Consider the following 122,140-nt stretch of genomic DNA (forward strand, 5'->3'; position numbering starts at 1 on the left):
GTCGAGATTGGGCGGTGAGAATCCACCGTTTGGGGAAGTTTCCACTGTTCGTGGTTAGGGTTTCCCTTATAGTTATCTCGTATTTAGGATAAATAGAAGTTCCTAAGTTTAAGGATCCTTCGTAGATATCCTGCCGAAGTGATAGATCTTCTGGGAGATGTTTCCTCCTGAAGGACTCTTGAAGCTCAAACTTGCTTAAACACTTAAGATCTGTAATCGACTGAGATCTTTTAAGGAGATTTCGGGATTGAGTTGGTATGAGCTAGACGCGCTTCTGCCTCCCCAGTTTAGGGCGTGAGGCATCGAGCTAACCCACGCAGTCCCCCTCATTCCTTTTAGAGACCCCAGGACTGGTCTGTTCGTGCCAAGGATGAAACAGGGTTGTTACCTTAGACTGACCTCCTAGTTAGGGGCGTAGGTAGCGAAGTGTAACCATTCTGTTTATCTTAAGCCGGGTGGCCCTTTGGACCTTAGGCCCGTTCTTGACTTCTTGACATCATTCAACGTCTAGACAAATTATGCATCATCAAATGTTGTCCTTCTTTTAGTAACTACTAAAAAAAAAATCAAATTTTGATTATCATCCAATTAATCAAATCAATGAAAATCAAAACTTCTAAAAACACTTTTTAATACCAAAATCAATCAAAATCGAATCTTTTAAAACTCTTTTCAGTTATCAACTTTAAAAGCAATTTGAAAACTTTTAAGTCGCATTCAAATTGAAGCCTAAAACACTTTTAGACATAACTATATATCGAAACAATCATAGATTAGTCCAAAACTTAGTAAAAGTTAGCTATTTGCAAGAGGCTCTGACGCCACTGTTGGATTATGACACATACTAGTGTTCTAAGTGGAATCTCAGACATCTCATGTCTAACACTAGCAGTCTCAGGATCATCATGCATAAGCTAATAATTAACTAAGAGTTTAGGATTACCTTAATCGCTAGTTTTCCTTCGAACCTTTCCAATCGAATGCGAATACCAAAAGCTCCACGTATTGTTCCTCTACTCAAGACACCCGAATGATCTATTGATCTCCAACCTTGTAGCTAGCTAGAACTCCAATGGTGGTTTGATATGAAGAACACCTTCTTCTTTATTGACTAGTTAGGTAGCATGGGAATTAGCTCACTTTTTCTTCTCTACTTGATGTGGTAGAGTAAGAAAGCTTATTGAGAAATTTCACTCCTTATTCTAGTCCCTAGGAGACATTATATAGAGTTCTAAGTTAGAGTCCAACTCTAATTAGATTCCTAAAAAGTCCCTTTGAATAAGATAAAAGAAATAGTGAAAAATAGAAACTAGTTGATATTTTTCCAATTCCTTCTATTGTGGTCGTCCCATGTAAGCCATATTTTCCAGATCTGGCCGGCCCCTTATGGATGACCTAATTTGCATGGTCGGTCCACCTTTTGGGCCCAAAACACCCTTTTGGTGCCCTGACCCAAAATCCCTTCTTTTGGACATTTTGTGTTATCTTTACCTAAACTTCTTTTAGGCCTATGAGATATATTTACGGGGGCTCTCCCATGATTATATGTCTCATTCCCACTAGTCATATCATCCGATCAAATAGACATTCTTATGTGTAACCCGATGTAGGATCCGGTCGAAGTTAGCCGCGAATTACTTCGTAATTCGACGATCGTAGTTGGTTTCTTGCTAAACACTACGACTCCTAAATCGTCCGGACTTGATGATCTTCTTCATAAATTGTCCTATCCGACAAATTGCTCGCATTGCATCTTTGGTCGAAGAACATCTCCTTCAAGGACATCTCCTTTACAAAGGAATATCCTTCAGCTACTGTTAATCCAATTGTAGCAGATCCAACAACCAAAGCCCCTCCAGAGAAAAAACAAAAGAACATCTATTTCTTGGATTATGTGTGATTTTATTAAGATGTCTCAACCCGATGACCCTGAAAAAACAAAAGAATGTGTTAGATGTAAATTATGTTGGACTGTGAAGGATCCTAGATCATCAAATGGAACTAATAGCTTTATAAGGCACAATTAGAAATGCGCCTTAGATCATAAATTTGATTTGAACTAAACCAATTTATCTCAAATATAATTTTGGACTACTTCCTTTAGATTCAACCAGTCTCGTGCAAGAGATGGGCCGGTCCGTCATCTTACTATGAGGGAGTTACCTCTCTAGATGATTGAAGACAAAATGCTTGAGTATACGATCAATGAATGCTTTAATCCATCTTTTAAGTCATTTTCTCGGGGGTACAATAAGAAACAGCCTTTTGTTCTTCTATGAAGAAGAAAAAGAGATTTTGAAAACGATGATGCAAAGTAGTCCCAGTAGAATCTCATGGACTTCTGATTTATGGAAATCGAATTAGAGATTATATTATATGTCGGTTACTACCCATTTTAAATCTTGTAGTGCAACATCGTTTAGCAGTAGAGTCATTTTCTAACACGCTCATACGTTTAAAAAGTAATATTGAGTACATTCGTGTGAGTGATGTTAGAGTTGATCAGTTTATAGCTCTATGTGTTTCAAACGACATGAGGCGTAAAAAACTCCAATTAGAGGTCAAACATAGATGGAACTCGACATATCTGATGTTGAGTGGTATTTTTCCATACAAGAATGTTGTCAATGTTTTTTTAGCTGATTGCGTAGTCCTTTTCCTTTAGACGAGATGACTGGATAAATGGCGAACTCTTGTGCAAATTTTTGAAGGCTTTTTATGATACTACTAACTTATTTTCTAGTGTTAAGTATGTTACAAAAATCATGTTCTTGAGCATTCACTTTATATTTGTTTTATGTTCAAAGAAAATCGATCAAATCTATTGTTGTCAACTATTGTAAGCGAAATAGAGGGCGAGTTTGTTAAGTATTGGGGGAAAACTGCGGTGTTGTTTGGTATTGCGTGTGTACTCGGTCTAGAGGTGAATGTGAGAGTAATGATACTCATGCTCTAGATGATAGCTTTCATACTTCAACCCATCAATTGGGTTGTACCACTTCTCAGTTCAATCATATTATGAGTAAGCTTGACCAATTGTTTATCGAGTTTACTCAAGCAATGCAGTCCAATTTGAGTTAATCATTTACGATCCAGCTTCAGTATCTGCCTAGTACTTCTAATTCTTCTGAATTGAATACCTCGTCTGGTAGTAAGGGTGTATTTTGGAGTAGTATTGGTCGGGGTTGGCGAGATCCTATTGCTGGTGCCTCCCAAGAGTTACCGAGGTATAATCTGAACCTAAACCTTGTGTTACTGATAATGATAATTTTGATGCTCTTTATGGTGGAAAGACAATGAGAAAAGGTATCATGTACTATAATCTATTGCTCGAGATATTTTTTCTGTTCCCATTTTAACTGATGTTTCGGAATCTGTGTTTCAATGGGAAAATGAATTATTGGTGATTACCTTAGTTGTTTGACTCTGGAAATGGCGGAAGTTTGTGTTTTGATGAAGGATTGATGGCGTGCAAATCCTTGAGAGCTATAATGTTAATCTTCTTCTACGATTTGGGTTGTTTTTATTTTGCACTTGTTCTCTTATACTTGTTTTCGATTCATGAAAACCCTAATTGCTCTATTGTAATTTCACTCATCTCAGTTGTGTAAGGATCTGATTTCTAAAGGAAAGGAGTCGAATTTGAAGATAGGCTATTCACATTACATGTAAATCTTGTTCTAGCTTAAAAATTATAATCATTATTTTTTTTTGAAGAAAGCCATTAATATCAAATCAAGTTACAATATTCAGACCAATTACAAACTTAACAAAGTTAAATAAAAGATGAAATGTAACTAATTATCACCGAAGGAGCTAAAACAGAAAACTTTAATGAACGGTGGGTAAAACAGAAGCTGCCAACAAATGGGCGTCCTTGTTATTAATTCTGGGGGAATTTGGATTTAGTTTGTTCTCGGTATTGATCTGATGCTTTTGGTTTTTTGTGTTGTCTCGTGTAATTTTATTTTCTGCTTTTATAATATTATAAAACTTGAGAATGATATACATGTTCAAAGGTGATATAATTATAAAACTTCTCTTAAATTTTGTTGTAGTGATTTAGATTACTAGATCCTTTTCTATGCACATTTTTGCATGTGAAAAAGGAAATTAACCTCTAGTCGTTTAGGTCCATTAAAATCGAAGTTAAAGTTAGATGCAAAGATAAATAATGATATGGAGCATGGATAAACAATGATATGGAGCCAAGCTAGATTGTGAAAGAAACAATTAGCGTAAATATGGGAAAAAAGAAATACACTTCATGGTGAAAACATCGACCGATAAAAAGAACCTAAATATTAGTTTTGAAAATATAAAGGGTCCACGGGTTTTAGGCCCAAAATAAGTTCAAAAAGGGATTAAGGTCCAATCTTCCCAGAAAATAGGATTTTAGTCCTTTTCCTTTTTGGAAGAAACATTGTTGATACATAATGTATTATGTATGACACGTATAATAAAAAAATGAAATAAAGTATCAAACTTTAATAATAAATAACACGTTATTTATGAAACAAAACAAGAATCAATAAATAGAAAAACACTATAACTTTGACATCTAGACATACTTTAACTGTACTAAATGTGTTTTGTTGTAGAAATATACGTAATTGATACTAAATAACGTGTATATTGTGGAACAGATAGTAAGTTCGAAATCAATCGAAAAAAACTGAGAAAAAAAGAAAGAGAATTTTGGGGATTGGTTTTCAAAAGTGGATTTTTTCTTATATAAAAAGTTATAAAGGGTATTGTGATTAAATAGAAATGATAAAGATCTGTTTTTCTATAGAGATTGGTCAATTTGGACTAAATATCCATTATAATTATTATTTTGACTTAAAATCCTATGTTAATGTTAGGGTGGACTAAATGTGTTTATGTGTAGATTTTTGGACTAGAAACCCCAAAATTATGTTTCAACAAAAAAAAAACTCCGAAATTAGAATATAAAAGGCCAAAGAAGTAAATAAAGGTTCCGAAAGAATGAACCCAAAAGAACAACAATGATGCTGTGCCCAGCATCAGGGTCGGGTGAGTTAAGCTCGCCAACGGGGCATAGCATCATGACGTGGCTCGTTGTTTTCATTAGATTTTATATTAATCCCTCGTATTATGTTTATTATATAGAACGACTGCTACTTAAACCATGAGTTGGCTCAATTTTCTCTCATAACAAAATGTCGATCAGATTTCACTAGGGGTGGGATTTTCCTCCGAATGCCCGCCACCCGTCATGGGCGCCCGGGGTCCAAAATGGCCCATGGGGGCCCATGCCTGACGTGGGCACATCCCGCCCCGCCCGACGAAAAAGAGTGGGCGGGCTCGGGTGGAAAAGCTCACCCGCCATCCCGCCCATACCCGAGCCCGTCAAGTTCATCAATGGGCGCCCGCAACTTATATTTGTAAACATTAGCCATTAAATAGCCCATTATCTAGTCTTGAAAAGCTAAATTTCCGAGCCCATTAGAAATGGATCCGAGTAGGAAACACTTCTATTAAGTAGAAGCTTGGTTTGATGGCAATGGGAGTTATTTAGTTATAATGTCAACCTAATGGAAGTTCTACTCATTCTCTTCAATGTGACACTATATATTTACAAAAACTTAAAAATAACTTAAACTTCCCATAATCCCACATTGTTCATTTACAAGTGAGAATGGTGTTGCAAACTCTTATAAAGTGTTGAAAGGTTGTAAGTACTAAGTCACTTGTTCACTATTAAGTTACAATAGATATCATTTAATAATTAGTATTAAAATTAAAATTTTCGTTAATGTGTAATGGCACTACCCGACACCCGATTAGCCCGAAACCGGCTTGCCCGAGTCTGTTAATGGGCATGGGCGGGCTTTGATCATTGCGAAAGTGAAAATTACCCTCCCGATTAACCCCGCTGCCCTAATGAGCAAAGACCCAATCTACCCGACCCGCCCGAGCCCGAGCCTAAGCTACCCATGGGTGTCCATGGGCGCCCGATTCCCACCCCGACTCATTTCACCTTCCACGCGAAAACTAGGGTTTCATCTTTCTGAGCAAAAAGAGGGTCGTTCTCAACGTGACTTTGCCCGGAAATTGTTGCCTAGGGCGTCGTCTTCTCTCCTAGATAGGTAAGGTTTGATTTTCTTCTTGTTTCTATCTATTCCTCCCACTACCTCTTCATTACTGTCTAACTCTCTCTCTCTACAGATTTGAAGGTTTCACTCGAGTTTTTTCTATCTGTCTACAAACCGAGGCGAGTCTTCATCGTGTTTCTATCTCTCTAAACTTTATTTGATTGTCTTTGTTCTGTAAGTCTGTGAAATACTTCCGAGTTTGCCCTAAATTCTAATTTTGCCCTAAATTCTAATTTTGCCCTAAATCATGCCCAAAGTGTGCCCTGAATGTCTTATTTGATAAAATTGATCGAATTTGCCCTAATTATTGTGAAATAGGTTTGATATATGTTGTAAATCATGCCTAAATAGTTGTGATTTTGCCCTAAATCATGCCTAAATTGTGCCCTAAATGGCTTATGTGATAAAATTGATCGAATTTATCCTAATTGCTATGAAATATGTTTGATTTATGTTCTAAATCATGCCTAAATAGTTCTAATTTTGCTCTAAATCATGACTAAATTATGCCCTAAATGTCTTATTTGATTCAGGCCGGGCATATCATCATTGTTGAAAAAAAAAGTGGGGACTTAAGTTGTGTTTGGCTGTGGGTTTTCTTAACCAGTTTATCGAAATCTCGAAAAGTCATTTCTCCCCGTCTCCGCCGAACTCCACTAGATTGTTTACATAACAGTGAGGGGCTTAAGCAAAATTAGGGCTTTGGAAACAGAGCAAAAAGTCCTGTCGCACAAACTACATCACCAACCATGGCGATGGCGAGGTCGGCAAGGAACTCTGCCAGTCGTCTACTCTATGCCTTATGCACAGATAACTCATTTTCAATCTGCTCTTCTCTCTCTTCTTCATCTTCACCATTTGAGATTCTTGTATTAGAAAATGGCCAACGGAGGAGATTCTCAGCCAGTAATTTGGCTAGGGCAAAAGATGAAAAGGAAGCTTGGTGGAAAGAAACCATGGAAAAGCTTCGTAATATTGGAATCTCTGCTCATATTGATTCAGGGAAGACGACTTTAACTGAGAGAGTTTTGTTTTACACCGGAAGAATTCATGAGATTCATGAAGTTAGAGGTAGGGATGGAGTTGGAGCTAAAATGGATTCTATGGATTTAGAGAGAGAAAAAGGGATTACCATTCAATCTGCTGCTACATACTGTACTTGGAAAGACTATCAGGTAAAAGCTTTTAGCTTTTTGCAAAAATGTGATTTTTCTATTGTTGTTTACGATTTCAATTGTGATCCTGAATATTTGAATTTTGTGGTTGATTTGGTTCCAAATTTGAATGTTAGATTGGAGTTCTAGTTCCTTGAGTTGTCATTTCCAACTATATAAGCTTCTTTTGTTTCATGGTGTTTTATGTTAAAAACCTGATGTTGATGTAGTTCTCATATATAAGTATAGCAAGATAAGATTTTCGATCTGGATTTTGGTTTATGGTATCTCATATATTAATGATTGTTCCAATTCCAGGTTAACATAATTGATACTCCAGGTCACGTTGACTTCACGATTGAAGTCGAGAGAGCCTTGCGTGTTCTTGATGGTGCAATTCTCGTTCTTTGTAGTGTCGGTGGAGTGCAAAGTCAGTCAATTACTGTTGACAGGCAAATGAGAAGATATGAGGTTCCAAGACTTGCATTTATTAACAAACTTGATCGAATGGGTGCTGATCCATGGAAAGTTCTCAACCAGGTAAACTTTCTTTGCCTCCTGTAGAACTTGAAAGTTGAAACTTTTTAGCTGATATATTTGATGTGTCATATATACTCTGCTTCATTGTATATAGAGTAAAATGACTTCCTTAGCAAATTAGGAACATCGAGCAAATGCACAAGTTTAGGAGACTTCAGAGAACCTAAGCAGTAACATCTTCGAAGAGGAAAAACAAAATAAGTGAACTGAAATTGTAACTTTCATGAATAGGCGAGGGCAGAGTACACCTTAGTACCTGATCTCTTACCTCCCCATAGCTAAGACAAGAACCTGAACCACCATTATCAATACTTGTGGTCGATGACTATTACAAGTATAAAACTCTAACTCACATACAAAGATCTGCCAATTCGAGAAGATTTTAAAATGTTATGTAGATCCTCAAGAGTCCCCACAACATCTATAAAATGTAAAGGTTAGATGACCAGGAGAAGGAATACGACATATGCAATATTGTGCAAAAAACGAAGAAAAAACGAACCAATTCGTTGCTGCACTCGATGTTTTTCGTGGGCTGGCACTAAGATAATTTTCATCTTATTGAACAAGAGCAAGAGTATTTGAATTGTTAATCATGGACCCGAACCAGGATTGGCTAAGGGTTGAGTCAAGGCCGAGCAGAGCCAAGTTACTCAGCCAAGTCCCTATATGAAAAAAACACAATAACCATTTACTATTTGATAACACATCCAGTTCTTATGTTACTTTCATGCATATGCTTCAAATTGGAGATCTTTAACATAAGTTACATAAGTACTAATAATTAAGAGAATGGCAAGAAAAAGAAATACTTTGGTTATTGGTGTCCGAGATGCAACGGAAGTGGGGAAGACAATATTCACCTTTTGCTACACTGCGAGAAGGCATTAACGATATGGAATTTCTTCGTCGCGTTCTTTAATTGAAGATAAACCATGCTTGGTGGCTTAGCTGATCCAATGGGAAAATCAAAACCTTCCTAATTAAGGAAAGGACTTTTGGTGTATTAGCCCTCATGTGGTAGTCTTGGAATTATGGGAAGACCGAAAGAAGATAATCTTCGGAGAAAAGCATGAGGAACGAAAGGACATCATGCTTAACATCTAGGCTAACCTATTCCATTGGAGTGGACAATGCATTTGGGCTACAAACTTTTCTTTCTAACTTCTTAGATTTCACCTACAGGCTACAGCTGGGAGGCCTTGATGAGGTCTTTCTGTTTCTTTACAGACTTAGTCTATCATGTAGTGTCTGCTTTTTTAGGATACTGCATTCTGTAACCGTTTCCTTTTCCTTCTACTTTAACCAATTTTTTTTAAATAAAAATAAACAAAGTTAAATCTCTCAAAATTGTAACTGAAATTCATAAATGTAACTTTTAAGCTCTCTATTATATACTTTCTAAAAATCTTTTGGTGTTCTTTAATACTACGTATCTCTAAACACTACTACTAGAAGTTTCCAAAACTATATATGAGTATTTACTTATTTGTTACTTGTTAGTTGACTCTTCATATCTCTAAAAGACTGAAGCAGCAAGTAAATATATTAAACCGCAAGTAGAGTCCACTCTAGTCGAGTTATGGTGAGTATAGCTCACTCGGGACTTGACCGAGTCTAAGTGTGACTGAACGGAACGTAAGACTCGGGAACTTGGGATATATGTTCAGTCCCGTTACTCGTGTTCGTAATAGTCTCCGCGAATTTATATTTTCAACTTTAACTCGTACTAGTCTCTTTTAAGCAAGATGGACAATCTTCTTTAGTAATTTTCCCACGTCAGATACTGATGATTTGGGAATTTTTGTAGGATACTCATACTTACTAATTTACTTATAACTTTAGTGGGTGTAATGTGAGATTTTGTTTTCACGTCTTATGAGATGTTTACAGTTTGCACAAATAGTGTTGCACCAATACAATACCACTCCAGGAAAATACCTTTTTATGCATAATCTCTCAATTTTTTTTGAAAGATTAGAATGAATGTATTGAAGAAAAAGAATTTACAATTACGAAGACAGGGTGGAGAACTTAGGTTACTTGTTACATCACCAAGTATCCCAGTTAACCACCATGTCAAAGAAACAAACATCCTTAAAATCTTTTGAAGTCCTAGACCAAGCAAATATAGTCCCTTTAATATCTTCTATATCAACACTGCTAATTAAGTTGGCTTCCTTGAAAATTTTATTATTTCTATATTTCCATAGGTTCCACATGATGTATTTTAAGTTATAACATATCTTAGAATTCGATAGATGCGTACAGCCCGAGGCGATTCAGTCTGTTGTTGGCTGGAGGTAGAGGCATCACAAAAACAAAACGGACAAGCATTGATTAAGTTTATGCTATGTAAGAAGAAACAACACTTTTTTCCATGTTTGTTCAACACCTAATTCTAAATGTTATTATAGCAAGTTAAAAAGAGTCGACTATCTAGTGTTTATATACATGTGGAATAATTTTTTCTTCTAAGACTACGAGAATGAACTTAAGCCTTTCACTTGTCGAGGCGTAGGCCTCACGGCTGCGCTTTGCTTTTTTCACAGCAAACCGCCTTGAGCTGGAAAAAACTTTTTATAAACATTAGTTGTAACCCTTATTTGGCATTTCACTCCCCACCTTGGATAGCGGCCTTCGCTTTAGTACGAATGTCAACCTTGGGACCATGTTACATAGGTCTCTACAAGTTCAGTTTCTATAAGCTAAATATGCTTTCAGCGAATTGCATGAAAAACTGGAAACATTATAAGTTGATGAATATACTTCCTTCCCTTCTACAACCTGGATTGTTTTTTTTTGTCATTGTTGTCAGTGGCTAAATAAGATGCTTTTGAGTTTATTAATTATCTATTTCTCTTTTGAGTATTTGATTATATTGGACAATTTGGAGGTTGTAAAGCTTGCACACTTTGGACACTGATCAAGTTGAGATTTTGTTTTAGGCAAGAGCTAAGCTCAGACATCACAGTGCCGCAGTGCAAGTTCCAATTGGACTGGAAGATGACTTCCAGGGTCTTGTGGATCTTGTGCATTCTAAAGCTCATTTATTTCATGGTCCCAATGGGTTAGTTCTTTTGTTATCCTGCTCTGCTTAAGACAAATGATATTATATTTTGTACAATGATTTTTATTTATCATTTTTGTTGTTTTTGTAGAGAGAAAATTGAAATAACTGATGTGCCCGCTAACATGGAGGCTTTGGTTGCTGAAAAACGTCGTGAACTAATAGAAACAGTATCTGAAGTTGATGATATACTCGCTGAAGCTTTTCTGAACGATGAGCCTATATCTCCTAATGATCTTGAGGTGTGTTAGTTTTCATATGGTTTGGACAATTTCTTTCTCTTGGTTAGTTTGTTTGCTCTCTCTTCACCTGACTGCTATTAGACAGTATTCAGAAGGTTTCTTTGTTGCATTAACAATGGACGTAGTTGTTAACTAATTGAATCTTCAATTGACTATGTATTTTGTGTTTCATGTTTTGATCTTTTTACGAAATTGTACGAACTCCAAATTTTCAAAAGATAGGAGTCCGGGAAGCTTTCTATTTGTTGGTATTTTATAGCTAATAGGAAAGAAAACCTTGAATGGATCTCTTGGTTTCTTCTCTAATGGTTACTCAAATGGGTCAGTTAGAACAATAGCCTAAGGGCCCTAAAATACTTTTATTTGATTAAGCCATAAACATCACTTATTGAAAATTTGAACTGTATTGAAGTCCTCATCATATGATAAGTTTCTGTTTTATTAGCTAGAATACAATGATTGTGGCATATAGATTGTTCTTATTTGGTGCCACTATTCCTATCTGATTTATGAGCATGTCACATGATCTTTAGAGAAGCTGCACTAATTTATTCCTGAAGAACACTGAATAGAAAACTGCCAACAGGGATCACAAGAAATTGTCTTGTCTTAGTTATTAGTTTTTTTTACTGTGTTCCCTCTTTGGATTTCTTGTGTTATTTTTTTTTGTTATTTATTTATTTATTTATTCAATCGCAGTTTCAAAATCTCACAAACATTATTTATGTGAAGTTACCCATTGATGTTTCTGTGATGATTTGACATGGCTTGAAAAGGAAAAGGAGAAATAAAATTAAAACAAAGTGTACGTGTAATGTAATTTTACATAGGGTGTAGGACTTCTATTACGTTCTTCCGTGAACATATAATCTGCTTGAGTTCTGCTCGACTGTTATTTTACTTGACTTATTGGCTTCTTCTTGATTAGATGGCGATCCGGAGGGCTACAATATCAAGGAAGTTTGTACCTGTATTCATGGGTAGTGCTTTCAAGAACAAGGTACATGAAATTGGTTATGTTCCTCACTATTTTCTTGCATAAATGTATATTTTTTTTATTATTGTATCTTCCATTAGCATGTCCTCCAGATCTATGAAGAAATAGTCATCTTGCCAACTCGCCTAAGGGCCAAAACCCTAGTCCCGTGGAATTCCGAGTAGATCCCCGAGGTCCAACTAGGACCGAGTCGACTAGTCGGGCCAGTCGGGCCAGTCGGGGTTATTTAGCTTACCTTTTTTTTTCTTTTGCTCAAATCAACAAAGTTGGTTTAGGATTTGCTCATTCGGCTTCTTCACCCTTCCTCTCCCCTCCAAATACTTGTATTTATACCTATATGTAATTACATATATAAAGTAGACTATATATTTATAGTCTACGACTAGTAGCGGCTAAACCTAGTCTCGAGTCCGCCGACTAGTCCCCCTTGCCGACTTTTCCAACATAGCTCCAGATTCCAATTTACTTTTTATGTGTGAATTTTATGGTACTATTTGTTTTTATGATCTTCTAGGCTGATATTTTGAACATAGATTTTAGAATCAAATGTAGGCTATTAGCTCAAATGAGTAGATTTCTTCGATTCTTATCATGTCCTTGTTTGATCTTAGTTTTCTATGTGGCAATCAGATCCAGAAAATATTTAAAATCTTGTTTTTCTTTCAGAATATTAATTTACTCGAACAACCTTTTAGTCTAACCCTTATTTTCATTTTCCGCTGTTGATTTCAACTCATTACTAAGTTCTTTCTTTTGGAATATTGCTTCATTCTGTATAAATTTTTGGATATAGGGAGTACAAACGCTGTTAGATGGGGTTCTTAGCTACTTACCGTGTCCAATTGAAGTTAGTAACTATGCTCTTGACCAAACAAAGAATGAAGAAAAGGTACAGAGCAAATTTGATTAATTGAAATGGAGATATTACCCGAGACTGAAGCACCAGCTTGTGTGAAGTGACTAACATCTTCCTGGCATTGTTGTTGTTAGGTTTTGTTATCAGGTACTCCAGATGGACCTCTTGTTGCACTGGCTTTCAAATTGGAAGAAGGTCGATTTGGTCAACTGACCTATTTAAGGTATGAAAACTTAAGTGAATCCAATTAGGTTGCATATAATGTCTAATTTTCTTGATCCTCCACTTCTCTGCTACATATGAGGTTGCAATCCTCGTTACTTGGACATAAAATGATCCTTAAAGGATTTTATTGCAGAATATACGAAGGTACCATCCGGAAGGGTGATTTCATTATCAATGTAAACACAGGCAAGAAGATTAAGGTAAGTTTATTATAGACAAATGCGTCTTACTTTTCATAACTTGGAAGCAGTAGTTGCTCTTAAACCAAATACCGTAGTAAAAAATTCCAAGTAGTAATGTTCAACTGCTAATTACTACTTGTATAATGTATATACAGTGCACATACTAGCTATATCCCGTGCCGAAGACGCGGTGAAAAGTCGGGTTTAGATGTGTAATACGAATGATAACTGCATGTTGAGAGAAAGTCATTTAAGATAAATTGTTCTGTTCAAAAAAAATTTGAAAGAAAAGATTTGGAAGTTACTTTTTGGTTCTAGAGAGAAGGGAAAAAGAATTTTGTTTTTTTTTTTTTTTTTTTTTTTTTTGGTAATTCCATTACAATTGGTATTGATACATCATAGATGTGATAAGCTCAATTACTACCCATACAAACTCAAACAAACCGGGCCTATAGCCCATCTAAACCATGGCCTGAAGCCCATCTAAACTATGGCCTAAAGCCCATCTACATTATTATTAATACCCTAATAATCCCATTTCAAATAACCAAAGATTCCACCTTCTCTGGGATTTGAACCTGGGACCTCCAGGGGTTTCTGGAGTTTATGTCAACACCTTGGACCACTTGGGCTACCAACTGTTGACAAAAGAATTTTGTTTTAATAGCAATTAATATACTCAATATTTATTCTCAGACGATCTTTTATGAATTTTATTGTGGAGTTACGTTGTTTAAATGATTTTATATAATGTATTATAATAAGTTACTTTTCAACAAAATTATAGTTGGTATCCGAGAGATAAAATTATGATAAATGATCTCTTCTTTTTAATATTTGTTGAATATAAGCTGTAAGATAAATCGTTGTATAGATATTATGTAAAATTTCGTAAGCTATTTCAAAGCATGTTCAAACTAAGGAGTAAGGAGTCCCTTGCCCGCCTAAGTCTTCTAAGTAACCAAGGAGTTATTCTGCAATGACATCCAGCATTCCAGGCCTATTTACTTCATCACTATTTGCCGAGTGCTCTGACTTGGGATCTTTTGTATCCTTTTTGGTGGGATACTTGTTAAATTAGCCTTTACTATACAGTTACCACTGTCACAAGTCCTTCAGCACTAACAAGATGCTAGTGATGTATGTATTTGTTTAGCAAAGTAAAGAAAAGTGTAGATATCAATGAGGTTGTTAAAAGAAGAAAGTGAATGCCCTCGTACCTATAGAATTTGATATCAATATGCTATGTTCTCAGTAAAGGTCAAACATGTAGAGGAATATGCAATCATGATTTGTGTGCTAACTATTTGTCACCAGTGTGTTACCTGAACGATTTCAATATTCACCCAGAACAATAGTCATATTTTGCTGTCATGGGTTTAGTTTTATACTGTTACGGCAGTTTATATGGCATTGCAAGTTGAAATTATACGTTTATACGGCATTGCAAGTTGAAGTTATACGTTTATACTTAACTTTTCTGTTCACTCACACATTTTTAATCACCATTTTATATGCAGATTCCTCGCCTGGTTCGCATGCATTCTAATGAAATGGAGGTTAGTTTGCATCTTACAATCATGTCCCATTCAAAATTCCTTAGAGAGTATTACATTATTAAGTTTTGGATAGTTGGATACAAGAGAGAAGTCCTAATCAAGTAAAACTTGGACAAGAGAATGTGCTTCTTAATAGATAACTTGTGCACAATCTTCTCAAATTCATGTCGAAAACACTTTTAGTCTGACTCCCTGTTGAGGCCCCAATTTATGAATCTTCGTTATTCTTTTATGATAGGACATTCAAGAGGCACATGCTGGACAAATAGTAGCTGTTTTTGGTGTGGATTGTGCATCAGGTGTGTCCTGTTTTATTATCATTTAGGATTCTATAAGGTTCTGCTTTCTTCCTCATTTATACGTTATCTTGCTTTTTTTTTTGTTAGGGGATACATTTACTGATGGATCTGTGCGATACACAATGTCTTCAATGAACGTCCCTGAACCAGTGATGTCTTTAGCAGTTTCACCTGTCTCCAAAGATTATGGAGGACAAGTAAATATTGCTACTTCCGTTTTCCAGTTTCATACTCATAAATATTTAAACATATAACTCTTGCTTGTAAGTTCTACTAATAGTGCTATTTATATTAATCGCCTCTTTCTTGGTGCAGTTTTCAAAAGCTTTAAACCGTTTTCAGAGAGAAGATCCAACTTTCCGAGTTGGTTTGGATGTTGAGAGTGGTCAGGTTTGATTTCTTACCCAGTTTTCTAAATAAATCTCTTATACATGCCATTGCATAACATAAGCAATGCTTCACAAACAGACAATTATTTCTGGAATGGGAGAACTTCACTTGGATATTTATGTGGAGCGAATTCGTAGGGAGTACAAGGTACATGAATTGCTTCGACATTCTAAATTTTGTACTTTCTTATGGACATACAGCTTCAGTGGTTTACGTGCACTCCATTTAATTTTTCACTTGATCGATATGAAGGTTGATGCTACGGTCGGAAAACCTCGTGTTAACTTCAGGGAGACAGTTACTCAGCGTGCTGAGTTTGATTATCTGCATAAAAAGCAATCTGGTGGACAGGGTCAATACGGAAGGGTAACTGGGTAAGTGCCGGATGAAATGCCATTAGTCATAGTTTTCATAGTAAATTGCTTTCCAATATCATCTTTTCGACGAGCTAGCCTATAAAATGTTCAAGTCTTGGTACTCGTCCATATGACTTATTTATAGACCATGGGAAATTCTAGGGGGTGGGAATCGGTCCCTCCATGGGTATACAGTGTCTTGGACAGGCCAGGCTGGCCTATAAAATAAATATCCTTTTCTGCAAGCCTGACCCTGTTTAGTCTGCTGAATTGGCCGGGAACTGTGCTGATTGAGCCTCAGGTGCCTGTGGCCCACACCGAAACTGGCCATTTGGTTAAAAACTTGCGTCTTCCAACACCTTTGTCATTTCGGTTTCGTGGGCTCTTACTCTCTTTTCTTTCGTTGATCAATTTTATTCTTTTCAAATTTGAGCAGGTATGTCGAACCTCTTCCACCAGGGTCACCCACAAAGTTTGAGTTTGAGAACATGATTATAGGGCAAGCTGTACCGTCAAACTTCATCCCAGCAATTGAGAAGGGTTTTAGGGAAGCTGCAAACTCGTGAGTGTCTAATTTTCTAATTGGAGTCTTGGTATGTGGATTTATATGCTTTTTTTCTGATACCTAATACCATTGTATTTTGTTACTACCCAGAGGATCGTTGATAGGGCATCCAGTTGAAAATATTCGTATCGTTTTGACTGACGGTGCTTCTCATGCTGTGGATTCAAGTGAACTTGCATTTAAGCTGGCAGCTATCTATGCATTTAGACAGGTACATATAATCCTTCTCTAATCATGTTTCTTTTGGAGATGGGTTTGATTTTGTAGACACTACTTTTCCCTCCAATACTAGCATGTATTTTAATATTTATTTACTTTTTTTCCGAATTCTTAATTTGCTGCTTAATTCTTGAAACAGTGCTATACAGCAGCAAAGCCGGTGATCCTGGAACCTGTGATGTTGGTAGAGTTGAAAGCACCAACAGAGTTCCAGGGTACTGTTACTGGTGATATTAACAAGTAAGTGCTTTAAAATCTTTTGTTCTTTAGGTATAATTTCACTATGGTTTTCTGACAAAGATTTGGAACTCATGATCATCTTGTAGGAGGAAAGGTGTGATCATCGGAAATGACCAGGATGGAGATGATGCTGTAGTTACCGCAAATGTGAGTACAAAGTTCTCCCCTTTTTTAAGTTATCCTCTGGTAATAAGATTCCAATGTTAGGCAAGTCCTTGAAGTGTGATTAACTGTCTCTACCTTTAGGTCATACACTAGGAAGATAAATGTTCTCTATGTAAAGAGTTTTATTGATTTTATTTATTCACATCAGTGTCCTACAATTCAAATAGCAGACAGTTCTCATGATATCGAATTGAAAAAGATTATGAATATATTATTAGCATCAGTGTCCTAGAAGAGGGTGTATGCTTGTAAATATGTTGCTCGCTTGCCTTGTTTGTGTTTTTATATTCAGTAGGTGAATGACATGTTCCGTTTTTCTTTTGGTTCAGGTCCCTTTGAACAACATGTTTGGATACTCTACCTCTCTTCGCTCAATGACACAGGTGAGAAAGTATTCCTCTAATAAAATTTGATTTTTCTGGCATGCTTGCCCCAATTTCTGATATTCTTTAAAGGTTGCATTTGTATATTGTACGTCCATATCTTTGATTTGAAGTCTTTTCTTTTTAAACGGCGTTAGTAAACTCAGTCTTCTGTCATTCAAATAATTATTTTCCATAGTACATATCGAATAGCCATTTTTCTAGTATATTTATGGGGGAGCCTCATGTATATATGTAATGGTGGAGCCTCATTCTAAGAGGGGTTTTGTTATTCTGCAGGGCAAAGGGGAGTTCACCATGGAGTACAAGGAACATTCACCAGTGTCCCAGGACGTGCAGATGCAACTGGTCAACACTCATAAAGCCAACAAAGCCGAAGAGTAGGATTCGGATTTCACCTGAGGAAAGCGTATACTTCTTTGTTTCCATATTCTCTTTAGGCAGAAACGCCTTCAGAGTAACAACGTAACTTATTCAATTTGTTTATGGAGTGGGTGGTAGACCTAGTTTTTTAGTATCAATTTTGTGACATTTATTAGGTGAAGTAGAATCAAATTTTGTTCAAATAATAATCCCACAGGAAACAAGAAATTAATATATTGTTGTCAATAAATTTAAACAGTCGTAATTTGGGACATAATGATGATGCAGTTTGTGTTCTACTTGCGCAATCCTGTCTATTCCTAATGTGATCGTACTTCATGCATTTTTTACTAATAGGAAATCATATGTGCCTTGAAAAAAAAACTAAATTGTGTTTGAAGTCGACAAGTTTACGGTCAAAAGGTACCATCTTTTTTTTTTATTTGGAAAAAAAAGGTACCATCTTGTTGACAGTATCAAATAAGACAAGATGGTACCTTTTGATGGTACTTTTGTAATTTTTCTTTTTGTAAGGAGTAATTTTAAAGCAGTTAGAATTTGAGCGTTGCATTCGAGAAGCTCTTCCATGTTAAATCCATTATGAAGGTAACATCATACTATGTTATGTATTGTGAAATTACATAACATGGTATGATGGTTTATGACGTATTATGAATAAATGGTTCTGAATTTTTTTGCTCTTAGTGTATTATTAGTTTATTACTTTCATTTTACTCCATCTTTCTCATATTAAGAGTCTTACTTTTTTTTAGAGATGTCTCATATTAAGAGTTCTACTCTCTTTTCTATCATATAAAATCTATTTATTTCCCAAAAGTGTTCTTACATTGAGTCAAGTATAATTTGTTGGAGTGAGGTGGAAAAATGAGATTCTTAAATTTAAGAATTTTTTCTACACTAAATAAGGATACAAATGAAAAAAATATACACAAAATAATTGGAATTCCAAAGTGGAACTCTTAATATGAGACGGAGGAAGTTTTCTTTTTCAAGCATCCCACTATTTCTTGTTAATTTTAATATTGCATTGCTTTTGTTTATACTAATTTGTTTAGACTAATTTACTTTATGTCTCCTATAACAACTTCAAAGTATCCTAACAAAATTCATTCTGCTAGAAATGGATATAGTGCATTGGAAATTAACAAGATAAGGGATCTAGTATCACATAATACTCTATGAATGTTTTTTTTTTGTTGAGGGAATATCTATGAATGTAATAGACCATAAGTGAGTCTATAAACTCAAACTTAAGGATGATGAGTCTATTGAGAGATATACGACTATAATGGTGGAAAACGGTTTCCATAAAAAAGATGAAGCTGATTACCATGAACTACTCAGTCCGGTATTAAAAAACACAACCGTAAGAGTTGTTCTAACCTTAGCTATGTCAAAGAAATGAGATATTAAACAATTAGATGTTTCAAATGCATTTCTTCATGACATACTACAAGAAGATGTCTTCACGACTCAACGTTTGGTCATGGGGGATGGTTACTAGGCTTGATGAACTCTCACCCGTTAAGATCAAGAAGAAAGAGTGCTTTTAGAAATAGAAAATTATACAGAATGAAATTAAGAAAAACTCAAATACAAATACACCAAAACAATATGATTGAGCTGTTGTACAATGGAATAATCTTTGAACATCATAAGCTACAAAGGAAAAAAAATAACATAGAGTGTAAGGAAACAAGCAGAACCAGACAGAGAAAAAGGAAAGCACAAAGTTTATCTACACTTCTTATTCTCCAAATCAAACCCAAACCCAAACCCAAACCCAATCTGAATTCTGACCCATAAACATAAATGTGTGTTCTTAAGCATAGTCTTCAGAGGCTGGAAGCTCAGTGTAAGATCCAATGAAGATATCACCATAAACCAAACCGGCAAGTCCACCACCGATAAGTGGGCCAACCCAGTAGATCCAGTGTCCGGCAAAGTTACCGCTGGCAACAGCAGGTCCAAATGAACGGGCTGGGTTCATTGATCCACCACTGAATGGACCTGCAGCAAGGATGTTTGCACCAACAATGAATCCAATTGCGATTGGTGCAATTGTTCCAAGAGACCCTTTCTTGGGGTCTGCAGCTGTGGCGTAGACGGTGTAAACTAGAGCAAAAGTGATGACAATCTCCATCACGACTCCACCAAAATCACTCACTCCGGCACCAACTCCGTGAGTAGGAATAGCCTGCAAACAAACCATGCATATAAGAACATTTGAAATCCTAAGTCCCATCGCAAAATGGGCAAAAATTATAAAACACCCTTTTTACTTGTGAAAAAAATGTAACTAGTTTTACCAGGCCACCGGTGACGAACTTAAGGAGGAAGCTGGCAGCGGTTGCACCGAGCAATTGGGCAACCCAGTAGTAGAGGCCAGTTAGGATGGTGATGTGGCCTCCTATGGCCAATCCGAAGGTGACAGCTGGATTTACATGACCGCCTGAGATATTGGCGGCTATGGACACAGTCACAAACAATGCGAAGGCATGTGCCACGGCAATGGCGACTAAACCAGCAGGATCTAATGCTCCACCAGATGTGAGCTTACCTGCAAAAAAGTACTTGCAATTAATAATCTATTGAACTATATGTAGTTGTTTTGATGAATCAAATAACTAAATTAGTAGTAGTCCTTTAAGTAGTGCTAGACATTTCTCTTCTAATATGTCCCTATGACTTAGTTATAAATATTTGATTTCTTCGAGTATCATGTAGTAATTCCCTTAAATTTAAAATAGTGAAGTTAAATGATTTGACAAGTCCTGAGTCTCTGAATCAAATTTGAACTATAAAATTAAACATATAAGACTACGTTAAAAAGTTCATTTTTGGGGGAAGGAAAGAATGATCATCATATATAGTGTATAAAAGTTGTCGGCCAAACTTACCGAATGCGATAGCAGATCCCACACCGGCGAATACAAAAAGAAAAGTTGAAATAAATTCAGCTAAATAAGCTTTAAGTGATCCAACACTTAGAGAATCACCAAAGCTACCAAAGGCTATTTTCACCATTTTTGTAATTCTTAAGAAGAATAAGAAAGAGAAAAATGATAATGAGTAGAAGAAGAAGAAGAAGAAGAAGAAGAAGAAGAAGAAGAAGAATTTGTTGTTGTGAAGATTTGAGTTAGAAGAAGTTGGGTTATATTATATAGTGCAATTTTGAGCTCACAACTAATGATGAAAATTCAAAATAGGGTAAGAGAGTGTGGGCCATGCCAGCACCGACTTTGGGACCTACTACATATAGAAGAAAATTTTGATATAAACATGTATGAAGTAGTGGCCGTTTGATTGGTTGCCGCCCCACCGTCCATCTTTGATTTAATAGAAACTTTATGAAAATTTTATGAGCACTAAGACAAAATTTTTATTTGACATCCATTACTAACCCTTATTCATATTAAAAAGAAAAGCACTAATACATGTAAGCAGAGCATGTTTTATATTCTTAATGATGTATTAATACCAACTTCATCATTTGAGTTATTTTTAGATATTCAACTCTTTGATTGCGTTTCAACAAAAAAAAAAAAAAAAAACTCTTTGATTGCATTAATTTATATCTTTGACAGTGAAAAACTTTGCAATGTTTTCCTATCAATTGTTAAAGATCTTTTTGATTGAGATACTACGAGTGACTACTAATTTGGATTCTGTAATTTTTGTTCACTATGGTGTTTTTTTAACAATAAAATTTGAATTTGCCAACAACTCTGGATTGGAGTGGTATCAAGTTGGTTTCCACACTTGAGGTCCTGCGTTCGATACACGATTTCATACCCTTAATGTATCCTAGGAATTACATAAAAAAAAAGACAAAAAAAATTGAATTCCAAAACTACTTAATGAGACTTAGAAATTACCTAATATCCCCAATTACACTCTTAGTAAATTCTATGTCGAATTATATTTCATAATAAACTTTAGGCAAATGCCTACTTTCATCAAAACAATAAAATAAAAGAAGTGGTTCCACACTTCCACTTTACATTGATAACTAAATTTTTGCATTCTTCACTAGCTTGATTTATTATGTCGAGAGAGTGATTCTTATTTTAATCGAACTTATGGGGTGGTTGGATAATTATTCTCCATCATGAACTACTAATTTAATTAGAAGAGATAAGGTTTAATCTAATCATCTTTTTCAGTTTATGCTTAAGAAATACAAATTATTTAAATTAACAATTGAAAGCATAGTTGTAATGATAAGATTTATTCACTACAAAATTGATTTGGAAATTTTTTATATCGTTTTTTTTAGTAGTTTTGGTACAAAATGATGTAGAATTATTTTTAATCTTGGGTGGTTTTGCTGCATTATTATTTAGTTTACTTGACTCTTGACAGGGGGTTTTAATTAAATAATTATTGGAAATTTTTCTTAAGATTGAGATTAATATTTAGAATTTTGACATTATTTCAGATCAATTATAGAAAGATTTGATCTTGTTCCACTAGGTGAAGAATCTACACAACTCACCATATCAAAGTTAGGGTTTTTTGTATCACCATAACGTGGTTTCCTTCCTATTAATCCTCTAATTTAGTTTTTCTCTTCTAATTATAAGGTTGGACAATTTTGTTCTTTCTCTGTTGCGATATATGTTTTTTAAAAGGTTATTTTCCATCTTATAAACATTTTTTTTATGCATAAATCAATTCAATAATTATTTTAGGTCAGTGATTTGGGAAAACAAGAATAGTTTTCGGAGAAAAAGGTGGAAATTCAAAATAACATAAACCAAGCACACCTTTATAGTCGCCGGCCGGAGTTGTTCGGCAACGTTCGACGACTTCTTTTCTCTTCTCTCTCTCTTGTTTCTCTCTCTCTCTCTCTTGTTTTTCTCTCTCTCTCTGTTCGCTCTCTCTAACTCCAACGAAGGGGAAGAACCCCTTCACCGATTTCTGGTATCCAGACAAAATCGATTTGGTTTCGTTTGGAATCAGATGAGACCAGATCTCATATGGTCTAGTTTCCAGACAGAACCAAAGTAACCGCTTCGCGCGGATATATAAGGAGATGGAATAGAGAGAGAAGAAAGAGAGAGGAAGAAGTGTTGTCGAAGATGATGAAAGTGTCACTGGAATTCATGGTGGAGGTCGTTGAAGCTGAAAATATTAAGTGTCCGGATGAAAAAAAAAAAAAAAATTTCCACCCAAAACATTGTATCCCGAAAAATTTCTCTATTTCTCCAAATCACCCACCTTATTTTATTGCTAGTTTCAACAAAAAATAACTATTTTATTGTTAAATTAGGTTATTTCACTTGCATAGTTTTTGTGACATTACTGCAAAGGGTGTTTCTCAGAGGTGGTGGAATCCATGGTTATTGAATTTGGGTTATTAAAAGTATAAATGTTGTAGTAATAAATTTGTCGGGCTTTAAACCTCTTTCATGTTGTTGGGCTTCAAACCTCTTTCATTTCTTAACTTATACGATTATCGTGCTTATCGCATCTTCATAACGTACCAATGTCTTATAACGACTACCTAGATCGTAGTCGCTTTCTCAAAAACAAATTATTTATTGCATATACGTTGTAAGTTGATTTAGTTTGATCTTTGGTGCAGGAAGAGCATCATCTGGTAAAGGTCGAGCATCAAAGAGGGAGAATGATTTTTTGGCAGAGAGAAATGTTTATCGGTTGTTGGTTATTTCCCAAATAGCCCCCAACTTTGTGACCAGCTTCCTGCCTAGCCCCCTACTTTATCAAAAATACCCAGACGACCCCCTTTTCAGTTATCGTTATAACTCTATTAACTAGTCATCACCCTCTCTCCTCCATCTCATCACCTCTCTCTGCCACCTCATCTTCTCGCCACCGACCAATTTTCCGGCAGGCGACCTTCAAACATAAAAAGAAACAAAAAAGTCATTTTTTTTTTTTATGTTTGAAGGTCGTCGGTCGGAAAATTGGCGGACCGGCGACCTTCGCCGGTGAAGATGTTGAGGTGGCGAGAAGATGAGGTGGCAGAGAGAGGTGATGAGATAGAGGAGAGAGGGTGATGACTAGTTAACGACGGTAACTGAAAAAGGGGATCATCTGGGTATTTTTGATAAAGTAGAGGGCTAGGCAGGAAGCTGGTCACAAAGTTGGGGGCTATTGAGAAATAACCCAATATTTATATTTTGTTTATAAAAACAACCCGTAAAGTTATTGGGATATAAACAGTCTTTCTTAAGCCTTGAAATTGTATTCAATCGAAAAGAGGGTGGATAACCTTAACCCTAAATCGAGTCTAAAACATGAGCCACATTCATTCGTCGACTTAACTTCTTCGCTGATTCATCTTGCCATCATCTCCATTAACAATAATTTAAATACGAATAAGTTCTTTTGACTTCAGAGATTCATACTTGTCATCGTCTCCATCTGGCCATCATCTTCATCTTGCCATCATCTTCAAATTTCAAAGACTCACACTTAGTTTAAGCAATCTGTTCATACTTCATTCATGAGATCTTGAAGCATCGCAATTTTAATTAAGAGGGGTGTAGTCAATCAAGACTTTGATTGACATTCATAGATTTCATGTCCATGTACATTTTCATTGACACTGGAGAGTTCACGGACTTTCATGGATTCTCATTATCATTCCAATGAAATCTCTATTGACATTGTATAGTCCTTCATGGATTTTCATTGACAATTTTCATCGTCATTGTAGGGACATATATGATTCATATCTATGAAAGTTGAATATATTGCATCATGAATAAATACATTAATTAACTACCATCACTAAATACATTTTTGGATTTTAAAGATCATTTTGGACTTTAAAGGTCATATAAAGACCTTTAAGATCATCCTAGGAGCATGAAAGCTCTTTTCTACCATTCAATGGTGGTTTGATTAAGTCATCGGCTAGAGCCGAGCCGAACAAATCGTCAGCCGACTTCTCTCGGTTCGGTTTGAGCGGTTTTCGAAAATTGATGTCGCATCCAAACCAAATCAAGATCGGTAATTGCTTTTGCAGCCAAGCCGAGTTGAATATTGTTCGGTTCGACCAAGTTCAGTTTGGCCGACCATTGCACGCCCCTACATATTACTATAACATGAACAATATATTATTACATAACAATTTAATAATACATATTATTGTTACCGTGATAGTGAATTTTGGGTCAACTGGATTCCGTCAGCATAAACAAGATGTATTAGAACGCGCATCATATATCTTTAGATAGATTTTGGAGAAAATCAAAATGCTTTTAAAATATCAGTAAAAATATGTCATTTCAAGTGATAATAGTAATACTAATAATTATGAATATTTTTAATTGTCATTATTGATATTAATTATAAATTAAAACAGAAGCCACCAAAATGTCAATGAAAGTCTCTCATTTTCTGGTTGACAAATTTGGTTCTATTTTTTTTAACTAGAATCCACCAAAATGTCAATGAAAGTCCAACTCTACCAAAGTCCATGGATTTGCGAATGCCACTGACATTTGTGGACTCTGAAATGTCCGTGATTGAATGCCACTGACAATCTTAGACTGTAAAATGTCGGTGTTTAAATGCGACTGACAATTGCGGACTTTGAAATGTCCGTGATTGAATGCCGCTGACATCCGCAGACTTTGGAATGTCATCCAAAGTCATCATTGGCTACCCCCTCTTAGCCATTAATGGTAATAGACCTACGTGTTTTGTAGTGTTTGTTATGTTAATGGTATTGTTGATGGTTCAGATCAATTTTTCGATTTTAGTTGTTTATGTTGGAGAAAAGTAGATAATATGTAACTAATAATAATATTAATTATTTACAAGAAATATCTTAAATAGATAAAACTTAATCTTCTAAATCTTCAACTATCTTGGAATATTTTAAACTATCCTGAACTCCTTTTAATCGTCAGATCTCCTATTCTCGACCATCAAGTATAATTCGAGTACCTCATTACAAAAGGCACTCGGTAAAAACAATCAAACATAATACATCAAAAAGTGAGAAATCGAATGGGTCTTAATTCATAAAGTACTTAAAATATTCGAACCCCTTTTGACCGTCAGATCTCCTACTCTGGCCTTTGATATAATTCATGTATCTAACTGCAAAAGGCCCTCCACAAAAACAACCTAACATTAATGCATTAAAAATTGTGAAATCAAATGGGTCTTAATGCATATAGCTAGTACTAATTATACAAAAAATGGATTTTCTTATTTGCAACAAATAAACCAATTGTAGGAAATTGCACATGATATAGGATATTGCAGGTTAACCATATGGACATTTATGGACAATTTAGGTTTTGGTATGGTCTGTATGATATGATATAATTTCATAAAAAAAAAGTATGATATGATATGATGTTTAATTCCTTGTATGTGCCCATATATAAGTGGAGAGATAATGAGGCTTACGTGTCCTTGACTTAGAGGGATAATCAAATCCTTCCACCATGCTTGCAAAAACAAAAAAAAATCCTTTCGTGGTGAAACAGAGGCGACACACTGACACTATCTGGATGTGCCAAACAGGTGATCTATTGTCTCGTCTGCTGACCCACATAGGTCACACATTGGTCGATTAGTGTTTAAAAAATTTCAGGAGGGTTTCTAAATAAGAGTATTTCTCGTATGCTATTCTGGAATTTAGATTTTAAGTATGGTCTCTCGTGTTTATTGGTTACTAAACCAAAATATGTTTTAGACAACCTCAACCTCTATTCTCTAACAATCTAACATATTTGAACATGTCGTGATTGGATGATTTCTATTTTTCTGACAACCAAACGTCGTGATTGGATGCACTTTGCCCGGAATAACTTAACCCATATAACTTGGGCACAGGTAAGATATCGGCAACCAATTTAGCCACCAATGATTAGTTAACCCGACCAAATTTCAAGACTACACGTTTTTTTTTTTTTTTAAGAAATCGACTACGATCTACGTTAGTCATTACATAGCATTGATACATCGAGACGATGTGATAAACAAAATAACTGTCGAAATACTACTGAGTCTAAAGCCCGACGAATTAGATGGTCTATAGCCTCGCGAATGAAATGACCTAAAGCCTACATAAACTACTTTATTTATACCCAAGTTCAATCTTAGATTTGCACTTCCATGGAATCGAACCTGGGGCCTCTGCATTGCAGAGTATATGCATTCACCAACTGGACTACGCTTTTGTTGAGCGGTGGTAGCACACTTTGTCTGTGGCCTATGGAGAATTATTTTACAACAATTATCTATTTTTTTTACTTTCATTTCCTTAACTCTTACTTTGTTTTTTTGTTGAAACTAACTCTTACTTTATTGAACACCTTAACTCTGAGTTGGAGGTGACATCGTCCTTAATTAATATTTTTGTATCCCCAAAATTAGTAAGAGTTTCCCCTTTTAACAATCCCAATGTCTTCCACCAAAAAAATCCAAATGTCCTACATTCATGAGTGTGGACGTGTGGTGGCTGAAGTTCTGGAGGACCAGAGGGAAAGTTTAATTGAAGCCTTTTTCATGGAGAGGAAAATTATAAGGTCCGAAATTCGGGTCAAAATATCATATGAAGTCCAACCTGAAATAATAATGCAAAAAAAAGCTCAAAAGTTGAAATTACAAAACATTTTTTAAAATTTCTGAACAAAACACAGTTTGCTCTCAACAATTTTGTATTTGCTCTCAACAATTTTGTAAATGTATGAACAAATTTGTTTTTGTTCAGACATAATTAAGAACATAATTATATATGTTGCCAGCAGTTTCAAAACTGTTGCCAACAGTTTCAAAATTGGATTTTTTTACATTATTATTTCCGAGTGGATTTTTTTGGGTTTTTTGAGCTTACCCCCTCAAAATTAATTGGTAATTGAGTTTACCCCCTTCAGTAATTGGTAATTGAGCTTACCCCCTTGAATTTAGATTTTTTGTCAAAACTACTAAGGATATGTTTGGTATGTGATAATAAAATTAGAAAGTAAATAATATATAAACAAAATAAATCTTTACTAATCATATTCCTGACCAAATCAAACAATAAAATGAGGTAGAATTCCTAATATGAATCATATTGAAGAATAGTTGTTCTTGGTAGTGACAATTATTTCACGTACGTCAAACATAGCCTTTGTGTTTTTGTCACTAATAGTAAGTCCAAGGAGGTAAGCTCAATTACCCATTATTGAGGGGGGTAAACTCAATTACCAATTAGTGATGAGGAGTAAGCCCAAAAAACTGTTTTTTTGGTATTTGGGCCCAAATTTTGTGCTTCTCTTACATAGTTTCTATGTAGATAAAGGTTAAGAAGGAAAAAGTTAGGCGCAAAAAAGTAAACAATTACAAAACTGAAACATATTTATGCGATATTAAATGAAATTCACATAATCTTTTTATACAAGTGTGGGGATGCCTGCATTATTTCCATAACAAATTTAATAAAAAAGTCTTCAAATTCAATGAAGTCACAAAAATGATTGAAGAACATAATTTAATTGAATATTTTAGTTATATGATTACATAAATAAAAATTGATTAGAAGTATTTATATAATAAAGGTATTTGATTAGAAAACTTATATAAAAACATAAATAATTATTGTTTTACAATATTATAGAGAAATAGATCAAGAAACATTTTTTTTGAGAACCGATTACATTGTCGTTACAAGGCATTGGATACATCAAAGATGTGATAAGCTTGCTACCCGCCCACTCAAACTCTAACATGACCTGACCTATAGCCCACTCAAACTCTAACATAACCTGGCCTATAGCCCAACTAGATAATGACCTAAAGTGCAACTACACTATATTATTTATACCCTAATAATCTCAATTCACATAACTAAAGATTCTACATTTTCTGGGATTCGAACCTGGGACCTCCAGGAGTTTATGGAGTTTATGTCAACATCTTCGAATCACTTGGACTACCAACTGTTGACGATCAAGAAACATTTATATTTAGTGAAGGAGACGTTCGAGATGATTTGAAAGATACAATCCCAGATAAGTAGATGATTTTGATCTAAATATGGTACGAAGCTTTCTTTCATTGCCCAAGGTTGCCTCTAAGAATGGAAAGCTTATTGAGTGAAGTAGAGAGAAGAAGAGTAAGAAAAGTACTATATATACAATTACACATATTTATGTATATACAATTACACATATTTATAGAGATGGTGATAGAAGAGTAAGAGAAATAAAGATTAAAGTGGGCCTTGAGAACTTATGAGCCCCATTTAAGTAATAATCACACAAATTTTTGGTCTTGTTACATCCTGTTTCGTTTTGACTTCATGTTCAGAGTTTCACACTTAATAATAAAAGTTGTTCGGAATGGTTCATTCATAGTCATTCATGTTTACGAGAATTAATCCCTTAAGCCCATACTTTGGTTTTTTCTTTCGACGTGGACATAACCTCCTGACTTAAATTTTTGTTTTTCGTACCATCATGCTCTTTGAATTGTAAACCCATATCTCACTTTCTATATGTTCATCTCGGCACAACCCTTTTTCTTTGAAGACTCTTTTTAAAAGTTTCAAGATAAATTTAAGAAAGGATCTAATTTATTGGTCTGTTTGGAGACTAAATTTTTTATTGTACATACAGAGGAATCATATTTTCTTCTTTTGTATTGAAATCCATTTCTACTTTTAGGATTTGGTAAAAGTTTGTTTTGTTACACTCAAAATCTAAAAGTGAACCTTTATGAATCCACCACCAATACGGCCAAAATAACTTTGAATTTACTTTTGGACTTTGATTTACAGTTCCACATTGACTTTGACTGAAAATGTCATTTCAAAATTAACTTTAATTTTGACTTTGACTTTGACTTTAACTAAATTTATCTCTAGTTTTCCGGCGAAGGGAGACCCTTCGCCGGATCTTCCTCTTTTATGCTTTAATATTTCGTTTCTTTCTCCTTTTTCGTTTCTTCCCCTTTTTCGGCTAAATCAACCGACGATCTAAAACCTAATTCCAGTTTTTCTGTCATCTTCATCCTAATCTTGCAGGTTGATACAGATCTATGGAGTCAAACACTTTCCCAGTACTTAATCCATCCGATCTACTGGTATTCTTTAAATTTGTATTTAACAAGTTTGCGATCTCTGTTTCTAATTCTCTCCCCTCTCTAAAATCTTTAAATTAAACAAGTTTCTGAATTTGGGTTTCTCCGATCTACTTGTAATCTTTTTTATTCTGCATAACTGTGAAGAATTTTCAGTCGAAATCTAAGGTTGGGGGAGTTTGAGATCTTTCAATAATGTTTCTTGTTGATTGCATGGTTTTATGGGTTCTTGCTTCTCTTGGGTTATGGTAGAAAGAAGCAAAGATCTTGTTTTTAGGGCTTGATTGTGTTGGGATAACATCTTTGCTTCATATGTTGAAAGATGAGAGATTAGTTCAGCATCAACCAAAACAGTAAAAAGAAAGAAGAATCACAACAATGTGTTCGGTGGCAGTGGTGGTGCGGCGAGAGGGCTTTCTCTGGTGGTGTTTAGTGATAGTGTTGGGTGTTGGTGTTTAGTGGAGGTGGCGGCTTTTCGGAGACGACGGTGGCTTTTCCGGTTTTGACGGCAGTTTTCCGGCAATGGTGGCAGTTTTCCGGCGACAATAGCAGTTTTCCGGCGAATGTGACGGGGATGTTTGAATAGTTTTTTCTTTATTTGTAATTTCAGTTGTTTTGTTGATCTTTAGGGTCTTTTCATTTGTGATCTTTAGGATCCTTTCATCTTTTTTTTATCTTTATTCGTCAGAGTCTAGTCCAATTTCTTTCTTATTCACGAGGCACTTTGCATTTAAAGGTATGCAACTCTCATGAAGTTGGAAGAGAGAAATAACAATTCATCCATGTAAACAATGTGATTTTATCACTTATGAATGGAAATCGATTCCCGTGGCTTCAAAAAAAAACTTAGGTAATATCACTAAGAGCATGTCCAACCGTCCCATGACGCCATATAATGGTCTTATTGAGGGCAGTTGCCACGAAATAATGGTTTTATTGAGGGCAGTTGCCACGACTGAAATCAACAAAGATTTCCAGTCCCATGAACATTGTCATCCCACAATTTTGGTGGGATGGTGGGTTCTGTTCTCTTTTCTTTTAATTTTTAGTGTTTTTTTTCTTTTTTGTTTGTTTTTCATTTAATACTTTTAGTATTTTCTTTTTTGTGTGTTTGGTCTCTTAAAAATTTTAATTACTCAATTATATTATAATAAAATTGAAAACAAAACATTTGACTAAAATGCTCGAAAAAAAACTACTTCAAATATGTTCGTTTGTACCTTAATAACACATAATCGATGTAATATGATTATCATTTCCACCGAGTATCGATTTTGTGTACTCCGAATTTTCAAAGATATTGCAGTGTTGTTAGTCCCAAGTGAACAACTTATTGAAGAATCAATAATGTCCATCGTTGTTTTTTTTTACCATAGATGATCAATCAGAGCATCTCGTGGTGTAAAATGAGTTTTTTATCTTTAATTTGTTGGTTCTAGAAAAGAATCGTTCAAAAAGTTTTGTTTCATTTGCTGCAATTTCTACAGTTGGAGTTTCAGAAAAAATGATGAGTATTGTACGATCGCTATATTCATCCTCGACAACCATGTTATACATTATAATGCACACAAGCATTATATCATGGAGTACATTTTTATACCAAAAACACGTTGGATCCTTAATTATGTCGAATCGGATTGAAGAACTCCAAATGCACGTTCAACATTTTCTCGACATGCTTCCTGCATCATTGCAAAATGTTGTTTCATCAAACCTTGAAGCTGACAGATAGTTTGAACAAGAGTCAACCATTTCAAATATATACCATCAGCCAGATAATATCATGTATTATATTCTTTTCCCATGATATTATATTTTATTGGGGGAGTTTTACCTTCTGCAAAATTTGCAAATAAATTTGAAGACTGTAGCATGTTAATGTCATTGCTAGAAGTCGGTAGTCTAAAGTATGCATGCCATGTCCAGAGGTCGTAAGAGGATGCAATCAAGTCTCCCCAACATTCCATGAAAACCTTTTTCTTCTCCTTTTTGCAAGAGTCATGCAATATCATTAGCATTAGAAGTTCTCAGGTATCAGTACTAAAAATTTCGATTAATGCACAACAAAATCTTTTTAAAGACTCTATAGCAGTTGATTCAACAATTCTTACATAATACTCTGTTGCATCTGTTGTTATTCCATATGCTAACATCCGCATAACAACTGTCATTTTTTGCAAAGAAAATAATCCAAGTTTGTTTATTGCATCTCTGGATTGAACAAAACACTTATCATGCGCTTCGACTACAGCGGAAATCCGCAGGAAGAGATTTTTCCACATTCTAAAACGTCTATAGAACTGAAAATCATTGAATGACGGAATGGGTAAAGATGGATAAACCAGCTAAAGTACTTAATGTGGATAGATGTACAAAATTGAGCCTGAAATCCTATTTCCATTTTATTTTGGGCCTCAAACCCATCCTCTATTCCACCACTTCTATGTGTAGTGTCTGTGTGCACTTGTTAATTTCCCTTTGATCAGCCTAGCCTTGAATATACACACACACACACTAGTGGATGCATCTTCTACCTCTTAATACATTAAGATATTGGATTATTTCTCAAATGTCCCCCAATTTTGTGACCAGCTTCTTGCCCGGCCATAACAAAAATACTCATATGCCCCCCTTTTCAGTTATCTTTAATTTTCCGTTACTCTCTCTCCTCCATCTCTTTTTCTCTCTCTGCCACTTCATCATCTTCTCCGACGAAGGTCGCCGACCGACAACCTTCAAACATTAAAAAAAAAAAAAAAAAAATTTCTCTCTCTAAATTTTTTTTTTTAAAAATTTTGTCTTATCTCTCTCTAAAAACTCCGGCGAAGGGAAAGCCCTTCACCGGAGGTGGGTCTGTTCAACGAACATACCTTCTTCACGAACAGATCTGTTCGTTAACAGATTCTCCGGCGAATGGCTTTCCCTTCGCCGGAGTTTTTAGAGAGAGAGAGGACATATTTAAAAAAAAAAAAATTTTAAAGAGACTGAGAGAGGGTTTTAAAAAAAATTAGAGAGAGAGAGGAGAGAGAAAAAAAGTGTTTTTGTTTATGTTTGAAGGTCGCCGACCGGAAAATTGGTCGGCCGGCGACCTTCACCGGAGAAGATGATGAGGTGGCGTAACAGATGATGTGGCAGAGAGAGAAAAAGAGATGGAGGAGAGAGAGTAACGGAAAGTTAAAGATAACTGAAAAAGGGGGCCATATGGATATTTTTGGTAATCTAGAGGGTCAGGCAGGAGCTGGTCACAAAGTTGGGGGCCATTTGAGAAATAACCCTAAGATATTTTAACAACAAAATTGAGAATAAAAAGTATATGTATATTTGATTCTTTTTTTTAAATTCCAGAAAAATAACCAGTCACATAAAATAAAATAAATAAATGGGTCTATTTAAATACAAAAAATAACAAGGGAATTACAAGAGAAGTTAGGGCCCAATTTGACCATTTTTCTCTTAAACCAACAGCAGAACTCTTGGAATGTAAAGTATCAGACTGATCTAACAAAGAACTAAACTTAAAGTTAGGATTTGGCCCATAAAGAACTTGTACCCCCTCAACATCATCCAATCTTAGATCCACCTTCTTACTCCTAGGGCTCAAGCTAGGGTACATGACTGCTTCCTTGACAGATGAATGCCCTAAACCTAAGACGTGCCCGATTTCATGTGTAGCTACCGACTCCAAATCAATGGCTACACTCGATTTCTCTGATCCGAAATCAACAGCCCAAGTTTCAGATGCATCGAGATGGAACCTACCGCTCTTTGGCGAAAATGCATGTGCAAGTACACCAAGAACTCCATCAAATGGTTCCCCATCTCCATGGTCCCTATCATAGAACCCAATTTTAATATCAGCCTCTTTATAATCTCTAGTCTCTGTAAAGTTAACTGGAATAACTGAAGCCCATCTATCAAAAGCCCGTTTAAAGATAGCCCGCATATCCGATTTACTAATATAGTCAATCATATGATCGGGCGAAAATGCATAACTTAAAGTAATTGGGTTGGACCCGTCCCAACTTGGTCGACCCGGAAAATATGCATAATGTTTTGTTGCATGAATATTATGTACCATATCATCACTTATTCCACATCGAGGCGACATAACTTGTGAAAGTGTTGTAGAATCGAGCTTACCCGTCACGGGTAATCCGAGTTTCGATTGGTATTGAATAACAGCAGATTCAAATCGGTCATCAAATATATCGGTGAAGTTCTCCGTTATGGGAAGGTAACCGAATCGATGAAAGTACTGCTTCAACTCAGACATACCATGAACATGACTACCTTTAAAGGTATCTAAGAACTTATTGAAACTACTCCATGTATAGTTTATGGTAGAAGAGTTGTCGGGTAAAACGGTTACGAAATCCGGTATATTTCTAGCAAGAAAAGAAGGAAGAAAGATGATGAAGAGGAAAGAATAACTGAAAATTTGAAACATGATTAATTGATTGAGTTATCTTGTTTTATTTTAGGGATTGAGGAAAGAGTTGAAAAGGTTATGATTTTTATAAAGAAAAGTTTGGAATAGACTAAAGAAATAAACAAGAATTTTATTGAACCAATTCACACGAAATGACGTTTAAGTTTTGAAGATTCTTTCTTGTTTGTGTGTTTTTAGTGGGAGATTCTGACTTTCATGGGTTCAATCAATGGTGGGTCAACCACTAGAATTGTTTCCTCTTCTTCTTAAGAACTTCTCTTGCCTAAAGTAATAAGCATGCTTCTGTAACTAGTTAGCTTAACTAATAAACCTAGTTTGATTGTTTATGTGGGGCTTAAACCCTTTTTTAACTGTTCTATTTTTGTTGAACTAAATCCCAACTAAAAGCATAATCCAGTTGAGGTTGGTCTTAACTTTTGCCATACCTAACTTGAAGGGTGTAAAGGGTGGTTTATCAGTTGGGATATAGTTATATTTGTGTCTGAATTCGATACGCTATCCGATGATCCTATAAATGCTTGACTAATATCAACTCATCGCATCTCAATTCAATAAGCTTATAAAAACTCTAAAATTTTAATCTTTTTAGTTCATCTTTTAAATTTCTACAGTAAAAATGAACAAAATTAATATAATCATTGGAAATTTGGTCAAATCTCCCTAAAAAAGTTTCTCTTTGTTAAAAGTGATTCATTATTAATTGTTTTCTGGTCTTCAGTTCCCTATCGTATTTTTTAAATCATCTAACATTGTGAAAAGACAAAAATGACTGTGAGAGTCAATCTCCCTCTCTCTCTTTGCGGAACACGATTTCCTACTCTCTCTCTCTCTACAATTGAAGAAGTTCAAGAAATACTTGAGTTTAAGAGTTTGAAAATCTTCAAAATCTCTTTTAGGTTGTTGTTTTTCGTTGGAGAGTTCCAAATATTTCAAAACCTTAAAATAAACTTGTTCCTCCATTAAATTTGAAGGTTGTTGACTTGTTGTTCTTCATTTAAGAGTTTGAATTTAAACCCCTAAAATAATTAAACTTGTTCATCAATTTAAGTTGAAGGTAAAACCAAAGGCTTGCATATCATTCTTCCGCAAAGATTTACAAATTCTTGCAAACTGTTGTAAAGTGATTCAAACTTCTTGCAACTGCTAGCAAACTCTCGGGAGCTTCTTTCGAGAATTTGTTAGAAAATTTGATTAAAATACAGGTTGAAAATTTTAAAAAGTCAATTTCAAACAGAAACAAAAATTTGTTTAACAGAAACAAGTTGAAAATCCTAGTAGATTAGTTTAACAAAAACATATATTTTGAATTCTCTCAAGAATCTTTCAACCATCATAAGCCTCAAATCCCTTGATTATTTAGCAACAACATGAATTTTTGAATTTCTCTCCTAGTTTCATCTTTTTTCCTTCCAAAAAATGAGTTTTTAGACCAATACTAGGTAAGAAGGCACCACGGTTGCATTGATGTTTCAAAGTACAGTTTTTCAAGTTCTAGATCTAGTTTGTAAATCTTTAGGCGCAGTTTCTCTGAAAAAACAAAAATAATTACAGTCGTGATCTTTTCACCTATTCTCTATCTAGAAATTATGTTTGTAAATCTCCGTCTCTGCATTATTTCTATTACTCTAATATGGATAAAAAAGTCATTAATGGTGTGACATTTTGCAGTCAAAAGTTGTTGATAAATATGCTAGGCAATCACAATTTCAGCAAGCTCATACCCACCTTCCTCTCTCTCTACTTTGCCATTACTGAATCACTAACTCTGACCAATTCCATGATCAAAACAACTGAAATAACATCAAAAAGCTGATTGATCATCCATGTCCATCAATCCATCACCAACATCATCACCTTTCCAATTAGGAAAACTAGATCAGAGGAATCTCAAATTTTGAAATAAATTGGTGTAATTAAAGAAACAACTATTTTGATTAGTCTAGTAACGTGGGTAAGAACAATTAGTGGTGGTGGTGGTGGTGGATGAAGGAGATTTCTTTCGACCAAAGATGCAATGCAAGCAATTTGTCGGATAGGAAAATTGATGAAGAAGATCATCAAGTCCGGACAATTTAGGGATCATATGGTGTTTAGCTAGAAACTAACTTCGTTCGGATCCTACATCGAGTTACACCAAAGAGTGTCGACTTGATCATAAGATATGACTAAAGGATTGAGACATATAAATATTGTGTTAGACTCAGAAATATGTCCAAAAGCCCACGCAAAAGGACTAAGGCAAAGATAGTATGAAGCCCGGAACGAAATGGATTTGGGTCGGGGAACTTAAGGGCACTTAGTGGGTCGACTATGCCTTGGCCGACCACACTTAAAGGGGCCGACCAGGCCTAGCCTTTAGGGCAAAGGTGGTCGGCCATACCATAAAGTAGAGAAAGAGAGAAAATAGAAACTAGAGTTGGACTCTAACTTTGTGATTTTCAAGTAGAGGAGCTACAATTGGAGCTCTTGGTCTTCTTATATTCAACCGTATTAATCCGTGAGAAATAGCGATTAGGGTAATCTCTAAACTAACTTAGTTCATATTTAGCTTATGCATGAGATTCTAGGGATACTATTATTAGACATTAGATGTCTGAGATTCCGCTTAAAACACTAAAAGACACCATAACCCAACATGATGGTGGTGGTGTGAAAAGAGAAAAAGTGAGGATTTTGATGATAAATAAGTTAATATAGAAGAAGAACGAAAACATAGAGGAGATTTGATTGAAGAAGAGAAGATGAATCAAAATTTAGAATTAGTAATCTTACCAATTTCTTCAAGTGTCAGTGAAATATCACTTCAAGTTATGAATTTGTTCAAATTCATCCTCTAATAAAACATATCTTTATATATTTATTAGAGGTCAATTTCGACCACCTTTACGTTTATCAAAAAAAAAAAAAAATTTCCACCACCATTTTTTGCTTATTATGCTATTGGTTGTTACGATCTCCTGCTTTTCTTTATTAGAGGTCGATTTCGGCCCTCCTTCTGGTGATTGAAGAAGAAGGTCTAGTGATAGAAGTTTTCTTGATTTTGTCATTTCTTTATCATCTTTAACTGATTCATGTGAAGTAACTGTAACTTGATTATCACAGGGGTTTGGGTGGTATTAATGTTGGTTATTGTTTTATGTCTTCTTATATGACCACCTAAAGCTTGCCCAAAAGAAAATTTAGACCCACAAATTGAATATTAATGAACTTTAGATTTATTACTTGAAGTTCTGATTTTGGGAATTTGAACGAATTATATGTGATTACTCCTTGAGTTGTATTTGATTACTGTTAGTATTTTTCAATATTAATGATTGTGTGGACTTAATATGAGACTTGTACTATATAATACATTGGCTATTTCGACTAAGGGTCCTTAGTGGTCTAATTAATTATCATATGGACCTATTAATATCAGTTACTTTGTGTGGGGGGCATATTATAGATATGCATAGTGTAGAGCCCTTAAGTATTATTACTAAAGAATGATGGACTCTTTAATAGTAATCTTGGTAACTTCCAATAACTGATTGGCAGTTCCGGTGAATAAACGGACAAATCCCTGTTCATCAAATATGACTCCTGGAATGTTTTCATTGGTTAGACTTGATAATATGTTTGATTCATGTTTATAATGATAAAATGTCACAACAATTACTACTTTGATCATCTTCGAATAATTACAATGAGTTTTTATGAGAGAGAAAAGAGTTGAAAAAGAGTTTTTAGAGAGAGAAAGTGGTGAAGTATGACGTTTCATCATTAAATGAACATACTAATCATATTATAATAGTCACTTCGTTTGAGAGAAGCTCGCTTTGGGTCTTATTCAGATTTACTATCTTCGCTCTGCTGATCAGGTAGACGACATTTTCACGTTGCTTGAGTCTAACCGGTTCTATAGGTTGTTATCCAAGTTAAGCTTGATTCAGATATTTTTCTGTGATCCAGCTTATGGGTGTATGAAGCACATGAGGGTGTCTCGAGCAATTGGCACGAACATCTCGCATGCTGAAGGAAGATAAAAGGGAAAACGATACCGATTGATTTTATATTATCTCTTTTTATATTTGTGAGTAGCCTCAATATGTTTTTGTAACTCTAACATATCAATAGGAAAATTCATTCGAGAGATTAATTCATTAGACAGATTAACAAAGTTCGTCTTTCGATCACCATTATTGTCTCTTGTGGGCTTCACCAATATTTTTAGGAGACTCTTAAATTCACAATATTAAATTCATGAGTGTGGCCACTAAACTTAAAGAAAAGTTAGTTGATTAATTTTGTCTCAAAAGTGCCATCTTTACATCCAACATCACTAAATTGTTACCAGACTATTCCCCTTTTATATAAAAAATATAGAAAAAAATACTAAGAAGGATTATTTTAATTACAATTTAGAAATGAAAGTATTTCATTGATTAGTTCACATGATTATCAATTTATTATCAATCATCATCTTCATCACAAGAAGAAGAAATTTAAGGTTGAGAAAAATACCTGATTGATCTAATAACTTGGGTTTTGTTTTTCTTAACTAGAAAAGGGAGTGGATCCAAGCTGGAGATGAAGAGCACATGCATGTTAATTCATCCATCCTCCCTCAATCCTCATTCTCTCATGGCTGTTTGTTTTTATATATTAGCCTAATCAGGATATCATTAATCTCCAATCAAAAGAGGACTATCTCTAATTAACCCTTAGTGTGAGGGGGCAAAGCCAAATTTACCTATATATTAGGGATGAAAGAATGATGAGCACGTGCCCTGCTTCTCCAGCTTGGTCTCCTCCATTGACAACCCTGGGCTGGCTGGCTGGCTCTCCTCCACCACCAAATAAATTCCTTAAACCCCCCTCAAATATCCCAATAACCCATTCACCCTAATACCTATTGACCCTCCTCACTCTTAAAATCACCTCATCCCCCTCTATTTATATACAAGGAAATCTTGATTTTTATTTAATTTTATATTTAACTTTACATCACCCAACATTTCTAATGCGTCTTCAACAAAAAAAAAAAAAAAAACATTTCTAATGCGCTGACGTTTACAATAATATAATTGGAGATCAGGATAAGGCAGGGTAATACGTGAGTTACGTGAAGAAGTGGGCGGTCAACAAACATTTCGTAAATACTATATTATGTTATAAGAAAATTTGCCTCCCCACCTCTCTTCCGGTTCCACCTATTACTATTACTCCTATTACACCCCTTTCGCTTACATATATTGTTGTTTAATAAATTACCGACCAAATTCACTTTTCCTTTTACTTTTTTCATGTTGATATCGATTATTTCGAGGTCAGTGGGTAGCCAAATTTTTCGCTGAATAAATTAGTCGCATGAGTTTTTTACATTTTTGTTTCTTATTTTCTATCTGACTGGGGCAACCTGAGAAAGTGTTGGACCCATCGGCTGTGACAAGACTAAGGTCTTGGCCTGAATAGAAATTTATTTTTTCTATTTTCTCCAATTCACATCTACATTTTTCAAATTTTGAATCGAGCCGACCCAATTAATGCCCAAAAAGGATTATTTTTTAACATTAAATTCATAAAAAACTTTGAGAACGGAGACATGTTTTTTGTCAAATATTTATGAGAGTAGACTTAAGACTTCTTCATCAAAAAAAAAAAAAAAAAGTAGACTTAAGACCTGTTTGACACAGATATGTTAAATGTGTTTCTCGAAAGCTATGAATTCACAAACGTGGAGAATGTAGCGAACCACGATTCTAGATCTTATAGCCGAAACGAAAGTTGCGTACACACTTAGATTCTACGAGTTAATGTCATCTTTTTGTGGTTATTGTGGATGTTTGTGAATGCAAAAACTAGTATGGTTCGTAAAAAATTCAATTGTATTTGAACACAAGCGAATGTCTACTGTAATTTCTTTTTTGCTTTCAACACAGATGGTTGCCGCGTTGTGATCTTAATTTCAAGTCTATATGATATGTGAATCATTGAGTCATGTAAATAGAGTTTAGGGTTAGGTATCTATTGGAGAACATAATGATGAAGATCCTGGTTCCAGTTGGAGAATTTAATTGAGGCTCATGAATGGAGATCCAGACGATCAAAGGCAAAACAACAATAATCTTAAACAAGATGGGATTATTTTAGGTGAGGGAGTCATACTTATTTATGTTTTATGTTGTTTAGTACTTATGCTAGAGTTCACACTAAAACATTTCTAACAATGACAACCAACCCAATGACAACAAAGGAACTAGTATATTAAGAACTGGACTAGAACTGGAACTGGAACTGGACTGGAACTGGAACTGGAACTGGAACTGGAACTGGACTGGAACTGGAACTGTTCCCTGTTTCAAATTTCAAAAGTCTGGAGTACAACCCCAACGGTCACCAGTCTCCATATAGAAACTACTATGCCCATTCCATTATATTTAACTCCTTATTGCCTCCCTCCATTTATCTCTGATTTTTCTTTATTCAATCATCATCAATGGAGAATGAACCCTTAAATGAAAATTATGGTGAAGATGAAGATTCAGAAGTGGAAGAACTTCTAGATGACTCTGAAGAAGACCCAACATTTGATATCATCGACGAAACTCTTTCAGATTTCTCCAATCTTTCCCTGAAGAAGTCCAAATCTCGGTTTGTATCTTGGTTCTTAACTTGCATCTTCTTTTGTTTTCACACTCTCATTCTCAATGCAACTCTTAACTTATTTGGGTATTTAAGTAATTGCAGTATCTCCAACTCTAAGGTGCTCGATTCGACTAGTCAGGAGGACCCAGATGAAGATGATATTGAAATTAAGCTGCCTGAACTTGATGAGAAGGATTTGAAAAGTTTCGAGAATGTTGAAAGATTGATTGCAGGTTAGTTTAATATTATTGATCATTTATGCCTGCAAAGTATTCGATGTAATGCCTCAATGAGGAGCTATATTGAATACGTGTTTGATTCCGTTTGATGAGAACAGATGGTCAGTTGGAGAAACTAAAAGTTGACCAATGCAAAGTTTATTTGAGGAAGAATGGGTTGAGGTTAATGGGCACTAAAGTTGTTCTTATTGAGCGGATTAGGGAGCATCTTGGGTAATTAATTCCATCTCTAGATTATACCACATTGGTTTTAAAGATTCGTCTTTCCGCTGTTATTTTAGTTCATTTTGGTTCTTGATATTGTAAGGTAACTGATTTTCAGGATCATAAATGGTGGAGGAGAACTTAAGTATCCACCATCCAGCTTTGTGTTGAATTGTAAAGGTAAACAATGAGTATACTATAATGAAATTAGTTGTATTTCGTCGATGTCCCCGTAATGATAATGCAATTTGTACAGGGGATGCATGCAACGGAGATGTCGTCATGTTTGAGCAGAATGTCTATGAAATGTGAGCTCTTTATTATTTTTATCTTTTTGCAATCGTCGTTGTTTACTTCTTTTTATTAAACCATTTCCAAATCTGATTCCGGCCCACATAGGTATAACATAGCATCTAGGAGTGCCACGGGTCCTCCTTGCGGAACCAGGATTGTAGCGGGTCGTATTGTGAAAGAGAGTTACGGTTCTGCTAAGCAACAACACACATTTACGGTGAGCGAGCACAGATTAGCTAGTGTTTTGTTGTTGTCGAATTTGATCTCAGCAAAAGCAAACTGATTGTATTGTTCGATAAATTATTAGCTAATGATTGTGAATAGAAATGCTAATGTTGCTTAATTTAATCAGATTGAAGTACTGTGGAGCAAAGGAGTGAAACCACTTCCTCCTCTTCACCCCCTCCTCATCAAGGGAAGGAATCTTTACAAGCTAAAGACAATGAGACAGGTCAATCCCAACACAACAAGTTTCCGTCCCTTCCTGTTTACACATTATCTTTTCTGTAGCAGTAAACTGATCTCTGTTCCAATATCCAGTTATGGGTGGATGAGGAGGCAAGGAGGAAAGTGTTGTTAGAAAAGCATTCTAGAGGTTATCTTGCAAGATCCGATAGAGAAATAAGGATTCAAGAGAAGGAAAAGAAAATGATGCATAAGGGACAAAGGTGAACTTCCTAACCTTCTTTCACTACGAATTTCCGATATATCAGTATATGCAATTTTTCATAATAATCCGAGGTCGGCTCATGTAAAAACTGCACAAAAAGTACGAGTAGTTTTCTTTTACTGTTCTGAGATGCTAGCACGTTTTATGGAGTTCGAATAGTCCCACATGGAGAACTGAAATCTCATGACCAATAGTATTATCTAGGGCCTTTCCACTCACTGCCAATTGGTTTTGAGTTGGACTTGGATTCTTACAAACTTAATATGGTACTGGAGCTAGGCCTAGAGGTGATTAGAAAATCGATTGTGCATACAGTTCATGACATATTCCGTTGCCGATATACATTTGAGCTTGTAAGTACTTAGTAGTCTCTTTTATTTGAGTACTTTCTTTCTTTTGGACTTCAGGGTAACGAGAAAAACAAACGTAACAGCCCAAGAACAGAAAAGACAACTAGTAGATCATTCAAGAAACTTCCCGTCACGAGTTGCTGTGCAACCTCAGGAACAAGAGAAAGTAAGTAAATCAACAATCCATTTGAAGCAGAGTCCTCAGTTTGAACAGCACAACCCAGCAGTTCCACCAAGAACAGTTCTAACTACGATCAGCGATCAGAATAACTATCAACTTCAACAAAATATAAACATCAAGTCCCACTGTTCTAATACTCTTATACCAAACACTGGGTTCCCACATAATTCAGTTAGATCTCAGGGATCATATGTTACTGAGCAACATCAGAATGGCATCAGGGAAGCTGAGAAGTATCAAAGTAATAGACTTGACTTTGCCAACAGTATGCAAAATCACTTCTCAGGAAGAAGCCATCAATCTCATGATGCATATGCAAATAAGTCAAGCTTCCATTCTCATCCCGGGAACCCTACTCATGGAATGGAACCTGTCATGCAACCACGGGTGTGCCAATACTATCCTCAAGGGAGGTGCCATTTTGGAGAAAACTGCAAATATTTGCATGAAGACAGAGGAAAACAATTTAATGATGGGAGAATAGCTACTAAAAACTCGTACAGCAATGCATATGAATCAGTCCGCAATTCTCGTCCCTGGAGTCCTACTCGCAGAAGCTCCAATCATCCATCTCAGAGTCCTACTCGGAGAAGCTTCAATCATCCACCTCGGAGTCCTACCCACAGAAGCTCCAATGATCCTCCTTGGGGTCCTAATAGGACAAGCTCCAATAAACGTCCTTGGAGTCCAAATGGTGGACCAATTCCTATGCATAAGCAAGTTTGCCGCTACTATGAAAATGGGAGGTGCTATCACGGAGAAAACTGCAAGTATTTACATGAGAGAAGATAAGGAAACATGTGATGATATGAAGAGAGAACAAAGGTCTATGCAGTTAATATTAATTTGGAAAGATACTAAGGGGCATACTTTTTGTGTTTGTTTTGTTGAGTCTCAAGAACTCTCTGAGTTCTCTTACAACCTCCATCAGATTCTTTAATGAGATAGAACCCAAATTTTGTAATTCGAATTGATGGTTATCATGTTAAATATGACTCTCGATGCACATATAAAAGTCATGTTATTATATATTTATGAAGCTAACGGGAAAATCTCTTCCGCATTTGATTAAATCTCCAAAAACTTGTAAATTTTACTGAACATGGATGGAGGAAAATTGTTTAAATGTTGAGCTTGAAAATTGGTATAAGCTTCGGGGTTTCTGAAAAGAAAATGTCACAGTCAATATTATTTAACTTGGTGATAAAAATACCAAATATTTTCACTTCTTGACTACAGCTAGAGGCTTCAGTAATCACATTACCTTGCTGAGTGGACATATAATGGATTTACCATTGAAATAGTTCACTGATTAGTATTCCCGGCTTCCCGCTATGATAATATTGAGAATCTTGTGGAAAGTTTTAGAGGTGATGTTGTCCCATATTGGAATGGTTTTCTCCCTAATTTGTATCAACAAAATTGGGATATGTTGATTTGTTGGGTGAGATATGTTAAGTGGTAAAACATTTATTTGAGTTTACTGAAGGTTAGTGTTTTGGAGAAATAACAAAAATTTCCGGAGTAATAAATTCTGAGCGGAAACAAAAAAAATTGTTTTTCTCTCCCCTCATTCCCTATCTCCTTTTTCCCTCTCTCATTCTCTCTCTAAGATTCGGCGAGGTGAAGGGGCTCTCCCTTTCGCCGGAACTTAGACAGGTAAAGAGACAGAGAGGGAAAGAGGAGAGAGGGAAAGAAGAGAGAGAGAGGAGAGAGAGAGAAGAGAAGAGAGAGAGGAGAGAGAAAAACGTCGTTGGCCGACCGCTTTATGCCGGCGACTTGATGGGTGTGTTTGGTGGGTGTTTTTTGGGCTTTGCGTCTTTTCTCTTGAATTTTTGTTTCCCCAAAACACTCACCTTAATGAATTACTTTTGGAGTTGGGTGTCTGCAAAATAAAAAACCCTGAGACTACATCTAACTTTACACCTATTAGTCTCATAAATACTACTTGTACCAAAATTTCTAAAATTATATCTAGTAGGCTAAAACTTGTTTTTTAATAATATTATTTCCCCTTATCACACAGTTTTCATTTATAGTCGCCAAATTACAAATAATATCATTGTTTCATGAAATCGTAGATACTCTTAAAAGCTTAAAGGTTAAGAAGCTGTTACGGTTTAAAACTAAATTTGTCTAAAACTTTTGATAGAGTTGAATGAAATTCTTCTTACACATTTTAAAGACTCTAGGCTTTGGTACGAAATGTTGTAGTGTAACGAAAACTTGCCTAAAAACTACCTCTTCGGATGTTTTGATCACTAGTATAAATTTTACAATCCTTCTAGGGGTATTCGACAAAGAGACTCTCTTTCCTTTTATGTTTTGTTCTTAGTGTGGAAGCTCTTACTAAAATAATCATCAATTTTCAATATTTAGGGATAATAGATGGTTATACTCTTATGTGGATATTGCGGTCATTTTAAATCTTGTATTTGTTGATGATTCTATTATTCTTTTTAGGAAATTGTATTGAATAGATAGTGCAACAAAAAAAAAATATTGAATAGATACATTTTTTTTTTTTTGTTGAAAAAATATTGAATAGATACATAACTCAGAAGATTTATTACACAACTTTGGGGGACCTTCTTGCCTAATAATCAATTTTTACAAAATGTTGTGCTTTCTTTAGTAAAAACACTCACGAGGAAAATATCTTGGAACACCATCTTTTTCTAATAAAAAGAGTATCAAAGCCTTTCAAAACATCCTTAATAATATTCCATATGTTGTAAAACAATCCCACATTGGTGTGAGATGGGAGTGTGGTGCTCTTCCTAAGAGGTTAAGCACCCTTTCACAGTGAGACCTTTTAAAACCGTGAGGTCCAGGTGTGTCAAAGCGGACAGTATCACTAGCACCCCGGAAGGCTGGTCCGCACCATCCTGTAACACGTTATCAGCACGATTCGCTCTACTGTGATGTGGTCTTGGGAGGGTGTGTTGTAAAGCAATCCCACATTGGTGGGAGACAGGAGTGTGGTGCTCCTCTTAAGAAGTTAAGCACCCTTCCCTAGTGAGGCCTTTTAAAACTGTGAGGCCCAGGTGTGTCAAAGCAAACAGTATCATTAGCAGCCTGAAAGGCTGGTCCGCACCATCCTATAACACCACCTAAGTTTTTCTTTTGTTGAGAGGGTTTCCATCTCAGTTGAGATTTTAAAATGATAAGACGCTTCCGCAAGAAGCACTTCAACAACAATATCTATTGTTTCCAGTTTCTAGATAAACTTTGTCCAAATTCCCAAAGAGATCGGTAAGAACATCATAGCCTCCCAACGACGTTTTGGTGGAGAATAATTAAATGATATTTGACATATTTTTAAGGAATCGTGGGCCTTTAAGCCTAAAGGTCAAGGTGGTCTAGGTCTTCATCAATTTTCAAAAACATAATTTGGTCACAATAGCTAAATTGGCTTGGAGGATAGAAAAGAATGTAGAGGCACCTTAAGTTAAATCATTAGTAATGGGGTTGTTTTGGTTATTTTAGTTATTTTAGGGTGTAAACTTAGAAAAACTCTTTTTGAATATCTCAAAAAACTACTATTTAAATCTCTCTCTAGTCTTCTCTTTCTCGTCGGCTGTTGAGAAGAGAAGAGAGAAGAAGACATGGCGACTTTGGACACGGACGTGAACATGGTGATACCAGCTGGTGAAGGTTCGAGCGCCGGTGCCGGTCCTTCTTCAAAGAAACCAAAGAGATTCGAGATCAAGAAATGGAACGCCGTTTCTCTTTGGGCTTGGGGTAACTTACTCAATCCCATACCTAGAAACCCTAGCTTCTTATATTTGTCGATTTTCTCAATTTTATACTGAATTTCTAGGGTTAACAACTATTATTGTTCATTAATCATCATGTCTTCATTATCTGATTGTTTTTTCACATCTATTTGATCCGGTTGATTCAGATATAGTCGTGGACAATTGTGCGATTTGCAGAAACCATATCATGGATCTCTGTGAGTTATTTTGATATTGGGTTTGGTTTTTCCTCATCTCTTTTGAATTTGATTCTGATGATGATGATGCCTTCTTATTCTTTTTGTTGGGTTAGGCATTGAATGTCAAGCTAATCAAGCTAGTGCAACAAGCGAGGAGTGCACTGTTGCTTGGGGTAAGCATCTCCCTGCCTCTATAAACCCTAGATTCCATGTTAATCATCTTGGGTGTTTTGATGTTGTTGATAGGTGTTTATTGAGTTTAGGTTTTTCTTTGCACATAGTACTAATGCTTTCTGTTGATAAACTTTAGTTTGAATACTTGTTATTTAAGACGAAACATTTGCTAATTTGAGTTTGCTACTGATTGTTTTGTACCTAACTTCTATTTTGTACTAGTAGATCATAAGTATGGTCTTATCTTGTTTAGTAGTCCGACTTTTGTAATGATGGTATCTTGTTTAATAGTTTCTATCCTTTTTAGCTTAAATCATTCAAGAATGTTAAGAGAGAGAGAGAGATCGTAAACATTGTTGTACGTAGGAGTCGAGTTAGTATGAGGATAAATTTGAACGCGTTCGAAACTATTTGGTCCATGGGTTCTAGGTAGCTGGCTGAAAAAGAAATAGAGGAAGACGATTAGATAGTTCTCATGTAAACTTGGACAAGGGGCTACTGGTTACGCGACTTTAGACTCGGGAATTTACTTAAGATTAGAAGGAAGTAACTCCTATAGACCTCTCCAGTTGGAATACAAACTCGAAGAAATCAACTTAGATCATTTAGGGAATATGTACTACTACGGTTCTTATATGTTATCATCGTACATACTGTGATTTCCTTTCTTTGGGAGTAGAAATAAAGCTGTGAAAGTTTAAAGACCAAGCTCGGGATTAGAAAACAAACGAAAAATGTTTATATAGGAATCTCATGTTCTCTTGTATTTAAAGACCAAGTTCGTGAACGTTGTTGTACGTAGGAGTCTAGTTACTATGCGGATAAATTTTAAGCTGTTCAAAACTATTTGGTCGATGGGTTCTAGGTAGCTGGCTGAAAAACAAATAGAGGAAGGCGATTAGATAGTTCTCATGTAAATTTGGATGAGGGGCTACTGGTTACGTGACTTCAGACTCCAGAGTTTACATTAAATTAGAAGTAAGTAACTCTTATGGACCTCTCGAGTTGGAAAACAAAGTAGAAGAAATGAACTTAGATCGTTTAGTGAATACGTACTACTGTGGCTCTTATTTGTTATCATCGTACATACTGTGCTTTAGTTTCTTTGGGAGTAGAAATAGAGCTGTGAAAGTTTAAAGACCAAGCTCGGGATTAGAAAACAATAGAAAACGGTTTGTATAGGAACCTCATGTTCTGTCGTTTTTCCTGTTCACTGTGAATGTAGTTAGGGATGTAATATTGTTGTTTTTTTTTAAAGTAGTGTAATATTGTTGTTTGCCCTGTATACTTGACGGTTTTGTCTTTGTTTCCCATAATATTTGTTTTTCTGAAGCTCATTTGCCCTTGTGATATATATAGGTGTGTGCAACCATGCATTTCACTTCCATTGCATTAGTCGATGGCTCAAGACTCGTCAAGTTTGTCCACTCGGTATGTACCCTCGCTCCCTCCTTCTACACCCGAATCTTTGTTTATCTTCAATAGTGGAAAACCCTAATATCCTAGGAGTATTTTGTACAGATAACAGCGAATGGGAATTTCAGAAGTATGGGCACTAGGATTGACACTGTTGATCTGTGGGATATGATAAATCTTGAAGTGGTAGTAGGAAACCTCGAATCTGGAAAACATCTGATGAATTGTTTTTTTTTTTTTTTTTTTTACTGTTCTTACTGTTATGGAGTTGTTCCAATTTGGAAGTGTTCGAATGTATACAATTCACTGAACTCTAAACCCTCCGTTGTTAGTGGTTGCTAAAACTTGAGGCAAACAGAGCATGCTGTTGAATCAAACTCTCCCTTCAATTGGGTGGATAGATGGGGATGTATTTCTCTGGGTTCTTAGTTTTGAGGATTTAGGTTTCTGACAAGATGGAGGAATTATTCGGTCGGTTTCCCTTCTGTGGAGCCATCACAATAGTGGAACTCATTTTGTCATGCAAGTTCAACACTTTTTGCCTAAACAGAGGCAGTTGAAGGTGGTTAGACACTTCTGTTTCCTCAGTTTCTTCAATTATATATAGAGAGATGGAGATGGCTCTGGTGGTCTCCAGAGGAGAGTAAGAAGAGAAGAAATTGGCCAGTCTTTGGGGAATGTGGACTTTGGTCACTTATAATTGACCTCAGTTGGCATAGAAGACAACTTCGGCTTCACCCCTCCAAAGATTAGGTGTTCATATTTCACCCTCCAATCTTCGTTTCATTTTCTTCCCTAAAAACCTCCTCTGACCGCAATTATCACCTTTTCTTTTCCCCTCTTCTCTCTCTCACATTTTCCTATGCTCAAATTCCTTCTTTCTCCTTAAAAATTCTTGTTCTATGCCCTCGTTCTAGCGAATGTAGGGGTTCTCTTTGTTGGAACCCCTTTGGTTTGAGAAGGGGGACTTATACCAAACTGGATAGGATCTTAGGCAAAATCCTTAAACCATTCCTTTTGTTGGAAGAATAAAAGAACATTTCTTTTTCGAAGAGAGCTTGAGCGGAGAAAGGAGAGAGAAAGGGAGATAGAGAAAAAGAAAATGGTTGTAGCGGTGAAGAAACAGTTGTCCGCAACTGGTAATTGACTTGAAGAGAGAGATAGGATCCAAGACCAAATACTTCACAAAGAAATGGTTTATATAACTTAGTAATAATGCAAGATTACATGTACATATTAGAGGAGACGTCTCTACATAATTCCTAACCCCCTTCTCCTCAAACAAAGGAGCAACATGTTAAATAATCAACTGTGTTACTTTTCAAACCTACAAAATAACAAAGTACTTTGTTCATCTTATGTGACAAACAAGAAGAAGAAAGATCCAGAGGTAGGACACTAGTACTTGTAAGTAGTAAGCAGTAGAACCACTCTCACTCAACAATAGTTCCACCTGATAGCTTCTTTAGGAAACCCCTTATATCGAATGCATCATTTCTCGGCATACTTCGTGATAATTCCTGTTGATAACAACTCATCCAACTTAATACAACAACAGTTGCAACCAAAACCTACAGAGAGGGAGTGAGATATAGCTTTTATGTTGCAACGATCACCTCTAACCACCACCATCACCTTCTTTCGCTTTGTACCTCCTTGTCCGCGAACCCTTCCCTTCGTTCAATAAGAGGAAGAGTTTTTTTTTTTCGGGAGAGAGTTCGAGCAGAGAAAAGAGAAGGAAGCCAGAGAGAAAACTAAATGGTGCAGGTGGTGAAGATGAATAGAGTTTTTGGGGGACTGAAATCTAAATTGCCTTTTAAGTCAATTGGAGTGGGACTCTCGTAACGGTCGATTACTGTCAAGGATTGGTAACCAATCTAAAGAGATGGCCGGGAGGCCAAGGATTGGTAACCAATCTAAAGAGATGGTCGGGATGCTAAATACTTTACAACGGCTGGTATCCGACCACAAGAAAGAGAGGACAAGAGGCTAAATAATTTACAAGGTAAAGATAAGAAAGGATCGAAAATTATAGTTACAGTTGACTAATGGAAATATAATCTTGAAACTATTTTGGATCGATGATTCGGTGGTTAAATATGGGGACAGGTTTTTCAGTTGGTCACAAACACGGGCCATATTGCAATTGACCCTAGTTTTTAATGACCGTCCAATTGAAAAAATAAAAGACAAAGAGAACCTTCCTACATGAAGAATAGAAGCAGGGGTTTATATAACTTATTAATAGTGCAATATTATACGTACATATTAGAGAAGAGACGACGTTTCTTCGTGATTCCACCCCCCACCCCCCCTCCCTCTCAACCAAAAGAGCAACATGTTCAACAAACAACTGTATTACTTTTCGAACCTATAAATTAACAAACATCTTGTTCATATCTTGTGACGAACAAGAAAGAAAGATTCAGCGGTAGTAGTAGTAGACTAGTAGCAGTAGTAAGAACTAGCAGTAGAACCACTCTCACTCAACAGTAGTTCCACCTGGTACTTTCTTTAAGAAACCCTTTATGTCGAACGCATCATTACTCGCACCTTTCGTGATAACCCCCTGTTAATAACAACTCATCCAATTCAATACAACAGTTGCAACCGAATCTAGAGAGAGAGAGATAGAGACGGTGTGAGATATACCTTTTCTGTTACAATAGCAGATATCAGGTTAGCAGGGGTTACGTCAAAGGCTGGATTCCAAACAGAGATACCAGATGCTGCTACTTGCTCCCCGAGCCCACCACGAGAAAACAACAGTTCGTTCGCTGATCTTTCCTCAATTACTATTTCTTCTCCAGAAGGAAGAGATAAATCAATTGAAGTCACAGGTGCGGCTACATAGAACGGAATTCCATGATGGAATGCACAGATTGCCAGGCTGTAGGTTCCTATCTTATTAGCGGTGTCACCTACAATATAATGACCAGTAAACCATATCAAATTTGTAAACTCTACGTTAGGATACAAGCACTCGATGTAAATTTAACTAAAGAGGGGCGCTTCACACATATGAAATCAAGTATTTGTGAGAATAGTCCCACAGGCAGAATGTGATACGGTGTCTAGGGCCTCTCCACTTATTGTCAATTGGTTTTGAGTTGGACAGCACACAGAGATAATACCACTGATTACTGAATGATGTGCTAGTATCTCAACCATGGCGGTCTGGGAGCAAGTCTTAAATGTTATTACCGAAGATGCTGCCAGCCTGCCACATCATTATGTACATGGTTCGCTAGAAGAGGTTGGGACTTAGAAGCACTTCCCCAATTTGAACCCTAAATCAGTAAGTCGAAAGTTTACCATTTGCAGCAACACGATCAGCTCCAACAATAACGGCATTGACCCGACCACCTTTCATCAATGCAGCTGCAGCAGAATCCGCTATTAGTGTAGCAGGTATATTATCATGAACCAACTCAAAAGCTGTCAGTCTGGACCCCTGTAATTCAATTTGAAGGAAGAAAAATTATAAAAGAATCGAAAGCTTGACTATACCTAATAATAATGGGAAAATTCCAACCCTAACCATCCAACCAGGATGATCTTATTAGGGATGACCTTATTCTATAGAATGACCAAAGATCATAACTGACTGAGCTACTATAATACAATTTTATACTCTAAAATATGAAAATTCATGTACGACAATGACAACAAGTATATCACACCCCGGGGTGCTCTGGGAGTTACTGCATCTTCAACAAATTACTCCTCAACTGGCACTCGGTATCCTAAGGCAGTTTGTGTGTTGCTAAACACGGAATAGCAATTATATGAAATTGTCATAAGGACTTTGAACACTACAAGATGAAAACTAAAAAAAAATAGTAACCTGAATACCTGATTATATGGCCGTGTTTCAGTGCAAAAAGCTTCTTCTAGGAGACCTTCAGTATGAGCTGCACGTATAACACCCAGGGCGGTTCCATATCCTGCTGTGGCAAGGCTGATAAAGCAGTATGAACGACAATCAAAACAGAACCTAGTTAGATAAACTCAAACAGCGTGGAAAGATCGACTCCAAGAAGATGGAATCATGGAATTACCTGCCAGTGTTGCAGTGGGTTAAGATAGAAAGCCTCTTAGAGTCTTTCAACTGGGCTTGAAGAAAGCTTGCTCCATAGGAACCAATTGCTTTGTTTGACGCCACATCGTCCTCAAGCATGATTTCAGCAGCCACTATATATTCCTGTAATATGAACATCGAACATTTAACCATTACTATTTGATGGATAAGGCGGTCCTCGTTGGACATATTTTAGCTTCAAGAGGGCCCCAGCTTCAACACACAACGCAAGTAAATATTCCCACATCTATTAATTATATGGCATGCTTAAACATATGGCATGCTTAAACATACATTACCCATGCCTCAATTATAAGCGTAAAATGGGATGACTAGGCAAACCCTGTTAGCAGCTGACAATTTCGCTACACTGAAAGAATAAAGTTGACTAAAATTTACTACCTCAAAGATCGACTTGGCTTCATTGGCAGCAATGGAGGCCTTTGATATAACATCTTTGAGCTTACTTACAGCGTCGGATAGGTTTACAGCAGTCGGTCGGCTGCAAAAGCATAAAATTGGATTATACAGTTTGTTTTCCTCAATATTTGACAAATGTGACATATATTAGAGAATATAAATAGAAGAACACATTTCAACGTGCTTGTGACCATCACATCTAGATTCAACACAAGTAGTAGCGTTAGTACCTGGAGACAAGGTAGTCTAGCTTCTCAGTTAGAAAAGAAACTGCATCGACACATGTCCCGTCAAACGTGTTGAAATTAGAAACTTCGACAGCCAGGCTGAGGGCAGCTGATATAGCAATAGCAGGAGCACCACGAACCACCATATCCCTTATTGCATTCCTGCAACGTCGGTAAGATCGTTAGTAAATTCAGAAAGGCGCCAAACAAATATGAGGTTAATGAGAGTAATAGAGGAGAAACTAGGGCACAAGTAAATAAGCAATGAATGGGCAGTGCATCAAAAGAAGTCATATAGAGAAGGAACATAACAACTAAAGCATGATTTATTACCATCCATCAGTAGCATCTTTGATATCCAAATAAATGGTTTCCAAGGGAAGCTTTCTCTGCAAGCCCAAGAAACTAGTAAAGACCAATAAGAAGATGTTAAGAGCAAAACTAAACAAAAATGAGCCAAAATTGCCTTCCTTTTTAGCAAAAGTACTGAACTTTAATCTTAAAAAACACTTCATTTTTGTACAAAACTATGATTTGAAGCAAGCAAATGGATTTATAGAATGAGAAATGAAAAGGGCATCTTTAATTGAACTTGAAAACCCTAAAAAGATAATGGAAATTGGTAAAAGACCTGATCAAGAAGCCGAAGTGAACCTCTCTTATAGCAGATAGATTGCAAAGAACTCGCTACTTCAAAGTTTTCCAAAGAGCTTGATTGAGGGGCCATTCAAGATTTTCTATTGAGATAAACATAACAACCGGAATTAATCAAGTGTAAATAATTTCACTGCAGAAATGCTCTTGAGTGATTAAACAAAATTTTACAAATACCTCTGAGATGAGAGGAAAGCCCTAAATTTAGTTATGCGGAGGAGAGAGGGAATGATTATCTTAGAATTGGACTGCCTAAAATTGTAATGACGATTCCTCCGACAGGGAGAATACCAAACTGCGTAGGTTCTCTTTTCTTATAGATTCCCAAATCAAATAATCTAGAGTTAATTCTTATATGGCCCCCTACTTTGTAATCAGCTTCAAATATGACCCCCAAATTTCTATAAATTCAAATATGGCCCCCTATTTTAAGTTAATGCCCTAACTACCCTTCCTTTAAATCCTTTTTCAAAATTAAAAATAAAAATAAAATCTTAATTCCACCTCATTTCCCTCTCCACCACACATCTCTCTCCATGTCAACTCTCTCTCTCTCTCTCTCCACGTCACCTCTCTTTCCAACTCACCTCTCTCTCTCTCTCCAACTCACCTTCATCTTCTCCGATTGAAGTCGCCGGTCGGAAAATTTTCCGACCGGCGACCTCCAAAAAAAAAAAAAAAAAATTTCTCTCATCTCTCTCTCTCTCTCTAAAAACTCCGGTGAAGGGGGTTTCCCTTCGCCGAAGCCGTGAACAGACCAGATCACTTCAGTCGGAGAAGATGAAGGTGAGTTGGAGAGAAAGAAGAGTGAGTTGGAGAGAGAGAGAGGAGTAGGGGTGGGAATCGATCCAGACGGGCGGGAAATGGACACTAACTCAACCGGTCCGGGCGGAACGGACACGAGTCCTAAGTGTCCACTCGGACATCCGGACAAAACGGGCGGACATTTCAGATTTTTCTCCAACAAAGTGCCCGTCCGTGACCGTTTTGATAGTCGGGCAAACCGGGTATCGGTCGGGCGGACACCGGTCACTAATGAATAAATAAAGAAACTTTTATTCGAAATTAAAAATGTTTAGTCGCTAAATACAACTTTCTAAAACTCCCACTTTACTATCCTAAAAAGTAAATGAATTCAAAATCGCAAGATAAGCATTGAGATTTCTCATGGATTATGATCGATTTCTATGCTTCTTCTCATGGATTACGATCGGTTTATTGATGAGATACTGAGATTTTGGAGGAGATAGAGACTAGAGAAGTAGAACGACGAAGACAAGATTAAGAAAAGTGATTTCTAGGGTTATTTATTTTTACTCTTGAAATCTAATGGTTGTAGCTATCTCTACAAATCTAAAGGCTTAAAATCAATCATATTGGTGGGCGGGTATAACGGGTAGGATAAACAGACGGGTGTGGACGGGCGGACGATATAAGCGGGCGGACTCAGTCGGACCACCGGGTAAAGACCTATGCCCGCGTCCGTCCGCTTAAGATCTTTCGGTCGGGCGGGTACGGACCGATTCGGGCATCGGACGGTCACGGACCCTTCGGGCTCGGACGGTCGTGGGCGGGTTCCGGGCCAAAATCCCACCCCTAGAGAGGAGTGAGTTGGAGAGAGAGAGGAGTGAGTTGGAGAGAGAGAGAGAGGTGAGTTGTAAAGAAAGGTGATGTGGAGAGAGAGAGAATTGACATGGAGAGAGATGTGTGGTGGAGAAGGAAATGAGGTGGAATTAAGATTTTATTTTTAATTTTAATTTTGAAAAAGGATTTAAAGGAAGGGTAGTTAGGACAATTACATAAAAAAAAGGAGACCATATTTGAATTTACAGAATTTTTGGGGCCATATTTGAAGTTGGTCACAAAGTAGGGGGCCAAATAGGAATTAACTCAATAATCTACCGGGTAGATTCCTCCCCACTAAATAAAGCAGTAATTTAAAGTAGGGGTTTCTCTCCTCTCTTCTTCCCACTCTCCTTTCTTCTTCTCTCCTCTATGTGTACAAAACACACAAAATTTGCACTTCAATGAGATCGAATCTGTGAAACTTTCTTCCACGAGAGTATATACACTTGCCAAATGGCAATTAGACTACCTGTTGTTCGCGGTTAAGGTTAAAACGTACAAAAAGTTTAAAATAGGCAACTTTAAAAACCCAACAAATACTTTTTTTTTTTTGTTAAGATTGCCCAGTAAATAGTTGAGTTAGTAAGACATGTACCCCTACAAATATATTAGATAATCCAACAATTCCAACTCACTTCGTTGTTTCGTTGACGAGTACACCTAGACCACAATTGGAAAATGAAAGCTTAGATAAAATCAAGGTCATTCATTTTGTTGTCCAGTTGTACTTGTCAAAGAAGTAAGTTGAAATTGTCAGATTATCTAGTGTTTTCGGTACTCTTAAACTTTGAAAGTTCAAGTTCGATTTCCGTAGGTAAAATCTATGGTTCACTAAACTTGGGTTGTTAAAGGCAAAAATAATCTAGTTAGATAGGTTTTAGGTCGTTAGTTTTGTTGGGCTTTAGGCCAGTAGTTTAGTTGGACTTTAGGTTCGTTTGTTTCAAGGTCTAATTTGATGGTTATCGTGCTTATCACATCTTATGATCAATCAATGCTCCGTAATAACTTTCGTAATCATCCAAAAAAAGATACTTTAAAAGGTTTGGTTAATTCCACCTTCTAAGTGGGAGTACTACAAATTATCCGATCTTTTCTTTATTTTAATTTCTTAGTTATATATAAGATATAGAGTTTGGGCTATAAACCGACCTCATGGCTAGGAAATAGGTGGGACATCTTGGTTCGGAAAATAGTACACCGAATATCCAAATGGCAAAGATGATATTTTGCCTTTCCACCTTTCTCACATGACACGCGAGAAAAGACTTGTCTGGAAATAACGTATTATGTACAAATATTCAGGTAATACGATAATTTATCGTTGTGTTATATGAAATGTACGAAATTTCTAGAGAGAGAAAGAAAATTTTAAAAAAGAAAATAATTGTTTCAATAAAGAGAAAAACAAGATTTTGTGAAGCCACATATCAAAGAGTCCTTTAAAGATTGTCTGTGTATTACAATAAGACAAACGAATTCGTCAAACTAAAAGTGTAATTGGTGTTGATGGAACAACTATTGTTCTAGAGAGAGAAACTACCAATGAAACTTAATCAGATGATGGAATTGGTTTTGATACATCGAACAATTATTGTTCTAGAGAGAAACTACATAATAGGTTTATGTCACAATGCAATACGATCGTTCATAATATAACATGAACAAGCATGGGAATTCGCCATTGACGAAATTTCACTAGCAGAGTGGTAATTTGGTTTGAAAAAAAGTTGATTTTGGATCTCCGTCAATTATGATTTTTTTTCTTCACCAATTTTCCAAACACTAAGATTAGTCCAAATTTTTTTTTGAATTAATTGTCGATTTTCGGTCGAGTTATAGCGAATTGCCTATTTCGCAACACATAATGGATTGTAGGATCATTTTTCTACAAACTAAGTACATATCTATATTACAAAACACATCAACGTGAGTGAGACATAATTAATACAAAATAATCCGACTAAGATATATGATTAAGACAAAATTAATCTAATTGGGAATAAGATATGTGATTAGGATATGAATTAAATTCCTTAATTTCTCAACAATTGTTAACCCTCCATCTTTACCTCTTCCTCCTCCACTATTAATTTCTCTGTCATTATTTCTCATTATAATATGTCAGATTCTTTGGATTTCTCAATAAATAAAATTTCATGATAATTTCTCACGACATCTTTCTATCCTTGCAAAACTGAAATAATTATTGTTGTTTAGGTTTTTTATTATTATTGAGTATTCAACGAAATCGACTCAAAACTATCATCCTCAGCTAACTGGGTAGTTTCTTATTTATCACACTTTAGGAAATTCCAAAGTGAAAAAATTAAATAAGTTGTGATGGAAAGATGTTAGGTCAATAACTCTGAATTTCTCTTATGTCTAATGTTACATTGAAGAGTTAAAGACCTAAATGGACTTTCTGTTGATGAATTGCAAATTTCGTTGTTGGTGCATGAACAATAATGATAATAGGGCCAATAGAGGAAGATGCTATGAGGAGCCTAAAAGGGTACACCTAAAATATCTCCACCCACAAGTACACGGACGCCAAGTAATAAAATCCGGTAAAACCGGGGTCGATCCTCAGAGACTAGTCAAATTCGTTCTTAACCTAAAATTAGCACGATTTTTAAAACTGGTTCATGAGGGTAAAATAAAAAAAATACTCAAACAAAGACAAATAACAATAGGAAAAGAAAATCGATGGGAGGAGAAGACCTAGAGAATTTGAATTCATGCATGAAACACTAAAAAAGACATTTAATAAATTAGTCAAAAATATCTTTTCAATTACTCAGACTTTAGTATATGAACTACCTAAAGTCCAGAAAATATTTTCGTTTAAAAACATCATAACTATTTATCTATTTACCGCTGCTATGAAATATAAAACTATCCAACTATTAATCATCCAGTATAGACCATCAAAGAATTTAATCTAAGCATGATATATCAAATCTTGAAGCATGAATAATGAAGCATTAATTTACGAATAACTGTCAATGGTAAATCATGACATGAAAAACAATGAAATCTTTGGTTAATTATTAATATGTTTCTAAATGCATCTTCATGAGTTTCATCATCCTCTATAGTTAGAAGCATGTTTACAATTAATAAATCAAATACAGGAGACTAAAAGAAATAAAGTTGAGAAGGAATTCACCAAAGATATTTGTCTTTTTCATCCTCTTTCTTCAAAATCTCTGTGTACCCAATCCTTTATTCTCTAGATCCCCTAAGAAAAATATTGGCTACTCTTAGAAGGTGTTTGGTTTTCTACCACTTACAAGTGTAATGTCGTTAGTTTTTCATCATTTATAAGCGCTATAAAAATGTGAACGGTCTAAGTTATCCTTGCATATAACTACTAGTTAATAAATAAGTTTACATTAGTCAAACAACAAGGAAAAATAGAAAAAAAGAGAGGTATAGAGGGAGAGAGAGACAAACACAGAGAAAGAGGGTTGAAGAAAGAGAAGAACAAAAAGACGTCTGAAATTAGTGTTGGAAGGTTGCCTGAGTTTATGGTCGCCGGAGTTTATAGTTAACACTGTTAACCAATCAACATTTCTCTCTCTTTCAGCTCATCACCTCTCTCTGCCACCTCATCTTCTCGCCACCTCATCGTCTTTACCGGCAAGGTCGTCGGCTAGTCAATTTCCGGCCGACCACCTTCAAACATAGAAAAAAATTAGAAAATTTCTCTCTCTAAAAAAATAAATAAAATATTTCACTCCTCTCTCTCTAAACAGTCCGGCGAAGGGAAACCCTTCGCCAAAGTCGGTTTGTTCAAGAACAAACCTAATCGGATCTGTTCTTGAACAGGCTTGATCGACTCTGTTAAAGAACATACCAGATCGGTCTTTTCTTGAACAAAACCGATCAGGCCTGTTCTTGAAAAGATCGACTCCGGCGAAGGGTCGACGACCTTGCCGGTGAAGACGATGAGTGAATAAAAAAAAATTAAAGAGAGAATGGAGAGAGAATATTTTTTATGTTTGAAGGTGGCCGACCGGCGACCTTGCTGGTGAAGACGATGAGGTGGCAAGAAGTGGCAGAGAGAGGTGATGAGATGGAAGAGAGAGAAATGTTGACTGGTTAACGGTGTTATAACGATAAGTGAAAAAAGGGGTCATCTGGGTATTTTTGAAAAAGTAGGGGGCTAGGTAGGAAGCCGGTCACAAAGTTGGAGGCTATTAGGAAAATAACTCAAAAGTTAATAGTATTTGGAGGAAAAAAAGAAACTTGTTTCTACCCGAAACTTTATCCAACAGAAAATTTTCTTATTTTTCCAAAACATCAACCTTTAGATACATAAAGTTTTAGGTAGTAATAGGTATTTGTAATTTTAAATCTTGTTTAGGTCTTTTTTAGCACTTAGAGCATCTCCAACAGGAGGGGGGTTGAGGCCCTTAATTTGAATTAAGGGCCCCTCCCCCCTCCCATCCCCCCACCCCGATTGGAGGGGCTCCAACCACAGCCGACCCTTATTAAGGGTCGGCTGGACATCCGCAACAGACCGTTGGGGAGCTCCCAACGGTCATGTTGTGGGTCAAATCTGGCCGTTGGATTTGCTCGAACGACCAGATTGGGTTCAACCCCTATAAATAAGGGTTGAATCCAAATGATCCCTCACATCTCTCTCTCATTTCAACTCTTTCTCTTTCAATTTTTGCTCTCCAATTTTTTCAATCTTCTTCGATGGATCCCTTGAATGATAATGATTTGTTTATGGATCTCGTTCAAACTCCCGGTTATCACTCTACTCAATTTGAAAATGATGAAATTTTTAATGATTCTTCACGCATTCCCTCGGCGGTAGATGAAATTTTAGATGATTCTTGCGAGCAAGAAGGCACGACTTTAACCAAGAAAGCTAAAAGGGTTGCGTATGCAAACGATGAAGATATAGTACTTTCTAATTCTTATTTGAAAATCACGTTTGATGCGGTTGTCAGAAATTGCCAGAAATATACTGTATTTTGGCAAAAAAAAATAACCGATGACTTTAATGCAATTGCAAACTCTCAACGCACAAAAAAGAGTTGTAAATCTCGTTTCAGTGAGATAAATGCCGATTGTCAAAGTTTTATCTCTACTTTGAGGATAGTAAATAAAGTTCAAAAAAGCGGGGAAAACGACTATGACCGGGTAATTTTTCTTACTTTTAATCTATATATTTTTATCTTTTGATTTCATAATAATAACTTCAAATCAATTTTGATTTTTCAGATACAAAGAGCACTTGATGTTTATAAAAAAAATCACAAAGGAAAAATGTTTAGATTCCAACATGTTTACAAAATTTTGATGTCACATAACAAGTGGATGGCAAACATGCCAGGAGAGTCAACATTCGGGAAAAGAGATTCCAATACCAATTCATCGGAGGAAAGACCAATTGGTCGTAAACAAGCCAAAGCAAATGCAAGAATCGGTGAAAATTCGACAAATTCTACCACTAAGACAAAGTAGTCGGTGATGCTCCGCCGGAATATTGACAAAATAGAATGCAAGAATCTCAACAAAGATCGACATCATTGCAAGAATTTATACGAATTCAAAAAGAGTTTCTAGAATCCTATAAACAACAAAAAGACCGACAATATGGGATAGACTTATTGAGGATTAATGCTAGGTCTCTAGACGAACATGGTGCACGGATGCTTATAGCAGCACGAGAAGCTTGGTTCGTCAGTCATCCACAAGACCCAAGAAACCCCTTCTAGTTATTTTTAACTTTTCGATTGTTGTTTAGTCGTATTTACTTAGATTTAAATTTCTAATCAATTGTTAATTTATAATCGATATTGTTTAATCGAATTATTTAAGTAAATTGAGAAATTAAAAATTCAAATTCAAGGGCCCCAAGAGAGTTTGTGGTTGGAGCTGAATTTCAGGGGCTGAGCTAAGGCCCTTAAATTTGAATGAAAAAGTGATTTTAAGGGCCTGAAGCAACCTCTGGTTGGAGTTGCTCTTAGAAAGTAAGTGCAAAAAAATAAGCTTCAAGTTGGAGCTTACTATTTTGCACTTAATTTGACACCACTTAGAAGTGATATTCACTTATTAAATGAAAAAACAAAAACAAACGACCTAAAATTGTCGGTCTGCACTAGTGTAAAAATCAAACACCTTCTTAGTTACTCACCACCGGACTGCATCTTCAAAAGTGCTTCAAAGTTATGCTTCTGACACCCCCCCCATTCTCTGTTCCCTGCTACCTCCTAATATAGGTAGGGTTTGGTTGATTTAGTTGGGTAATATAGATAGGGTTTGGCTGATTTAGTTGGGATTTTGATTTGGCTAGAAAAACTAGTTTGCACCAAAAGTGGAAACTCACTAATCCCCGTTAATATCCAACTTGGTAGTTAAGTGTCTGTTTGTTACGGGAGAATGTCTGAGTAAGAGAATCAAATTTTTTCTAATGGAAAGAAAGTCAAATTCTTTCATATGAAATGAAGCTTTTAACTGTTTGATTCGGTTGTTGAAAAGTTGGGAGTGCCTTTAGAAAATGGTTTAAATTGGGCTTTCTAAATGGTACAACCTTGGGGTTTTTGATCATCCAACCATCTTCTAGCCTAAAGGACCATCCAACCGAGTTTCTTTCTCTAAAATTCATCTCTCTTCCCACCTTAACTTTCATGTCTACAAATCAACCAACAATGAACTGAGCAATCTCAATTCCAATTACCAGAGATTAATCCAATATTCCAATCCAATCTTGTAATCCAAGTTGATGATAAAAGAAATCCAAATCAAGAACTCAACTCAAGCAAAAAAATCCTAAATCTTAAAAGGGAATTGTTAGAACAATAAGAAGTTATGCATCACAGATGAATGGATTTATGATTAGTTGATTACTTTCATCTCTCTAACTTCTTGCTAAAATATTAAAGAATTCTCCCTATAATTATTATAAAACAAGAACCCTAACTTATTCCATTAATTCCAAACAAAATTTGGTTTGTGATATTTAAAATCACTTGCAATTTCAGATTTGGGTTGAACTAATCCCAATTTCAAGATAGGGTTTAAAAACCATTAATAAATTCAACAATTTCTGAGACTTGTTGATGGTTGAAGTTATAAATTAATTCTAGAGTTTTAAAACCACTAATAAATTTGATTTTTTTTTTTGATGAAAGGAAATAACATTAAATAAGCATCTATTACAAGCCAACTAGAAATCAGAAAAGAAAGAAGCAACATCAGTCCAAGTTTTCTTATACCCATGAGATCTCCCCCATTTTGCTAATGCATCCGCATAACCATTAGCATTTCTAGGCACATAAGAAAATATAATATCTGTAAAGTTATCTTTGATGTTCTTGATCTGTTGGATGATACTCTGAGATTGCCATTGAATACATCCTTCCTCACCATTGATAGCTTGAATAATTGACTTGTTATCGCTTTCAATATGCACGTAAGACATTTGTAGCTGCATCGCTCCTAATATCCCATATAATATCGCTAAGCTTTCACATTCTTCCGCGGTCTGCCCTCGAACTGTGTCTGCTACTGCTCTCAACAGATTAGTATCGGCATCACGCATAATATAACCAATCCCTGCCATTTCAGTAAGATTAACAAAAGAGGCATCTACATTGATTTTGATAAAGGGTGCCCTGGGGGGTTTCCAATTTTGTATAACTGTAGTTTCCTTACTCTTAGAGTTGTTGCAAATACCTGTTCTGAGCGGGGTTGTAATTGTGTTGTTTATCCTTTCAATCGTTTGGATTGGGTTTTGTTTATTCGTCGTAAAGCAGTTTTCACATCTGGTTTTCCATAGTAACCACATAATTTTAGCATAAAGATTAATAGTTTCTTCCTCGAGTGTTTTCCATTGTTGAATCCATAGAGTAATAGTATCGACTTGGTCCGTTCTGACATTATAGTGAAACCAGATTGCCTTCGCGAAGGGGCAATGAAGCATTACATGATCGATAGTTTCCTCCTCATTACAGTTGACACATACATAATTATTTCCAATGAACTTGCCAATTTTAGCTTTGACTGGTAAGCTATTCGTGCAACATTTCCACAGAAATAGTTTAATTCTAGGGATTGTGTTCATATTCCATATAAAGAACCAGTCCATCTGGTCATTAGTGTTAGATATTGTATTATTTCGTAAATAATTGTACATGGATTTAAGGGAGAAGTTACCTGATTTAGTCAGTGTCCAAATGGCTTTATCTTCTTCCTGAGAAATAAGATTGATGCTGAGTATCGCCCTGCAAATATCATTATTAAAATACATTTAGGTTCCAATTTCCGTTCGTTATGAGTTGTGAAACCCGATTTAAGATGCATCCTCTATCGTTCATAATCGGAGGTGGATGATTAGGTATCCAGTAGTCCGTCCAAATATTGATATGATCACCTTTGTTAATGTTCCAGAAGGTCAGACTCTCACATTGAGGATAAAGTTTAGCTATAGATTTCCATAGCCAAGAGTGATGATTCTTAGGCGGTTTAGGATTGGTAGAGTTATGGAAATACTTCCCTTTAAGTACTTGCACCCAAATCGCCTTTGAATTGCTGATAATACGCCAGTTCAGCTTGTGTAAGAAGGCTTGATTATCAAGCTGAGGCAGACGGAGCCCAAGACCTCCAAATTTGCGCAGTTTGCAAATAGAATTCCAATTGATAGTATGGAAAGTTTTGGATTTTCCCCACCAAAAAGTCCTTTGAATGGACTCAATGCTGTTGCTAATGCCTTTAGGAAGGGCAAAGCACTGCATCTGGTATCTGGTTGCATGAATTCAAGTATGAGAGAGAGGGAAAGACTAGATCTAATAATTTTTTTTTCTTCAAACTCCAGAGGATACAGAGCAGATATAGAGATAGATTAGGATTTAGGAGTTTGAGAAAGGATAGAGAGAGATAGAAATTGTGATTCAAGAGTTTGAGAGAGGCAGAGAACGCGAGAGAGAATTGTGCGCGAAGAGAGAGAGAGAGAGCGCAAAAAAAAAAAAAAAAAAATGAAGGGTGGGAAAACGTCTTTCCCACCTTTTTTGTGGTAAAATTTTTTAGATTATTTTCTAACATTTTTTTCCCTACGAAAATTGGTTTTCTCACTTTTTTAGGCCAAACAAACAGTGGAAATCTATTTTCGTACGAAAATCGATTTTCCCACCTTATTTTCACCAATGGTTGGAGGAGAAGGAAAAAAAGTAGATGATCTAGAGAGAGAGGAGAAGGAAAAAAGAAAATCTTTTTTTTTTTTTAATGGTTGGAGGTCGCCGGCCGGAAATTGACCGGCCGACGACCTTCACCGGTGAAGACGATGAGGTGTTAGAAAATATTCCCTATAAAATTTGTTTCCCCGGAAAATTTTCAAAATTCTACATATTCCCTTTAAAATTTCACACCCCGGAAACTATTTAGCTTTCCCCAAAGCGCTGGCCTTTATTCTCTTTCTATGTTGTAAGTTATTCCCTTTATTCTCTCTATATTTTCAAAAAAAGTAAAAAGATTAGACTTTTTTTTTTCAAAATCGGAAAGGGTGGACTTCACCCAATGTAATTTTATAATTTCAAACGAGGTATTCATCTTCTTTCAAGTTAACGAGTCTCAATTAACTTTTAAAAAAAATCACTTAGTTTCAGATTTGTATATTCGTCTTCTCTTAATTTTAGTGTAACGTCAATTTTCTTTGGCTTTTGGTATAGGAAGAGCACTATTTAGTAAAGGCAGTGCGCTAGAAAGGTCAATTTATGTATTTGCTCTTCCTTTACGAAATTAGTTTAAGGAGGGCGTTATAAGGGTCATTTAATAAATAGTACCAAAATAGAAGGACTTAGACAAAAATTAATAATAAATCTAATATTTTATTCACTTGTAGTTTCTCTCACATAAACAACCGAAACCCTAATATCGTCACTACTATCAACATCACCATTAGTATTAAGAAACTTGCAAAGATTACCATCACCATAGTCTTAGTTTTGAGCTTTTAATGGTGCCTCAAGATCTCATGGATGAGGAACCACCGTTAATGAAGGAGGCAACCTACATCAAGAAAGAAGATTCCTTTGACTTAAACGGAGACATCGACTTAAACGAAACCATCGACTTAAATAAGGGCATCGACTTAAACGAAGTTATCGACTTAAACAAAGACATTTATAATGAAGATAATATGTCTCATGTAAAGAAATATCATTTTCTTGTCTTCCTCTATGATTGTACAAACGTTTTAGGGTTTTAGGTCATTTTTTTCGTAAAGAATTTTCGATTGGATCGACGGAAAATGGCAACGAATTTCGGTAGGGTCGGCCGAAAAAGACGACAAATTTCGGTCGTAACGGCTAAAAAAAATGACAAATTTCGGTTGGGTCGATTGAAAAAGATAACAAATTTCGGGCGATCCCGCTGAAAATAGTAATAAATTTCGGCTGATATTGCTGAAATTAGTCTGTTTTTTTCTGGCCGAATTTTTTAAAAATTTTCAGTTGGTATTCATGAATTTTTATTTATGCTAAGCGAAATTTCTTTTATGTATATGTCGATTATATATTTTTCGAGTTACATCTTTGTTTGTATTCTTCATTGCAATATTGATACTTGAAATCTTCAAAAGTTACTTCTGTTAAAACTCTAAAAATCTATGAAGAAATCAAGCAATAACAAGAATTACAAACTCTCTATGGAAATGGGTGTTTCTAGAGTCTAGGTTTCTATCTCTATATCTCTCTGTTTGATAGAATCAAACAGATGTAGGGCTTTTCTCCTTTTCAGGATGTTCATCTCTCTTCTCTCTCTTTGATTTGATCAAAGGTTTTAGGTCGAACAGGATTTTGTCTTCTCTCTCGAAGGTTTTTAGTCGAACAGGAGGATACTCTCTTCTCTCTCTTTTGGTCCAAAATAGTTTGATGGGAGGGACCAAAGTATAAATTTGGGATATTTAAAAAAAAATGTTTATCCCTCCCTATTCTAAAAAGAGTGCTCTCCCTATCTAATGCACTGCCTTTGCTAAAAAATGCTCTTCCTATACCAAGACTCTTTTCTTTTTATTGTTTTGTTATTTGTCTCTTTGTTTCACCAAGTAGTTACATTACATTTGATAGTTAGCTATGTGTAGTATATTAATCAATAGTAAGTAACGATTCTGAATTCTTTTTAAAATAAATAGGTATTAATTTTAATTAGTAAGCCTTATGATTAATTAAATTTATAAATTATTTTTATGTTTTTGACATAAATTCTTTGTTTATTTAAACTTTTTACCAACAAAATTGAAGACAACTCTATCAAGACCATAGTATACCGGTAAGATTTTTGTTTTCTTTTTAGTATATTTAGCCATCATAATTATTTCTACCAAAGTAAATATTGTATTTAGTATATTCTTTTTTGTAAAGATCTAATTAGATTTAGGATTAATATTTTATACTTTTACACAAATACACATTGAGTTGATTTTTTTGTTAAAAGCGATTTTGAGTTTGTTTGTTATTTAGCTTTTCCAAATACAATCTTTTTATACAATTGATTATACAAGAGTTGTCAACAAAAAAAACTATACAAGAGGCCCAAAACAAAATTTGGCACTGGGCCCTCAAATTCTCAAGCACGGCCCTGCATAAAGTCTACTCTGTGGCGCACGCTCGTTATAGGAGCCACTATTCTACTGATAGCCATTGTTATACTGGTAGCCATAAGGAGCTTGATAAACTACTTCAAAAAGTAGTAATGGAGAACTGGCCAATTGGGAAGACTAGAATGTAAGATCGCATACCCTTTCCTTGCACTTGATATTGTCCTTCAGAAGATGACAAAGAACACTAGCAGCTCTGCAGATGTTAATCAGTTTTTTTTGTTGAACTTAAGATGTTATCATTTGGATATTCATTTCCCAATTAATTCTTCTTCGACATTAAAATGTAAGACATCAACAACGCCGCAGTCAAAAGGGACGCGATGGAGACCTGGTACATATATATATACATGTATATGTATTAAATCATTATAATCTTTTAAGCAACCTTTAAATCTTTCTATTCATCTTTGAAAAAATTCGGAATAATCGTAATGAGATATTAAATCATAATGATTTAAAAATAATCTTTTAAATTTTTGATGAACTTATAATAACTTTAATAATATTAACTTATAATAACTTTAATAATATTAAATTATATAATTTTAATAATATTAAATTTTAATAATCTTAATAATGTTAAATTTTAATAATATTAAATTTTAATAATCTTAATAATGTTAAATTTTAATAATATTAAATTTTAATAATGTTAATAATGTTAAATTTTAATAATATTAATTTATTATAATTTTAATAACATTAAATTATAATAATATTAATAATAGTAAAATATAGTAATTTTAATACTTCTAAATAATAATAATTTTAATAATATTAAATTTTAATAATTTTAATAATATTAAATTTTAATAATATTAAATTCTAATATTATAATTTGAAAACCTTTATTATTATAATTATACACCATATCTATGATTAGAAATATTATAAACAATATCATATTATTTAAACGATGAAAAATCTTGACAATCGGCGTACTTGTTTAAAATCTCGCCAAATTTCAAATTCAAAATAATAATGTCAACAAAATTGACATTAATAAAAAGTGTTTACTGACATTAAAAGTTGGATTTATTTTTGTCTTTTGATTATTTCTGTCTGAGAATAAGTGAAGTATAAGTAGGACAAAATAAAGTTTTCAGTAGTGTATACGCCAATGTATATTAATAAGGAAATTTTTTAGTGAAAAACCCGAGCCAAATATGAGAGTGGCTAATAACACCCGCTAAAAGTGTTGTTAGCCCCCGCTAACAATAGTTTGATAACTTTAATAATATTAAATTATAATAACTTTAATAATTTTAACAATGTTAAACTTTATTAACGATGTTAAATTTTAATAATTTTAACCATGCTAAATTTTAATAGTTTTAACAATGTTAAATTTTAATAATATTAATTTAAATCATAATGAATTTACAAATAGTCTTAATAATATTAAATTATAATAATTTTAATAATATTAAATTATAATAATTATAATAATATTAAATTATAGTAAATTTAATAATATTTAATTACGATAACTTTAATAATATTAAATTATAATAATTTTAATAATAATAATTGTTAATAATGTTAAATTGTAATTATATTAATTTATAGTAATAATTTTAATAATATTAAATTATAATATTATAATTTGAAAATCACTATTATTATAATTATACACCATATCTCTTATTAGAAATATTATAATATGATATTATAAACAATATCATATTACTTTAACGACGGGGAACCTCAACAATCGGCATATTTGTTAAAAATCTCGCTAAATTTCAAATTTACAAGAACAAATGAATAAAATTGACATAAATAAGAAATGTTTACTGATATTAAAAGTTGGATTTATTTTTGTCTGATTGTTTATTTATGTCTAAGAATGAGAGAAGGATAAGTAGAACAAAATCAATTTTGAATGAATGTTTTTCGCTCCGAAATATTGAAAGTGGGAAAGCATTTAAATAGTGATTTTTTTGGTAAAAAACCCGAAACTAAATACGAGAACAGTTAATAGCACCTGTTCAAAGTGTTGTTAGCCCCCGCTATCTGTTAGCACCCGCTACGGGTGTGAGAAGGCACCCGGGAACGCCCAACCCCCAGATATTGACCGAAGTCAAAATCTCAAATATTTCACGCCCAAATCATTTGCCTTAATTTACTTCCCATAACATACTCTTCACACGTTTCTCACTTGTCGTAATTTTCTAAAGTAAAAATTGTAAAGTAATTTTTTGTAAGTATCTGGATCCCTCCACAATTTTTCTCTCTCCTCTCTTGTTGTTCTCTACGTTTTCATGGTACTTCTAGACACCCACCGACTTTTGAAACATTTTAATCATGTGTGTGCCTCTCATACCTTATCTTTGTAACCCAAATTTTTTTGTCATAAGCATAAATGAATGTGTTGCACTCACCTTTAAACACTATACTATTCTTTATAATAATGTTTGCATAAGGTTGATTATCGCGGCCCACTTATTTTATTTCGTTATATAAATCTTCACTTCCAAAATATAACACCTTCATCTTTGAATAAATCACAACATGGAAAATATATTTATATATGTTGCAACCAATAATACACAATTCTTTTTTTTTTTTTTTTGAATAATAGCCATAAAACAAAACACAATTACAAAGTTAGACCCAAACCAAAGTACAACAACACTCGGGGGTTACATAGTAATCAATTCTAGACACTCTAAGTGACTCATATCTTTTGTTATCAATACAATCTTTCTTCCCTAGTACTTCTTTTTCTAAATGTTTCAAACAATATCAAAGTTTTCCACAACATTATGTTCAGTGTTTATGTGTTACTTCACTTTTTATCCATACATTACTTTTATCTTTAAGTTGATTTCACCTCAATGGCAAAAGATTTTACATTATGGAGTGGATTACATCATTTGACCGAACATAATGTTACAAATGTCATATGCAAGGAACCATCTGCTGTCGTACAGGGAAAATAAAAGGGAAAAAGGAGAAGGAAATAGAGGTGGTTGAAGGTGGGAGGAAAAAGTTCTTTGGGATAAAACAGTTGTCCAATTCAAATGTACCTTGAAACCAGGCTGGAAAAAACAAACACAAAGAAAACAGGCGGAAATTAATTGACTTACTTGATGTTGGAGGATAATCAAATTCAACGGAGATTGAAAAATTAATGAAAGTAATTGTTATTTTGTCAACAAAACTCAAAATATTTTGGTTTTTAGAGTGAGATTTCTGTTGTACGTACAATGTTTATAGAGGTTAGATGTTGTTGTAAGGAAATTTGAGAATTATTTTGCAAGGTTATGCTCTTGTTTGATAAGTAGCATTTAAAATTCAGTTCTTGAATTTGAACCACTAAAAAAGAAGATATTTAATTGAAGAACCGATCCTCTAGATTATTGGGTGATATTAGAAATTGAAGTTTGAGATCCTTTACCTAACTCCATTGCTAAAGCATTTTGTCGTCAAACTAACCTCCATTGGTGGCGGTCATCGGTGAAAATAGTTGTCACCATTAAAGATGGAATGCATACAAACACGAAGAAAAATAAAAAAGAATCAAGCTATTTAGGTTTAGATCCTTCACTTTGGATGTCTTCAACTTAATTTGGGTGCACCTAATTTCTTTTGTCCTCTTAAGAAAATCGATCGTTCATATATTGGTGGCCTCGGTATGAAAAAGAGGAGAGCGAGCGTAAATAAAAAGGTGGGAAAACCAATTTCTCATGTTCTAGGTGGTAAAATATTTGAGATTTTTTTCTCACTTATTTTTATCATGAGAAATATATTTTCCCACTCTCTTTGCCCAATCAAAGAGTGTAGTAAAGGCTTATTCTTTCTTTTTGGTGACAATACATGGACAACCAATTATTTATGTGGACAACTATTTTATGTGCACAACTAGAAATAATAGAAATTTTATATGGACAACAGCTTTTAAGGGGACATAACTCTATTATTTTTCACTCATGTCCTCGAGGAGGGAAATTTTGGAGACATGATTGATCATGTCACAGTGAACACAAAGAAATTTTGGAGACATGATTTGAGTTCACTTTAACTCTGTCTGGTCTTGATTAAGCCAAAGTCTAGGTTGAAATAGGGAACTTCTTTTCTCTAAGTTATAGAGAGATAAACGGTAAGCGAATACCGACTTTATCAGTAATTCCTTCTTTCGGATTAACCGAGATTGACAAAAGATAATGGAGTCAAGGCGAGAATATATTCTCTTTCCTTAAGACATTTTACACCCCCGTAACAGTACCATACGTTAGGGTGTATGCCTTCGGGATAAAACGACTATCCTTTCAGAAATTTAAGATGGTACTTCTATATTCTGAAAGCGGACGAACCTTCGTAAATAATATGAGCTCTTGAGGCGAATAGATCTTCTAGACACTCGGATACTTCTCTTTTCCTTTTCTAGATATACTAGAATACTTCCCAATCAAATACTGTTTGTTAGAAGAGTTTATATATATATACTAGAGTACTTCCCAATCAGATACTGATCTTTAGAAGAGAAGAGAAGAGAAGAAGGGAGTGACTTCGATCTTCTAGACGCTTTAAGATTATCACTTCACTCAAAAACTTCTTTCTTCCTTTTTCTAGATATTCTAGGCAAACCAGAACCTCTAGAATTACTTCTCAATCAGATATTCTAGGCACACCAGAACCTCTAATTATTAGAAGAGAAGAGAATGAATTGATGTTAATTGGAATAGATTTGGATGGTTTATATAGGAATTGAATAGGTATATAGTGTCTTTTGGGGTTAAAGTATGTATCCCATCGAAAGGGTGGACTAAACTGGGATAATAACTGAAATTGGAGTCGGTTGAAATGTGGACCGTCAGATTTCTCTAAAAAGCTCGGTTGGAACGCCAGCCATCCGATGGATCATTCTGTCCCGAAATTGTCCCGACGCAGACTAAAGAAATGGTCGTTGGATTGAGATTTAAACAAATCCCGAAAGTAGCCCACCGCGCAGAGGACGCCCACCGTTGGATCAACGATGATCCAACGAATCTGGTCCGTGACCGAAGCTAGCCCGACACATCTAAACGCGGGCCGTCAGATTTCGTTCAAATAGCGCGGAGTGAACGCGAACCGTCCAGATCTGGACGTGTTCGCTTCGCTCAAATGGCCCTCATTCCGACTTGTCCGGTTTGATGTTTTAGTCCCTAATTTCACCGATCTTCGTCCAAACTTTAAACTTGAATTTCTCATTCATCCGGAGTCGGATTCGAGCCATTCTTGGCTCTAAATTGAAGATCTCGATGAGACGAACTCAATGGAGCATTCCGTTTCGGAGTATGACGAGTCGGGTCAAGCCAAAATTGGCTCCGATTCCAACAATCCCCCACATGAATGAAAATTCGAGGTTTACTATTATAAATACTAACATACTATACTGACATACTGACACTAGAAGAGCTCATATGCGGAACTTCGCTGCATCGGAAGAAGGTAGTCTTTCGACTTTGAACCTTTCCTAGTGAATAACTACAAGGTCTACAAGGATGGCAGTGAACTTATCGTCTTGAACTGAGTCTTGGAAATTGTAAACCTAAATAGCTATCACACAGCTAATCCCTTACCTACTTAGGTTCTCGGTTGTGTTCATTTCGGCCCTGCACAATCCCGCATTCATGTGTGCTTTAGAGAAGTCGGCCTAGACGACCTTCCCACGGAACCGGCATCAATTCACACACTTATAGGTTACCCGTAATAAGGTATCCTGCTATACCTCATGTTAGACTCAAGTTCTAAGTTTTCGGATTCATTAAAAGCTTAATGCTTAGCCTCTCACTGCAGGCAACACTGTTTTCATCATAGGAATGGGTAAGAGATAAAAAATCTCTTACAGTGTTACTGTCGAGTTAGGATATAGCTTCAGTTGCCCTTCGAACCTAGATCGTGGGATCTCTAGTCATCTTGGTAGGGTTTCACCATGGCTTTACTCATTTATTTTAGGCGTTTTTGCCACATTCCCCTTGATGAAGCAATTTCAACTCTCTTGTTCACCCTTGTTCTTTACGGATCCGCCAGGTAACTTAGGATTGAGCATAATTTTAATTTATGCATTCCTTGAGAGCAATTGCTTTACGGTCTAGTCTATTTATTTTGAATTCTCTAGACTTACAGTATTAGTGCCTACGCAACAACTACTTAGGTTTATTGCGTGCAGTGACTTCAATCACAAACAAATATCCCCCAGGAAGTTCACCCACTTCCTTTGCTTTCTCCAGAGCAATGTATCCATCGAGGCCTTTAGGATTACATTGTTGATCCAGCTATGCACGTCTGCCTCTGAGGATTTTCTGATATCGTAGCCCTTAGTGATTTTTCAAATCCACTATTGGACTTTGTATCTGAGATTCGAGTATTGTCCACATATCTTCATTTTCCTTTATGATATGTACAACCAAATTATACGAGTATGCTCAGATAACTAAGAACTATTTGTTACTCAGATAGCTCTTTCTTGAATTTGTTCAAATTCATGTATTTATGCTTATCGTGGTTCTTGAGTGATTATTCTACCATTCTCTGTCTAACCATGCACTTAGATTATTAATCATGAGTAACGAGTCAATCTGGAAAAACATCGAATCATATCTTCTCAAACACTTTCTTATTCCTAACTAGTATTTTCTGTTATTTTGAACAGACGATTGAATCTCGTTACTTAGTTTAGGATTAGAGAGAGAAGTTCTTTCCGTTTGTGGTTTTCCAGATTTATGGGGTGAATTAGACATTCACGTCGTTACTTATATTCACACACTTAATTTCTTAATCGTAGTGAATATAATTTCAGTTCTTAGCTTAATGAAACCTTATCAACCAAAGATTCTTTTTGGCTAAATCTGGTTTCCGAGGTATTCCATAATTTCCCTCTTTTCACGTCCCTACGATGTTATATCTTAAGCAGAATTTGGAGACCTTTATGCCATTTATTTCTTTATAATTGGCTTTTCGGTTCCTTCTCGGTTCCCCCACATTTCAAGAGTATTTTCTCTTATTCGTCAACTTGGGTGGAATCTTATATTATTCCATATAGGGTACCGTTCAGATATGTAATAATATCTGCCCCTACAGTTCTAGGGTAACCATTGGATTCTCCTCTTTGACAAAACTATTTTCGTACACAATTTCTTTAGTGTAGTGTTTTTAGTTTTGTTCCATAACATGATAATTTATTATCATTAGAACCTTGAGATATAATACAAGGTGAGTTTATCTTTTAACTCTTTCTTAAGTTATATGTCTTCACATATATACTCCCTTGATAGATTTAAAACTATCGCATGATCATCAAAGTTATCATTGCCTAGTTTGTCCTTCATCGTCTCTAGATTTCGTTCACACTCTTGAATCGCAAATCTTACTAAGACCCTTGAATTTACTATTCGAGTCACGTCTAGACCGAATGATGTAATATTCAACTTTACGTCTTATCAACCTTAATTCTCTTGTCTATCCAAGAAGATTAGGTTGCCATGAGGATTTATGAAGGACTATTCTGTAATGATACAGAACTAGGGACCTCCTTACACAGACTTAGGGATTTATTTATGATAACTCCTGATCTCGAGATCTTTCAGCCAAGGTCCTTCCGTTTAACATATCTGAGGATCCTCTTGTAATTCTTAGACAGGCCTAAGGACCTTCTAGTGAATTATACCAATTTACCGTCTGAATATGTTATGTGAAATAACTTACTTTCTCGAAGACAAGTTTGATTTCAGAATTTTGCATTCTCCGTCAACTTTGTAATCGAGACTGTTTCACAGAATTTTCATTATCTCAGACCGATGAGTTCTTTCGAACAGTTCATCGTCTTGTAACTCTTTGTATCACGAGAAGATTCTATTTGTCGACTTTGTCTAACCGTTTAGGTTTTCACAGTTGTCTTGACATACTTCTCCGCTCACTTATGCGGTTGTCTTCTTCGATATGTCATCGAATTGAACCTTTAGAATCAAGTATTCATCATTGATGCCTCACTATATTCTCGATAGTCGGTTTCACACCCAGTATTCATGTTGATACTTGGTGGTCAAGGTGTCTCTTAGCTATTTGATGTCTCTATTATCGAGAAGATATTTTAAGAGTCATCAACTAAGTCAACATTCATGGTCACCATGTGTTGAACCTTATTTCTGCCCATGGCTAGTAATAGACTTTAGTGAAATACTTCATAACCCAGCGAGATGAGATGAATCATCGTTTTCAATCTCCACTGATCGATTTTTATCCCTTTGAATGTTCTGTTCTTCCGTTGTGCTATACCAAAAGAGTCGCCGTTTGATGAACTATGCCAGTCTTGGCGCATATCTCGGCAAAAGGAGATTCATACTCTCCTCCTCAATCGTTTCTCAAAGTCTCAATCTTTTTATAAAGTTGAGTTTCTACTTTGGTTTTATAAAGCTCGAACTTTTCGATTGCTTCGTCCTTACTCTTTAGTAAGTAATATAACAGAACCAAGTGGCGTCATTGATAAAGGAGATGAAGTACCTTTTGCCAAGTCAAGTTTGAACCATCTTTGAGTCACACAGATCACTGTGAATTAAGTCTAAAGATTTGAACGACGTCTTAGTCATTTTTGACATGTTCGTCTTTAGTCAATTTCGAGTTTCGGAATTAACTCAAAGTTCATTAATCACTTATTATTCACATGTCTTAGTCTTTCATGACAAATATTGGAGGACTCGACAATACGCATAATTATTAATTTCATTAATAATAGGTGCCTTCGCCATTACATGGGTAATATTTTGATTTAAATAACCCCCACATAAATAACCCTTCCCAATATACAACCTATGCTTAAATAGGATAACGATATCTGACAGAAAGATTAGTCTGAACCCGTTCTCACTTAGAAGGAAACCACAAATCAAGTTCTTTTGAATGTCTGGAGCATGGAGTACATTGTTCAAAGTCACTTCTATCTCTGAAGTGAATTTTAACATGATCTCCCCATTTCCTTTGACTTGGGTGGTTGAGCCGTTTTCCTTGAATAAGGTCTCTCCTTCGGCCACCTCCGTATAGGAAGAAAATAGGTTTTTGTCACTACAAATGTGATGACTTGTCCCAGTGTCGACCCATCATTCTCTCTGGTTGTTAACCAGGTTAACTTCATATGCCACTGCACAGAGGTTCATCTTCTGAAGTTTCTCAAACACCTTTTCGAATTCAGTACTCATAAGACAGTGATTCCGATTATCGTTGTCTGTTACTAATGAACCTTGGTTCTTTGCATTTTCATCTCTATTGCCATATGTGGAGCGACAATATTTGGGTAGGTGCCCCCGCTTTCCACAGTTGTAGCATTCGCCAAACTTTTTCTTTTTCTTCGGCTTATCTCCGTTTTGAGACGGATGCTTGCGCTTCAAGCTGAAGTTAGTTCCCTTGAACTTCACTGGTCTTTCCATGTATGTGGTGTTAGGCTGAAGAAGCCGTGTCTGAAACACACAGAAAACAAAATTAAAATCTAATAACCAGAGAAACAATCGTTATAAAATGTCTGGTCTTGATTAAGCCAGAGTCTGGGTTGAAATAGGGAACTTCTTTTCTCTAAGTTATAGAGAGATAAACGTTAAGTGAATACCGACTTTATCAGTAATTCCTTCTTTCGCATTAACCGAGATAGACAAAAGATAATGGAGTGGAGGCGAGAATATATTCTATTTCCTTAAGACAATTTACTCCCCCGTAACATTACCAAACGTTAGGGAGTATGCCTTCGGGATACAACGACTATCCTTTCAGAATTTTAAGATGGTACTTCTATATTCTGAAAGTATGAATGGAAAAAACAGCATTTCGTATCAATGAAAAACTCCGAGAATATTTCACCCTTACCAGATCGGTACAAAATATTGTTTGAATTCTTGGGGTGTGAAAAAAAATTCACGGGGTGGTCGAGTGAATAAATGGATAGAGCCCTATGGCTCCAATTATAGGGAAGTAAAAAGCAACGAGCTTATGGCGAACCTTCGTAAATAATATGAGCTCTTGAGGCGAATAGATCTTCTAGACACTCAGATACTTCTCTCTTCCTTTTCTAGATATACTAGAATACTTCCCAATCAAATACTGTTTGTTAGAAGAGTTTATATATATACTAGAGTACTTCCCAATCAGATAATGATCGTTAGAAGAGAAGAGAAGAAAAGAAGGGAATGACTTCGATCTTCTAGACGCTTTAAGATTATCACTTCACTCAAAAACTTCTTTCTTCCTTTTTCTAGATATTCTAGGCAAACCATATCCTCTAGAATTACTTCTCAATCAGATATTCTAAGCAAACCAGAACCTCTAATTGTTAGAAGAGAAGAGAATAAGAGAAAAGAATGAATTGATGTTAATTGGAATGGATTTGGATGGTTTATATAGGAATTGAATAGGTATATAGTGTCTTTTGGGGTTAAAGGATGTATCCCTTCGAAAGGGTGGACTAAAATGGGATAATAACTCAAACTGGAGTTGGTTGAAATGTGGACCGTCAGATTTCTCTAAAAAGCTCGGTTGGAACGCCAGCCATCCGATGGATCATTCTGTCCCGAAATTGTCCCGACGCGGACTAGAGAAATGGTCGTTGGATTGAGATTTAAACAAATCCCGAAAGTAGCCCACCGCGCAGAGGACGCCCACCGTTGGATTAGCGATGATCCAACGAATCTGGTCCGTGACCGAAGCTAGCCCGACACATCTAAACGCGGGCCGTCAGATTTCGTTCAAATAGCGCGGAGTGAACGCGAACTGTCCAGATCTGGACGTGTTCGCTTCGCTCAAATGGCCCTCAATCCGACTTGTTCGGTTTGACGTTTTAGTCCCTAATTTTACCAATTTTCGTCCAAACTTTAAACTTGAATTTATCATTCATCCGGAACCGGATTCGAGTCATCCTTGGCTCTAAATTGAAGACCTCGATGAGACGAACGCAATGACGCCTTCCATTTCGGAGTTTGACGAGTCGGGTCAAGCCAAAATTGGCTCCGATTCCAACAGAAATGGAAAACATAGTCCCAGTATATGCGATCTGATTCATAGAGGCACTTCTTCTTGCTTACAACATCAAATCGATGGAAGTCATCATGAATCTATAGATAACTCAAACAATCAAACTGACTACCAAGATCCCGAAGAAGAAGAAGAAGAACCAGTTGAAGAAGAAGATTTAGAAGAAAAGAATGAAGGGAGTGGGATTTTAGAAGAAGAGAGAAAACAAAATGGGTTTAGCCTTAGAGAGAGAAAAATGGAAGCATTTGACAGAAGTGTACTGTTAGTTTCAGCCTTTGCCATGAAAATTTAAACTCTCTAATAAGTGTTTATGATGGGCCTAGAAAGTTTCCTAAATAGGTCACCACCCGCAAGTGCACGAGCGTCAAGTGATAATTCCGGTAAGACCGGTTCGTTCCTCAGAGACTAAGTCAATCTATTCTGACTCCTATAACTAATTTGGATTTACTTTGGTGTAAGATGTTGAGGTAGGAAAAATAATAAATAATTCCAAAATAACGGGAAATAAAGTGTGAGAAGAAGTTTTATGTGGAGAAAGTCTAGGGTTTCGGAATCCACCTAAATATGCATAAATTATTGCCTAATTAGTTAGTGACAACTCGATCTTCTATAACTCAAGAAGAGACAAATCTATCATCCTCGGAAAATACAACTTTCTTAGAACAAAATATAATGTTTTGATTTCAAAAATAAATATTCAAGTGATAATCTAACTATTAACTATCAAATCCTAAGCATGAGACATTAAAGACACTTAGTCTAAACATGAATCATCAAAATATAAGTATAGTTAATGAAACACATATCATGAATTTAAATAAGAAAAATCAATTTATCATTTAAAAGTACTTCGAAGATTTTAGGTATGAGTTGAAAAAGTCAGACATTTACGCGATACTAAGGTTTCATCCTAACCCTCGATTAGATAAATTAGCTACTCATCACTAAAGAGATCATAATCATGGTGGGATAAATAAGAATTAATAAAATAAGAGAGGGAGAAAGAATCGGCAAAGAAACAACCTTTTTTTCTCGCAATTTTCCTTTGTGCAGCCAAACATACCCTTAGGAAAAACGAGTTTCCTTCTGGTTTTGCTGAATTCTGCCAAACAGACCCTTAGGGAAAATAATTTTCTCGTCTTCCCAGAAACGGTTTCCTGGTGAGAAAATAATTTTCCTTGACTGGTTTTTCTCTCTCTCTACTGTTTTCTCCTTCTTTCTTCCTCTATACTTTCTCTTTCTCTCTCTATAACAATAAGAAACTCTCTCTTTCTCTCTATAACAGAAACAGAAAAGGAAGAAGAAGAAAAAGATGATTTAAACTTGATTTTATAAATTGAGTTCAATCTTTCTCTCTCTACAGAAAACAGTAATTCTCTCTCTCTCTCTCTTTAACTCTCTCAATCTATTCCTCTCTCTCTCACAAAGAGAAGGATGACAGAAGAAGAAAAAGAAAACAAAAAAAATACTCTTTCACTCACTTTCTCTCTCTAGCTTTTGGTTTCTTCTTCAATGGCCGAGCTGCCTCTCTCTCTCTCTAAACTCTTTCTCTTTCTTTAGCTGTGGAGAAGATGATTAATGGTTTCAGCCGTGAGCTCCCAAAACCGAGCTGCCTCTCTCTCTCTCTCTAAACTCTTTCTCTTTCTTTAGCTGTGGAGAAGATGATTAATGGTTTCAGCCGTGAGCTCCCAAAACCGAGCTGCCTCCCTCTCTCTCTAAACTCTTTATGTTTTATGTAAGAGCCGATCACCCCTAGCCGACCTTCTCCATCTCTCGGTTTCCAAAAGAGAAAGAGATTTCTTTCCTTCTCCATCTCTCTATCAATCTCTATAATCTCTTGAAATACCTCTCTATCCAAACCGAGACCGAGTTCCAGCTATCTTTATTTCCATGTCCATGAAGTTTCTAAAAATTCTTTTAATTTCTTTCTCTTTTCACTGTATACTGACAAAATAGTTTTAGGAAATAAAGAGAAAGATAGTGGACCAAACCGATGAAGTGACCCTTTCTTCACACGTCACGTCGTTGCTGGTACTATGCCATCCTGGTTTTGACGTGATTTTGTAAAGTGAGAGAGATTCAGTACACCTGATGTAGCATAAGAAGTTACGACCATCACAATAAAGCTGCGGGATTCTACTGGTTTGCACGTGAGTCGTCGGGTCAAGGTAGGTACGGGAATAGATTTTCGGGGATCATCGTAGACGCCTGCATCGAGATACACTAGATCTTGCCTTCCTTGTCATCCCGAGAGTATACCGTCAGGTCCCAACAATGTACCGAAGATTTCGTTTTTGCCGTCAGATTTGCGCCACCTGTTGATATGTTGACCTGGTCACTTGATTTTGACTCGATACTTTGACCTGGTCTATCTTTAGCATCCGGATTCCGATTCGACTTCCGCTCTCGCCCACGAGTTCGTCCTGGAATCTAGTTTCATTCGAGCATCAAAATTGGCCTAATCACCAGACTACAATAATCTCCAAATTACCAAAATTCCCCTAGGCGTGTTTTTCTCCCGTTTTTATCTGTTTTGTACATTGAACTCCGTAAAAGACACCTGGAAAGAGAAACGCACAATTTATCAGAGTAAGTGCCCGAAATGGACTAACTAACCCGAGTTAAGAGATTCAAATGGGACATTTTCATGTCTCATCAGTTTACCATGCCAAAACCCATTATAGTCTTACAGTTCTCAGAAAATTTTCAGTGGGTTTGATTGTTTCAAACTAGTTCTGACGAGATTGTTTCACTCAATTTCGAGTTGTAAAATCCCTGGAACCAATTGAACAATTAGGGATCTTACCCTCACGTCATTTCGGAAAATTTTGCTCTAAAAGTTTGTTTTGATATCGTACATCAGAAGATGGAAGAATCATTATTTGAGTATTTGGATCATCATAATATAATGGGAGATGCTAGAGTTAAAAAGGATTTTGAGAAAAGAAAGTTCCCAGCTGATGTGGCGGTTGTGATATTCATCTCTCAACGGCCTAGATTTGGTCAAAGTTTCAAACCACAATCGCCACATCAGCTGGGGACTATCTTTTGTCAAAATCTTTTGTAACTTTAGCATTTCCTTAATATAATTAGGCCACGACATTCAAAAGCCCATACGTTATGGCTTCTAACCTTTGCTTCTTCCTAAAGAGTATAATCATTCTCAATACCAAAAAGCTCTCGTACTTCTTCCACAGATTTATCTTTGATATTATCAGCAACATTTGGCAAGTCAAATCCATTAGGGTTTTAATGGTAAGATAATTAGCAGTAAGAATAAATTCAAATAGCAACCATCATCAACCTTAATAAAATCAGCATTCCACTTCTTCTGTTCCTCTTCGTCAACGTTTTTTCTCTAAGCGATTCTTACATAATGAAATCACAAAAACATAGATGAAGATCTATCCCCACAAACAGACATGTAAACCGATTGGTTGAATCAGGGTCGTGCGGTGTCCAGTGCGGGGGCGCCCGCACTTGGCCCCCACTCACGTGGGCCCAATATTTTAATTTCTTTACTACCGGTTTGAAAGTCAAACGCTACAAAACAGTTAGGTAAAGCAATAGGTTAAAGAAACGTGGCTCCTTTTAAATCCACCGGTGAACCAATTACTTTTGGCCAACGCTTTGGGGAAACTAAATAGTTTCCGGGGTGTGAAATTTTAAAGGGAATATGTAGAATTTTAGAAATTTTTCGGGGAAATAAATTTTAAGGGGAAATAAAAAAAAACACTCCACCTTACCTCACTCTCTCTCCACCTCACCTCTCTCTCACCACCTCACCTCTCTCTCTTCTCCGACAAGGTCGCCGACCGGAAAATTTTCTGGCCGGAGACCATTAAAAAGAATAAAAAAAATTCACTCTCTTTCCCTCCCTTCTCTCTCTCTCTAGAACAAATCTAGAGAGAGAGAAGATCTGTTGAAGGTCCGTTCGGGACCTTCAACATATCTGGTTGAAGGTCCTGTTCGGGACCTTCAACAGATCTTCTCTCTCTAGATTTGTTCTAGAGAGAGAGAGAGAGAAGAAAAAAAAATTTAAAGAGAGAGAGAGAGAGGAGGGAAAGAGAGTTAATTCTTTTTTTTCTAATGGTCGCCGGTCGGAAAATTTTCCGGCCGGCGACCTGTCGGAGAAGAGAGAGAGAGTGATGGGGAGAGAGAAGATGAGGTGGAGAAAGAGAAGTGAGGTGGAGAGAGAGGGAGCTAAGGTGGACAAGCTATTTTGCTTTCCCCCTAAATAAAATTGTCAAACAAAATTGACCAAGTCTTCACACCCCGGAAACTATTTTGCTTTCCCCAAAGGGCTGGCCTTACTTTTTCTTCTCTACTATCCTTTGGTTATAACTCATTAGGGTAAAGAAACGTGGGCCCCTTATATTACTCTTTCTCTTTCTCTCTCTAATTTCCATTTTTTTTGCACTTTCTCTCTATCTATCTTTTCTTTCTATTATACTAACTCATTACATCATCATTTTTTCTTCTATCCTTTCCTATTACAAATCATCTCATTTCTGAGAGACTAATTTCTTTATTAAATTGAGTAGTCCCTTCTTCAACAAAACAAAAATTGGAGTAGTCTCTTCTGTAAAAATAAATAAATTGAGTGTGTTTTTTGTTTTTGGAGTTCGCATTAGTTAACGTTTTCTTTATAAATTGCTCATCATTAAAAGTGTGTTCTTAGACAAAATCGATTACGAACAGTTAATTGATGGTTTCTCTTAAAAAAATGTAAGGAGAAAAAATTTCAAGTAACTTTTTTTGTTTAGAGTTCCTTTTAAATACATTTTGAGTTGATAAATAAATAATTAATTAACTTTTATGGTCAAATTTTTTCTTAACTTGTTTATTATTTTGTGCATAACTTTTTTTTATATTTTGATTATACGAAGGGCCCAAACTAAATTTTGGCACTGGGCCCTCAAATTCCTAGGCACGGGCCCTGGGTTGAATTCATGGGATTTGGTTTCCTTTCATCTCATCTTTTCCCCTTTTCTTATCATTATTTTATCAATCTTCCCTTTTGTTTCTTGTGGGGGTTGGTTGTGACTTGTGAGAATGTACAATCCCATCCATTCCCATCAGGGTGAAGGAGATGTCCTTCGACCAAGAATGCAATGCGAGCAATTTTTCAGATATTAAAATTGATGAAGAAGATCATCAAGTCCGATTGATTTAGGGGTCGTAGTGTTTAGCTAGAAACCAACTACGATCATCGAATTACGAAGTAATTCGCGGCTAACTTCGATCGGATCCTACAACGGGTACATAAGAATGACTATTTAATCGGATGTATGACTAGTAGGAGTGAGATATATATACTCATGGGAGTGTCCCATAAATATATCTCATAGGCCTAAAACAAGTTTAGGCAAAGATAGCGAAAAGGCCCGAAAAAGGGGTTTTGGGCCTAGGGCCAAAAAGGGACTTTTTGGGCTCGGATTGGGCTGAAAACTGAAAGATATGGTCCTTTATTAGGGAAGACCAAATCTGCCAATTTTGGCTGGGTTTGGACGTCACCTCCTCAAGGAATTGAGAAAATATCAACTAGTTGCTATTTTCGACAATTTCCTTAAGGCCAGCGCTTTGGGGAAAGCAAAATAGTTTCCGGGGTGTCAAGACTAGGTCAATTTTGTTTGACAATTTTACTTTGTAAGTTGTTAGAGGGAAAAATAAAAAAACCCCCACCTCACCTCTCTCTCTCTCTCTCCACCTCATCTTCTCTCTGCACCTCATCTTCTCTCTCCTTACCATTCTCTCTCTCTCTCTCTTCTCCGATTAGGTCGCCGGTCGGAAAATTTTTCGGCGACGACCATGAAAAAAAAACCCTTCGCCGGAGTTTTTAGAGAGAGAGAGAGTGAGTGAATTTTTTTTTTCATGATCGCCTGCTGGAAAATTTTCCGGCCGGCGACCTTGTCGGAGAAGAGAGAGAGATGTGAGGTGGAGGGAGTGGAGGGTTTTTTATTTTGAACCATATTCCCTATAAAATATGTTTCCCCGAAAACTTTTCAAAATTTTGCATATTCCCTTTAAAATTTCACACCCCGGAAACTATTTAGCTTTCCCCAAAGCGCTGGCCTTTCCTTAATCTTATTCAAAAGGGTCTTTTAGGAAACCAAATTAGATGTGGATTCTTATTAGGGTTCTACTATATAATGACTCTTAGGGCAGTGAATAAGGGGTGGAATTTCTCCTATAGCTTTCTTACTCTACCACATCAAGTAAAGAAGAGAAAGTGAGTTAATTCCCAAATGCTATCAACTAGTCGTTCAAGAAGAAGTGTTCTTTTTATCAAACTACCATTGGAGTTCTAGCTAGCTTTCAAGGTGGGAGATTGAGTAGACCATTCGGTGTCCTAAGTAGAAAAGCTACAATTGGAGCTCTTGGTCTTCTAAAGCGATTGGAAAGGTTCGAGGAAAAAACTAGCGATTAAGGTAATCTTGTAGACTCTTAGTTAATCATTAGTTTATGCATGATGATCCAGAGACCATACTAATGTTAGACATGAGATGTCTGAGATTCCGCAAAACGACATTAGTAGACACCATCATAATCCAACACAGGGCTCTCTCTATTATTTCTCTTTCTAAAAGAAAAGAAAAATAAAGAATGATATGCAGCAGTAGATTAGTATTCCTGTAGTACATATCTCTATATTGTGTAATTACATTAACCCATTAAAACACCAAAAAGATTTATTATGTCTTTGTGAAAGAGACAATGAAGATTAGGGAGCAATGTTTGATCAACTTAATTTTTGGACTAAAAAAAATATGCTCCCGAGAATATACGAAAAATACAGATTCCCAAGAAAACTTATTCCCCTGAGATTATTCTTTATTCCCCAAAGTCGCGGCCTATAATTAACGCCTGAAACCACCCAAGGAGTAGGAATGTCAACGAGTTGGTCACGGTTCAGGTATTTAACTACTCAGAACCGGAAGCTGTAAGTTGTAGCGGTTTCGGTTCTTGACTTTTCCGGTATCGGTACCTCAATAGAAGGATCCATAACCAGAACCTTCAAATTTCTCGAGTATCCATCAAGTATCGGGTACCCATTGGGTATTCAAAAAACTATATCAAACATTTTTTAAAGTAGAAGAATTTGCATGAATCTAATGAAAAAAAGTACCATAAACGTCATAAATCCTTAAATAAACAAATATCTCGGGTACAATAGTTGATGAGTATAAGAGATTAGAGATTAGGGAAATCAAGAGAGAAGAATTGAACCTTTATATTATGTTAACCTACTCACCTTTGGAGTTTATAAATTAGCTTTCAACCAAGGGATTGCTCCGGTACGGAGAATAAATATCATGGAAATGGACCGCCTGGAATTTTCCCTGCCTAAAATTGTAATGAGGATTGCTCCGACAGGGAGAATACCAAACTGGGTAGGTTCTCTCTCTCTCTCTCCTTTAGATTCCTCCCGACTAAATAAAGCAGTAATTTAAAGTAGGGGTTTCTCTCCTTCTCCTTCACTCTTCTCCCTCCTTTCTTCTTGGTGTCTTCTTCTTTCCTACTTTTTCTCGTCTCTCCAAAAAAAAAACAAAGGGTTGATTCCGTTTTGGTCTGAATCACTGTGACCAACTCATCATTATCGTGGTTATCACATCTTATGATGAATCAATATCTTTATAATGACTTTTGTTGTCAAGCAATGAGTTTTGTAGTCAATGTCCAAATCTTTTTTTCACGTTGTAAGTGGTTGTGACTAATTACCTGTTTGGTAATTGGTCCGATATGTTTAACAAAAGCGAAGATTAGTCCAACTGTTTTTAATTGATTGTCCATTTTCGGTCGAGTTATGACTAATTACCTGTTTGGTAACACACAGTTGTTAATATTTGTGAATGAGGCATCAATTCAATTTTGAGATAAAGAGAAACCGGGGGCGCCCACCTATCAAGTCGAATTTGTATGCTAATCTTACTAGTATCAGGAATTCGAGAAAAAGATAGAATCTGATTAATCACTGGTGAGGGTTTACTTATAATATTCTGAAAACATTGGTCACATCGAACTTTTCAAATATACCATAAAATCGTAGATTATTAGTGCATGATATATTCCCAATGCCTTGCCAAGATAAAATTCACTCATAAATTCACTCATGAAATACAGTGGCAATAAAAAATGCATATTCAAAAAATCCATGAAATGAAACACATGTTTGAAACAGTGCGCTTCCATTACACCAACAGGAATCTCAACGTTCAACCGGACAAATTAGCCAAATGGACGAGAAAAAAGAATTCACCCAAGACTTGGCGCAATGTCCGTATTTTGTTATTAGGTTTTACTGTAATAATATGTTACTCTCTTGTAATGACTCTTAAATTTATATACATCTGAAGTTCAACAAAACAAAAAAAGAATATATGCTACAGTATTAAAATAGAACTATATATTTTTTGCAAAAATTACCAGTGAAACAAAGCATGTTTAGGGGTTTCAATAAGTGCTTAATTTAAGCAGCACAAATTATTCTCTATATATTCACTAATCCTATGTCGCAATGGGAGGGCCTTGGAGTAACATTTCCAAAGAAATATGGATATTCAAAGGACAGTTTTAATAGACTAAATAAACATCCAATATTTGTCATTATGGGGTTGAGAAATGTTGGCGAAAATTAAGTGATGATACATCGAGCCTACCGTAAACTTATCTAATGGAGTAAAGTTCGTCTAAGACTGTCTTGGCCTTATTCCTGAATATCCATGGATTTGATGAGGTTAACTGTTTGGTTGTCGAAAGCGTGTTGCAGAATTGATCATTTTACTTATTATTATGAATGAGTTTAGAGCCTTTGTTGAGATTGGAATTATTAGGATTAAGAATAAGAGGAGAATTCGGGATCCAATGGTCATTCCAGATAATTAATTTCAGAGTTGTCCTGCACTTCACAAATTGACAAGGGGTCGATAAAACCATAATGCTTATGAATGACCTTTCATATCCAAGAATAGTTGACCTTAGCCGGGTCTGGGTTGGTGGAGTTTTTGACATACTTAGCTTTTAGAACTTCATGTTGGAGATACTACGAAAAGATAACTATAACATAAAGGATGTAACACCATATACTTAAACCAACTTCAATCACAAATCTTCATTCAACATGAACACTAACATTGTTGTTGTTTCTTTCATTGACAAAGAAAAAGACATTCAAAAACATTAGATAATAGTCATAGATATATACTAATTGATTACTTCAAATTTCTTAACAAAGGATCTTCTCCAAAGAAAGCCGTAGTTCTTTCTCTCTCTAAATTTTCTCAAGTAATAGACATAAGGAACTCTACTACCTCTCTTTAATTAATTTAGAGAGTCTTTTCCCTTCTTTACCCCCTTCTAATTTGATAGAACTTTTACTCAGGCCCGCATTTCATATTAGGCCCAAAATCAAATTTGGTTTAAAAGCACATTTTCAACAGTTCAATCCAATTTGTATTGGGTTCCGTTTTAAGGCGCCATACTAATTTGTTGAGAAAAGCCTGGTTATCTAAGTACGGATTATGAATACCAATACGTGAACTACTTGATAAAAAGCTTAATACAACACTAAAAAAAAGTGTTAAGTAGTTGTTTTTTCCGCTAAACATTGCTAAAAGTGAAGGTGACAGAAAAAGCTATGAAGGTGTAAACATGGTGTTTCATTTACTTAAGAAGAATGTAAGAGATGGTGTCATTAGAGTGTAACAAAGATATAAGACTGGGGTGCATATAGCTGAAACTAATATAACAACCATAACTAACTATTCCTAACAAACTAGTTAATTATGGTTGTTGTAACCGAATCAGCCTCTTCTCTCTCTATAACTGAAATGTAAAAGCTTATAAAAAGCTCAAAACTTAACAAATTCAATACAATCTTTTCAAGTGATTAAGAGAACAACTTCTTCTCTCTCTAGTTTTTATCATGGTATCAGAGCCAGTGATTTTTTTTTTTCTGTTCTTCTTCTTCAAATTTCACTTTCTCGCACTAAACACTGCGAATTCCTTTCTTTGATCTCTAATGGCTTCTCAATCATCACATTCGGTTTCTTCTCCAAATTTATCTTCACCGAATACATCTATAGCTAATATTGCTAGTTTTGTTTCTGAGAAACTTGATGGATCTAATTTTTTGATTTGGAAAGATCAACTCGAGGCTATTTTGATTAGTACTGATCTCTTTGGTTTTGTTGATGGATCTATTGTTTCTCCAGCAAAATCAATCGTTGATAATCATATTGAGATTCCAAATCCTCTTTATCTTCAATGGAGGAAGACTGATAATTTTGTTAAATCATGTATGAAGGCAACCTTTACTCATTCAATCTCAACTGATGTTCTAGGTCTTCAAACCTCTAGAGAAATTTGGAGATACCTTGAGCTCAATTATATTGAGGAATATGAAGCAAAGATAGCTTCACTTGAGAACAAATTTAACATCTTAAAAGAGGTGATTCTTCTGCAACAGATTATCTTCGAAAGGTAAAGATCTTATCTGATTCATTAGTAGCTGTTAATGAAAGATTGTCTGATAAGGAACTCAGTCGTATTGTTCTCAAAGGTTTAGGAAAGGAGTATAGTCCTTTTGTTATTTCCATTCATAATACAGAAGCGTTCCTTTGCGAACTTAGAACTTGCATCATTCATCATGAACAATGGATGAAGACTCAATCTCATGATGATGAGCCTTCTGCTTATTATGTAAAAAATCTTCCTCCCAAATATGGTAATAGACCTTATAATTCCAATCGAGCTATCCAATCTCATCAACCTTATAGGAATTATTATCATGAAGATCAAGGTAAATCTTCTTCTCAAATTAGTAAAGGTTCTTCTTCCTTTAGTCAAAATTCAGCAGAATCAGCCTCTGAATTTGACTTCTCTACTGTGCCTTGTGGCATTTGTAAGAGATGGGGACATTTTGCCTCAAAATGTAGATATAGATATGCTCCTGATGACTCTATCAAAAGTCCACAAAGTAACAATGATATCAATCTCAAAAGAGATTTTCACAGCAATTCAAGCCTAATAAGGGTAATTTTGCTGGAATCCATCTGTATGAGAGTACAGAAGAATGTAAAAATGAAAAAATGAAAAAGGGAAAAATGTTCTCCAACAGAGCAGGAATTATATGAGTCATATTTTGACTATAATTCAGATGATTTTTCTAATGAAGAAGCTAATACGGTGGTCATATTACCTTCAAAAAACTTGATTTCTAATGAGGCTCTTAACACTGTCACTGAGAAAGTGTGGCTGGCTGATACTGGTGCCACAAGCCATATGACAAATGATCCTACTACTATCATTGATCAACAAGTCTCTGTAATGGTGGGTAATGGACTATCCATCCCTATTGCTGCTACAGGTAATGCTCAACTCCATATTCAAAACTACAATTTTGATTTGTTCAATGTGCTATATGTTCTTAAACTCAAGAGGAAATCTTCTTTCTATTTCAAAGTTCACATATGATAATCAATGTTCAATGAAATTTACACCATGGGAATATCAAATAAGGGACTTATGGTCTGATGACATTTTAAATGAAGGGTCAGTAAGAAATCATCTATATCCTATCATATTTGGGATACAAGAAGATGATTCTCAATGTGCTTATGTAGTATCTTTAGTTGCTCCATTTTCAGTATGGCATACTAGACTAGGTCATACATCAGATACCATTATTCATCTCCTTTCAAGAAACAAGTTGATTTCAGTACAAGATGAACCCTCTAAGAGCTTATGCCATCCTTGCTCATTAGCTAAGAGTAAATTACTACCTTTTCCTAATTCAAAAAGCTACATTGAATTTCCCATGTACCTAATTCACTGTGACATTTGGGGTCCTTCTCCTGAGCTTAGTGTTGATGGTGAAAAGTATTTTATCTTGTTCTTGGATGATTTCAAAAGGTTTCTATAGATTTATCCTTTGATATATAAGTCAGATAGTCTCAAATACTTCAAATTGTTCAAGTCTTCTAATGAGAATCTCTTCTCAACTTTTATTAAGTATTTTCAAAGTGATGGTGCTTTGGAATTGACTAAGGGTGATTTCAAAGCTTACTTGGATCAATGTGGTATTCTACCTAGAAGTTCTTGCCCTTACACTCCACAGCAGAATGGAAGAGCTGAGAGGAGAAATAGGCAAATCATTGAGATGGGAAATTCTTTGTTATTTCAATCTAATTTACCAAAATGCTATTGGTTTGAGGCATTCTCAACTGCTGTCTTCACCATAAATAGGCGTCCTACAAGACTTCTTTAAAGCAAGTCTCCATATGAGGTATTATTCAACAAAACTCCTGATTACTCTCTATTTAAAACCTTTGGTTGCTTGTGTTATCCACATTTAGGAGCTATCAGGCAGGACAAACTTAGTTCAAAGTCTTCTAGGTGTGTTTTCATTGGTTATAGCTCTTCTCACAAAGGCTATAAGTGTTTAGACTGAGATTCTCATAAAATTTATATCTCTAGAAATGTGGTCTTTGAGGAAACTACTTTTCCATTTGCTGAGTCTATCATTTCTAGTTCAACTTCTGAAAACCCACCTATTACTTTGCAATTGCCTTTAGCCTCTCTAACTCCAAATGTTTCAAATGTTCCAATCATTGAAGAGTTACCACAGCTAAGTACCTCAACAACTGAATCTTCTTCACCTGAACCAAGTCATAGAATGACTACTAGATTAAGAAATGGAATTTCTAAACCCAAGTGCATTCCTGATTACATTTCTCATTTATCAATTAGACACCCATTATCTCAGTCCTTTCTTACCCTATTACTTCATCATTAGGAACCCTCCACTTTCAAGGAGGCTGCTTCTGAACCAAAATGGGTAAGTGCCATGAAAGAGGAGTTTCAAGCTTTACAAAGAAATGGTACATGGTCTCTTGTCCCTCCTGATCCCTCTATGAATCTATTGGGTTGTAAATGGGTATTCAAAGTAAAATACAAGTTTGATGGGTCAGTTGAGAGATATAAAGCTAGATTAGTTGCAAAAGGTTATCACCAAAAGGATGGTTTGGACTATTCAGAAACTTTTAGTCCAGTAGTAAAGGCTGCTACTATAAGGACTGTTCTAAATGTGGTTGTCTCTAATGGATGGAAGATTCAACAATTAATAGATGTTCGCTTTATTGCATGGTCTTCTTCAAGAGAATGTGTTCATGACTCAACCCCAAGGTTTCATTGATTCAGAATTTCCTTCTTATGTTTGCCATCTTCATAAGAGCTTATATGGATTGAAACAAGCTCCTAGAGCTTGGTTTCAAAGATTTGGGTCCTTTTTACTCTCAGTTGGATTCAAGAGGAGTGCTCATGACCACTCTATGTTTATTCAAACCATTGCTTCTGTTATGATGGTATTACTCCTATATGTTGATGATATAATTCTAATCGGTGCAGTGACAATCTTATGAATTCTCTTATACATACTCTAAGCAAGGAGTTTGCTATGAAAGTGTTGGGACCTCTTCATTTCTTTTTGGGAATTGAGGTAGCTACATCATCTTCTTCTGCCTTATTTCTTACCCAAAAGAAATATGCTCTTGGATTACTTGAGAAAGTTGATTTACTAGATTGTAAACCAAGTACTACCCCAGTAAAAAGTGGGAATCGACTATCTACTTCTGATGGCACCATTGTCTCTGATCCTACCTTTGATAGAAGCATCATTGGTGGTCTTCAATATCTCACCATGACCAGGCCAGATTTAGCCTATGCTGTGAACTATGTTGCTCGGTTCATGCAAACACCTAGGTCCTCTCATGTCCAATTAATGAAGAAAATTCTTAGATATGTCAAAGGAACAATTGATTGTAGGATTACAATTACACCTGGTGATACTTCAAAACTAAGATGTTATTCAGACTCTGATTGGGTTGGCTGCCCTGATTCAAGGAGATCTACAAGTGGTTTTTGTGTTGTACTTGGACAATCACTTGTCTCTTGGTGTTCTAAGAAACAAACAACTGTTGCTAAGTCTTCCACAGAGGCAGAGTATAAGGCTTTGTCAATTGCTTCTGCTGAGTAACTCTGGGTATCTTATCTTCTTGTTGAGCTGAATCAGAAGATTACTTCTCCTATGGTTGCTTATTGTGATAATTTGGGAGCAAAAAATATAGCTGCTAATCCTATTTGTCATTCTAGAACTAAGCATAATGAAGTTGACTATCATTTTGTTAGAGACTTAGTTGCTTCAGGTCAGCTTGAGATTAAGCACATTCCCTCTTTGGAGCAGCCTGCTGATTTGTTTACCAAGGGTCTATCTAAAGATTTATTTCTCTCTCTCCGAAGCAAGTTAATGGTCCTGATCGATCCATCAACTTGAGGGGGCATGACAGAGAAAGCTATGAAGGTGTAAACATGGTGTTTCATTTACTCAAGAAGAATATTGTAAGAGATGGTGTCATTAGAGTGTAACAAAGATATAAGACTGGGGTGCCTATAGCTGAAACTAATATAACAACCATAACTAACTATTCCTAACAAACTAGTTAGTTATGGTTGTTATAACGGAATCAGCCTCTTCTCTCTCGCTCTCTATAACGGAAATGTAAAAGCTTATAAAAAGCTCAAAACTTAACAAATTCAATATTTTCAAGTGATTAAGAGAACAACTTCTTCTCTCTCTAGTTTTTATCAGAAGGTAGTGTTGTAGGTTTCTTTGACACCTATTTGCTTATGATCAGATCAACAACTAGTGGTTTCACTATGATTCAGTGAAATGAGTCGCTAAACTTACAGCAAGATGTGCGAGATGCAAAAGGTTTTGCAAAAATGAATTACACTAAAATAAGGGGAGATATATGCAAAACGGAACTTTTAGATCACTCAGTCAACAACCACTCTAAAGAAAGTCTATCTGCTTGGCTAAGTCTTATCCTTACTCTTTTTGTAGGAAAATCGTAAGTATATTTTAGTTTACATTATTTATTACATTAAAAATGTGAATGCTAATTACTTTTATATTACCGATATGATGCAACTAGATTGTGTTGTATTCATGATTCTTTCTAATCAATCTTATTTTAAAAGAATAAATGCAGGAGCAAAGTCATATCCAGAAGAAACAATGAACATGTAAGGAGAAAGAGGACTGAGATAACATCTACAATTTGGAAACTCACCACACAAGACATGGGCTCGATGGGTCTTTAGTGGAGATGAGAAAAAAAGTTCAACTTTGACAATTTTGTTACGTAGTTGCGTATGGAGTTATTTAGTATACTTTGTTGGATGAATATAGTAATTAGGATGTTACATTTTGCTTATTTTAGATGTTGGACACCATAGTTACTACTCCATGAATTTTGAATTTGTTTGATGATGTAAATGGTTGTATTTTCGATGTGTACCTACCTGTATATCAGATTCTAAGCTTTTATATTAAAGCAGTGAAGTTTTCACTAATGAATAACCAGCCTCTTACTGTGCTTCTTGATTTAAGGTTAACATACATACTCTGCCTTTTTAAATTATTTTTTGAATTGTTCAGCGTGTGCCTCGAACCTTTTAAATTTAGACATGTTTTTCTCTATGCAATGCCTTTCCAAATTTAGACATGTTTTTGCTTTATGAAGTATTGAGCAACTTTTTATTTTCTTACTAAAGCAATCATTCAAAATATCGAAAATAAAATAAGTATAATTTTTCTAATACAAAGTATAAACTTTATAAAGAGAAGTATTAAAACTCAAATAACCAATTACAAAAGCTACTTAATTTCAAAGTTGTACAAAAATTGAAAAAACAAAAAGAGTACAAATCCAAAGAGAGGCGGAGATGCTAGAATACACAGACGGCCTCTAATGTCATGTATCGAAGATACAACTGGAATGAGAATAAAATAAATTTCAAGGACTAAACAAAGAATTAAAAGAGCATGCGCAATATGTTGTTCTACCACAATTTGACGTTTCCTCAGATAACCAAACAGAACAAAGAGAAGACCAACAAAATATGAACAAAATCCAGTACCAAACTCAAGAGCAAAGTCATAAAACCCGTGCTTATCTGACGATCCGTACATGAAGCCTGCTACTACATATAGTGCAATAGTTCCCAAACATAAGCTCAATTCACATGCTAAAGCTTTTCGATCAAGAGGAGGAGGAAGAGAATGAGTAAGAGGGTCACCACTTCCAACACCAAGTCTTAGATCCTCTGTTTCAATCTCATATCCTTCCAGTGGAATGACTACATCTATAACCTTCGTAAGATAAAAAGGAATTAAGAATCTTCTTATCTTAGTCTCGATTATTTCTATTACACTTGAATCAAAATGTAGCATAAAATGACTAAAGATGTTAATCTAGAATGATATATTGGTTTTCTTACGATTTGGTGTGTGTACACAAGATTTAATACATATCTCACACGCTCGACTGTGTATAGAAGATTTAATACATATGTCACATATTCTGTACCCAAGTATACGCTAATATGTTCTATCTAGTAAATCAATATACAAAAAGGCAGATGAACATACTGCACTAATATTACTATGATAAAGTAAAGAGTAAAAGTTATGATTCGATTAAACGCTGAGATAAGAGGCCAACGGGCCATGTCGACCTGGACACGCGAAACAACACTACCAGTTAATTTAAGAACACGCCACAACATGGAACAGTCTGTTGCTTGCTGTGCCGACTTGTACTGGTCAGGCGTTCCGAGACCCGTTAGGACCGAGAACACGCCACAGATCGTGCACAACACGGCCTGTGGAAATGGTACGAGACCGTGACGGGAACGACCCTTGTATGGCCCGCCATGGAAAAATGGATATTCAACCGTTTAAATTTTGCAGAGCAAATAGACATAACTCAATAAGAAACCAAGAAAAACGGAAGGATTAAACCTCAGGCAAACCACTTGTAGAATTGATATTCTTCTTGACCTCAGTTTCATCCTTACGTGATAAATCATCCGATCCCTCTTTAGAACCCAACAACACCCTAGATGACTGTCCTTCTGAATCTGAATTAATAACCCCGTTCATCTCCTCCTGATAAACACAAAAAAGGGAAACGAATTATATATCAAGAAGACAAGTTAAAGAGAGAGTAACAAGTTACAAAGATAAAGAAGCAACCGACATTGAACGTTGAATGTTCAGGAGAAAGAGTTTTCTCCTTGTTTGCATGATCAAGATCCATCAAACTTCTATTTGGTATGAATCAATCTCCCTCAAATTACAAAAAACGACAAATTCAAGAACAAGGTGAAACAAAATTGGATGAGTAGAAATTGAACTCCTAGGTAAATATTTATATTCCTATTACAAACATATCTTATGTACAAAATATAAAAAAACTTATGTTAGAAAAATATTTTTTGGTAAGCCTTAGAAAACCTTATCTAAAAATATATTTAGGTAAGTTTTAAGTTAGAGAAGAAATATTTATATTCTTGTTAAGAACTTATATTTTATGTAAGTTAAAAAAATCTTTTCTTTTTACGTTAGAGAATATAAAAAAGATTAGGTGAGTTCTCAAAAAAAAAAATTATGTTAGTTCCAGAAAACCTTTTCCAGTTAAGAGCATCTCCAATGCAAAACTAAAAAAAACTCTAATAGATACACATGTCACACATACATTTAATAGGAAAAAGTGATTGAGAAAGAAAAGCTTTCTATTGGTCCAAAAATTAAATTTGATGAATAGGACACTTAAGACTCTCAAAAGAGATCTCAAAAATAGAGTTTCTAGTTGAGACATCTTAAAACTTAGAGCATCTCTAATGCAAAACTCAATTTTAGAAATTTGGAGTGCCACATAGGATTTTCGGAGTTTTTCTTAACAAACCATCTCCAATGCAAAACTCAACTAAGAACTCAAAGATGATGTGTCAAGGGTGGAATAGAGATATCTCAAGAGGATACTCCAGAAATAGAGTGTCCTCTTAAGATATCTCTAATTGTCCAACTCATCAATATTGAAATTTCAACCAATAGAAATCAAGTCTTCGTATATTTCCAAAATAACTAATTATTTTTTTACAAAAATAACCATGCCACATAAGTAAAATAAAAAAGTTTAGAGTTTTGCATTGGAGAGATACAAGAATTGAGGATCTCTATTTTCGCCACCTAAGATTGAGAATCTCAATTGGAACTTGACAAATAGGACTAATAGAGATTTTTTTGAGGTTTTGCATTGGAGATGCTCTTAATGCTTCCACATCATCTTAAGATCTCATTTGAGTTTTGCATTGGAGAGATTTTTTCTCAAAAAAAACTCTAAAATCCTAAGTGGCACTTGAGATTTTAAGATTGAGTTGCAGGATTCCTATCAAAAGTGGTATTTGGTAGGAATCATGAATCCTTTGTCTATTTCGCTACCAAGAATCCTATGACTCTTGAATCCTAAGGATTCCTAATTCCAAAATTTGTATTGGACCAAAATCCCACCTTACCCCCTAAGATTTTGGATTTATTTATCTAGATTTCAAACATAAAATCAACAAAAAAATATTTCTTCAAAAAGTTGTTTTTTCTCCAAAGAATCGTTTTTTCCCAAAATTTGATTTTTCTCGAAAACTGATTCTTTCTCTAATAATTTTTTTAACGAAATCCGATTTTTTTCCTTGAAAACTATTTTCCCTCCAAACTCGTTTTTTTACCGAAAAATCGTTTTTTTTTTTCTCGAAAAATATTTTTCGACAACTGAAATTTTGTAACAACTTTTTGCTTCATAAAGACTGTTTTTCACGAATTGTTTTTTTCCAGGGAAAAACGGTGCTCGAAATAAATCGGTTTTCGGGGGTAAAAATAGGTACCATGAAATTTCGGTTACCGAATTTTCCAAAAAAATGGCTTTCAGATAAACTATTTTTGAAAAATAAATTTGTTTACGAAAAAATTAAAAAACGGTTCTCGAAAAAAATTACGAAGAAAACGGGAAGTTCTTGAATGAAACGATATTTGAAAAAACGAGTTTCGAGAACAAGATTTATTCAATATTTTTTTTCTTAAGAGGCGTTTAAAAATTCTCAAATAATAATAAATCATAAGATTCTTATTAGTTGCCAAACATACCAAAAATTATTACTTGGATTCATGAATCCGTGGAATCATGAATCCCAAAGGCTCATGAAATCCGGAGAATCATGATTCTGTCATCCAAATATAGTTTTATTTTTATAATATTTTCATATTTGAACTCGCTACATACAGATATCGAACAATGGTTTCATCAAACTCTACATAAGATATGAAAGGGGTAAAAGCATGTCCTGGTATGGATTCCAGACATTAAGGCTCGGGCTATTATGATTTTTGATATCAAAGTTATAAATTGCAAGACTAAGAGCTATGTACAAAAGGAAAAAGTTGGCCAACTCCCTAAGCCAAATTTCTTATGTAATAAAAGATAGACCAATTCTTTTTGGCTTCAGCTCCATAGGAAGGTGTGCACAGGTTCCTAAATGTTTGCACGGGTTTGCACAGGCTTGCGCGAATAAGGTCTGCACAAATTCGTACATATTTTGCATGGGTTTTCCATAGGTTTTGACAAGTTTGCATAGCCTAAGCCTGAAAAATACTCGAGACAGAGCCCATGTCTAAAAACGATAGACATGTCTAATGTCTTTTTGACCAACACCTTACGAAGAGAATAGGACAGGGCAACTAGGAGAGGAGAGAGAAGAACGGGGAGGACAGAGGACTGGAAAGCTATACCCGTAACCCAACAATACCGTCTTTAAGGCAAAATAGGACTGCACCAAGTGTATATAGCAAACATAGCTGCATGAAGCAAGAGCACACATTGCGCAAGATTGTCGGTATCCTAATAATGTGATGCAGGCGCATAACACGTGGGCCCACGTCCACGCGTGCCCACGTCCCGGTCGGTCACAATAGTGGTCCTAGTTAGTATAAGATTAGGAAGTTACCTTAAATTGGTATTTCTTTTATTTAGGAGTTTCTATGTTTTAGTTTCTTTAATATTTAGGAATCCTAGTTTGAGTCTATCTACCAAAGTCTATTATCGTATAAAAGGAGGTCTAGTCTATTTTGTTATTCATATTGAAGAGAAAAACCCCTTGAAGTTTAATAAAGTTTAGTTTATTTACAGTTATTTTACCGTTCTTCGTTTACTTTATTTATCGTCTTTATATTTCCGCTGCGTCTACATCAAGTGGTATTCAGAGCCATCAAAATTCTGGAATTTTTTTTATTTCTCAAAAAAAAAAAAAAAAAAAAAATCTATAGATACATCTCCTCTTGAATATTGGAAAAATTTTCCACGTTTATGTTGGGATCCAATTAGAGATACAATTCAATTTTATATGGATCGGAAGGATGAAAGAAAAATTCATCAAGTTTCTAAAATGCCACTCTTCGAAGGTCAATTCCATATAAATTTCTGGATTCAACGCATGGAAGATTGGTTCAGAAATCAAGAAGTTCATGACAATGATAAAGTTTTTTTGGTTGAACAAAATTTGTCCGAAAGAATTTATGAACAATTCAATGCAATGCAATGGAGACTCATTGACGAAGGAAAACAAATCATAGACGATTGGACGACGTTGAAAAGCATCCTCAGGTATGGTTTTCTTCCTCTCGATGAATGTTTGTCATGTGTAGAAGCAAAAATTGAATTGAGAAGACAGTTCTCCGAAGTTACTTCAGTCATTAAGATCGATGATATTTAAGGTGAAGTTCAAGGAAAAAGGAACAAAATTCTCTCAATGACCGAGGAAGAAGAAAGAAGTAAATTTTCTTCATCAAACCTAATTTCTATTCGTGATGTGAAGAAACCATGTTCGGACGAATTATTTGATGCACATGCAATTCCGGGAGAAGACATCCTTGTTTCGAATCATAAAAATTTTCCTACACCATATTCAATGCAAAATTCGTCATATTCACCATCACCTCCATCTTCTAATTCTAGTGCTACACGAAATATTTCCGCTACAAAACTGCAATTTTGTCATATATCGGCTAAGGTAGTATATGTGGGTTCTTTCATCGATTTAAAGGACGACGGGCGATGTCTAAATTTATTGGACGTTTATACGTTGGCATTGTTTTTGCGAGTATCTTGGCAATATATGATTCAGCTTATAGTTGGTGGTATGGTCCAGATTTGTCTTCTATGGATTTTCAGCAAATTTCGTCAAAAGTGGGAATTAAGGATAGGTATGGCGAAGTTCATCATATGCGGGTGCATCAAAAGGTTTTCTTCATTGAAAAGGTTCGGGACGAACCTTCTGGGGAAAGGGGAGCTGATGCAGGCGCATAACACGTGGGCCCACGTCCACGCGTGCCCACGTCCCGGTCGGTCACAATAGTGGTCCTAGTTAGTATAGGATTAGGAAGTTACCTTAAATTGTATTTCTTTTATTTAGGAGTTTCTATGTTTTAGTTTCTTTAATATTTAGGAATCCTAGTTTGAGTCTATCTAGCAAAGTATATTATCCTATAAAAGGAGGTCTAGTCTATTTTGTTATTCATATTGAAGAGAAAAACCCCTTGAAGTTTAATAAAGTTTAGTTTATTTACAGTTATTTTACCGTTCTTCGTTTACTTTATTTATCGTCTTTATATTTCCGCTGCGTCTACATCATAATGTTACACATGGTGTCTCTTCTTCCATACGTCAGAAAATTTACTTATACGAGACAAGAACTAACAAGAAGTACCTATTAGAAATGGAAGGGATCAATTTGGCACAAAATGATGATTTTCAGAGGACCAATTACCTAGAGTCTACTTGGTCCTTCAGTTTTCCGATATACAAATGAAACTCTCGAGTCAGAAGCATGTATAATCTTTGGGAAATCTCAAATCTATGTGGCTTTTATGCTCAAATAAAACCACAAGTCCTTGTTATTTCCGCTACTTGAAGAGCTTTATTTCTTTCTCAGATTTTTGTATTTTTTTCGTTTCTGACTCTTTTTAGAGATTTTTCCTCTGATCTAACTAGATTTACATGGAAATATATTTTCGAAGAATTCGGCATCCTGTGATTCATATTTATATGTATATCTTCTATATCAGACTTGTGAACCAGAAATCTACTGTTTTCTGCATATCCAACGAAAATACAGTCTATTGTCCTTGGTCCTATTTTGACCCGTTTAGGTAAAGGCACCATGACCTTGGGCAGACACCCCCACACTTTAATGAATTTAAAGGATGGTTTTCTGCTGTTCCACAACTCATAAGGGATCTTACCTGTTTTCTTGTAAGGTAACTTATTCAATAAGTAGTTGGCCGACAATATTGCCTCCCCCCACAAGTTCTGAGGTGATCCAGAACTGAGTAATAAAGCATTCATAATCTCTTTCAGAGTTCGATTTTTTCGCTCTGCTACACCATTTTGTTGATGTGTATATGGAGCAGTATTCTGATGAATTATGCCACTTTCGACACAAATTTCAGCGAAAGGGGATTCATACTCTCCGCCTCTATCGCTTCTCAAAATCTTAATTTTTCGATTAAGTTGATTTTCGACTTCATTCTTATAGATTTTGAATTTCTCTACTGCTTCATCTTTACTTCTTAGCAAGTAAACGTTACAGTACCTTGTACTACCCTCTATGAAGGTGATAAAATACTTTTTACCTCCTCTAGTCTGAACCATTTTTAAATCACATATGTCACTGTGAATTAACTCTAGTGGTTCTGTATTTCTTTTCACATAATGAAAAGGAGTCTTTGTCAATTTAGACTCTACCACGTTTGACATTTTTCCGAAGAATTAATATCAAACTTTGGGATTAAGTCCATGTACATTAACTTTCTCAAAGAGTTATAATGAACATGACCTAGTCTCTCATGCCAAATATTACAAGAATCAACAACATAAGCTAATGCTTTTTCTTTATTAATAATATTTGGAGTTAAAGTTGCAACATTCAATTTAAAGAGCCCCCCACATAAGTACCATTTTCCAACATACGTCCCATTTTTGGATAAAACAAAATTAACGGAAACAAATACAAATTTGAATCCGTTCTTGCTAAGGAGAGATCCAGACACAAGATTCTTTCGAATGTCTGGTGCATGCAGGACGTCTTTTAGGGTTACTTCTTTCCTAAAGTGAACTTCAGCATCACTTTACCTTTCCCATGAACTTGAGTTGTTGCAACGTTTCCCATAAACAGTGTCTCGCCTTCTTCAAGGTTGGTATAAGTGGAGAACGTGGCTCTATCTGCACAAACGTGCCTCGTGGCTCCAGTGTCGATCCACCATTTTTTCGGATTCCCAACGAGGTTAACTTCAGAAATAACCGCACATAGGTTCATATTCTGAAAATTTTCAGCCACATCTTCGATTCCAGTAACCATTGCACAAAGGTTCTGAACATCTTCATCTTCAACAAGAGAAGCCTGATGCTTAGCTTTCTTTCTCTTGTTGATCTTGTCATTCTTAGAACGATAATCTTTGGCAAGATGCCCCTTCTTGCCACAGTTGAAGTAGTTGTCGTCGAAACTCTTCTTTGTCGACTTTCCTGTGCCCACTTCACGGCCCGAGCGTTTTCGCTTTAGTTTTGGTCCCCCTTCGATGACGTTTACTTTTGGAGCATTTGAAGACTTCTCTGTCTTCTTCTCTGCAGTACGACTATCCTCTTCTATTTGAAGCTTGAGGATGAGTTCTTCAAGGCTCATATCTTTATTTTTATGACGAAGGTAATTCTTGAAGTCTTTCCAACCCGGAGGCAACTTTTCAATTATTGCTCGGACTTGAAAAGGCTTCATTTGTTACTAGCGATTCGACCTTTAATTCCTGAAGAATTATTTGGAATTCTGGAACTTGGGTTATGACTGGTTTAGAGTCAACCATTTTAAAGTCCAGAAACCTTCCAACGATAAATTTCTTCACTCCTGCAGTTTCGGCTTTATATTTATTGTGTAGCGTGTTTCACAATTCTTTTGCACTATCAATCACACAATACACATTATAAAGCCCATTATCCAACGAATTCAGAATATAATGTTTACATAAAAAATTTCTATGTTTCCAGGCCTCTACGGCCGAAGTATGTTGGATATCTCTATCTTCTCGAAGGACCGGTTGGTCTTCAGTCAGATATTTTACTAACCCTAGAGTGGTTATATAAAACATCATCTTCTGCGCCCATCTTTTAAAAGTGATGCCCTTAAACTTCTCTGGTTTTTTGGCATGGGCAGGACCAACATTTTTCATTGTGGCTTCACCAGTTATTGTCATCTCTATTTCTGTCAGACAGAAAATTAGTTCAGTATACCGAAGTAATTAAATTGTCTTAAGATTGTTGGTTTCAGTGTACCGATTCAACGAGTTGACTCAGCGAGTCTCTAAACGAATCACTGGTGAAACTGGTTATTACTTTGATTTAATTGTAAATCAATCAAAAAAACACTTTCTTTTCAAATTAGTGGAGGAAATCTAAGGAATAGAACAACTCAATATGTTTCGTATTTCTAACCGATAATGTTTGTTATCCAAAACAGATGATTCGTAGTCGAATCTCACTATCGATTTAAGATCGGAAAGAGGAATTGTATTCCTTTTGTGTTTTCTGATTTATCACTTTAAAATCAATTCACTTCTGATTTAAAAAATTCAGAATGTCTTTGATTAAGAAATCAGATAGACTAAAAAGAAAAAAGAAAAATCGGAGGATAAGAAGAAGAAGATTTTTTTTAATCGAGGCGAGGTATTCCTCTTTCCTTAAGACAATTGACGCCCTGTATAGTACCAAACAGTTACCGGTGTTTGTCTCCCAGGATACAACGATTACCTTTCGATTCAATGGTACTTCGAATCAGAAAGCAGTCGAACTTGAAAGTATACTAACCTCTGACTTAATGCAAATGGACCAAACTTCTTGCTTATGAAACTCCTTGAAAACTCTGCTAAATCTTTCTCTTAGATAATCTAATATGATCTTCTAACAATGCTGGATACTCCGGAAAAAACGAAATAAAATTTGAAGTTCATTTGGGTCCTATAAATAGGTTTCGAAGAGATACATTCATAAGGGACACTTTTGTTGGGTTTAGGGATGCATTTGTTGAGAAAGTAAAGAGATGGGTCAGTTATTTAGCAACAGACATGTCGGTTGGGATTTGGACCGTCGAATCACGCTCAAAAGCGCGGAGGAAGCGCCCTCCGTTAGATGATAAGCCATATCCTGACACTAGCCCGAAATCTAAAGGAAATCAGCCGTTGGATTGAGGTTCCGGGGATGCCCCACTCCGTGCCCGACACAGGCTTAACGAGATCCATTGGATCTAGCGCATTTGCGCGGAGCAAACGCCAACAGTGTGATCCGGACTTGTTCTCTTTGCGCAAATGGTCCCAAACCAACTTTTCCTTATTGCGATTTAGTCCTTAAATTAACCAAACATCGATCAAACTTCAAACTTGAATATCTCATTCATCCGGAATCGGATTTAAGTGATTCTTAGCACTAAACTTAAGAGCTCGACGAGATGAACGCAATGGGATGCTTCGTTTCTGAGTTTGAAAATTTGAACCGATCCAAAATTGGCTCTGATTCTAACAGGTATTGATCAGGAAAAAAGTCGAGGTTATGATGTTGGATTAGACAGGTAGAAAGAGGTCTGAGAGGCTTATTGATGAAATAGTACATGAGAATAAAACTGACCAAAATAAGATCATCAAGTCACCACTGCCTAAGGTAAAATTATATCTGGTTTGAGCAATATCACAAATTTAATAAGTTACTATTTTATTTGATCCATGCCTATATTTTAATTGTTATTGTAAGAATGGTTTGAGAAATAGTTTAATCTTGATTCTCTTTCAAAATGGATTGATTCAGTCCTTAGGTCTTGATGGATATCTTGCATTCTTATACCAATCTTATTTCACTGGGTCTTTTGTTATCTCAAGAACAAAACTAACATTAAGAAAAATAGAAAGAGAAGTATATCCATAAAAATCCAACGAACATAATTCAAATAGAAACATAAAGAAGATTTAACCAGAAAAGAAAAAGGATAATCACAAAAAAGAGAGGTTACCAGAAAGTTGACTGGAAATCTGAAAATGGCGATCGTCTATTTCAGTTGAAGCCATATCCCTGAAGTTATCCAAACAAATTTCAAATTACAACACGCACAAAATTGGCATCAACAAGACATGTTAGATTAGAAAGATTATCAGACATTGATACCTAATGTCGTAAAGTTAACAGAAACAAGTAACAAAAGTTCTCCTGAAGTTAAAAATTCTCCAAATTTCAGATTGGAGCCAACAAGAAATAGCAAAATCAAAAGAGCAACGATGAAGAAAAACAAAATCAAGAAGACATGTCAGATTAGAAAGATTAATAGACATTGATACTTAATATCATATTAGATTAGAAAGATTAACAGACATTGATACTTAAGGTTAACATAAACAAGTAACAAAAATTCTCCTGAAGTTAAAAATTCTCCAAATTTCATATTAAAGCGAGAAACAAGTAGCAAAATCAAAAGAACAACGATGATCCAGATTGCGATGATCCAGATTGCTATCGATGAAGAAGTAGCAAAATCAAAAGAACAACGATGAAGAAAATCAAAATCAAGAAGACATGTTAGATTAGAAAAATTATCAGACATTGATACTTAATGTCGTAAAGTTAACAGAAACAAGTAACAAAAATTCTCCTGAAGTTACAAATTCTCCAAATTTCAGATTGGAGCCAAAAAGAAATAGCAAAATCAAAAGAGCAACGATGAAGAAAAACAAAATCAATAAGACATGTTAGATTAGAAAGATTAACAGACATTGATACTTAATGTCATATTAGATTAGAAAGATCAACAGACATTGATACTTAAGGTTAACATAAACAAGTAACAAAAATTTTCCTCAAGTTAAAAATTCTCCAAATTTCATATTAAAGCAAGAAACAAGTAGCAAAATCAAAAGAACAACGATGAAGAAAATCAAAATCAAGAAGACATGTTTCATTATAAAGATTATCAGACATTGATACTTAATGTCTTAAAGTTAACAGAAACAAGTAACAAAAATTCTCCTGAAGTTAAAAATTCTCCGAATTTCATATTAGAGCAAGAAACAAGTAGCAAAATCAAAAGAACAACGATGAAGAAAATCAAAATCAAGAAGACATGTTAGAGAGAGAATAACAAGTTACATACATTGAAACGTGGGTGAATTAGTATCTCATTGGTGAGACTATCAATTCAATTTAGCATGAGTTGAGTGATGTAATCTAGATTGCTATCGATGAAGAAGTAGCAAAATCAAAAGAACAACGATGAAGAAAATCAAAATCAAGAAAACATGTTAGATTAGAAAGATTATCAAACATTGCTTAATGTCGTAAGGTTAACAGAAACAAGTAACAGAAATTCTCATGAAGTTAAAAATTCTCCAAATTTCAGATTAGACCAGAAAGAAATAGCAAAATCAAAAGAGCAACGATGAAGAAAATCAGAATCAAGAAGACATGTTAGATTAGAAAGATTAACAGACATTGATACTTAATGTCATATTAGATTCGAAAGATTAACAAACATTGATACTTAAGGTTAACATAAACAAGTAACAAAAATTTTCCTCAAGTTAAAAATTCTCCAAATTTCATATTAGAGCGAGAAACAAGTAACAAAATCAAAAGAACAACGATGAAGAAAATCAAAATCAAGAAGACATGTTAGATTATAAAGATTATCAGACATTGATACTTAATGTCGTAAAGTTAACAGAAACAAGTAACAAATATTCTCCTGAAGTTCAAAATTCTCCAAATTTCATATTAAAGCAAGAAACAAGTAGCAAAATCAAAACAACAACGATGAAGAAAATCAAAATCAAGAAGACATGTTAGAGAGAGAATAACAAGTTACATACATTGAAACGTGGATGAATTACTATCTCATTGGTCTAACGATCAATCCTATTTACCATGAGTTGAGTGATGTAATCTAGATTGCTATCGATGAAGAAGTAGCAAAATCAAAAGAACAACGATGAAGAAAATCAAAATCAAGAAAACATGTTAGATTAGAAAGATTATCAGACATTTCTTAATGTCGTAAGGTTAATAGAAACAAGTAACAAAAATTCTCCTGAAGTTAAAAATTCTCCAAATTTCAGATTAGACCAAAAAGAAATAGCAAAATCAAAATAGCAGCGATGAAAAAAATCAGAATAGAGAAGACATGTTAGATTAGAAAGATTAACAGACATTGATACTAAATGTCGTAAGATTAACATAAACAAGTAACAAAAATTCTCCTGGAGTTAAAAATTCTCCAAATTTCATATTAGAGCGAGAAATAAGTAGCAAAATCAAAAGAGCAACGATGAAGAAAATAAAAATCAAGAAGACATGTTAGATTAGAAAGATTAACAGACATTGATAATTAATGTTGTAAAGTTAACAGAAACAAACAACAAAAATTCTCCTGAAGTTAAAAATTCTCCAAATTTCAGATTAGAACCAGAAACAAGTATCAAAATCAAAAGAACAACGATGAAGAAAATCACAATCAAGAAGACTTGTTAGATTAGAAAGATTAACAGACATTGATACTTAATGTCGTAACGTTAACAGAAACGAGTAACAAAAATTCTTTTGAAGTTAAAAATTCTCCAAATTTCAGATTAGAGCGAGAAACAAGTAGCAAAATCAAAAGAACAATGATGAAGAAATCAAAATCAAGAAGACATGTTAGATTAGAAAGATTAACAGACATTGATACTTAATGTCGTAATGTTAACAGAAACAAGTACCAAAAATTCTCCTGAAGTTAAAAATTCTCCAAATTTCAGATTAGACCCAGAAACAAGTAGGAAAATCAAAAGAACAACGATGAAAGAAATCAAAATCAAGAAGACATGTTAGACTAGAAAGATTAACAGATATTGATACTTAAAATCTCCTATATTGTCGACGGCCGAGGGTCGGCGATCATCAGTGAAATTAAAAAGAAAAACTCTCTTCAATTTCCTTCTCCCTTCACCACCCCCACCTAGGGGTGGGAATCAGGAGGGTTAGGTCGGGCTCGGGCATAATAACGCTGGACTCGGGCGGATCGGGTACTACATTACCTAGCACGCTACTAGTTGTCGGGCGGATCGGGCCGGACAAATTCACCAATTCAGGGCCCGTAGCCCACCCGAGCCCGGCTGCCCGAACGGGTTCCATCTGACTCGGGCCAGACGAGCTCGTGTAATTTACTTATTTTAAAAAAATAAAAATTAATAATTAACAACTGTTTATGAAACCCTAGATTATCACAGGATTTAAAAATAAAATAAAATTAATTAACTATATCTCATTTATGAATATACCGTTAACATAACACAATAAAATTTACAAAACAAACATATAAAAGGAAATTACATAACCCAACAATACTCATTGTTTTTGTTATTTTTGGATTATGCCTCTATCACGGAGATACTTAACAAAGAAAACAGATCATCATCAATTACATAAAAAGAAATTTACAAAATTTACATAAACAAATATCAATACATCACAAAATAAACTTTAAAACAGAAACAAAAAAATTAAATGACAAAAGTAGTTGCATTTTCCAAATCTTGTCCCAACTTTCACCTGCAAAAAAATGGTGTAAGGAAAAATAAGTTAATACAAATATATGAATCATACAAATTTACATCATCACAACCATGTACAAAATTATAGATCCACATCATAATATAAATCGTATAAATGAGTTTAGATCTGTTTCAGAAACTTACGATCAACCATAAAAATGAAAAAACAAAACATATACATGTTTTTTTTTTCTAAAACAGATCTGAGAGACAAAAACAGAGTGAAGTATAACGAACTAACAAAGTAATACCTTTACTAAGTACTAACACTACTAACCATTGTTGTAGACTTTGAACCTTTTATTGTTGGATAATGGAGTCGGAGGGATCAGAGAGACAGAGACAAAGTAAAGTAAACCCGAGAGACAGAGAAATATGATTAATAGATAGATGAGAGATTATGAGAATATGAGATGGTGCGGACCAGCCTTCCAGGCTGCTAGTGATACTGTCCGCTTTGGCACACGTGGGCCTCACGGTTGTAAAAGGCCTCACTAGGGAAGGGTGCTTAACCTCTTAAGAGGAGCACCACACTCCTGCCTCCCACCAATGTGGGATTGCTTTGGTCCGCACTTGGGAGGGTGTGTTGTAAAGCAATCCCACATTGGTGGGAGACAGGAGTGTGGTGCTCCTCTTAAGAGGTTAAGCACCCTTCCCTAGTGAGGCCTTTTAAAACCGTGAGGCCCAGGTGTGCCAAAGCGGACAGTATCACTAGCAGCCTGGAAGGCTGGTCCGCACCATCCTATAACACGTAACTACTTTTTTCTTCTTTTTTTTTGTTGAGAACTATTTTTTACTCAAAAGAATAGAAAAAGATGGCTAGTTAATCCAACAATTTTTTAAGTCTTACAAGATTTTTTATTATGAACTCGCATATGAAATAATAATAAGTATCCTTAATAAAAATTAGCACTAGAACATCACCATGAAACTCTACTTTTTATTTATTTATAAATTGATAGTTTTATATGTCGTATGAATATGAAGAAAAATATATAGGCGCCACATTCTAACTGCTCGCTTCGGGCCACCAGATTGTCAAGGCCGGCCCTGGTTGGATTTTTTTTCGATCGTCTTCTTCATTCAGCTTTCTCTCTCTACTGTGATCACTACGAAACCTAATTTCTTTGTTAATTGTGTTTTCTTCATCTGCTCCTTCTTCTTCTTCGATTGTTCCTATGCCTGGTAATTCAATTTCTCATTTATCGAATTAAGTTTCAGAGAAACTCGATAGCCCTAATTACCTCATTTGGAAAAATCAATTTGAGACAATATTAATTGGAGCTAATCTCTTTGGTTATGTTGATGGTTCGATCACTGCTCCATCACAAACCATTAATGATTGAGGAAGACAAGTTATGAATCAAGAATTCTTAACTTGGAGGAAAAATGATAATTATGTTCAATCTTGTCTTAAATCCACATTTACTCGTTCAATCTCTTCTGATGTGTTGGGATTATCCACTGCGTATGAGATCTGGAATTTTCTCTCTCTAAGCTTTGTTGAAGAATATGAATCCAAAATCACAACACTTAGATATCAGATTCAACACATTAGGAAAGGTGATTCTTCAATTACTGATTATCTTCGTCGAATCAAATCATTAGTAGATTCACTAATTGTTGTTAATGAGAAGATTTCTGATAAAGAGTTATGTCGAATCACACTTCAAGGTCTTGGTAAGAAATACAATCATTTCATCATAACTAGACACCAGACGAATCAATGATTTACCAGAATTGTTTTCTAATATATCGACTTCTGGATCTGCTCATGAGAGAGGGCCAAGATACTTTGATTTATTACGTTTTAGCAAACATGGTCATAACTTTGTTTATGCCGTACATGATGCTAATTTGAGCATAATCGAGATTCTAAGCAGTCTTTTGCTGAACCGAACTCGATTAATCCATCATGAACAATTGTTGAGTTTACAAGACTCAGATGAAGCTAATGCTGTTTATTTTGCTAAGAAGGAACACTTCTCTCCTCAGCACAAATCAGATTCTAACGAGAAGAATTTTAATCCTTCACAAATGAGACAATCAAGACCTTATACTCAAAATCAACAAATCAGATCATATCAAGAAGGTTAACGAGCTATTGATTATGATTTCACTGTAATTCCTTGCGGAATTTGCAGAAGATGGGGGCATCCAGCCTCTAGATGCAGATTTCGTTATACTCCTTCTGAAGAATAGTACAAAGTCAACAACTTCACTTACAGTCCTAATTACAATAATCAACATAACAACAATCAAGGTTCAAAAGCAATCAACAAAGTAACAATTACAACTATAGCAACTCAAATAGGAACAATTTCAAGAAGAACAATAATCATCCAAGTCAACAAATACACAATTTTGCTGGTCTTCATCTCTATGAAGAAGGAGATGGCTTTACTCAGGTAAAATCTGACTTTCCTCACTTTCATGTTAATGATGAAGAAGCTTATGAGTCTTTCTTTGGTACTTCCCCTGAAGACTTTGAGCCAAATGAAGTTAATATGGCTATTCTAGTTCCAAATGTTATTGAATCAGCCATTGATGACTCTAAGCCCATAGTGTGGTTAGCTGATACTTGAGCTTCGAGTCATATGACTCATGATACATCTACTATGAAGAGTATTAGAGAGTATAAAGTCTCTGACTCTGTCATGGTTGGCAGTGGTATGTGTATTCCCATCAAGAGCATTGGTGATGTTGAACTCATCACCACTTCTCATAATTTTCAGCTTAAGAATGTATTGTTGGCCCCTCATATTCAGAGAAACTTGCTTTCTATTTCAAAGTTTACCAAAGACAATCAATGTCTTGTTCAGTTTTCTCCTTGGGGGTACAAAGTGAAGGATCTATGGTATGACAAAGTTCTAAATGAGGGAGAAATGGTGAATAACTTGTATCCAATTACATTTCAAGTTCAGAAGTCTATGCAACAGCAAGCCTATTCTTCTATATTGGTTGCATCATCCTTTACTTGGCACAAAAGGTTAGGTCATTCATCTGAGTCAGTCTTGCATATCTTACATAGAAACAAGCTTATCATTATTGCTCTTAATAATGCAGAAGGTCCTTGTCACTTTTGTAGATTAGCTAAAAGTAAATCTTTGCCATTTTCTAGTTCAGATAGTCATGCCCCTTCTCCTTTATATGTCATACATTGTGACATATGGGGTCCCCCTCATATTCCTTCCAAAGAAGGTTATGGGTACAATATTCTATTTCTAGATGACTATAGCAGACATATTTGGCTTTTCCCTCTGAAACTGAGATCAGATAGCATTCAATGCTTCAGAAAATTTAAGCAACTCGGTGAGAATTTGTTCTCCTCAACCATCAAGTACTTTCAAAGTGATGGTGCTCCTGAGGTATCTAAGGGAGAGTTCAAATTTTTCTTGGGTAAAGTGGGATTACTTTTAGATGTTCATGCCCCTATACCCCTCAGCAAAATGGCAAGGCTGGGAGGAAGAATAGACACATAACAGAAATGGAAAATTCACTCTTACTTCATTCTCAAGCACCTAAGAGGTTCTAGTTTGAAGCTTATGCTACCTTCATTATTAATAGGCTACCTACTATGGTATTTGAAGGCAAATATGTTTTTGAGGTCTTATATGGAAAACAACCTGACTATACTCAATTTCGAATATTTGGTTGCACCTGTTATCTGTAGGATTTTGTACGTCTCTAAGACTACATATCATCTAACTAATGTTGTAAGTGGAATCTCAATCATCATATGATTAACACTAGTTATCCAGGAGCATATGCATGAACTAATAATGAACTAGAAACATAAAGAGAATACCTAGATTCACTTTCCTCGAATTAGATTTCAACTCCTTTATCCCGAAGATGAAAGCTTCATATGTAGCTCCTCTACTTGAGACACCCGAGTGACTAACTTGATCTCCCTTCTGTGTATGTCAGCTAGGACTCCGTTGAAGGTTAAGAAGAACCATTCTTCTTTTGACTCTATAGATAGATTGGGAGTTTTTTCTCTAAAATCCTATCTCTCTACTTAGATGTATATTATGAAAGATTTTTTCCTGAGAAAAATCCAACCCTTTTTCTGAACTCTAATGACCCTTATATAGAGAAACCCTAATAATAGTCCCACTCAAATTAGGTTTCAATAAGAGTCTCAGAAAAGATAAACACCTGAATTTCCCTTAATACCCTTTTAAGGGAAATTAGGGTTTCCCCTTAATATGGTATGTGGCCGGCCACTTAAGCCCATTAATGGGTTTGGCCTGGCCGGCCCACTCCACACTATAGTCGGTTCAGATCAACCCGTTACTGGGTTTAATCTGGACACCCCATAAGTGGGTTTTCCACCTTTTCGGGCTTATCTTTCGAGCCCGATTCTTTCTATCTTTTTGGCACTATCAGACTGGATCGTATCCATCTATAGGCAAACTCTCATGAGTCAACTCTCTCCGATCAAACTACCACTCTTTAGTGTAACCCGTTGTAGGATCCGGTCTATGTTAGTCGCGGATTACCGAAGCGACCGACGAGCATAAACGGCTTCTAGCTAAGCATTACGACCCCTAATTGGACCGGACTAGATAATCTTTCAGATAAAGTCATCGTTATCCTAACTGATAAATTGTACGCATTGCCACCTTGATCGAAGGACATCTCCTTCAGACCGAAGGACTATATCTTTCAGTATCCCACTTATACTTAAAACAAGTGCAATGCTCGATTCCCATGTCTCTTCGTATCTCATCTGATACGTCATACCTTTAAGACTTTCTTGATCTGGAGAACAACTATCAAACCAAATGATTAATTATTAATCCACTTGAGTGCGTCCGCATTTTCAGTTGCTTCTCCTCAAGTGGCCTGGAGATACTAATCCTAACCTAGTTAGAGGACATAATCCAGTCTTGTACTCCCACTTAACTTCATATCTATCTTGTTATTCCCGGTAATCCGCTTTATAACCTTCTTTTACGGCACGGCGTTTGGCGATACCAAAGTTTGACACTCCTTACATAAGATGAGTGGAGCACTCATGTTTAAGGAATCTCTCAAATCTTGCCTATGAGAGTTCATGACGTATTTCATTATGCAATGAAGAACTCTCATGTAAGGTTATCCAGTGTATATTCTCAATCATACACCCATGTAATTGACTCGAATTCCCAATTCGAATAGCCCATGAAACTGCGCTATCAGTCAATCTCACATGCTAGTCTTCGTAAGTCATTGTTGTCCATGCAATGACCTGGACTAGGGACTTGGTAATGAAACTGATGGGTCATGAAAATGTCCCATCTGAGTCGTTTAATTTAGTCAAGTTAGTCTGTTTCGAGTCTTTATTATAATAACATGGTTGGTTTTTTATTAGGTGTCTTTTCTAGAGTTAGGTGTGAAAACGGTTAAAAACGAGGAAAATATATATGAAGGGTATTTTGGTCATTTAGAGTCGAGGATATTCTGGTATTTTGGCCAAGGTTAGTGCATGGGTGAAAAGTAGAGACCAAGACGAGCCCGTAGGAAAAAGCAGAAGTCACATCGGAGTCCAGAAGAGGAAATTATGTAAAGTTAAAGTTGGGTGAACGTTTGGTCAACACACGGGACAATGTCGGTACGGTTCTGGCGCGCGGTATCCCAACAGACACATGTCGCATCCTAGAGGCCGTCTCATTCAAGTTCCGTACTCCCGCTTAGCAACGAAATAGATCCATGAGCACGCTTCAGTGTAGCGCGTTACATCATAGTTCGGCAGCCCCACTCTCACGATTTAATCTTGTCCACCCGTTTCCGCGCAAATCTCATCCAACGATCGTTGTAGGTCTTCCTCATTATTATGTTTCCGTGGTTTCCGAAGCAGCTTAATTGGGTACTCCCCAACCTTTTCCAGATCCGTGCAACCTTCACCCGAGGGCTGCTGTACCACCTGCAAGTTAATACCATAACTTGTGATACACCCTAGCATCTGAATCCCTTCCTATTTAATGTCCCAACACGAGAAACTCTAGTAGCCGCCATGTGTATTCTGCTTAGGGTTTTATCCTTTTGAAAAGGCCCTCCAATTCCGAAAATGACCCCCTCTTTTTCACCTACTACCATTTTAACCCTAATAAACCCTAGCCATCAAACCACCTATATATAAATCTCTTTCTCCTCCATTAAGACCTAGACTTGAAAACCCTCTCAATCCATCCTTCTCTACTCAACCAATTTCTCTCTCATTTTTCTACTCTAACTCTAAAATCATTTTCTTCTCTCTTTTAGCCTCCATTCTTTTCTTTTACTACCTATTCCACCATAATTTCTTTTCAATCTCTCTTCTTTTCTAATTTCTTCATCTCTTCTCTACAATTTCTTTCTACTTCTAATTTCTTTATCTAAACTTTTAATTTCTTCATAACTTCTTCTTTAAATCTCTTCTTCTTCTATCATCAACTAAAGTGTTATTATTTGGATTTGGAGCATAACTTGGATCATATTTGGAAATCAATTGGAGCAAGGATTTGGGTGATTTATTTTCTTTGTCTTATTTATTTCCACGTATTTCATTTTATCAATGTATATGTCTCTAAATTCAATGAGTAACTAATCTTGTATCTAGGGTGTAGAGGAAACCCATACTTGGGCTTATTTTTTAGATATGTTATTAATTAGTAAATCCTTCTATTGAGCTTCAATGTTTATTAGTTGTCATTTCATATTGAATAATTAGTAAATCCTTCTAGTGAGCTTCAATGTTTATTAGTTGTCATTTCATATTGATTCTATGACCTTTTCATCATTCATGCATTATAATTAGATATTTCATGCTTTTATTAGATTATTAAATGAGATATGTATTTTAGATAATGAATGATAGTTTAGGAATTTAGATTTATATGATAGTCAATCAAATATATATGGTTTTAAATTGAGTTATTAAAGAATATCTTCCGAAATCTAAATAGTTTAGGTCGCGGCTTTGGGGCATAAAGAAAACTCTCCAGGGAATAGAGACTTTGGTCAATTAAGTTTGACTTAGAGGGAATATTTGCGTTGAGTCCAAAAAACTGATTTTTTTGAGTTTTGCTCCTTAATCTTCATCTTCTTCTCTATCACCTTCACCACCATAACTTCGGACCACCTACCACCCACCGCCACCTATTCTTTCTCTCTCTCTTATTTTTTTCTCCCTCCATAACCTTGATTTATCTTACCCTCAAATCATAGGATCCCAAGTTTTGCCCTAATTTTTAAAAAACCAATTTCATGTAGGAACTCTCGCATACAACTTTGAATGGCGCCTACTAATTGAAATAAGACAGAGAGATAAAGGGAGAATAAATACAAACTTCAAAACAGTTAACTTGTTATCAGAAGGCACTCAAGAGCTTAACCCTAGAATTCGTTTTGTATCTTAATTGAAACCTAAAACCTAGAATACAACAAAGAATTTAAGATTCGTTGTTGTATTATAGGGAAGACACTAACCAGGTCAAAATAGATATGAAATGCTAACATATAAGAAGTTCTCTGGAGTTGTTCATTGTTGATCGGTCAAACTTGTTTTTTTATTTTGACCGTAAAGTATGTTGCTCAATTTAAGATTTGTTGTCTATTTTGGGAAGACATTAATAAGTGAAGAACAGCTTTACAGCGAGTTATAGTATGAGCGAGCACAAAGCGGATTGGTATTCACGAGAAAACGAAGCAATTTCATACTCAATCGAGGCTTCAATGTCAACCCTGCTAGCTTCTTCAGAAGAATAAGAAGAAGATTAAACTACAACTACGAAACCCTAGATTCCCGAGAACAAGCATTTTTAACCTGCTTCACAACAAATGGTTCAAAATCCCTATTTAACAGTTCTAGAGAGAATCAACATGATAGAGATAAAGAGGGGATCAGTAAGAGAGAGAATGATGGAGAGAAGATGAGCATGAGAGAGAGCGAGAGAAAGGGATGGAGATTAAGGAGCAAAACTAAAAAAAAAAATCAATTTTTGGACTGAACATTAATATTCCCCCTAGGTCGAATTTAGTTGAATAAGTCTTTATTCCCTTGAGAGTTTTCTTTATTCCCCAAAGCCGCGGCCATAGTTTATTATGTAGGATTTTGAGTTATACATGAAAAAAAGGGATTTGTTAATGTAATGCATGTTTTAGATACTCCATTTATGTGGTGGAATCAAGAACCCTAGATTTCTTTCCCACCTTGATTTCATTCTTCTTTAGTCTTTGTATTGTTTTCTTTTTAAAATAGTTTTTAACCAAAACCAAATCAAAATTATTAAAGGTGGTGTTCATTTAAGGTTTAGATAAAATTACTTGTCCCTTGGAACGATTTCCCGATTTACAAACTTTACTATAACTTGATCCCTACACTTAGGGAATAGACCTTTTTTAGGCCTATCAGAAACTATTCCAAATTCACTTTGTAAGGTCTCATATACCATATCACGTATCTGATAATCCTACTTGGAATGCTTCACTATGTTTGGATGGTCGGTTAAATACTAAACCACGATTTAACGACGAAATAAGTAACTTATTTCTGATAATAAGAGTTTGTAAATATTGAGCCTTCCCGTGTAACTCCTTACATCCTCACTTTTACCAGTCTAAGCTTTTCTGGAAAGCTTAATGCCTATGACCCTAGTATGACTTCCTTACTTACTCTAAGGTGACAGTTTAGTTAGTAGATTGAATCTATGTGAATCTCGCTGGTTATCATCCTGATGATAATCTTTAGTATTCAATACTTAATTAAAGCTTCTCAAGCTTTAACTCTATTCTTTTATTTGTAAAGTTTGCAACAGGCTTCGCCTGGAACCCTTCCAGCTTACTCTTTTTCCATGTCAAGATCGTCATCTTATTCTGGAACAACAAATGACTTTTCAACCTTTTATTTTCTTACCGAAAATAAGTTCTTCTCAAGAACTTTATGCGATCCAGATTAGTTTATCTGGATTTAATTGGCGACGACTTTGGATCCTCCAAGTATTATGAAACGTCGAGGCGAATGCTAATCATGTCCAACATGACCGATATTATGCCTTGAGCATAACTATCTTTCTCATGCGTGCTTGCTCATTAAAATCCTTCGGATGTTGAATCTTGTCAAGATGTGTTCAATGAGACTTGGGTAGAAATACTCTAGTTGAGTCTTTCATATTAGAATTTTTAAGACTTTTCTTGAACGAGCCTTATCATCTTCTCGATCTATCTCCATAGATCTTTAATTTGATGCCCCAAAGCTTTTCACCTTTGTGTGTGGTCCTTTTTATTGAGCCAGTTTTAAACTGTTTTCAATATCAGAATGTTGTTCACAATCTCTAGTATGTCGTCTACATACCACACTAAAGAAAACTGGGTCACTCCCACTAACCTTCTTAATTTATCTGAATTCAAGATTTCTCTTCATTCTTAAAGAAACCAACTTTTGATTACTTTGCAGAATCGAAGATTCCTACTCTTACTTGCATGATTCAATCTTTTGATGGATTTCTAAAGCTTGTAATTGTAACTTAGCTTTCAGGAGGGTCAACTCTCCTTTGGAATGTGCCATATGGGCATTCTTTTGCTTAGTAATTGATCATTATGGTTTTAAGCATCGTGAGTTGAGAGATGGTCTTTTCATGGTCTAAACCAATAATTCTTTGACCTTCTTTTCTAGTCTAGCTCTGGAAAACACTAATGTTTCCATCCTTGTGCGTTTTTCAAACTCTTTGAAAAACCTATTAGTACTTAACAAGAACTATTCCCTTAAGAAATAGATCAAGATCCAAACTTGATTTCAGACTTAGATTCCATTCTGATCTTATGACTCCAAGCCATATTTCGGAGTGATTCCGTCATAGCTTTTGTGTAGGTAGCTTATGTCTTCTTTAATAGGATTTAGTCATCTGAGGCAGATCTATAAGCCTTCAAGGCCTACGATGGATTTAAACAACTTAGAGACGCTTTATTTCCATATCTATCGGCTAGAATAGATAGGAACTGCAGTTTTTGACATTCGTATGCCATCGTTGGTTTGTCATACCATTGTCAATTTGTTGCTCTTATCGAATTTCTTCGATATCTTAAATTTCTTCCACTTGTCTTATTGGAATAACTCTTATTACAAGCAAGAAACATCACGAGCAACAAACTCTTTGTTCTCTGATCGATTGTGGAAAAATCCCCCATGTTTCTTTATCCCATAAAGAAATACATTGTCTTATATGCAAACTACCTGTAAACCCTTTACGTTAGTTTAGCAAGTTCAAACATTTAGAAAAGACAGCTTTGGAACTATTCAAAATCCATACTCCTATGGTGTCTTTCAACTTTAGACGGAATGTGGTTAGGTAGGATAAACAACCGTGTTTGAGAATATTTCCCCCAAAGTGTTTGGAAGATTAACCTATACTCGTCATTAATCGACTAATGTCTAACATTTTCGATTACTCCCACTGGATTCATCACCCATATGATGTGTTTGTTGGAGTAAGATGAGAAATCGTTTCTCAACTTCTTTAATGGTCATCAAATTCTTGACTTAAATATTCACCATCTCGATCCAATCGAATGATTTATATTTTCGGTCAAGTGGATTCTGGTTAAACTTAGTGTATTAATAGTTTTGCTTACATCCGTATGTATGAAGACTATTAGTTCACTACTCATATCTTCCTTTCGAAAAGGTGACTTTGTCAAATAGTCCTTTTGAATAAAATTCACATGGGTCATATGATTCTAAATCATAGACTTTAGAAGTCCATACTATTGGATCTTCCTCATGTGTCTTATGTCAATTATATGTAATGACAAAACTAGAGTTAACCGGTTTGAATCCTTTGATTGTAGCCTATAGTATCAATGTTAACGTTTCAGTTCTCCTAGAACAGACTTTGTTAATTTGGCACTGATTTAAAACTTTAGATGTTTCTAGAAGAACATAATAACACTCATTAAGTTCTAAGCTAGATCAATGTCTAAAAGAAGACTTTGATCCAATTCAACATCCTTAGCAATCACTTGCTTCTGCTCCCTCTTGGACCTTTTCTCCTTTTAGTCAAGTATGTAATTCCGTTGAGCTCCTACTGAGCTGCAAATCCGGTTTCAAACACCTGATGACGGGAGTCTACTATACTTGCCAAACTAACTTTGTTGACAAAGATACAAGAACCGGAATTCTCAATCCCGTTTCTTTGTCTTCCAGGTACTTGGGGTAGTTTCCTGTAATGGCCTAGCCATTTTTTTAAAAACTCTGACCCTTTGTCCCTATGAATCATAAGAACTTTCCATATTCCTTTGGTTGTTGAATCTGAAGAACTTGTTTTTTAGATTCAAACGTTCGTCAATGTTCTTCTCAGTTGTCTTCACAAACTGAGATAACGGCGAACATTTAGAATGGGATATTCTCGGACGTTTTTTTTGTTTCAAATTCGAGAGTGTTTCTCGGATTCTAATCCAATCAAGGAAATAAGTTTCGTTTCATTCCTTCTGATGGAATAAACAAAGGTTGGAAAACTATTTTCTAATAGTCATATATACTCTACACTAAAAGAAAAAGCAAAATCCTAAAACTTATTATCATAGCAAAAACACAGTTTTGCCACATTATTCAATGAAAACCATCTCCAGATGAATAATGCGATTCCAAGACCCCATTTCTTGGAGGTTAAGCGTACTAGGGCGCTGCCCTTAACCCCGGTCTTGGGAGTAACTCTTTACTAGTCATACTCCTATGACTCTTGGTTGATGAATAACACGTTGATGTGTTCAATTCATCCTTTGCCTCGAAATCCAAAACCGTTTTACTGACTCGTTGAGAATAACCAGTTAGACATGTAAACCTCTTCATAGATCTACCCGTACTGTCCCAAGGTAAAAGATGGACCCTGCGGAGGCAAGCCCACCATCGATGAACAAGGGCTCAGCAGGTGTCTTATTCTGGGTAGGCTTTACCCAAATTTTTTTTGGGGACTTTTACGTAATTTATCAAGTATGTGTTACTGTGAACTCAATCATAACCATTCATGACTTATTACATAAAGTTTATGTGGGTCTGCGTAAGGAATTAATTAATTCCTAGTATATCCCCTAAAAGGTCTAATCTTTTAGGTTACCTCTTGTTCGCCTATGGTTCGTTCAGATTTACGTCCTTGAACCTCCATTAATTACTCCCACTTGAACCATGATCTCATCGTTCGGCTCATCAATGGATCCTATGACCCTATACTCTAAGTATTATTCGGGCACATTCTTACTTGTGCTTAGAAACAAGAGTCGATAACTTATCTAAAGGCAATACTACTCTACGCATTCACATATACATACAAAATATGACATTCATAAAATAAAGTATGTATCCTAGATTTGTTTCTAGGTTTGCTATTTGTGGAAAATTGTGACATCTCTATGTCTAACGGGCTTCTAAGTCTATTTTCGTAAAATATGATTTCTAAAATCGATTCAAAGAAAACTCTGTTTGGACCCTCTAATGGCCCGGGTCAAAATCGGAAAAATTTGTTGAAATCGGAAGAAGAAAAGTCAAGACCTCCCTCTCGAATTAAGGCCCGAGTCATACTCGAAAGACCCAAGTTAAACTTGGTCAACTGGCCCTTTGACTAGCCCAGGTTACCCCATGACAAGTTCGGACCATGGCCTAGCAATGGCCGGACCGGAATGGCACGTTTCAAACGTGTCGGGTCCATAGGCCTGGACGCGTCTTGGTCCTAGGCCAGATGCGTCCCTTAGCCTTAGACGCGTCCAGGACGCGTCTTAGTGCTTCAGATGCATCCTGGACGCGTCTGACCGAGTCGTGCCCATCTCGGACATGAAGTCTGAGATGCTGGGTAGGACCCAGACGCGTCCCAACGCGTGATCCATGTCTCGGCCTAAGGCCAAGACGTGTTGGACTTTCAGACGCGTCTGGACACTCGGTCCAAGTCTCGGACCTCGTCCTAGACGCGTTTGGGATGTCCAAGACTTCCTAGTCTCGGACTCCCAGTTTGGTTCGGACTGGATTATCCCAGTCCTCTATTCCCGCGTCTCGGGAATAGTTGTCCGAGATGCTCGGACCGGCCAGACGCGTCCTGGCTAGTCCGGGCTGGGAAGTTTCTATTTTTCAAAATAGAAACTATCGTTCCAACTAGGCTTCTTCTTCTCCAACTCGATCCCAAATGTTGTTTTTGATGAAAAATCATCAAAAACTCATGATTTTGAAACTTGTTTCTCAAAATCATTAATCCATTAAATCCGTTTTCGAAAATCCTTTTCAAAAAATTCAAAATCTAATGATTCTACACATTGAAACTCTTTCAAATACTCGTTTGATTACGTCTAAATCTAATTCAAACTAATCAAGAACCTGTCTGGATCTCTATTCAAATTAATCTATCTAATAAATCAAGTATGAATTTAATTCTTTATAGTCAAAATTACTTACATGCAAACGGCTCTGATACCACTATAGGGTTTTGTACATCTCTAAGACTACATATCATCTAACTAATGTTGTAAGCGGAATCTCAATCATCATATAATTAACACTAGTTATCCAGGATCATATGCATGAACTAATATTGAACTAGAAACATAAAGAGAATACCTGGATTCGCTTTCCTCGAAATTAGATTCCGACTCCTTTATCCCGAAGATGAGAGCTTCATATGTAGCTCCTCTACTTGAGATACCCGAGTGAATAACTTGATCTCCCTTCTTTGTATGTCAGCTAGGACTCCATTGAAGGTTGAGAAGAAGAACCATTCTTCTTTTGACTCAATAGACAGATTGGGAGCTTTTTCTCTAAAACCCTCTCTCTCCACTTAGCTGTATATTGTAAAAGAGATGAAGTTTTCTCCTAAGAAAAATCCAACCCTTTTTCTGAACTCTAATGACCCTTATATATAGAAACCCTAATACGAGTCTCACTCGAATTAGGTTTCAATAAGAATCCCAGAAAAGATAAACACCCGAATTTCCCTTAATACCCTTTTAAGGGAAATTAGGGTTTCCCCTTAATATGGTGTGTGGCCCGCCACTTAAGCCCATTAATGGGCTTGGCCTGGCCGGACCACTCCACACTATGGCTGGTTCAGATCAACCCATTACTGGGTTTGATCTAAACACCCCATAAGTGGATTTTCCACCTTTTGGGGTTTTTCTTTCGAGTCCGATTCTTTCTATATTTTTGGCACTATCAGACTGGATCATATCCATCTATAGGCAAGCTCCCATGAGTCAACTCTCTCCGATCAGGCTACCACTCTTTGGTGTAACCTATTGTAGGTAGGATTCGATCTATGTTAGCCGCGGACTACCGAAGTGATCTGGCGATCGTAAGCGGCTTCTAGCTAAGCATTACGACCCCCAATTGGACCGGACTTGATGATCTTCCAGATAAATTCATCATTATCCTAACTGACAAATTATACGCGTTGCCACCTTGGTCGAAGGACACTCC

General features: G+C 35.6%; 7 protein-coding genes across 12 annotated transcripts; 3 read left to right on the top strand and 4 right to left on the bottom strand.

Annotated features, from left to right (window-relative positions):
• The first annotated feature begins 5,709 nt into the window (after positions 1-5,709).
• On the top strand, positions 5,710-18,223 carry LOC147536921 (elongation factor G-1, mitochondrial-like). 5 transcript variants are annotated; one of them, XM_086644562.1, is made up of 22 exons: positions 5,710-6,113; positions 6,193-6,238; positions 6,653-7,294; positions 7,592-7,813; positions 10,762-10,883; positions 10,975-11,125; positions 12,054-12,125; positions 12,916-13,011; positions 13,113-13,201; positions 13,337-13,403; positions 14,906-14,944; positions 15,183-15,243; positions 15,331-15,440; positions 15,559-15,633; positions 15,712-15,780; positions 15,886-16,007; positions 16,426-16,551; positions 16,645-16,765; positions 16,913-17,013; positions 17,100-17,160; positions 17,508-17,561; positions 17,841-18,223. In XM_086644562.1, the coding sequence occupies exons 3-22, from the start codon at positions 6,869-6,871 to the stop codon at positions 17,943-17,945; spliced, it is 2,289 nt and encodes a 762-aa protein (XP_086500688.1). In that variant the 5' UTR covers positions 5,710-6,113; positions 6,193-6,238; positions 6,653-6,868; the 3' UTR covers positions 17,946-18,223. The 5 variants fall into 5 exon arrangements, with proteins under 5 accessions (XP_086500688.1, XP_086500691.1, XP_086500689.1 ...); XM_086644565.1 differs by having other exon boundaries at positions 5,979-6,113; positions 6,193-6,293; XM_086644564.1 differs by having other exon boundaries at positions 6,019-6,113; positions 6,201-6,238.
• Positions 18,224-19,545: 1,322 nt separating this feature from the next.
• LOC147536922 (putative aquaporin TIP2-1) lies at positions 19,546-22,565 on the bottom strand. The gene is made up of 3 exons (XM_086643954.1): positions 20,846-22,565; positions 20,255-20,505; positions 19,546-20,142 (listed from the first exon to the last, which is right to left on the bottom strand). Exons 1-3 carry the CDS (start codon positions 20,970-20,972, stop codon positions 19,768-19,770), a joined length of 753 nt encoding a protein of 250 aa, XP_086500080.1. The 5' UTR covers positions 20,973-22,565; the 3' UTR covers positions 19,546-19,767.
• Positions 22,566-33,298: 10,733 nt separating this feature from the next.
• On the bottom strand, positions 33,299-34,449 carry LOC147536923 (metalloendoproteinase 4-MMP-like). Its single transcript, XM_086642188.1, has one exon. It carries the CDS (start codon positions 34,447-34,449, stop codon positions 33,388-33,390), a length of 1,062 nt encoding a protein of 353 aa, XP_086498314.1. The 3' UTR covers positions 33,299-33,387.
• A 6,298-nt stretch (positions 34,450-40,747) lies between these two features.
• On the top strand, positions 40,748-44,085 carry LOC147536924 (uncharacterized). 2 transcript variants are annotated; one of them, XM_086644582.1, is made up of 9 exons: positions 40,748-41,085; positions 41,182-41,312; positions 41,417-41,531; positions 41,641-41,702; positions 41,779-41,830; positions 41,922-42,033; positions 42,169-42,267; positions 42,357-42,484; positions 42,894-44,085. In XM_086644582.1, the coding sequence occupies exons 1-9, from the start codon at positions 40,931-40,933 to the stop codon at positions 43,807-43,809; spliced, it is 1,770 nt and encodes a 589-aa protein (XP_086500708.1). In that variant the 5' UTR covers positions 40,748-40,930; the 3' UTR covers positions 43,810-44,085. The 2 variants fall into 2 exon arrangements, with proteins under 2 accessions (XP_086500708.1, XP_086500707.1); XM_086644581.1 differs by having other exon boundaries at positions 40,839-41,085; positions 41,173-41,312.
• Positions 44,086-46,435: 2,350 nt separating this feature from the next.
• LOC147536925 (RING-box protein 1a-like) lies at positions 46,436-48,924 on the top strand. Its single transcript, XM_086640719.1, has 5 exons — positions 46,436-46,761; positions 46,925-46,975; positions 47,071-47,130; positions 48,491-48,562; positions 48,653-48,924. Exons 1-5 carry the CDS (start codon positions 46,626-46,628, stop codon positions 48,688-48,690), a joined length of 357 nt encoding a protein of 118 aa, XP_086496845.1. The 5' UTR covers positions 46,436-46,625; the 3' UTR covers positions 48,691-48,924.
• Positions 48,925-50,756: 1,832 nt separating this feature from the next.
• Positions 50,757-54,255, bottom strand: LOC147536926 (NagB/RpiA/CoA transferase-like superfamily protein). The gene is made up of 10 exons (XM_086640718.1): positions 54,107-54,255; positions 53,907-54,012; positions 53,609-53,664; positions 53,279-53,437; positions 53,031-53,130; positions 52,609-52,751; positions 52,403-52,508; positions 51,863-52,001; positions 51,200-51,468; positions 50,757-51,116 (listed from the first exon to the last, which is right to left on the bottom strand). The coding sequence occupies exons 2-10, from the start codon at positions 54,000-54,002 to the stop codon at positions 51,030-51,032; spliced, it is 1,155 nt and encodes a 384-aa protein (XP_086496844.1). The 5' UTR covers positions 54,003-54,012; positions 54,107-54,255; the 3' UTR covers positions 50,757-51,029.
• An 8,486-nt stretch (positions 54,256-62,741) lies between these two features.
• Positions 62,742-63,137, bottom strand: LOC147536927 (uncharacterized). The gene has a single exon (XM_086642715.1). It carries the CDS (start codon positions 63,135-63,137, stop codon positions 62,742-62,744), a length of 396 nt encoding a protein of 131 aa, XP_086498841.1.
• Positions 63,138-122,140: the final 59,003 nt, after the last annotated feature.

Source organism: Eschscholzia californica, unplaced genomic scaffold, assembly GCF_041429995.1.
Source record: "Eschscholzia californica isolate CP2 unplaced genomic scaffold, dmEscCali1.0.p SCAF_5, whole genome shotgun sequence".
NCBI classification, from domain to species: domain Eukaryota; kingdom Viridiplantae; phylum Streptophyta; class Magnoliopsida; order Ranunculales; family Papaveraceae; genus Eschscholzia; species Eschscholzia californica.

What these genes read in the sequence shown, in the direction of transcription:
- LOC147536921 (XM_086644562.1), top strand. Translation starts at nt 6,869, where the DNA reads ATGGCGATGGCGAGGTCGGCAAGGAACTCTGCCAGTCGTCTACTCTAT. An exon ending in TGGTGTGGATTGTGCATCAG is followed by an intron (nt 15,244 to 15,330) that starts GTGTGTCCTGTT and finishes TTTTTTTGTTAG; the next exon opens with GGGATACATTTACTGATGGA. An exon ending in GAATTCGTAGGGAGTACAAG is followed by an intron (nt 15,781 to 15,885) that starts GTACATGAATTG and finishes ATCGATATGAAG; the next exon opens with GTTGATGCTACGGTCGGAAA.
- LOC147536922 (XM_086643954.1), bottom strand. Translation starts at nt 20,972, where the DNA reads ATGGTGAAAATAGCCTTTGGTAGCTTTGGTGATTCTCTAAGTGTTGGA. An exon ending in GGGATCTGCTATCGCATTCG is followed by an intron (nt 20,506 to 20,845) that starts GTAAGTTTGGCC and finishes ACTTTTTTGCAG; the next exon opens with GTAAGCTCACATCTGGTGGA. An exon ending in AGTTCGTCACCGGTGGCCTG is followed by an intron (nt 20,143 to 20,254) that starts GTAAAACTAGTT and finishes GTTTGTTTGCAG; the next exon opens with GCTATTCCTACTCACGGAGT.
- LOC147536923 (XM_086642188.1), bottom strand. Translation starts at nt 34,449, where the DNA reads ATGTTTCAAATTTTCAGTTATTCTTTCCTCTTCATCATCTTTCTTCCT.
- LOC147536924 (XM_086644581.1), top strand. Translation starts at nt 40,931, where the DNA reads ATGGAGAATGAACCCTTAAATGAAAATTATGGTGAAGATGAAGATTCA. An exon ending in CTGAAGAAGTCCAAATCTCG is followed by an intron (nt 41,086 to 41,172) that starts GTTTGTATCTTG and finishes TGGGTATTTAAG; the next exon opens with TAATTGCAGTATCTCCAACT. An exon ending in ATGATGCATAAGGGACAAAG is followed by an intron (nt 42,485 to 42,893) that starts GTGAACTTCCTA and finishes TTTGGACTTCAG; the next exon opens with GGTAACGAGAAAAACAAACG.
- LOC147536925 (XM_086640719.1), top strand. Translation starts at nt 46,626, where the DNA reads ATGGCGACTTTGGACACGGACGTGAACATGGTGATACCAGCTGGTGAA. An exon ending in CGTTTCTCTTTGGGCTTGGG is followed by an intron (nt 46,762 to 46,924) that starts GTAACTTACTCA and finishes CGGTTGATTCAG; the next exon opens with ATATAGTCGTGGACAATTGT. An exon ending in TCGTCAAGTTTGTCCACTCG is followed by an intron (nt 48,563 to 48,652) that starts GTATGTACCCTC and finishes TATTTTGTACAG; the next exon opens with ATAACAGCGAATGGGAATTT.
- LOC147536926 (XM_086640718.1), bottom strand. Translation starts at nt 54,002, where the DNA reads ATGGCCCCTCAATCAAGCTCTTTGGAAAACTTTGAAGTAGCGAGTTCT. An exon ending in CTAGACTACCTTGTCTCCAG is followed by an intron (nt 53,131 to 53,278) that starts GTACTAACGCTA and finishes ATGCTTTTGCAG; the next exon opens with CCGACCGACTGCTGTAAACC. An exon ending in CTGCTATTGTAACAGAAAAG is followed by an intron (nt 51,117 to 51,199) that starts GTATATCTCACA and finishes TGTTATTAACAG; the next exon opens with GGGGTTATCACGAAAGGTGC.
- LOC147536927 (XM_086642715.1), bottom strand. Translation starts at nt 63,137, where the DNA reads ATGGCAGGGATTGGTTATATTATGCGTGATGCCGATACTAATCTGTTG.